This window comes from Mesoplodon densirostris, chromosome 11 (genome assembly GCF_025265405.1).
Source record: "Mesoplodon densirostris isolate mMesDen1 chromosome 11, mMesDen1 primary haplotype, whole genome shotgun sequence".
NCBI lineage: Eukaryota > Metazoa > Chordata > Mammalia > Artiodactyla > Ziphiidae > Mesoplodon > Mesoplodon densirostris.
In genome coordinates, this window is record NC_082671.1 from 91,994,885 (window position 1) to 92,139,063 (window position 144,179).

Consider the following 144,179-nt stretch of genomic DNA (forward strand, 5'->3'; position numbering starts at 1 on the left):
GCCATATGGTGCCTCTTAGGCTTTTGCTCCCTACTCCGGCAGATACTCCAACTTGCTTCCACCTGCCTCTAACCTACACCCACAGAAAATTAAAAAAAAATGAATCTAAGCAGACCATGGCTCAGACGATTTTCAATGACATAGCTAGCTTTTTCTTGCTGATGATACTGGCACATATCACTCAGATGATCTGCCTGGATTCAGGCAACTTCTCACCCAATCTTTTTGCCTAGTCGCTGACCCCCAGTCCATTATACCTGCCTGAGTTATAAACCTCTGTGGCAGTACTGGGAGTGTGCTGGAGCTAGCTGGCCCAAACTAGCTCAGAAGAATGAATTGATAAAATTTCAAAAATTTTTGCAAGCCCATTTATCTCACTTTGGTAGCTTGAAAGTGATTCTGGTAGGAGTACTCATACCAGGGAAATTGGCACAAGCTACAGATTCTCTTCTCCTCCCCCACTCCCGCAACCCCCATGACTACTACGAACCCACTGCCTGTTTAACTTGCAGAACTTGCATGCAGATCCCTGCTTTATCTAATTTCTATGGACGTATCATCATGCCCACCTGATCCTTTCTGTCTGTGGGTTCTTAGTCCCACCCCTCCTAACTTACCCTATCCTGCTGCTGCCCATGTCTTAGAATGGGAATATACTCTGCCAAAAGCTACCTCAGCAGGGGGGATAGATAGATATCCCTCTCGTCCAGAGTATGGTCTGGCTTCAGAGTATAAGTTAACCTGAGTCTACAGGTGGATTGTACAGGCATTAGCTCTTCAACCACCCATCTTATATCTAATAACTAACTGCCCTTCTGTGACAACCCAATGTGTCCAGCCCAATTTTAGAGTGCTAAAATGTGGCCCCAAGAAAGTCTCAGAAGTGAAGACGCATACTAATTACATATAAAATCTTCAAGTAGTATTTAAAAAAAGAAAGCATATTTTGGCAACATAGGTGACCATTTCAGAAAGGAAAAACTACTTGGAGCAGAAAACATGTATAGTTTTTCTTTTTCCTTCAATTTCTCCTAAATCCTGCTGCCGTATTATTTTCCTAAAATACAGATCTTATTGTGACGTAAATTTTTTTGATGGAAGTGTATATGGTTGATAAGCCTCTTGCAATTAATACTAATTTTTATATCTCAATGAGAAAGAATAATTAGGACTATATAACAATAGACAAAATAATGCAAAACTCATTCGGAATTCAAAAGTACAAAATCTGGGGATTATACACTCCGAATTATTAACATCCTGCTCCCATTATTTATGATGATTACGAATTAAATGTAATTCTACTTAGTTTATCTTCCTATATTAAAGAATTGGACAACTAGAAATTACTCCAAAACTTGCTTAACCATTAGAGTCATGTCAGGGTCTTGTTAAAAAAAGGATCCTGAGCAGACCTACTGAATCTCCACAAGGAGAGACTTGGAACATTATTATAACAAAAGCCTTAGGTAATTTCGTGGTCATACAATCTGGAAAATACTGGTGTGGTATAATCTCCTATTTTTTAATAAATGAGGTAACTGGTCTGGAGAAGTAAAATACTGATGACTAATAACAGCCAACCTGAGACTATTAATTAACTTTTCACTATGTCATAGTTTAAGGCAGTAGACAGAATAATTCAAGATTTATAAGACATTATCTCCACAATAAAAACAGAGAACTATCCTTTATGGAATGGCAAACAAATGTATTACATGACAGCGTCAATACTGATTATATGAATCATTTTCAAGAAATTAAGTACTTTTTGAACTATATGAATCATTAAAAAATCAAACATATATTTTAAAAACATGCCTAAAAATAGTTAACTAAGCTAATAAAAAAAACTTCCATGTTACTTTTTATGACCTGTTTTCAGAAGTCCCATAGTATCTTTTCTGCTGCATTCTATTTATTGAGACAGTCATAAAGACCCACCAAGCTTTAAAGAGGAGGGTTGCAGTGGAAAGAGACATAGACTCCACCTCTGGACTGGGAAATTGCCACGGTCTATGGGATTGGAAATGTTCTTGCAGCCATTTTTGGAAAATACAGTCCACAACCATGGGGTTCTTACTGAACATACTTGGGATGACTTAACTCATAGTACAACCCCACATAATTTATTTTAGTCTATACAAATGTATCCAAAAACCAGGTTGAATGTAGCACGAAACTATAGGTTAATCTAAAAGAGAAACTTTTCAAATGCAGTTTTAAACAGAATGCTTTTAGCATGGTGAAAATATGACTGTGGTTATTCATTTGGTCATATGTAATTGGTCAATAAATAGGTATATACTTTTGGTTGTAAATGTATGCGTTAAAAGGTAGATGGGGGGCTTCCCTGGTGGCGCAGTGGTTGAGAGTCCGCCTATCGATGCTGGGGACACGGGTTTGTGCCCCGGTCCGGGAGGACCCCACATGCCGTGGAGCGGCTATGCCCGTGAGCCACAACTACTGAGCCTGCACGTCTGGAGCCTGTGCTCCGCAACGGGAGAGGCTGCAACAGTGAGAGGCCCGTGCACCGCGATGAAGAGTGGCCCCCGCTCACCGCAACTGGAGAAAGCCCTCGCACAGAAACGAGGACCCAACACAGCCATAAACAAACAAACAAACAAACAAACAAATAAATAAATTTATTTTAAAAAAAACATCATCTCAGTTCAGTTGCTGCCCAGCTGCCCTTTCTAAAAAAAAAAAAAAAAGGTAGATGTAAACACAGCTGTCTCTCTATTTCTCTACTACCTAAACACATTCATATATATGTGGGGATACATCATATATATGTATGTGTATGTATATATGTATATATATAAACACACACACACATATATATAGTGTCCTACTAAAGCTAATTCAGCAATGTCATTTTTTTTAAAGAAACTTTATTCTCCACTAATCTATCCATTTTCTGTTTAACAGTCTGTGGAAGAACAAGCTGAGACCACTCAGTGGTCATTCCTACCTGTTCAGTGGCCTGAGCAGTGGAAGCCGCAGTCCAGTCCCCAGTGGTGGGCTGAGCGCTGTAGGGAACCGCTGGTTGGGCGCAAAGGGCGCCTGCAGACCCGTTTGCAACCTCAGGTCGAGCAGCAGTAATTCGGGAGCTGGAGCAGTCCATTCGCCCCGAACTTCCTCCTGGGTCACAGCCTTTCCAGCAGCGTCCTCCTCAGCGTCTCTGCAGAGTAGAAATCAGGCTGACTTCCCCCGGGTGCTCACGGGAGCTGGTGCCACGCATGCGCAGAACTTCCTGCGGGCCTCGCCCCGCAACCACTACCGCAGACCCAGCTCGGGAGCTCCCTTGTTTTTGCTGGGGGTGGCGATATCCACACAGCGCCGAGGAGAGAGTGTGACACAGTAATGGCAGGCAGGTTAACATAAAACACCCCCGAGATCAGCCTGGATCAATAATCACTGAAAGCCGTGGCTCTGGGAAGGCGGCCTGAATCTGGTTAGGGAAGTTTCCAGAAGAGAAGTGTCTGGCAATACGAGTGGCTCCTGGCAGCAGCAAACTTCAGCACAGCTCGCTGGCCAATATTCCTAGAGGATATGACACTGACATCAGCCCCGTTTCCGATGGCAAGAACTGCGCGAGCCGCCAGGGGAGGCTTCTCTCAGGTTCTCTTTAGGCGTATGAGGTAACGTCATCACTTTTCCTTTTGTAGATGTACTGTTCCAATTGGTAGTCGAGGTTGGTGTCACCTAAGTGGTTCCTGATCCAAGGAACTGGAGGAAATTCTCCTCCTTCATTTGCAGGACATCAAGGGCTCCGGACTTTGTGAACGTTTCCCTTTAACCTCTGAGGGGAACCCAGAACAATGCCTTATGGACCCCTCTCTGGGTAACGCAGAAAAGCAGGAATGTCATTTTTAATAAAAAATAAATAAAAGCATTATATTAGCAAATTAAATTGTGGTCAGTTTATATGCCGTGAAAATTTTGAAGAAAATGCATGACATTCTAGATCTGGAAGAATTCTCAGCTCTTTGCAGCTAAAGGTCACAGTTTGGAGCTGAATTGTGTCCCCTCAAAATTTATATGTTGAAGCCCTAACCCCCAATACCTAGAAAGTGACTTTATTTGGAAAGAGGGCCTGTAAAGAGGTGATTAAGTTAAAATGAGGCCAATAGGGTGGACCCTAATCTAATCTGACAGCTGTCCTTATAACAAAAAGAGATTTGAACACACAGAGATACCCAGGGCACAAATGCACAGAGGGACAACCATGTGAGGACACAGCAAGAGGGTAACAATCTGCAAGTTAAAGAGAGAGGCTTCAGAAGAAACCAACGCCACTGACACTGTGATCTTGGACTTTCAGCCTAGAACTGTGACAAAATACATTTCTGTTGTGTAAACTACCCAGTCTGTGGTAGTTCATTATAGCAGCCTAGTAAACTAACATAGTCACTCAATCTACTATTTGAATGTATAAACAGAACTGGATATCTTTCAATATTTTTCTAAATATTCTATGAAGAATTTTCTACCCAAAAACTTTAAATAAATTTTGGGAAGCCTATCCTTTGTAAAGCCTCATGTTTCCCTAAATTTCCCTCCTACACTTGTGCCCCTGAGCACTCACGTTTAAGGTCCTCTGGCCTTGTGTGTTTGGGATCCTTTTATAAAAGACAGTTCTGAGTATATCCAAAGCATGTTATTACTACAATTCCCCAGGAGAAACACAAATATTGTTTAAGATTAGAAGTTCTATTATGAAATCAACCTATGTTTAAATAACCTTTTCGTTTTAACTGATGTTTTTTAAAAAATGAACAAAATGCGGTGTCAGGGTCAGAGCATTTGAGACTTAATAGCCATGAGAGACTTATGCACTCCTCGGTGTGATTATAAATGCATTGCCCTTTCTACACAAGGATGATGCTATGACCGTACAATCATTATTTAAGCATAAGCTGACAGGAGAAACAACAAAAACAAACACCTCTGTCTCATTTAAAAAGGGAAATATATATCCATAGTTTTTAAAAAAAAATAGAAGTTGCAAGTACTTGTGTTTACTTATGTAAGTTTGTTGGTTTGTGTCTGTATATTTGTGTTAGCATATTAATTCAATAGATTAAACCATTTATGAACTCTGTGTCCTAGGATAAATTCCTAAATCTAAAATAAAACAAAACAAAAAAACAAAAAAACACACTGTCCCCTCATCTATAAAATGGGGCAAATAAAACTCTATCTCTAAAAGATTGAGGTGAGAGGATTAAATAAGAAAACATATGCAAAACTCTTGGCAAAGTGGCTAATACATAACAAGAGATCAATCAAAAGTTGGCAACTATAAGTTTTTATTACCATAAAGTTCAGATGCTGAATTTCTCAAAGACAGAGACCTCTGTTATCATGCCAGCATCATGCCCTAGAGAATAGGTTCCCTATGAGTACTGTAGTTTGAACTAAATTATTGTCTGTTGGGCTGAACCAAAATATATATTATATTACATTTACACATCTTATACTTCTGTTACTTTCTAAAAGTATTTTAATATTGCAAAGAAAAAAATTTTTATCAAATGTTAAGGCAGTTAACTGGGGAAAATAAACTATTTTAAGAAATCTAAGTTAGTTTGGGCTTGATTCTTATAAACCCAATGTTTTTAAACAATATGTAGTCATTAACCATGTATGATAAGAAGACTTCTGTTTCAAAGAGAATTTAATAATGTTGTTGGTATTCCAATTTGCTTTATTGATCAAAAATTTAATTTTTCCTTTGCTATTTAGAGTTGATTAATTTGATTTCTGATCTTAAAAACTTTAATCTTTTTTTTCTGAAAAAGGCAAAACATTTTGCTAATTTTCAACTTTCAAGGGTCTGCAATCAGTTCAAGGCTCAAAGCTGATAGTGGCACAAGTCCACTCAATTTAGCAAAAGTGAGTTCTCTGTTCCTCTCTAAATGTTACAGAGAATTCATTACCTTTTTACACTTAAAAAACTGAAACAATAAGCCAAGGATATCAACACATCGTGAACTAGTAAGAGGAAAGCCTATCTTGATTGCTGATTTCTTGCTCTTACAATTTACCCTAACAGAGGATTTCTGGAAAGGTATACCAGAACCGTAGGACAGTGAGACTGTTGGGTGATGGAAGGATCACGGGGACAGAATTCAGGAATCGAGATTCCAGCCCTGATCCTGCTAAATCACACCATTTCTGGTGAATATCACTAAATTTCTCTGGATCTCAGCCTTCTTTTCTGGAAAATAGGGAGTATGATGTGTGTATCCTTCTCCATGAGAATATGATTATGCTTTGAAGAATGGAGAACACAATTAAATACGGGAAATTTTTGTCTCATATGTTGTCTGCTATGGCATATATTTTTCTCTATGAAAATGAGTATTGAGTAAGCCAATGCCACCAATAGATCTTATGAGAATTTAACAATGTACTCTGAACATTTACTGCATGCCAATTGTGTACCACTTATTGCCTGGCTACTATGAACTAGGGATTTGAAATGTATTACTGTCTAATCTTTAGAAGGCAACTACTAGGTAGTCATTTTTATTCTGATTTGACAGAGCAAAAACCATCAAGAGCATCAGTCCTGTATGTTTTGTCCACATGTGCAGGAAAAATGTTCTAGATTGGAGCCAGAAAGCATGACTATTCCCATCTTATAGATGGAGCTTCTGAGGCTCAGAGAGGTTGAGTTGCCCAAAGTCAAACAGAAGGTTAGTGACAGATAGAGGCTCCAACACTTCTGGGAGATGGGTACTGGGAGCTCCATTTAACCTATGGGGAAACTGAGGCTCAGAGAGGTTTAAGAATCTGCCCTAAATTTCCCAGGCAGAAAGTGCTGAAGCCAGGATTTAATCCCAGGTCTGTTGACTGAAAAGCCAATGTTCTTTTCACTACCACACAGTGTCAAAGGAAGCATGTTACATACACAAAATATACCTCCTCCTTTTATTTAATACACAGTTGTAAAATTAATCATTTTGCATTTTACAACTTCCTTGTTCACTTTTCCCTGCCTCATTGACTACAAAGCCTCTCTCTGCTCTTCTGCCTGATTTAGCTGGGCTCCAAAAGTCAAACCTGTTCTATTTTCTTTTCAGAGAGAAAGGTTTATATAGCATCATACTTTCTTTTTTTCTTGCCAGTTCTGCTTATGTTGCTGAGAGTTCAAGGACTATCTTCCTTAACAATGCCAGATCTTTGATGCATTAGATTTAGGAGAACAGCTTCAGCGTAAGGATGAATTGACAAAAACTCTTTATTGAAGTTCAAATAGGAAAACTTTGTACCACTGCAAATAATCAAGATTTTAGCCAACCCTCTTTGTTCACAACATCCTATGGTGTTGATATTCTTTAGTGAGCCTTCTCCCTAGGAAGCCTTCCTTCTTCAAATACCTTCTTTAGGTTCGCTCTCAGTGCTTTAATACCTTTACTACTTTATTTCTGCTCAGTGCAAACTTTTTGGTTTCTCTTTTCCTAGTTAGCACCATTGGAAACCAGATGAAAGGCAGCTTCTCACTTTGCACTGATAGTTGATCAAGATAAGCCGACAAACACAAAGGTTACAGAGATGATATTGTACAAGCTATATTAAGGTCAGGTAACCAGAAACCCAATAAGGTGGATTAGGGGAAAAATCAGCACAGATAATCTTAAGCTTCCAAAGTTTGCCCTGAAAAGACTCAGTGCTAGCCTATTTCCTTTGCTCTACATAAAAGAACATTTCTTTGCTTTTGGAGCTGTTCATTGTCATGAAATCAGTCATTTGAATCAAAATCCTTAAGGACATTTTCCACGCTGAGAGTCCTGCTTTGAAAAGTGTCTAATTATCTTATAGTCCTGATAGCTACCCAGCATACCCTAGACTTGACAAATTATTTTCTATCATTGGACCCCATGAGAAAACTCTGCAATGTAAATACTGTGCTATCAGAAATATTTAACTCACTTCTTAGCCCATAAATTCTTCTATTAATAAGAAAAAATCATTAAGGGATGCAGTAAAATGTCATGGTTAGAAGGATGGGCTTTTAGAGTCATTCAGGTACAGGTTAAATCCAAGATTGGGCACTTTCCATCTGTGTGACCTTGAGTAGTCACTTAACTACCCTGTGGCTACAGTTTTCGCATCTGTAAAACAGGTAACTGTGCCCACCTCATAGGTGGATTTGATCATCTTGCTTCTCTTTCTCTAGATAATGACAATGATTAGCATCACCCTATGCATAGATGGTTTAGCAAAACCAAACAAAAAATACGGTTTTGCTAGGAGTATTGTGAGGATTATTGTATAGATTACTATAAAGGTTAAATAATATTTGCAAAGTGCTTATCACTTGGGAAGTGTTCCATAAACAATTATGAACAGACCTCAAGCCAATTCAATATGCAAAAGTCTTAGGTTCTTTATGGTAGATTATGTGGCCACCAGATCATTTTTGAAAGCAAATCACAGACCCATTTCTGCAACACATATAGACCAATATATTGACAAATAGACATGAATCAGGTGACACAAAATATTCTTTATAGCTTGATAAAGTACCAGCTCTTGACACAGTTAAGTGTTCCATTAGCATCTTACATGAAATATTTTCTCAAAACGAACACATCACTAGAAATCCTCTCACACCAATGGCTGGAACCAGTCTGTTTAGGGCTCAGGTCTTAAAAGCATTATTTCTACTGCTAAAAGCTTCAGGCCTCCTTGAATTATTATACCCTGTTCATGACTGCTTCTAGAACAATTTTAGCCAGTACAGGTATCCTGAAGAGCTTTAATTTTTGCCGATGAGATGGCCTTCTTACATTAATGATGCTGGTCAATAAGCCACAATTTTCACCTCTGAAAAATTATTTGCCATATAGTATGCTGTTTATGAATAATAGCGAACATTCTTATTTCTAACTTATTTCCAAAATCTATGCTGAAATACGCTAAATTTTGATAGCATAGATATGAATAATAGAAGTGCTTGCATTAGTAACCTCTAGAGCATGGAACTTCTAGTTTGAAAGCTAGCTGGACAGCCCTGGACTGAAATTCTTGAATAGAATGTTTCCAGCACCTGGGATGTACCCTCAGTCAAATAACACACGCACAACACCACACTGCATATTTTAAGCAATAATCAATCCAATTTAAGCATGCGTTCTTTATAAATGAGAAACAAAACATGTATTTAAAAATCAATGATTATGACAATCATCAGCTCACCTTATTTTCAATCCACTGTCTCACCTCGGGTATAGTCTTCAGAATAAGAAAGCTGGTAACGGGGATTTGCCATGGGAGCCTCCATAGTACGGAATGACAGCTTTGAATGGAAAACAAATTTTTTTAAAGGAAGGTGGGTGAGGGTGGCCAGTGTATGTGGCTAAGATGACAATGTCTAGGGCTTACTAGCCATTCTAAGCTTGGATCTCAATTCTGAAAGCCATCTCTTCCTTCAAGGCCTCTTTAGACTAGGTTGAAAACTGGTCAAGATCCCCATAACCTCTGAAGATAGGGTCATTGCAAATAGTTTCTAGCTGAGGGAAAACATAGACAATAAGGTACATTGTTAACAAATGTCTTTCATACAAACTTGATAAGTGGTCTAATGACGCTGGAGGGAGACATGAAAAATCTGCTACTTGTCCAAGCAAGTTGAATATCCACTAAAAAAAAAAAAAAAAAAAGTATCCACAATGCTTATTTCAGACTTTGGAACCCACAATGGTAAAGTTTATCTGTTCCCTAGCTGCCTTAAATGTCAAATTCTTTTCACCCACCACCTTGCAGAAGAAGAAAGAAAGAAGAAGTTTCCAAATACATGACAGCTTCTCTGTTATTGCCTGTTTATAATTTTTAAAGGAAGAGATAACTAGGGGAGTCATATTATATCATTAGAGCTTTACAAAGTACTAGTGCATTTGTCTATGTCTCTATATTCTTTATTAACTGTGCCATTCAAGAGTTGTATAGAACAAACTTGTCAATTAGGAAATAAGCCATACTCTAGAAACTTCTCATTTAAATGATTCATTAGAGAACACATTTCAAAAAAGTACAATGTACAAAAGAACACTGCCACAGTTGAAGTCACAAATCTCTTTTAAAATCAGATAAGTGGAGAGGATAACATCACTGACAAAAACATCAACCTAAATTAATTTATCTAATACACATAAAAGTTATGAGACATATATGAAAGTCTTAATATCCAGGAAAATTATGCAAAAACATAGAGTTAAATAATATATTTTTAAATGTCATGGAGAAGAGGGACCTGTAGTAAAATTTATATAAAAGTTGTAACAGTTCATGGTATTTGATTGTCTAATATATATATATATATACTCAACATTCTCCTATATTCTGGGAATATAGACTATAGAAAAGCATATTCCCAGAATATACATATTATTTAGAAAATCATTTCTACCTTTTTCTCTTCTCTAGAAATTCTCCTCTAAATAACCTTAAAATCACTGTCTTATTAATAATCACTCTTTACTATAAACAAGGGTAGAATATTTACTCTTTGATCATGATTCCTCGGAAGTAGTGTTTCCAGACTAGCCAGAAAGTGTTTCATTAGTCAATTCTGGAGAAAAGTGTTGTACTCCTTGTTCAAATAAGCCTGTCTGTAGCATCAATTCTTCATATGTAGATTAACTGTGTAAACCACATTTTATCAAAATTTTCTTCTAGTTTTAAAAGCTACGTGTTTGTGAAATAACTCAGTTTCCAAAATCTTTAAGGATTAGAAAAAGACATAAACAGAAACATTTATATAAGTTAAATGAAATAATTATACTTATTAAAAAATAAATTTGGAGTCAAAAAATACTTGTTAAACTTTTAGTAGCAAAAAAACAACACGAAGACATAGTGAACGTTTACCAAGCCCCCATATGCATATTCTCTCCCTAGAATGTTCCCATCAGATTTCCACAGCTCATTTTATTCTTTCACTCAGCACATTTTGAGAAGTATCCTTCTCTCCTTCACTGAATGAGGGCTCATGGATTACAAAGTAATTTTCCCATTCATTGTAAGCCTAATGAAGTTTGTAAGGAATGAGCAACCACTCTGCTTCAAAGAGGAAGTGTTATTTGAACCAGGATTTGAATGATGAAAAGGAGATTTCAGGCAGAAAATAGAGAGGAAGCTACTACTCCGTGCTAAAAGAACAATGTGAACACAGGAACAAAGGTGTCAAAGAGAAAATGTTGAGAAGTCCAATATGGCTAGTTGGAAGGAAGTGGCTAGTACAGTTGATGAGTCTAGGGAGCTACAAATGTTATGGCCAAATTGTGGGGAGCTTCGGATTTTATTCTCTAGGTATGGAGAATCAGAATACATTTATAGACAGTGAGGTACTGTGCCTAGATTTTTATAGATGCTACAGTAATGTTGGCAGTGATGATGAAGTGGATGGGAAGAAGATATTTGGTGAAGTGGACGGGACAGGATGACATTTGGTGAATATACTGCAATAGTTTAAATGAGATTCCTCAGCTCTGAAGTGAGGCAGTGATAACAGAAATGAATGGTACATTTTAGAGGAGATTATTGGAAGTAATTAAAAATTATTTGTTATAATTACTGGAAGTATTAAAATTTTGTCAAATGAATTAATTAATGAATAAATAATGTTATTTCTGCAAAGTTGAATTAATAGTTTTAAGTGTACCAGGAAATTCTTTCTCTAAGATCCATTGGATTCCTTTTTACTCAGGTTTCTACTGGAATGTTTAAATAAGTTTATTCCTTTAGAATTTCTTGATAATCTCAGTTTTTCAGTAGGTCATGATGTCTAATAACTTCTAGATTATTTGATATCCATGGAGGATAATGATCTTTGTATATTATAATTATCTTCAGGAAACACTCCTTTTTTTTGTCAACCAAATTCCTTTTGATACGTGATCAATATTTATTAACAACACTAAATTGAACATTCTGAGTTAATATTGTAAACATCTCTAGATTTCATAAAAGAGTTAAAAAATATCTCTGATTTGATATCATACAGGCTCAACTTTTTTTCAGGAATGTAATTATTTGCTGTTGTTTTTAAATTGGACCTGTGATTAATTTTTAAGCACAGTGTAAAGGGAAAAGAAGGCTGACTATCAATAATTTACGTATTTACTATCCTTGGCAATATTTTCTAATCTTTATTCTATAATCAAGGAAAAACTAAACAAATGAGTTTGATGGTATTCCCTGAATATAAGAAATTTGGGGTTTTTCAAAGAATAGTCTGTGAACGGATATCTTTCATCATTTTTAAGGCTGGTCAAACCAGACACCAACAGGATAAAGGAAGTTTCACATTTTTGTAGCTTGTGGCAACTCCATAGGAAGGAGGTGATCTTTCCAATTGACTTTAGCAGGAAAATACCTCAGTGGATTCTGATCAGCCCACCTCAGGTGATATACCCATACCTCACCAATCAGGGAATTGGCCAGACCTGGATCCTAGACCCATCCTTACAGTGAAGGGGGAAGAGGAGGCAAAGCCTTGTGAATGACAATCCCTTCTGAGAGACATGGGATCATCTTGTGTGATTTCTACAAAAGAAAGTGGGACGCTGGTAGCAGAGGAAGAAGAACAGGAGATGTGTAGAGCAGATAAAAAGTCCTAACCGGTGTCCACATGCCTGGATTATATCATGCCTTTTCCACTTACCAACCGAGGGATCTGGAATAAATTATTTAACCGTATTGGTCCTTAGTTTCCTTATTTATCAAACAGAAAAATTATCTCCCTTACATGATTGTTGTGAGAAATTGTTGACGTTGTATAAGCTCTGGGCCTTATCCAATTCCTGCCTCCTGCCTGGCATCAGTAAACTAATTTGAAAAGTATTTAAGAGATTCACTGTGTTCTGCTTACTGTACTAAACGCTGATGATAAACTAATGAGTGAGGACAGTCATAGTCAGTGACTTCAATCAAATAATTACACAAACAAATGTTTCATAAATGCGACGAAAGAGGGAATTCATACTTGAGTTTATAATAAGAGGGGAGTTGATCAAATCAGAGGTTAGGGAAAACCTGCCTGAGGAAGAGAATATAGGGAATATTGAGTTGAGATCTAAAGAATAAGAAAATATTTACTGGGTAAAGAGGAGATTTGAGCAAAGTGGTCTCTGCAGAAGCAGAAGGAAGAGTGTAACCAAAAGCTCTGAAATGGGAGGGAACTCTGAGGAACAGAAAAGGTTTCTTGCCTCTGGAGCAGGGAGCACAGCACAAATTGACTTTGGAGAGGCAGGGAGGGGCCAGACCCAGGAAGCCTGAAATTCTTTGCTTTTCTTTATTCCAAGAACAGTGGCAAGCAACCGGAGTTCTCAGCAGAGGAAGTTTTGTGATCAAAGAGTGATGTGTCTAACAGAGGGCAGCCAGGATGGGTGAACAAACAAGAGATGTTTCACACGCACAAGACTTACTAGATTTACTTACTAACTTAAACCTATCTCTTAACATAAACAACAACAAATGTTAAGGCTCAAAAGAGAAAAATCTTTCCAACAATTAGATTAATCAAAAACAGCATGGTGGACCAACTAACACTGAAAGTATGCAAGTAAAGACTAGATAATCATGGATAGACTTTCTTCCCAATGTATCAAATGTTGAACTCCCTGCACCCTATAACTGCAGCCTACTTTTCTACGAGAAAAAATTCCTGATGCTTCCTATCCATTTGGGGCATAGCCCTACCTCTTGTTCACTTTCAAGTAGCTCCTGGTTTTCTTCTGCTAAGGGACTAGATGCTGGCCTTTGTCTCCTCTCAAAGGCCTACACCGAAGAAAGATCTTTGTCTTTCTGACCCACTTCTGACCTCCTGATGAGGTTGCCCACAGTCTTTGATTTGCATGCTAGCCCTTCTAACCTCTTTGGTACCTGCTTTCATATTCTCTTCATTTTGATTTCAAGTATCATGATTATACAGCATAACTGTAGCGCATCAGTATGAAGGACACAACAGATACAGAGTTATGGATGAGAAAGTCAGTGATGGTATTAGTGTAGCTAGAAAGCCATTGAGCTGTGGAGGTGGGAGGAGGAGAAAGAACTGAGAGGGAGAAGAAGGGAAGGAGGGAGGGAGGGAAGCAAAGAGAGCGAGTCACTCTAGATTAGTATATTGAGTCCTGAGATGAATTATCCAGTTGATTGAAAAGAAATGGGGTTGAATTTCTGCTAGGTCTACTCCCCGGTTTCTTTAAACCTGTTCTAACCTATTAGGCTATTCCTTCTTATTGGTTTCATAAAATTAGTACAGTTAGATTGATGTTTGCCAAGCTTCAGTCATTCTACCAATGTCATGATTTTTGTCGATATACACCTTCCTTTACTACCAGTTATATTTATTTAATGTTATACATTAAACTGCTTTTAAATTGACCCTTCAAATTTCTTCTTTCTAAGCAATAATCAACTTGGAATCATCTGTTTGATATATGTGTGTTATACATGTATATATTATATACATTTTAAAAATACACATTTTAATTTATACTCACTTGGTAAAATAAACAAAGATGTTCAGCAGTGCAGCACCTACAGTCACCTGGGGAGCCTTTGCAGTTATGCATGCCACGCTGCTAAACCCCTGATTGGTGGCAAGGCCATAGAGCCTGCAACAGAGCCTGAAATAGAATCAACCTTTCTCAAACTCCTTTCCCTTTCCATTAGACCATAATGATACATTTCAGGAGTGTAACTCCTTTGTGCATAATATATATGCAACTCTTTGGAAGATTCTGGCAGACCAAAATTGTTCCTTAAGGCTGGCTGTGTTAAGATTGGGATTGGCAGAGAGGAGTCATTAGTTAGATGATTTTCCTATACCGCCGCATTTGCTTCTGTTTTCGGACTTCTTTTCACTTCTGCTTAAAATGGTTTGTAGCACTGTTTTGATTGAAAGTAAAAGTAATTATTTAATACTGTGAACTTTCGGGTTTTTCAAACATTTATTTTCGTAACCATGGAGGGGGAGGTAGTCTCCTAGTCAGAGCTCTGTAGCCACTTGGAGTGAAGCACTTGATGGAGGATGCATAGTGACATAACAAGCCCACATTTCCACTCCATGTTCTCCCTGAATTTGTTCGCTATTGAGTGTGGTGGAGAGAATAATGCGCACCTGCCACGCCCAAAGATGTCAATATCCTAATCCCCAGAACCTGTCAATAGGCTATGCTTAATAGCAGAGGGGAATTAAGATTGCAGATGGCATTAATGATGCTAATCAGCTGATTTAGGGAGTATAGCCTGGATTATCCAGGTGGGCCCAAGGTAATCACAAGGTCCTTAGAAGTGGAAGGAGGCAGAAAGGAAGGGCTGAGTGGGTGATGTGAGGACTCAACTCACAACTGACTTTGAAGAGGAAGGAGGCTATGAGCCAAAAAATCTGGATAGCTTCTAGAAGCCTGGAAAGGCAAGAAAAGGCACTCTCTAGAGCTTCTATGGGGAACACAGCCCTGCCAACATTTAGCCCAGGGAGATCCATTTTGGACTTCTCACCTGCAAACTGTAAGATAATGAATTTGTGTTGTTTAAAGCGATTAAGTTTTGGTTATTTGTTACAGCAGTGATAGAAAATTAACACAGTGAGCTTCAAATTTTACCTAGTTTCTTGTTTCTCATGGTTATAGGTTTGGCATATTCTTTTTTTAAAAAGGCACACTGAACGAATTAAGGCAAATTTGGAATCCTACTCTCTTATTAAAATACCTAATTCCTAAATTTACACATTATCCTTATTTCATAGACTATTGATGTTAATGTCTAGTAAACATTTTCTTTTAAAAAATTAATAAAATGCTTTTTAGTGTTCTCCAGTTATAAGAACAAATATAAAAGGGTTTTGGAGCCCGCCTGCGGCAATGAAGACACAGCGCAGACTAAAAAAAAAGCGGGGGGTGGGAGGGCAGGGGGCGGGGTTTGGAGAGTTAATATTTGTTTTAAGTATTTTTTAAAAGCTCTCTAGGGGACTTCCCTGGTGGCGCAGTGGCTAAGAATCCGCCTGCCAATGCAGGGGACACGTGTTTGATCTCTGGTCCGGGAAGATCTCACATGGCTCGCTGAGCCTGCGCTCTAGGGCCCTCGAGGCACAACTATTGAAGCCCCGCAGGCCTAGAGCCCATGCTGCGCAACAAGAGAAGCCACCGCAATGTGAAGCCCGAGCACCGCAACTAAGAGTAGCCCCCAGATCCGGCAAGTAGAGAAAGCCCACACGCAGCAGCAAAGATTCAACGAAGCCCCAGACAAAGAAACAAACAAAAAGCTGTATAGCCAGGGCTCTGGATTCAAATTAAGTTCTGCCATTTCCTAGCTGTGGTTTGGGAAAATTGACCTAAGACTGTTTCATCAACTATAAACTGGGAATAAAAATGACAGGACCTATACAATAGATTTATGGAAAAGATTTGATGAGATAATCTCTGTAAAGTACTTAGCACGGCGCCTGGTATGTAATTAAGTGCATCATATAGTGGTTTTATCTACTATTATTGTTGTTGCATTATCTTTCCGACTCCAAAACCTTCTCCAGCAAAAAAGTACAGTTTTCAAAACTCTGGCTGGGTTGGTGATCTCCACGTTTAATAACCTATCGCTTCTCTTTCAATCTTCATTTCTAAAGAAGCAGCAGTAAACCACTCTGGAAACAGCATCTCCCTTAGCAGTATTCAATCCTGAGTCAACAGTTATTTCAATGAGTATTCATTCACTAAAGTAATTGTTTAAAAAAAACAAAGGTAAGACAATGGCCTAACTATATAGATCCTAATTAAGCTTTAAAAACATTTCCATAAAGCAGGACGGGGCGAATTGTTTGCTAGGCCCCCAGTGACCTCTCCCGCACCGCCTCTACAGAAAAGAGGGAGCTCCGGGCCCTCGCCAGCGCGCGAGGTACTTCTTCCGTCCCCCGGCGGTGCCAGGTGAGCCCCGGCGGGGCTGAGAGGCCCAGCAGGCATTCTCCACTACCCGCGTGCAGCGCGAGCGGCGGCTGCATGGTGTCCAGCTTCACCCCCGGCACCCCCGCGCCCTGGTGGCCGCCCGGCCGTGTGCACACGGGCCCCCCGGCGAGGGGACGCGCTTGGCTTGATTTGTCCAACTCTGGTGTATTCGCGGGGCTCCGGCCGCCCTCCCGGGTCTCCCTCCCGTGCCCCAGCCCAGTCTTGCTTCCCCGGAGCTCCGGAAGGGAAGGAGGCGTGTCCGGAGTAGGCGGGAGGGAGCTGTATAAAAGTGCTGGCGGCTCCCCAGCCCGGGCTTCACTCGCCGCCTCTCGCCGGGACTGGGAGCGCTGCGCGAAGCACGGGCAGTGGAGAGGGCGCTGCGCTCGGGCTACCCAATGCGTGGACTATCTGCAACCGCTGCTCATGCAATATGCTGGAGCTCCAGAACAGCTAAACGGAGTTGCCACACCGCTGCCTGGGCTGGATCACAGCGCTGCCTTTCCTTATGAAGAAGACACAAGTGAGTAGGGCGCGCCCGGGAGCTCGCCGGCTCTTCAAGAAAATCGCGCCTGGAGGCCGGCGCGTCCCGGCCCCAAGTGCCGGGGCGTTCGGGGCTGTGCCTGCCGGAAGAGCCTGGAGGGCGCTGGGGAGGCGGGCGTGGCGTGCGAGCCCCAGCCGCCCGGCCCGGGTGAGCCTGGGAGAGGAGTGGGAGTGATGAGAGGGAGCCCGTGTCAAGTTTGGAGCTGCAGCCCTTAAGTTGGGAGCTGTCAGTCGGGAGCCGCAGTTCCTGTAAGATGGAAGGATCTGTTCTTTGGCCGGAGAGTTTAAGTGATTACTGAAAGGCATGTCTTTGCACCAGAGACATTTTCCCGTGGATTTCGGGGACATTACAACAGCTCCCCACGCGCCACGCTCGCTCGCGCACCCAGATTTTTGTGCAGCCCCTGGGTGGGTACCTGGCTCGTGCGGACGCGGGTGCAGCCGCTGGAACTTAGCCAACCCAGAGTTCCTTAGTGGCCGCGTTCGGCTGGGCGGAGAACCTGCCCGGCCAGCCCCGGGAAACTTGACTCCCGCGGCGTCTGCCAGGTTTGCGGCTCTAGGCAAGAGAGCTCTAGAGGAGGTAATACCTCCACATTGCACCCACTTTCTTCCATTTCAGAAGAGAAAAAGTTGTTTGTGTGTGTTAATGGGCACCTCTGATGGTAGTTATTGAGGTAATTCCCAGTGCTGCAAAATTGTGCGTTATACAGAAGCATAGTGGTAAAGCACCGTCCAGGGGTACAATTAGTGTTGGGTTTTTTTTTTCTTGCAGCAGATATCTGTATTGTCGTTTAGAAAGGGCCGCCACTGTACTCCCATGCACAGTTCTTTTTGCCACTGCAGGTCTTACCTCTACTTACTTCTCCCCTTAGGAATTTTTCTGTTATCTGCCGCGGGTTGGGTAAGGCTGCCCTTTCACCCCCCAGAGGTGCTGTCGGAGATTGCAGTTCCTGAAGTGTGTCGAAGGGGTGGAAGTGGTGGTGGTGGGGGGGAAGGTTTGTCCAGATCTTCAGTTTAGAATGTGCTGAAAATGCTTTATTTAATGACATACTTAGTGTCATATTTTAAATAGGTGTCTAGACCTGGGAAGCGTACACATTCAGAGGGGAGTAGGAAGACTCGAGCCCATTGCACCTGTGTGGAAAAGGGCAGGAGGGAGGGACGTGGCCTGGCAGAAAGGTTTGTGTAGTCTCTAGGGCAGCTGCCCAAGACCGAGGAGGAGAGGAGCGCAAGTTTCTCTCCTGCAAGCAGATTAGTTTATAGGCAAAGCACCTGGGATCACTACAGTGGGTGGTTGAAATGCAAATGTTAAAGACTGGCATCAGAAGAGAAGTTTTAACCTAATTACTTGATTCGTACATGCTTTCTGCTTTGTGGAATAATAAGCATGGGCGGAAGGGGAACCAATTCTTTGTTATAGTAGCATCTGCTCACGTGAATGGTAGTGGTGAGATGTGGGTGGAGAAACCGCTACCTTGTAGTTCAGGAAAAGAGCCTAAACCTTCCTATTTAAACAAGATCACTGGAGACAGATCAGGTTAATGACCAACAATCCAAAGGGGGGCGATGTACTATCAAGTCGCTTTGAGAGTCAGTAGGATTGATGATCCTTGCACCCTTGTTTTGCAAAACAAAGGTGAGCTCTGTAATCTCCTTTCTCACTTTGATTAAATGGCTGTGTAAATTGGATTACATGGGATAATTCCATTGAAAACTAGAAAGAGGTCAAACTAGCCTGAAACTCCTTGGTGTTAGTGACTTAGTACTGCTGACCAGAGACACTGCAGACAGCTAAGTATTTTAGAAATGTGACCTGCTCAGGCCGAGTAAAAGTGCAAGCCCTTTGGGGGAACTTGTTGCTGTTAAAGGACTGAAGGCAAAGGAGGGCAGTGCCCTTGGTGAATGAAGGCATTCATTGCCTGGGATCTAATGACCTTCAAGGTTTCCTTTAAAGATACTTCTAGCAATTCCACATTCTTGCCACAGAAAAAGGGGACCCTGGAAATAGCATGAAATCAATGAAATAATCAGTGGAAATGGAGGAGGGTGCTTAGATCCTCATTCATATTGTTAAATTTTCTAATCCAAAAGTTACAAAGGAATTTCCTGTGCACCTCTGTATGGATGGAGAGTAGCATAAGGAAATCTGACATTAAGACGTAAGATTGTTCTACTGAATCTAATGTTATACTTGCCAGGGAGGAATATCTATTAGCATTCAATAGTTTAAATAATCATTTATAAAGATGGCATCAATTCCAGAGTTCTGTTCTAAAACAAACAGTTGTGTACCCTTCCATTACCCAAGATATAAAATGAGAATTTAATGATAATTTTAAAAATACACTTGAATTGTGCAGCTCTCCAAGAATCACAGGGACACCAGGCATTCTGGACTTTCAGTCAAGCTAAATAAATGCAGAAATTCACCAACAACCACTTGAGGTTTGATAAATGATTCTTTAATTTATTTAGCACGTGTGATGAACTTTTAGCATATGGGAAATAATTACATGGGCAATAGTCGTGAGCAGCAATTTTAACAATAAGTTTAGTCACAAGTCTACAGAAATGAAAACATTTTGCATTTTTCAGATTTCTGAATGTATTTTATCCATATTGTGTGGTTTTACGTTTTCTGAAGGGAATTGTGTCTCTGGCTTAGAAAGAACATCTATTTCAATGTATAATCATTTTTTTTCAATGTAATACTCTGATAAACTGATATATTAAATAACAATTGGACATTAATTTGCAAGACCAATTAGAGAAGTGTTATCAGTTTAACGGGGCTGGCTCCATGTTTATTGATGTTGTACTTACATTTTAGTTTTGAGATGGTCTGGTCTGTGAGAGTTTTCATGACTGCTGTCAGTTTTAGAAATATGAAGATAGGAAAAATTCATCTGGCAAACGGTGTAGAAAAGGCCATTTTAGGCACACATTAGTTCTCAGAAGAGGCAAATAGAATGTTTATTAACTTTTGTTTTTCCAGAGAAAATATCCCTCTTTTGTCTGTATAAAGTTTGTCACCTGGGTGATGATGCAAGTTTACAGAAAAATGTAACATTTATGAAAAGAGCATTTTTAAATTTTGTCCTTAAAATCACTCCATTTGGAATGTGTGCTTTGAACAATCCTAATTTTTGTAGCTTTTAATTGATAGATTCTGCCAAGACTTTAAAACTCAAGTGCTAAGTCGATTACATGCAACATAAAACAAGGAAAATAACCATATGGAAGTCTGAAGGCCTGAGCCAAACCAATTAAAATCGCCAAATTTTATTTATATCTAACTGCTGATTTGGAGACAGCAAGTTATGAATCACATTTATTCTATAATGATAGGGTTATTGAAATCTTTCCATCAACATCAATAACATTAAAAAAAATTCTCCCCAAATAGCTAGTCTGAAACTGGAGGTTTCTTGCATGGTCCGGCGAGCCCCACTGCGTGTGCCCTTCCCCAACCATGTCTAGGGAACACCTGAGATATAGTGGAGAGATCTTAGGTTCTAGCTTTTCAAGACTTTGATTCTAATTCCTGTTTTACCACTGGTAAGACAAATGACTTTAGGCACATGGTTTAACTTCTTGGGATTTCCATTTTGCAATCTGTACAATGATTATAAAATAATTATAAAGATCTGTAAGGATTAAATGAGATTTTATATATGTCTGTATCCCAGCACAGTGGCTTACTGTAGTTACAGTCTGAATTTATTATCCCTGAGAAGAGAATTGCCTGCCCACTAACTTAAAAGCCAGAAAAAAACTAGCTTTTGCAGGTAGATGTTGCTTAACCATCAAAGCACAGAGACCCAATTTTCGTAAATCTGGATCTCTGCATTGAGCCTTATAAACGGATACCTGTTTGTACTATCATATCAGGAATGTGTGAAAAGAAAGGCTACCTGTGGCAGGAGAGATGATAAATGCTTTAAAGTTTTTCTTAAAAAGTGAAAATAAGAGAGTTAAAATTGAAAATAGGAATAGAAAATGGGAATATAATCACCATCTCTGATTCACTTTCATATTTCCATACTTTTGCTTTCTAAGTTCCCCTTGTCTGATTCTGAGGGTTTATTTTATTTCATTTTAGACTAAAGAGACTGGGTCAGTTTCCTGTCCTTGGTGTTCTTGGACTTGCTCTTCAGAGTGAGGACAAGCATTCATGTCTGCAGGGTGTCTTTATTGTCTTTACCAGGCAACATGTGGTGACATTTTAATTTTTTTCATTATGCAAGTTTGGGAGATTTTTTTTTTCTTAGTTACCTTAATGTTCCCTTTCGTAAATTAGGGTAAGGCATTTGGATATAAATCTGTGAGGAGTGATCTTTTATCTTTGTTTTCTAGTACATGAATCATGAGCAGCTGCAGGAGACTGTCTTTTTGGTGTTAGTCACCTGTGTAGTCAGAACAATTTATAAAACAAATTGAAGGAACACCAGGATGCTTTTATAACATATGCTGTTTTCAGGGTTATTTTGTTTAGACTTTGTCTCATAGAAACCATTGACTATAGCCTTACTGATTTATAGATGCAGTGAGATGTTTTTGTCTTTTCACTTAATTATGGGCGTGCTAAAAACTGTTTACAGGGGCTGGGAGTTGGAGAGAATTGTCATTATCCCATCTCTACCTATTTCCTTCTGTCCAGAAAAATGGAGGTGATAGGACGTGATTTTCTTATAATTAGGCCTCATGGATCTTTTTCTAAAATTGCTGTGTGTGTCACCTAAAGGAAGACTGTCTGTTACGTAACTCTCGTTGTCTTTTGACTACATTTTACTATTTTTTCTAGGCTGCCACATTGACTTGGGTATTAGGGGGTGGAGTTCATTTATTAGCACAGATACTATGTTGTATGACTTCGGGAAGGCATTTGACCTCAGTTTCCTCCACTGTAAAATGAGAGAGTAGGGCTAGGTGATTTCTAAGTGCCTTCCAGTTCTCAAATTCTCTATGTCTAAGGTACTAGTAAAATAGATGTTTGAACCACATGGCATTTTAGCTTCCTTTGGTTCTGAGATTCATGTAGTCATTGCTTTGGTGTCAATAGAAATTTTAACCATTGTTTTATGATAATAAAGCAGCCAATGGGGAGAAATGAAGGAGATTTCAACTTAGACTGTTCTACTTTTAGCCTTTTCACCTGCTACTTGATATTTCTCTATAACAAGAATGGTATCTGCACTTGCTATTTTGGCAATATCCATAGTTGAAGGCGATGTTTACTTTCTCTCTTCCAATCTTTAAATCCTCTAAGTGAAGAAGAATCATAAGGCAAAGTCAGACAGCCAGAGGAGGTCATCTTACATAACTAATGAATGTCTGCCTCCCCATATTTGCTTATTGTTTCTACCCCTGTGGTCTCCGATATCTGTGTGCGTGAAGTAGAAATGGAGAGAATTCAATCCTGTAGTGGAAACAACTTTCGTGGAGGGAATCAGCGGTACGGACCCTGCACTTGGCTCTGGCTCCAGGGCCGGTCACTGGATCTTCGTAGTCTTGGGCAAGTCTTGGGCAAGTCACTGAGCCTCAGTAGTATTGTGCCCTAGAGTTAATCCTGAGAAGAAGAGTGAAGGAGAGAGGTCTGCAGCTGGAGACACAGAGGCTGAGAAAGGAGGGAGCAGCTCTTCTGCCTCCGGGAAAGACAGTTTCTGCGGATGGCACGTTGCCGAGTCTCAGTCTCTCCTTGGCCTGACTTTTTGCAGGTCTGGACCCCCTCCTCCAGGCAAGAGACCACGATTTCCGCAGAAAATAGAGCTGTGACAATGACGATAATGCTCTTCTCTAAGCACTAGCAACATCTAGTGAACTTCCTGCTAAAACCATGTGCAGCATTGAGGCAATGATACAGACACTTTAAAAAAGTAGCAGTAGCTATCTTTCATTTATCTGGATGAAGAAATTCAGCACTTGACTTTGCAGGTGTAGCTGTTGCCTTGGGGCTTGGAGTGCTGCTGATTAGAATGTAGTCTCTAAGGGGGCAGTTAGGGTGCCTTTTCTGTGTTCCTGGTGCACAGACAGCAGCTCAAAAACCTGACAGTGGCCTTGCAAAGAATGCCTTTCCTCTCTCTAGGGTGACCGTGCAAAAGGGCGCACGAGACGAGAGCAAGAGCAAAGCCATCGTCAGTGCTCACTTGAAAAAGTAAGCCCCAGCCTCCTTCACCTTTGCAGCAAGGGCATCCCCACTGGATAATGTACCCTAACTGCATACTGTGCCCCCACTGGAGGCCAGGGAGGGTGGAGCACGGCCTGAAGGGGGCCGTTGTTTGTCTTGCATACACATACTCTGTTGCCCTTTCATCTTTTGTTTAAAAGCCCTGTGGGTGCTTAGCACTTTTGCCTCTTTTTCCCCTGGATTTGAAATCTCTGAAGCCAAAGACCTTTCCATTTAAGTGCCTTTACTAAAGTCCAGGGCTGAATCACATCTTGTAATTGGCCTGTTTCTTCTAAGTGCCAGTGTTTGAGTGGTAGTAAACCAGGTTGCCTCTAAAAATTACAGCTTAATAGTGGTTGTCTATTGTAAGGAACCCCGTTGTGCTGAGTTTTCCACTGTTTACTTGGGGTCCCTTTCGCAAAGCCTTCCTAGACAGCTACCTTGTGAAAACACAGATTCCTTGATTTCCAAGAAGAGTGTTGCAAAGAAAGTAGGTTGTGTTTATAAAGGCCTTGCACCCTTCCTGGTATGCGTTGTCCATATGGATGCCTGTTAAAATTTACATTCACTGCAGAACTTTGGATGGGGGGAGGGAGGCAGGGTAGAGGTGCTTCATATAAAATGGTTTCTAATGTGATCTAGAAAACCCAAGGATTGCAAAACAAACCCCGGCAGTCACACATCGTTATTTATGGGTCTGTGTTAAACCTATAGTTTAACACTTCTGAAATAGTCAACACGTTAGGGATTTCCATTTTTGATGACCGACTGAAACCTCTGTGATTGCTTTAGTTTGGATCTCTGGCGAGTTTAGAAAGCTGCTATCTTCAGCCGGCCCTACCCAGAGATCTCTGATGTGTTCTGTTAGGTGGAGAGCTAACACAGGTCATTCTACTGTTTGTTAGAAAGATAAATTATCACAGTAAAAGGAGCTGGGCTGGTGCTTTCTGCTTCCAGGTGGTGCAAGGGGGTTGCTAAAATGCAGGGATAATAAAGTAATTAGAAAACGTTCATGAAGAATTAAAAGGAGGATATTAGTATAATGTTTTTAGTACTGAATGAAATTAATTCTATGTAGAAAAGCATCCAACGACAAAATAGGGTTTATATAATCTTTCCATTGTTACGCAACAAATTGTAACAGTTTTGTTTTTTCTAATTCTTAACCCCTGCCCAGGAAAATACTTTAAAAGTTTAGGACACATTTGTTTATAATGTACTATGGTCATAATGGTACTCTACATCTTAGTACTAGAAAATAGTGGACTATAAAAAATAGTTCCCCGTTTGAAATTTGGATCTTTCTTATTCTTAAACAATTCCATAGACTTTTATCGATTTGACCATTTATTGTTTGCATTTCTGTATAAATGTCACACATAAACGATTCAGCTTGAAGGAATGAAATTTACTACAGTCTGTGTCAAGCATTTGACATTTAAATGTGTATCCATTTTAAATACTTTCATGATTGTTTTGTAAAATCAAATCACCCTGATAATAAGATCATGCCAAAATGGCACTGAGAAAACAGTTCCAAGATGAATCAAAGAACTTGTCTTCAGGGAGTTAGGTACTGTTTTTTTAAACCCCAATTCACAGATGAGGAAAAGGTCTTTAACCTGCCAACTCCAAGTGTTTTATGGTCATGATTAACACCCAAAGAGATTTAGCTGGCACTACCACAGTGTATTAGTGCGGCCTATTCAGAACCTCAAAGATACACGTTCTGCTTATAGGAACATTAAATCAAAAACAAACACAATTCAGATATTAAAAACACTTGCCTGTAATAGTTGGCAACAAAAATTTTGTAATTCCAGTTACCTAGCAGAGTGGCTCATACTAGAGGTTCAGTGAACACAGATGGAATGTTGTTGAATAAATAAATGCCTGATTTCAGGTTGTTAAGTGCCAATAACCTTTTTTAGAAGCCTTTTTCTTTTTTTTTTTTTAACAGAAGGCAAATTTTAACTACTGTCCTGGCTCTGTTATACACAGATGTGTCTGGTTGATGATTAGAAAGGCTACTTTGTTCCCCATTTACAGTATTAATTTTCAGTGAATGTGCACTATTATTTACTAAGTGAAACTGGTGGGCATGTGAGAATACAGAAAACACTGGACTGAATCAAATATAGTAGTGGTTCGGCTGCTTACTAGCAGTGTGCCCTTCAGTAAGTGTTTCTCTCTGAACTTTTCTCTCCCAATCTTTAAAATGGGTGCAGAAATAACTGATCTATTGGTAGTACTGATGTCATGATCAAGTGAGATAGGCTGTGTAAGGGCACAGGGACTTGCTCTTAGTAAATAATCAGTTCCTTCTCTGCAAGAACAGTGAATCATGGAAGCTTTCAGCAAATCCACGTGCTGTAAGACATAAATTCATTGTTCACAGTTCCTGCCTTTGGCTATAGGGCTTGCATGAATAAATGAATTAAAATAATAGAGCTTAATACCTTAACTGCCTTATTTATACACAATCTACCTTCTTTAACACTCGCAAGCACTCTTAGCAAATTAAACAAAATTTTCCTCCAATTTTTACCCCGTTTATCTTTCTCCCCTTTCTACGAAAGGCAACAGTTATACAAAATAGGCCAAAAGACAAGCTGCTTAAGAAGAGAAAGGATAGGGGACTTCCCTGGCAGTCCAGTGGCTAAGACTCCACACTTCCAATGCACGGGGCATGGGTTTGATCCCTGGTCCAGGAACTAAGATCCCACATGCCACGGGGCACGGCCAAAAAAAAAAAAAATAAGAGAAAGAATGAAGTAATAAGACTAGCTAATAAGTTAATATTTGTTGATTACTCACTATAGATGAGGCACCAGGCCACAAACTGCACAGGAATATCTCATTTGATTCTAGCAAAAAAACAAAAAAAAATGTGATGAAGTAGATATTATTATTGATATCATTTTTTTTAACAAATAAGGAAACTAAAGTTCAGAGAGATTAAGAACACTTGCCCAAGATTAAAAGGGAAAAAAATTGCAAGTAAGTGGAAGAGCTTGGATTTGGAGCCAAGCCTGTTTAATTCTAAAAACTAGATTCCATTGAACCACGTCAATGGAACGAACCCATATTTAAATATACGTATACATACAATCTGTAAGACTCAACCTTTTTAAAAAAAAAATTTGCGTGTGAAGATGATGGCTTTTTAATCTTATAAGGGGAAGGCTGAGAGCAGGCAAAGCAGGGTGTCCGGGGAGAGCGAGGGGTTGCTTCTGATTCAGCGCGTCAGGACCACCCAGGAGGGTAAATGGCTGTGAAGAGCTGCAGCAGTCCCACAAGTCAGGGATCCAGGGCTTGGTCCCCAGCCTCTCCCACCTCCGTCTCCTTAACCATTGAATGCCTGCCTCAGCTGCCCTGTTGTGTGGGAGGTCCTTATAAACTGGAAAAATGCCATTTTAATTTGTGGAATTAAGAATCACTGCCGAAACCTTAGTGTCTTTCAAATAAAATGGTACTTTTCTTGGCAGAGGGGAGGTTTTTAAATATTTGAAAAATGTGTTGCAGAATAACTTCTTGGGGGATAAAAGATGCTTCGGGGATTCCTTTAATCAGTTTGCTCTATTTTCATGCTGTTTCCAAACACAATTGTAAGTGGCAGTGATCATTTTTAGAAAACTACTTAATGATGTCTTTATGCTTATGTCTGTTTGTTAAAGCTACCAGCCATTAAAGTTGTGACCTTTGCTTTGTAATTCCTTGTCAATCCAACTGCTTGAATAGTAAAAATTCATTTTCTGCATTGATGTTACGATTTTGGAAACAATTGACTGTTGGAGCACCCTTAGCGGCAGCATCGCTATGTCATTTATCAGTTTAATGGAAATGAAGTTGTTCGCTAAAAGGTCCTGGAATCATTTGAACGCAGGTGAAGGAAACAACAGAACAGAGGTGTGATGAACCAAATAGACTGCAGTCAGATGACCCACTTTGGCTGGCTAATCCTCTGAGCCTCGGTTTCCCCATCTGCCAAAGAGAGAGAGCAGGAGTACATTTCTCAAAGGTGGTTGTGAAGATTAAATGAAATAATCCACAAAAAGCCCTTAGTCCAGTGCCAGGCACCTAGGAAATCCTAAATAAATATTCACTCTGATCTTCAGCATTAAACAAATGGTAAGCCTATCAACAGTGGTGACTCCTTTCTTAAGAAAGTGACTTTAATTACAAAGTCTCCTTTGTCAGAATGAAAGAGAAAGTTCAAGCAATTTATCCAAATACCTAAGGCTTGGAATTCACTTTAACCCTGAATAATTGTTTTCATTCCCTACTTTAACCAAAAACTGAAAAAGAGCTAAATGTGTATAATTATAATCGCAAGATAGTTTACCTAGAGCAAAGCTACTTCTTTCTATCCTGTGCCCAAGGTCACAGAGCTAATACGTGGTGGAGCTGGCTTATGAACCAGGCGGTCTGGAACTAGAGCCTACATTCCTGAACTCTATGCTGTGCTTGGAACTGGGGGGACAGAACATGAGTCCTTCCCATAAATTAGGGAAAAGTAGATCGCTCACCATCTGGGAGGAGAAGTCATTTTCTGCATCAACAGAAATATAGCCACTTGTCGAGGGAGAAAGGAAAGAGCATGGCTTTTGTGTCAAAAGCACCAAGGTTTTACGTCTGGCTCTAGCTTGCCAAGGGAGCTTAAGCAAATTATTTAACTTTGCTTAACCTTCTCTTAAACTGAATTTCCTCTTCTGTAAAATGGAATAATAATACTTTGTAGCTTTTTAACCTGGAAATAGGATGTTGCATACCTCCTTTGTGATTGTCACTCACAGAATTGTACTATTATAAAAAAAAGTACTTTTCAGACTTAACACGTTTTCCTGCTATACTATTAAGAACTAAGTTGTGTTTGTACAAATGTTTGACTCATTGGCCTCATGTAGACACTCAAAGGAGCATGGACTTTGGAGTTAGAATGAGGCTTAAGTCCTTAGCTCTGTTATTCACCAAGACCCACGTGCATGGTATTTACTTTCTTTCTCAATGTCCTCATATGTATAATGGGGTGGTAAGGATAATATTACATGGTTGGAAGAATACAAAGATTAAATGAGATAATATATGGAAATTGGCTGACCCAGAACTGATGTTCAGTAGGTAGTATCTCTAATCTTTAGGGACTGGATTATGCCAGCTAACAGATCAGTATGGATCAGTCTACTCTGTCCGTTTGCTCCACTTGTGTGATGGCTATAATTTATTTAAGCCTGTTGTCATTGAAAAGCAGAGAGAGATTATGGGTGATTATGCGAAATTGGATTGTGTGACCGTGAACTGAGATTACTAAGGGTCTGGATCTGGGTCAGCATCCCCCTTTGCAACCGAGAATGCTGATACATGACTTGGCTACGTCACCAGTTACTGTGTGTGTTGTTCCATTCAGAGGCCTACGGTCATACTTATTATTCTAAGCCTTGAGTAATGAAAAATTCAAACTTTCTAAATACATGAAAGCTTTGAGTTTATTAATGTCTTCCAAAATGAGCCTCACACTACTTTATATAGTATGTATTAATAGCTTTGGAGACGCATAGATCTGGCGTCACCTCTTCAAATTGGATGACTTTGAATCATTTAATTCTTCTAACATTCTGATTTTCTCATTTCTAAAATGACATTTATAACAGTGTTTAACTTCTCACATGGTTTTGAGGATTAAATGAGCCAGTATGTGAGAAGGGCTATTTCATGCCAGGTACCCAGAAAACCTAGGTAAATGCTAGCTGCTTTCAAGAAAAATTCATTTTTGCATTCAAAGTTGGTTGTGGGTTTTTTTTTTTTTTTTTTGCTCTTGTTTTTTTTTTTTTTCTTTTTTCTTTGCATGTGTTGAATTTAGTAAGGGTGTAGGATCAACAGTTTGGGAATGTTTGCATTATGAATTCAGGTTTTATTTTCTTGTGGGTGATGGTATTTAGAGTTTAAGGGCTTGATTGTCCAGGTTAATCTTCAAGTAAGTTTTGTATCAATCAAGACAGACGCACGTTACTTTTATCTGTCCATTACTTCAGGTAAACAAGCATTCCATTCTTGTACAGAACATTAAACTGTTATGTTCCTCTTGATGAGCTTGTTCAAAGCACTTGTGAAAGACAGAAAACAGCTGCTGTTTTCTGACATTGTATAATCTGAATGCTCTTTCTAGAGGTTTCTTGACTGAATCTTTGACTATCACTACCTCAAAAATTAAGTTATCAACCCAGACAAGTGTGAAGTAACTTTGGGTTCAGTTTAGAGTAGGATCTAACACAACAATTTGAGCCAAGACCCAAGTGAAACCAAAAAGCAAAAATCTCTTTTAAATGTTGAAAAAGGAAAAAGTCTATGTCCATTCTTTTAAGGCCCAAAGGAGAATGGGACAGAATCATTGGTTTTTATGTCACTTAAGAGGAGAGCTGGATTATAAAGGGACTTAGTTTTGCATCTTTCCTTGAAAATGTGTGTCCTGGCACTTGGTGGGGCAAGGCAGGAAAGTCAGAACAAGCACTTGCTGACTGTATAGGAGATCCACAGCCTAAATTCAACTATGTGGTGTTGATATGGGGTTCATCCCTCCGAGGGCATCCATTTTGTATCCATCCATCCAACAAAACGAAGAGTGAATTCTGTAATTTTAAAGATTCTCTCTAAGGCACACAATCTAGATTATTAATGGAATTCTGACCATGTGACTACCCTGGTTAAAATCCTCCATTGACTTTGCATTACCTGCAGGATAAAGTCCAAACCCTCAACACACTGTACAAGATTCTCTGTGATTGGCTGTTGCTTATCTCTACTGCTCCCTGAGTGGTAAATTTCATGCTGGCATCACTTAACGAAGTACAGTGAAATACTGACATATTCCACACTGCATTTGGTCTTGAAAGCCCTGATAGCCCCTCTCCATCCTCCAGCTGGTCTAGCTGAGATGGTTCCTCCTCTTGGAAGTCCTCCCTGAAGTCTGTTTGCCCTTCCTCCCTGCCCCCACTTTCCTTGTGTTTAGTGATCTTACCCCGTGCTTCTATAGCATTAAAAAAAATCATATAGGGCTTCCCTGGTGGCGCAGTGGTTGAGAGTCCGCCTGCCGATGCAGGGGACATGGGTTCGTGCCCCGGTCCGGGAAGATCCCACATGCCGTGGAGCGGCTGGGCCCGTGAGCCATGGCTGCTGAGCCTGTGCGTCCGGAGCCTGTGCTCCGCAACGGGAGAGGCCACAACAGTGAGAAGCCCGCGTACGGCAAAAAAAAAAAAAAAAAAAAATCATATATTGAAAACAATATAATGAAATTATATTCTTACTTACCTGTCTACCTGGCTAAATTGCCTCATGTTGTTATCCCCAGCTAGTGGTACAACACCAAAATCTTAGTAAAGGTTTTTGGAACCAAGCTATGAGTTAATGAATCACGTCCTATGTATCTTTGACAGAATCTTTGACTGTAGCATTCCAAGCATGGATCTGAGTACTTATCAGTTTTATGCCTGCTGACCTCAATTGACACATGGGTTGGCACCAAGGAGGCTGATTTGGAAGATGGGAGGACCATTACCATCACGCATTGATGTCAGACGTAGGAAACGCATATAAATGTACTCAGTACCACCTGGCCCAAACATACGTTATTCAAACATAATTCTGTTTGGAGAGAGAAGTGGGCCACTTGGGGTTGTAGAAGAGGGTAGAGGCCATGGATTAAAAAAAGAGGAAGGTGGGACAAGTTGCTGGCCATTTTTAACGAAATAACACAATAGGTTGAATAGCAGGTGCCAGATGGTGCTTGCTAATTCAAGATTATAGAGGGTATAAGAGCCAGAAAGGATTTTAGTACATAATACTGCTGCTGCTGATGATGAAGAAAATGCTGATTGTGATGCTCATTCCATGTGCCAGGTCCTGAGCTGGACCTGTGTGTTGCATACTTTTATCTCCCCTGATTCTCTCCACCTATGAGGGTGGTTATATCATCCTTCCATTTACAGAAGAGGAATGTGGGCTTAGGAAGGTTGTGCAAGTCGCTCAGCGTCTTACAACTAGTTAGTCTTAAACCCAGTCTGTTTGCTTACTATTAGTACTGCTGACATCTTCTCTTTTTGCCTAGGTAAGATGTTTTTCTTGATACATAATAATGAATAAGACTGTTATAAATAGAGTAAATGAATTCTTCTTTCCAGCTCACCCACGTTCAAGAAGCTTCCTTTCATATTTTCTTTCCACAGTTTGTGTTGGTTAATGGTTAGCCAGTGCAATAGACAAGGAGAGGATGTTGTGTAGTTTTAGATTCTGATGTGTATAATCTCTAGCAAGAAATTGATGAAAGAAATATGAGACAATAGACAATATGAGAATTTTAGATGGTTCATTTTAAATGATATTTGTGGATTTAAGACTGATGTGGTTAAGGAACTTAGCAAAAATGATGTTTCATTACTCAAGATCAAAGACATATTTAAGTGTGGAGGAGGAAAGTTGGAGAAGGATTTAATAAGGGATGTTTTCCAATTTCATCTGTGATTAGAAGCCACCATCTTAGTGACCCAAGGCAATGATACAACTGCTTTACAATTCAGTGCTCTAAAGTTAACATTTTTTAGATTTGTATACTTTAAAAAATCCACAAAACTATTGGGTTGGCCAAAAAGTTCGTTTGGGTTTTTTCATAACATCTTACGGAAAAACCCAGATGAACTTTTTGGCCAACCCAATATTTTGATGCCAAGTTTTCAAAAGTTCTGAAGTTGTTAAAGTTATGCAATATTTTGATGCCAAGTTTTCAAAAGTTCTGAAGTTGTTAAAGTTATGCAACCTTACAGCATGGCCTATTTTACCTTTTCTTTTTTTCTGTTTTTTAAATCAGGTAAGCTGCTTGGTTTTGTGTGTAAACTGAAAGGTTATCATTTCTGAAACCCATAAAACTTTTTCAAGTTTTGGATAATAATCACATAACAAGGAGCAAAATCTACCTCCTGTCTCAATTTACAAACAAAATCTCCAAAAAGGACCATAAATGAGAAGAGGAGATGACACACAAAAATTAAACAATGAAGTGGATGTGCAAAATGGCTTGTGCAGATTTGGCACTTGAATCATACAGCAGCTGAAGCATATCTTTTAAATTTCATTTAGCTGGATACACGGCCCTGTCTTCATTTCCTGAGATTCCCATTCTCTCCTATACGGTGAGAGAATCTCTTTGCTTTCCAAGCAGTCTTCCTGTTTACATGTATTCCTCCAGCCACTTTTGATTCCGCAGCAAAGCAGCTGCTTTGAAAAAAGCCCAAAGGATAATCTTGGAATGGATACTCACTCATCTTCTTTCCCGACCCAAGGAGAAAGTTCCTTTTTATTTTCCCCTAGCATTATTTAGAGTTAGGACTTGAGGGTTTAAAGTACATTTTCCATATTCTTCTTTTGTTTTATTAAACAAGAAAGCTTAATTGATAATCTTCCCAGGTCGTCTTAGAGGAAGAATTTCATAAGACAAAATAGTTGACATTTACTTTGAAGATTGTTAACTCAGAACATTTTTTTTTTTTTTTTCTTTTTGCGGTATGCGGGCCTCTCACTGTTGCGGCCTCTCCCGTTGCGGAGCACAGGCTCCGGACGCGCAGGCCCAGCGGCCACGGCTCACGGGCCCAGCCGCTCCGCGGCATATGGGATCCTCCCAGACCGGGGCACGAACCCGTATCCCCTGCATCGGCAGGCGGACTCTCAACCACTGCGCCACCAGGGAGGCCCTCAGAACATTTTAAAAATATAGTAATAATAAACTGTGTGATGCCACTACTCACATCCTGATACATTGTAAAAAGTCTTTTTTTATTTCTGTCCTACATTTTCCTTTCTCTGCTGAATTTGGAGTCTCTTCCTACATAGTGATATTATGGAGAATGCTCAGCACAACTCCATGATGTCATGGTGAAAAATCGGAATAAAAGAGTTTGCCACTTAATCATGCTTATTAGCATGAAAATGCAATAATAAGCCTATTTTGGAGGGGTGGTGGTGAGGGGGAGTGTCATTTGAGTCCACTCCTGAGTAGTCTGGCATGCAACTTTCTGTTTCTTGCAAACAAGTCTTGTCAGAGGGGAACAGTGATATTATGCCTGTGTTACTCTGAAGAAAAGGTAGTTGATTTTACTCTTTAGTCAAACTAGGAATGGATCTGAATGACGTAAAAAAAATAATTTAGTTCTGTGAGTGTGAGCTTTTCTTTTTCTCTTTTGCCTTCTCTGGTAGGGATGACATATAAGAGTCATCCAGTGCTTTGAGAAGAGATAAGATTAGCATTTAAAAGCTTAACCTATGTCATCACTTCTGAACACGCCTGCTCCCAAGTGAAATCATATTCCTTGCATGTGTTTCCCAGTGCAGAATCACCATGAATAATTTTTTATGCATGGCTGCTTTAGAAATTTTGATGGATTGCAGCTCATTGGGAGAGAGGAAGAAATTTATAGATGCATCTTATACTGAATTCTAAATAAAGTGCAGAATTGTGGACCTCTCAGAGTCTTCCACTGAACTTACTGTAGGAAAGTGTCTGCATTCCAGGTGTGGGTTTTTTTTTCTGTTTTGTTTTGTTTTGCCCCCGTTGAGTCAGTAAAGGAAAGTAACTACACGTGATACTCATCTAGTTCCTTTAGAAAGGGAATCTGGGGATTTTACAGGCGGGTCTGCACTTTGGGTCATTATCACATTTTGGCCACATCTGCCAGTGAAGGCATTTTCCACTGGTTGTTCATTAAAAATAGTTTATTTAAAAAAAAAAAGTTTATTTAGCATTTACTACAAGCTGAGCACTGTGCTAGAGGCTAAAGCTACAGCAGTGAGCAAAACACATTATTCCTGCACTTCATGGGGCTTACAGTCTATCCCTGGTTTTATATCCTAATTTTCCATTTTCATGGGCTAGAGAAGTATTTAAAGGTGCAAAGAAAAAGTTTAAACATTCAAACTGAGAAGCATTTAGCTAATGTCACATTTTGGATAATTAAGAGAATGTTGCAACATTACTCACCCTTGTTATCATTAAGGTTTAGCAGTTATTGGACCCAAGAGTAGGAAGGAGGACAATGGTTTATGCCTAATGGATGAGCAAAACTCTTCTGTTTATCCCTCATTCATTCATTCATTCATTCAACAAATATTTATGAAAGGCTTGTCTGTACTCAGCACTGCTCTACCCACTTTGGACAAAACAGTGAGGGACGGAAAGTACTTGCCTTATGGGACTCAAACTCGAGCAGGAGACAGGTAACAAGCACAACTGGTGGGTAATGTTGCAATTCCATTGTGTGGTAGGGCCACCATCTGCTAAGTGGCGAATCACACACTGTCCTGACTTCATCTGTGCCCCGTTTCACATACCTGAATTTATTCTCTATTCAAACAGTTTAGAGAGTGCTACCACAATGGTCTGTACTACATGAAAGAGAATTTGATGGTAGGAGTATTTGAGCAGTTCAAGGTGCTAGAGATAAGAATGATGAACAAGAATAGTGTAATTCTCATCCTCACCCCATTTGCACACTTGTCAGAAGGAACAGGTGATGAGAGTAAATGAATTGGGTTATCATCAGTTTCTTATTTCTGATGAAAAGTGCTTCGGTGGAAATAAAACTGATCTGAGAGTGCTGGAGCTGCTTAAGGCAGGTCACCTGAGAAGGTTTCTCCTAGAAGGTGATATCTGAACGGAAGCCTGAATGATCAGAACGACTTGCCTCTTTCAGAGCCCAAGAGGGAGAAAGCTTGTAACTAAGTGCCAAAGGCTTAAGGCAGGAATACATTCCCGGTGTTTCAGGAACAGAAAGGAGGCCAGTGTAGCTGGAGTATGGTGTGGGAAGAGGGCATGGTGAGAGTGAGCATGGAGGTGGGCAAGTCTGCGTTAAATAGGGCCTTGTATACCTCGAGCAGGAGTTTGTATTTTATCGTAAATGTAATGGAAAAGCATTCAGAGGTTGTAAGCAGGTGGTGATGTTTTTCATTCCCTGAAGACCACAGTCTTGTGAGAAGCAAGCATGGAAGCAAAGAAGGCTATTTAGAGGGTCCTTGCTGTCTTCCAGGCAGGAGTAGGGAATTTCGGCACAAGCTGTAGTGGTACAGATGAGACGGAGGGAAGTGACTGTTTCAGGATTTATTTTGCTGGTAGAACTAATAGCATTTGACAGAGTGGATATGGAACTAGGGAAATGGGAAGGATCAAGGATGGTGCTCAGAGTTGCGGCTTGAACCACCAGGCTTCAATTTTGGAAATGACATTACTGGGGATGCTTGTTCTAGGTGTGGTTGAAAAGACAGCCGTGATAATAACCATCATGGATATTTATGAGGGTGAACTGCCTGTCAGATACTATATACCAAGTGTCTATATAACTTTGTGTGAAGTTTGTGAAGTAAGTTCTATTATTAGGCCCATAATACAGGTGAGGAAGCTGAAGCACAGAAAGATGAATAACTTTCCAAAGGCCACAAGGTTAGTCAGTGGCAGAATAGAGATTAAAGCTAGGGCAGCCTGGGGGCTTCCCTGGTGGTGCAGTGGTTGAGAGTCTGCCTGCTGATGCAGGGGACACGGGTTCGTGCCCCGGTCCAGGAAGATCCCACATGCCGTGGAGCGGCTGGGCCCGTGAGCCATGGCCGCTGAGCCTGCGCATCCGGAGCCTGTGCTCCGCAATGGGAGAGGCCACAACAGTGAGAGGCCCGTGTATCACACACACACAAAAAAGCTAGGGCAGCCTGATTCTAGAATCACCGCCTCCCAGCCCCCCACTCTATACCGTTCTCTGTGCTTGAGTAAACACACTTTGTTTTCTTAAGCCATCTTGGATTATTACTGAAGCTAAAGTTGACTTTTGAAACTCTACTATTCAGGTTAACATTCACCCATTGCCCAAACAATTCAGTCTCACTTTTGCTCCAGGTAGAGATGAGCCTGCCCGCTTTGGGAGAGCTGATCCCAAATCCAAGCCCAAGGGTCAGTTTCACAACCTCTTTTTATCACCTTGCTGTGCTGATCTTTAATCTATGGGGGAAGCAGAACATAAATGGGATTGTGACATCCACTGTTAGCATAGCTTTTAATTGAAAAGTCAACATTTAAAAAATTAGTAGTAGTGATAAAATAATAACTACAGGCCTACCTTGTTTTATTGTGCTTCACTTTATTGCACTTCCCAGATATTACGGTTTTGTTTTGTTTTTTTAACAAATTGAAGGTTTGTGGCAACCCTGCCTGGACCAAGTCTATCAGTGCCACTTTTCCAACAGCATTTGCTCACTTTGTGTCTCTGTATCACAAATTTTCACAGTATTTCAAACTTTTTCATTATTATAATATGGTGATTTGTGATCAGTGATGTTTGGTGTGACTACCATGACTTGCTGAAGCTCAGTTGATAGTCAGCATTTTTTAACAATAAAGTATTTTCTAATTAAGATATGTACATTGTTTAAGTTGTAATGCTATTGCACACTTAATAGATGATGGCATAGTGTAAATACAACTTTTATACGCAAGGGGAAACCAAAAAATTAGTGTGACTTGCTTTATTGCAATATTCTCTTTATTGCGGTGGTCTAGAACTGAACCCTCAGTATCTCCAAGGTATACCAGTATAGCATTAACAGTCATGTCATGGTCTACTATAACATTGTCTTATTTATTAACCTTTTCAAAAATCCAAAGAAATGTTATCACCATGAGAAAACCGAGGCTCAGAGAGGTTCCATAATTTGTTGAAGGTTGCAGCATGTAAGTGACAGAATCAGGATTTGAATCTACATCTTACTTTGCTGATGTTCTTCTTTTCTAAACATCATCTCATCTCTTTTGTAAGCAATGAACCTGCAGTTGAAGTGTATTGTTATCAGAGGAACATGTCCTGAGCACGTCAAAGGTAGATGCTTTGCTGGGCTTCAGGTGGTAGAATTGCATTAACATTCTCATGGATTGCCAATCAAAAACTGCCTTTTTAGGACTTCCCCAGTGGCGCAGTGGTTAAGAATCCACCTGCCAATGCAGGGGACATGGGTTTGAGCCCTGGTCTAGGGAGATCCCACAGGCCGCAGAGCAACTAAGCCTGTGCGCCACAACTACTGAGCCTGCCCTCTAGAGCCCGTGAGCCACAACTACTGAAGCCCACGCACCTAGAGCCCATGCTCAGCAACAAGAGAAGCCACTGCAATGAGAAGCCCACGTACCACAATGAAGAGTAGCCCCTGCTCGCCGCAACTAGAGAAGGCCCACACGCAGCAACAAAGACCCAATGCAGCCATAAATAAATAAATACATTTTTTAAAAACTGCCTTTTAAAGATAAAATTTAAATGATTGTTACTTTACAATTCGAATTTTGAAATACTAACGGAAAATTCCTAAGGAAAGTTTAGACTGAACTTTATGAGAAAGAAATCCTCAGTAACTTGGATTTTTCTCTCCTAGTGCTTAGGGTTTAGTTGCAGACAATATAATCTACTCTAGCTAGTTTAAACATAAAGGGATATATTGAAGTTTATTTGATGGGTTATAAAACCACTGGAAAGGCTAGAAGAACAGGTTGAGATTTCAGAACACTCCCATCACCCTGAACACAGTTAAGCCCAAGGCAGTATGTAAAGCAGCTACAAAACAGCAAGTGCTGTACAACCAGGGTCTCACTGCCTCACTACCACCCAGCAAAATGCCTGCCCAGCATCCATCAAGCTTCTCTTCTCCAGGATTTTCTTTCCATATCAAATCTTGCAGAGTTGTGCCTGACTGCTGAAACCTAAGTCATACGTGCAACTTTAGCTAACTGCAATGGAGTCCAAGATATGGAGATTTTAATTTTGCAGCCACTACAGTATAGAAGAATATGCTCAGAGAGCGGGACTGGGAATTGAGTCAACTCACAGTATCCTCTACATGCACTACTTAACTTTTCTTTCTCCAAGTTCCTCTAAATCAGGAGTATCTAATATGTAGCCCTTGAACCAAATGCAACCCCATTTACCTTTTCAGACATTTTTGTTTTCTCTAATGATATAGCACCCATGAACTAGTACAGCCTAAAATAGTATGTCTAAGACTTCAGAGAGTACCTAAGAATCTTGTTAAAAGTACACATTCCTGAGATGGACCCTCAGAATTTTGGATTCCACATGATGCCCAGGAATCTGCATTCTAAATAAACACCCCCAGATGATTACACTTTGATCTAAACATAAGATAGCAACTCCCCTTGTTTCAGTTGGAGCACCTTCCATAAAGGGTTACATCTCAACAGTTTTTTCCGTTCAACCAGAGGTACTTGGTATGTCCAGCACACATCGCATAATCAGGGAAGCTCATACAGTGACCTTTGCAAATCTGGCTTGTCATCTGATGTGATGGAGAAAACGATCAAGATTGTGAGTGTTCTTTGAGCTCAGGCCTTTGACCCCCTCGTTTTGATGCTACTTGGAACAGTTCCAGCAGAGTATAAAGATTTAGTTTATTTGTAGTCCAAAAACCCAGGTGGGAAACAAACAAAAACTTTTGTCGGAGGTTTCCTGAGCTGCCTCCTCAGATTGAGTCTTCTTAAAAATTAAAAGGGCCTGTGAGACCCAACTTGTCAGACTCCCAGTAGCTGATCTGACACAACATCTGAACACATTTAATTACAGCCATAGGGGAAAAAAACACAAGAAGTTCTAGGAAGTTTAGGCATTCAGTCCAAATTCAGTGCATGGAATCAGATAGCAAGTGGAGCCCACGCTCTCCATCTCTCAGTTGTTTGGTGTTCAAAAGATTGTACAGATTTTGCAGAACTTTTGATTTACAGGGGATCACAGTTTCAGAAGTGAGTCACATAGTTGGAAGAATACAAATTGTGATTTAGGGTTTGGTTTTGTTTTGTTTTGTTTTGCGGTACGCGGGCCTCTCACTGTTGTGGCCTCTCCCGTTGCGGAGCACAGGCTCTGGACGCTCAGGCTCAGCGGCCACGGCTCACGGGCCTAGCTGTTCCGCGGCATGTGAGATCCTCCCGGACCAGGGCACGAACCCGTGTCCCCTGCATCGGCAGGCGGACCCTCAACCACTGCGCCACCAGGGAAGCCCTGATTTAGGTTTTTGTAGCTGTTTTTGGAAAGCTACAACCCTCGGATTGCATGTCATCATGGTTCAATTTTAAGAGCAACTAATTGACATAATAGTGAACAATGCCATCCCCAAAGAATCAGTGCCCACGAAGTGCTGAATTTGGGTATGTGGATTTCAGAACTGTCATTTTTTTTTTCTTGCGATATTCCTGTACTTGCCAATGTTGAGGGCCTGTCGCTCTTATTTTTTTGAAAATAAACACTTATAGCAAAAAGAATTGGCAACAGATATGGTTCAACGGTGAACTCGCACCCACCAGTTTTCTAGACCAGTTTGGTTTGTTACATGTCATCTTCCTCAAAATATTGATTAGAATTAGTCATCAACTATCATCTCTGTAAAATACGTCCTTTCCCTCTGCGTTTATAACACTGCTGAAGACCTATATTTATGCATAGCTAATGACCTATCTATTACCATTGTTTCTGATGAAATCTATACTGCTGGCACAAATACTTATTCTATCACATATGTCTCTATTAAAAATAATAGAACTTGAATACCTAGACCCTAGATTCTAGCCTGAGGTAGAAGTCCTTTGTAGGTATTTTCACACAGGGGCAAAGTCTCTGAGCTAACCTGGTTCTCCTTAACCACAGGTGAGTTCCCCCATGCACAGGCTATTTAAGGAGGAAGAAGGCTTGGTTTATCATTTTAGCCCCATTCTTTCAGAGATGTTTCTTCTTATCTACCAAGACTGAACTGAACTTTCTAGCCCTCCCAGACATTACCCCTCTGTTGTAGTACGCCCTTGAAATTCCCTCACTCGCACTGACCCCTATGGTTCATCCTCCATGGTCTCGCTCCATGGAAGCTGTCCTCATCAAGGTCAGCTCCATTACGTCCTCTTCAACAACCAACAGGCTGACATCTTTTTAGTGCTTATCTTATTGATTATACTCTCCCTTTGGTACTTTTTTTTCCTATTGGCCACAGTACCCCCACATCAACTGATTGGCTTCTCATTCTCTTGTCTCCTATGCAGGTAATTCTTTCTTCTTCTTATATAATGGTATTCTCCAGGGTTTGGGGTGATAACTTCCAGTCCCCAGCTGCCACTTCTGCTACACATCCTGACTTAGGGAATAGCACCACTTCTACCTCAGTCACCCAAACTGGGGCACGGAAGTAATTTGTGATCCCCCCCACCGACACCCTACACGCTTCCTGTCAATCACCCAAGTTCCTCCTTTTTTCTTCTACAGCCTCTTAAACTGGCCTCTCTCCATTCCCACTGCCATTTGCTAGTTAAGGCCCTCCTCATGTGGCCTCTGGATAACTTCATTGACCTCCTAACTGACCTCCTGCCCCCAGGCGTTTTGGCTGCCCCCCTCCACCCCAGGTATCCTGCATTCTGATGACTGATAAACTTTTCAAAAAATAAATCAGATCTTGATACTCCTCTACTTAAAGTCTGCCAGGAGCTCCCCAGCGCCTTTAAGATAAAATCCAAATCAATTAGCAAAATTGGGAGGACCTCTGCATATCTTTCTAGCCTCATCTACGGTTGCTTATTCCTTGAAACTAATTTTTCATTTTTGTCTCCTTCCCTCACTTCTGTGGGCACCTGCTTCTTTACTTTCTCTGTCAGCGGTCTTCGCCCCAGCTCCCTTTGACCTGGCTACCTTCCACTCACATTTGGAAAAGATGTCTCCTCCCAGAAGCTATCTCTGAGCCCCTCCCTCAGTCTCCCTGCCCCACCTCAAAGTCAGGTTTAACTGTCCCTCTGGGCCCTTCCCATCTTAGATACTCTACCTGCTGTGTTCGCCAACAGCTTGAGCTTCCTGAGGCCATGACCATATCCTCTGTATCTTTACCTTCTGTAATTATTAGGTACTCTATATGTGTCTGTTGAATGAATAAGTAGCATAAATAGCTCTTCTTAGAAGTCTGAAAGCACTCAATTTTGTTTTTATCAGAAAGAACAACTTATCACTTTTTTTTGAGCTCTCCTCTCCCTCTAGCTATGCAATTTTTTTAAGCTACCGCAAGTATAACCTGATTTACATGCACTACTTGTTTATCCAGCCTAGTCATAATTTGACATTGTTGTTTCAATTAGAAACAGATGCAGTTAAAGAGACCTATATGCTGTCCACAGCATAGGCATTGTAAATGAAACTTAACTGTTCATTAGATATAAATGAAGTCAGTTTTATTATCTGATTGGCCCAGTGTTTTTCTTTCTAGTCTTTTTATGTGGGCCTCTCACTGTTGTGGCCTCTCCCGTTGCGGAGCACAGGCTCCGGACGCGTAGGCTCAACGGCCATGGCTCACGGGCCCAGCCGCTCCGTGGCATGTCAGATCTTCCCGGGCCGGGGCACGAACCCGTGTCCCCTGCCTTGGCAGGCAGACTCTCAATCACTGCACCACCAGGGAAGCCCCTCTTTCTAGTCTTGATTTAAACTTGGTCCAGACATACAGATGGCCAATGGGCACATGAAAAGATGCTCCACGTCGCTAATTATTAGGGAAATGCAAATCAAAACTACAATGCGGTATCACCTCACACCAGTCAGAATGGCCATCATCAAAAAGTCAACAAATAGGGCCTCCCTGGTGGCGCAGTGGTTGAGAGTCCGCCTGCCGATGCAGGGGATGCGGGTTCGTGCCCCGGTCTGGGAGGATCCCATATGCCGCGGAGCGGCTGGGCCCGTGAGCCATGGCCGCTGGGCCTGCGCGTCCGGAGCCTGTGCTCCGCAACGGGCGAGGCCACAACAGTGAGAGGCCCACATAACGCAAAAAGGAAAAAAAAAAAAAAAAAAAAAGTCAACAAATAATAAATGCTGGAGAGGGTGTGGAGAAAAGGGAACCCTCCTACACTCTTGGTGGGAATGTGAATTGGTACAGCCACTATGGAGAACAGTATGTAGGTTCCTTAAAAAACCAAAGATAGAGTTGCCATGTGATCCTGCAATCCCACTCCTCATCATATATCCAGAGAAAACTGTAATTCAAAAAGATACATGCACCCCAATGTTCATTATAGCACTATTTACAAGAGCCCAGACATGGAAACAACCTAAATGTCCATCAACAGATGAATGGATAAAGAAGATGTGATACATATATACAATGCAATGTCATTCAGCCATAAAAAAGAATGAAATAATGCCACTTGAAGCATCATGGATGGACCTAAAGATTATCTTACTAAGTGAAGTAAGTGAGACAGAGAAAGACAAATATCATATGAGATCACTGATATGTGGAATCTTAAAAAAAAATAAAAAAAGAAAGAAAGAAACAAGGGAACTTATTTACAAAACAGAAATAGACTCACAGACATAGAAAACAAACTTATGGTTACCAAAGGGGAAAGAGAGGGAGGGATAAATTAGGAATTTGGGATTAACAGATGCGCATTACTATATATAAAATAGATAAACTCCAAGGACCTACTGTATAGCACAGGGAACTATATTCAATATCTAGTAATAACGTAAGAATGGAAAAGAATATATATATTCAACTGAATTACTTTGCTGTACACCTAAAACACTGTAAACCAACTATACTTCAATAAAATTAAATTAAAAGAATAAACTTGGTCCAGGGATTTACTAGCAGAGTAGCCATAAACAAGTTACTTAATCTCATTGAATCATGTGTTACCTACAAAATGGGATAAAAATAATCTATCTGTTGATGGGAAGATCATACTAAATAACGTCTGCAAACTGCCATGTGTGGCCCTTAGTAGGAGTCAATATATGTGAGTCATTTCCCCCTTTAAGTAGCATTTAAATATAGAGTAAGGATGAACTGTCACAGGGTGATTCTCCCCATCTCCCCATTTCTTCCTATAGATTTAATACCTTGAAATCCTTAAGTTCTCCTTTTACCTTAAAGCCATTGTCTGCCTTTCTATTAAGCAATTCACTTCTAGGAAGTTCAGATTTTGTCATAAGAGCATACTTACCCATATTTCCAAATATCCTGTTTCACAAAAAGATCTGCATTGAGAGAGGCAGAAGAGTAACTTTACAGGATTTTAGTGGACCAACTTGGACTTCAAGCTGGTTTGAGTTTCACTTAATTGGCCTGTTAATGTCTCCTTTCCTCATAGCACTAAAAACGACCAATCTGCAGTTTCCTTTGACCCTTCGAGATTACTGGACAATCAGTAGAGAAGAATTTGTGTCAGTGTAGGTTGCTTAGGTATTTCCTTCATAATGTTAAATGGTGAAATCTTGTTGAGCAATAAAAAATCTTAAGGAAGAGGTCATATAGAATTAAACCGTTATTCACTGACCGACGGTCCGTTGTTGCTTTAGGTTAAGATTATTTGGGGAGGGTATGGTTCCTATGACCACAGAAAATCTGAACTCAGGACTAATTCCTATACCTGTATCTTGGTAACTTGCTTTCCTGGCTCTGGGTAGCTGAGCCAGTTGGCTCTCTTCCAAAGCACATTTGGGCTGCAAGGGAACTGCCTGCTTGGCTAGCTGGCAGGCGAGATTAAAGAAGAGATGAATGTTGTTTCTGGCAGCAGCTGCTGTTTTGTTCGGGGCAGCCCTAATACTATTTTGTAGTTCTCTGCATAAAGAAAACGAGCTACACAGATGCCCCACTTACCTTTTCGACTTTGAAAAGTCTGTAACGTGGATCCTGGCAATGAATATTTTAAAACCACTTTTCCTGGTCATAGAAAAGTTTGGTTTTTTTCCCAAGTTTAGAAGATTGGAATCTTCTGGTTTCCTGAACAGCATATGTTGCCCTGATGTTCTTGGCCTGCATGCATGTTAGTTTCTACTAAAGGAAAGGAGTCTGCTACCTGACTTCTGTGTAATAACGCATGTTCAGATCAAGTAAATAGTTTGCTTTAGGGGGGCTTTACAGTTCCTTTCTCTGGAATGTGGCTTTTTATTGTAGGGAAGGCTGTTATGCTCAGGAAGAATTGATGAATGGGTGAATATTCCACTGGGGTCTGTTGAGATTGGTTCTCAACAAAAATGAGATTTAAGTAAGACCTTTGCCTTCAGAGTGTCCAGCCTTGTCTTCCTGTAAGTTTTCCCTTTTAAAGTTCCTTTTCAGTACCATCTGCCACTGTTAAAACCTGCTCCCAGAAAGAGACCTGCTATATCTGTCATTCACAATTGAGTGTGTATTTTAGTCACTATTACTTCCCTCCACCATGACTGTTTCTACTGCATGTTTTAGTTCTAACAGTGCATAAGGATTTCTCATTCGTTTTTTCATCATGTAAATAAATTGAAGGCAACTTTTAGCAATGAAAGGGTTGTTGGAATTTTGAGTGTTGTGCAGAGTACATGGGGGACACTTTTGACGCATGCCTCTAAATTGAAAAAAAAACTAGAACTGCCGACAATAAGATTAGTTTAATGTGACCGTGCAGTGAGAGGTTATCGTGAAATGAGAGGTTATCACACAACAAGCGTGACCTAGAAAAGAGTTGTACGATGCTAAAAACAAAGTAGCCAAAGAAAAATGTCATATGCAGAAGCAGAGAGTGTTACAGAAAAAACAGCAAGAGATGATTACCCAAATGGAAACAATACGTTTTAGAGCAGAAGTCACAAACGCAGGGACATTTTGCTTCAGCTTTCTATCTAATAGGGTGTGTGTGTGCACACCTGCGCACACGTTCAGGCATCCGAATACCCTTGTTGGAGTTTCCAGAAGTTAGAGAAAGAGGAAGAGAGAGAAAATTCCATTGGAAGTCAATTGTCTATTAACCGAAGCTACTCTCAACACAGTTGAGAACTAAGAAATAAATTGAAAAATGCATCTGACCCCCAAACCAGCATCAACATACCCGTGTACTAAAGGTCAGACTCTTGGTTCATGCAAGATTTGATAAAGTCCTTTCCCAGACTCTTATTTGTATGGTTTTTAAGCACTTGTTTCCCTGATTTCCTAGACAATCCAAAACCTATAATCCACACAGCAGATCATTGCACAACACCTGTGGCTTGAAAAGATTCTCACCACCACTCAGTGAATGGGTAAGGCAAAAACGATTCTCATTTTAGAGACTGATAAACAGATACTCAGAAGGATTCACTGGCTTGTTTGAAGTCACATGGTGGAGCTCAGAGGTTTTCTGGATCCATCTTCTATACCCTGCCATCACACTACCGGTTTTCAAAAGTGTGAACTTTTTTCCTTTTTTGCCCTTGGAAACCTTTGTTTGAACAAAATTTTACCCAGAAGCATGAACAAATAGAAAAGAAAAAAAACGGAGCTGCTTTGCTTAAAGCAGGCGTTGGGGGCCCAGAATACTGGCGGGGCAGTGTGTTTTCCTTACCACGAGCAGCTTGAACATTGCACACTGCTCCATTCATTCAGTAATTCACCCAGAAAGTAAGTTTTTTGAGCTCTGATTTATTTTTCTATTGCTTTTGGAATAAATCACCACCAATTTAGTGACCTAAAACAATACAGATTTATGATATTATGGTTTTGGAGATTCAGAAGTCCAAAATGGGGCTTACTGGGCTAAAAGCAAGGTGTCGATGACACTGTGCCTTCTTGAAGGCTCTAAGGGAGACTGTTTCCTTGCTTATTGCAGCTTCTAGAAGCCAGTTGCATTTCTTGACTCCTGGCCCCTTTCCTCCATCTTCAGTGCCAGCAATGGCAAGTCAAGTCCTTACCGTGTCACATCTTTCTGACCCTTTTCCCATCACTGCATCTCTCTGACCACAGCTGGAAACGTTCTCAGTTTGTAAGGACCTGTGTGATTAGATGGGACTCGGAGAATCCAGTATAATCTCTCCACGTCAAGGTCCTTCGCTTAATCACATCTGCAAAGTCCATTTTGCCATATAAGTCAATATAGTCACAAATTCCAAGAAAATTAAGACGTGGCTGTCTTTTTGCTATTATTCTGCCTACTATAAGCACCCACTATGGGCCATGTGTTGTGTTTGCCGCCGGGACTACAGGAGGCTAGAGATGGTCATGTTAACAGTAAAAATACGTTGCAAATAATGACCTGACAGTATGGGAGAAATAGGTAAACTAAGAAACAAACCAACAAAAATGAAAATAAAATTGTAAAAACAGTTGTTCAGACAAGTACAGTAATTTGGAGCTCCTTGGAGGTGGGCAGTCACAACTACATAACCAAAATGCTTTCTCCCCCCAGCTTTATTGACGTGTGACTGACAAATAAAATTGTATACATTTAAGGTGCACAATGGGATGTTTTGATATATGGATACATTGTGAAATGATGACCACAGTCAAACTGTCCCGTTACCCTTTATTCTGTGTGTGGTGAAAACACTTGAGATCTACTCTCTTAGGAAATTTCAAGTAAACAATATAGTATTATTAGCTGTAGTCAAAATACTGTACATTAGGTCTTCAGAACTTACTCATCTTATAACTGAAAGTTTGTACCCTGTAATCAATATCTCCCCATTTTCCTCTGCCCCCTAGCCTCTGGCACCCACCTTTCTGTTCTACTCTTTGTTACTATGAGTTCGACGTTTCTTTTTCTTGGATTCCACATATAAGTGAGATCATACGATATTTGACTTTCTGTGTCTGGCTTATTTCATTTAGTCTTCACTTTATTTGAGGAAAATGAATCATCAAAGAGAAGCAAAGTTTAATATTTCTAGCCACTGTTTAGGAAATCAGGGAAATGTGTGTACTATATATTAGAAAAATTTCTGCATAGAATAATATGGAAAAAATACTTTTCCATTTAAAGAAGTAAGCTCCTCATTTCGGCCCTCTCCCAAGAATACTGATAGGGAGGTATTACTACTGCTGTGCAGAATTCTCAGTACATTTCTGCCTTGACTGCTCCCCCATCCTAATGTTTAGTTATGCCTGAGTGAATGATTGAATTTTATGAAAGGTGAATACTCATCAGTAGCAAAGTACTTGATCCTTGAACAACATGCATTTGAAACTGCATGGGTCCACTTATATGTGGGTATTTTTCAATAGTAAGTACTTGCAGTACTACATGGTCCCAGGTTGGTTTAATCCCCAGATGCTGAGGAACCAGGGATAGGGAAGACTGACTATAAATTATACACAGATGACTCCTGCGTTGCTCAAGGGTCAACTGTATATACAAAATTAAATTATCAGTTTATTTAATAGCTTTAAAATAAAATGCCTCTTGAAATATAAGTTTCTCAGGGATATTTGGTTTTTATTTTTAATTTATTTTATTGAAGTATAGTTGATTTACATTGTGTTAATTTCAGGTGTACAGCAAAGTGATTCAGTTATACATACATATATATATACACACACACATACACACACATACATTCCTTTTCATATTCTTTTCCATTATGGTTTATCACAGGATATTGAATATAATTCTCTGTGCTATACAGTAGGACCTTATTGTTTAATCCATTCTATATATAGCAGTTTGCATCTGCTAATCCCAAACTCCCACTCCATCCCACTCCCACCTCCCTCCCCCTTGGCAACCACAAGTCTGTTCTCTATGTCTGTGAGTCTGTTTCTGTTTCGTTGATAAGTTCATGTGTCATATTTTAGATACCAGATATAAGTGATATCATATTGTTTGTCTTTCTCTCTACGTCTATCCATGTTGCTGCAAATGGCATTATTCTATTTTATGGCTGAGTAGTACTCCATTGTATATATGTGTCACATCTTCTTTATCCATTCATCTGTTGATGGACATTTAGGTTGTTTTCATGTCTTGGCTATTGTAAATAGTGCTGCAGTGAACATTGGGGTGGATGTATCTTTTTGAATTACAGTTTTCTCCTGATATATGTCCAGGAGTGGGATTGCAGGATCATATGGCAACTCTATCTTTAGTTTTTTGAGGAACTCCATACTGTTTTCCATAGTGACTGCACCAATTTATATTCTCTCAGGGATATTTAAACGTATTAACAGATTTAAGTTTAGTCCTAACCAAATAGACTCCAATAAATTGAGCAAAATCATCTATACAGATGTTTGTATATAACTGATCCAAAAAAAATGCTGCCCTGGTGAAATTATTTTGCAATTATTATAGAAGTCTGTATTAATATATATTTTTAAACTATCAAAGAACATATATAAAAATTATAAAATTAAAAGTTCTGAAAAATGTACAATATTCGGCTTTGGCTTGGACTAGGGAACAAACTTACCTCCATATGCGTGATATTTGAAAAATTATTAAAGTGTTGGAGAGATGGCGTCAGAGTCCTCACCAGTGATGTAACAGCTTTCTTGAAGTGCTGTGACCGTATGAGGTGGTGAAGACAACAGGATTTCGAATTGGACAAACCTGAGTTTTCGTCCTGATCTCACCACTTAGAAGTCACTGAATCTCTCTCTACCTCAGTTTCTTCATCTTCAGAATTAGGATAGATGAAACTTAAATTTTGTTTGTGGTAAGCTAGACAAAATGTTTGGTACATAGTAAACGTTCAGTAAGTGGAAGCTGTTATTCACTGTATTGTTCAGAAAGCACAAGCATCTGCATACACATTCAGACGTCCTGCCTGATGGTGCTGATGAACTACAGTATGTACTCTATTTAAAGCCAGGCCCTATGCTTGAGACAGGATCTCACCCCTTCCTGTCTTCTCAAGGACATCTGATGTCTCTCTGTTCTGACCCACAGTGCCAATTGCACCTCCTACTGGATCATCCCCATAGGCATACAGACATACTGGTATTTTTACCATCTTATAAATAAGACCTTCACCTCCCCCCAACCTAATTCCTCACCAACTCCCATCTCACTTTGTTTTTACTTATTTCTTTGTTCATTTATTTATTTGCTCTCCTTTGAAGGACACCTCTTTAAAAGAGCTGTCTATATGCACTGGTTTTTAAAATTTTTTATTTATTTAAAAAAAATTTTTTTACATCTTTATTGGAGTATAATTGCTTTACAATGGTGTGTTAGTTTCTGCTTTATAACAAAGTGAATCAGTTATACATATGCATATGTTCCCATATCTCTTCCCTCTTGCGTCTCCCTCCCTCCCACCCTTCCTATCCCACCCCTCTAGGTGGTCACAAAGCACCGAGCTGATCTCCCTGTGCTATGTGGCTACTTCCCACTAGCTATCTACCTTATGTTTGGTAGTGTATATATGTCCATGCCACTCTCTCACTTTGTCACAGCTTACCCTTCCCCCTCCCCATATCCTCAAGTCCATTCTCTAGTAGGTCTCTGTCTTTATTCCTGTCTTACCCCTAGGTTCTTCATGACATTTTTTTTTCTTAAATTCCATATATATGTGTTAGCATACGGTATTTGTCTTTCTCTTTCTGACTTCTTCACTCTGTATGACAGACTCTAGGTCCATCCACCTCATTACAAATAGATCAATTTCGTTTCTTTTTATGGCTGAGTAATATTCCATTGTATATATGTGCCACATCTTCTTTATCCATTCATCTGATGATGGACACTTAGGTTGTTTCCATCTCCTGGCTATTGTAAAAAGAGCTGCAATGAACATTTTCATACATGACTCTTTTAGAATTACGGTTTTCTCAGGGTATATGCCCAGCAGTGGGATTGCTGGGTCATATGGTAGTTTTATTTGTAGTTTTTTAAGGAACCTCCATACTGCTCTCCATAGTGGCTGTACCAATTCACATTCCCACCAGCAGTGCAAGAGTGTTCCCTTTTCTCCACACCCTCTCCAGCATTTATTGTTTCTAGATTTTTTGATGATGGCCATTCTGACTGGTGTGAGATGATATCTCATTGTAGATTTTGTTTGTTTGTTTGTTTTTTGTTTTTGCGGTACGCGGGCCTCTCACTGTTGTGGCCTGTCCCGTTGCGGAGCACAGGCTCCAGATGCGCAAGCTGAGTGGCCATGGCTCACGGGCCTAGCCACTCCATGGCATGTGGGATCTTCCCGGACCGGGGCACGAACCCGTGTCCCCTGCATCGGCAGGTGGACTCTCAACCACTGCGCCACCAGGGGAGCCCCCTCATTGTAGTTTTGATTTGCATTTCTCTAATGATTAATGATGTTGAGCATTCTCTCATGTGTTTGTTGGCAATCTGTATATCTTCTTTGGAGAAATGTCTATTTAGGTCTTCTGCCCATTTTTGGATTGGGTTGTTTGTTTTTTTGTTATTGAGCTGCATGAGCTGCTTGTAAATTTTGGAGATTAATCCTTTGTCAGTTGCTTCATTTGCAAATATTTTCTCCCATTCTGAGGGTTGTCTTTTTGTCTTGTTTATGGTTTCCTTTGCTGTGCAAAAGCTTTTAAGTTTCATTAGGTCCCATTTGTTTATTTTTGTTTTTATTTCCATTTCTCTAGGAGGTGGGTCAAAAAGGATCTTGCTGTGATTTATGTCATAGAGTGTTCTGCCTATGTTTTCCTCTAAGAGTTTGATAGTTTCCGGCCTTACATTTAGGTCTTTAATCCATTTTGAGCTTATTTTTGTGTATGGTGTTAGGGAGTGATCTAATCTCATACTTTTACATGTCCCTGTCCAGTTTTCCCAGCACCACTTATTGAAGAGGCTGTCCTTTCTCCACTGTACATTCCTGCCTCCTTTATCAAAGATAAGGTGACCATATATGCGTGGGTTTATCTCTGGGCTTTCTATCCTGTTCCATTGATCTATCTTTCTGTTTTTGTGCCAGTCACCATAGTGTCTTGATTACTGTAGCTTTGTAGGATAGTCTGAAGTCAGGGAGTCTGATTTCTCCAGCTCCGTTTTTCGTTCTCAAGATTGCTTTGGCTATTCGGGGTCTTTTGCGTTTCCATACAAATTGTGAAGTTTTTTGTTCTAATTCTGTGAAAAATGCCAGTGGTAGTGTAATAGGGATTGCATTGAATCTGTAGATTGCTTTGGGTAGTAGAGTCATTTTCACAATGTTGATTCTTCTAATCCAAGAACATGGTATATCTCTCCATCTATTTGTATCATCTTTAATTTCTTTCATCAGTGTCTTATAATTTTCTTTTTCTTTTTTTTTTTTTTTGCTGTACGCGGGCCTCTCACTGCTGTGGCCTCTCCCGTTGCGGAGCACAGGCTCCGGACACACAGCGTCCGCGGCCATGGCTCGCGGGCCCAGCCGCTCCGCGGCATGTGGGATCTTCCGGGATCGGGGCACGAACCCGTGTCCCCTGCATCGGCAGGCGAACTCTCAACCACTGCGCCACCAGGGAAGCCCAGTGTCTTATAATTTTCTGCATACAGGTGTTTTGTCTCCTTAGGTAGGTTTATTCCTAGATATTTTATTCTTTTTGTTGCAATGGTAAATGGGAGTGTTTTCTTGATTTCACTTTCAGATTTTTCATCATTAGTGTATAGGAATGCCAGAGATTTCTGTATGCACTGGTTTTAATCACTCACCTCTCATGCTCTATTAAATCCACTCCTGCCTGGCCTTTCCCAAACTGCTTCAATAAAAATGCTCTTGTTAATGTCACCAATGACTATGCTGCTAAATCCAATGATCAGTTCTCAGTCCTCATCTTACTTGACCTATTGCGAGTATTTGATGTAGTTTCATAGTTTAACCTTCTCCTTAAGGTACTTTTACTTTTTCTTTTTTACTTTTTTTTTTAACTTGGGTTCTTCCTCCTCCTCTGGCTCCTCTCTCAGGCTCCTTTGTGTGTTCTAAATCTTTTGCCAGACCTCTTAAGGTTAGAGCACCATAGGATCCAGTTCTTTGTTCTTTTTTCTGATTGTACTCACTCCCTTGATCATCTCATCCACTCTTTTGCTTAAAATTCCATTTATATATCAAAAGCTGTCATATTTATATATCCAGCCCAAACTTCCCTCCTCAATCCAGATAGAAATATCCTGACCTAGTTTCAACACTAGGATGTCTCAAAACACATCTCAAACTGAGCACACTCAAAACTTAACTCCAGATCTGCCCCCCAAATCTTCTCTACCCCTCAGCCTTCCCCATATCACTTGATGGCAACACCATCCTTCCAGTTGCTCAGACCAGAATCCTTGGAGTTGTCTTTGACTCTCTCTCAAAACACTCTCCAACTGTCAGGAAATCCTATCGGCTCAATCTTCAGGAGGCATCCAGAATCTAACCACCTCTGGGCAATGCGCTGCTACGACCCTTTCTTGCTTGGATTATAACAATAGCCCCAAATTGGTCACTCTGTTTCTACCTATTGTTAGCCTAAAGTCACAGCAATTAAAGTGATCTCTTTTTTTTTGGAAATAATTTATATTTTTAGAGCAGTTCATAGCAAAATTAAGAGGAAGGTACAGAGATTTCCCCAGTGCCCCCTGCCCCCCACACATGCATGGCCTCCTCCGTTATCAACATCCCCACCAGGGTGGTGCATTTGTTGCAACTGAGGAACCTACCCTGACACATCTTAATCACCCAGAGCCCATAGTCTACACTAGTGTTTACTCTTGGTGTTGAACATTCTATGAGTTTAGACAAATGTATAATTACATGTATTCAGAATTATAGTATCATATAGAGTACTTTCACTGCCCTGAAAATCCTCTGTGCTCTATTCATCCCTTCCCCTCCAACCCCTGGCAACCACTGATCTTTTTACTGTTTCCATAGTTTTGCCTTTTCTAGAATGTCTTAGTAGTTGGAATCAAAACAGTGTATAGCCTTTTCAGATTGGCTTCTTCACTTAGTAATATGCATTTTTTCCCTCTATGTCTTTTTATGGCTTCATAGCTCATTTCTTTTTAGTGCTGAGTAAAAGTCCATTCCCCAGATATACCACAGTTTATTTAACTATTCACCTGCTGAAGGACATCCTGGTTGCTTCCAAATTTTGGCAATTTTGAATAAGCTGCTATAAAAATCAGTGTGCAAGTTTTTGTATAGACACACATTTTCACCTCTTTGGGATAGAACCAAGGAGCATGATTGCTGGATCATATGGTAAGAATATGTTCAGTTTTGTAAGAAACTTCTAAACAGTCTCTTTAAAAAAGTTTTAAATATGTCGTATCTCTCCTATGCTCAAAATCCTGCAATGAATCCCTTTTCATTCACCGTAAAAGTCAAAAGTCCAGGTGGGTATACAAGACCCTACATGATCTGGCCTCTCCATTCTCTCTGACATCATCATCTTCACTGCCCCCCTGGTTTCTTCTTGCTGTTCCTTAAATAAAGCAGATTCCTTAAATTAACCAGTATGCATTTATTTTATAATAATGGGGAAAAAAGATATACTTTCTAAAAGTTGTCAGGGTAGTGACATTCCAACTAAGTTTTTTTTCTTCTCCAAATGTTTGATAATGATAATATATTACTTTTATAATAAAATATCTTGAAAGATTCAATTGAAAACAACACAAAATAGACCTTAGGGCCTTTGCACTAGCTTCTCTGTCTATAATACTCTCCCACAGACATCTGCTTGGATAATTCCCTTAGCTCCATCTAATCTTTGATAAAACATTGCCTTCCCAATGCGGCCCCATCAGATATCAGCTCAGTAGTACACTTGGTGCTGCGTGAAGCCTCTGATGCATCGTGAGTGTGGTTGTCACCTTGAACCTTAGACCATGCTGCTAGTAGAGCAGAGTAGGCATTATAATCCTGATCCCCTTTAGTGTGATCTAATTTTTCTTTTTTCACAGCACACCTTTGACCTACTATATAATCTGGTTATTTATTATGTTCATTGGTTATGGTCTGCCTTCCCTCACTAGAAGTTAAATTTATGATGGCAGGAGTTCTTTTTTTTTTTTAACTAATATATCCCCAGCATCTAGAACAGTGCCTGGCACACAGTAGCACTAGGTGCTTAATAAATATTTGCTGAATGAATGAATAAGTGAACAAATATTTGTGTAGTTCTTCAGTGTCAGACATAAGACATGGCAAAGAGAAGTCAACAGAATTTCTGCCCTTATATTTCTTTTCTTTCGTCTAGTCTTATTGAGATATAATTGACATATACACTGTATAAGTTTAAGGTGTACAGCATAATTATTTGACTTGTATACATCATTCAGTGACTACCATATTAAGATTACCATATTAAGAACATCTGCCATCTCATATAGATTCAAAATCTATATAAATCCAAAAGAAATAGAAATGTTTTTCCTTGTGATGAGAACTCTTAGGATATACTCTCTTAACTTTCTTATGTAACGTACAGCAGTGTGAATTATATTGATCATGTTGTACATTATGTCCCTAGTACTTATTTATCTTATGACTGGAAGTTTGTACCTTTTGACCACCTTCCTCCAGTTCCCCCTCCCCCACCCCATGCCTTTATATTTCTTAGAGCCTAGAATATGAATATGGTTATTAGTGAGATTGGCCATTTACAGAGGTCCTTAGGGAGGATTCCAAAATCATATCATGGAAGAGGATCTTGGAGAAATATATTTCAAGGGAGGGTTAGGTCTTAGCAATGACAGTATGAAAGAAAGCTTGAGTTTAAGCAATTATACTTACATACATGAAGGGATATTAGAGGATATTTTATGTGTTGGGGTTGTCCAAAAAGAAGAATCCCCCAAACAAATCATTTACACAATTCAGTTTTCATTTTGATCCAAGGGAGATGATGCTATGAAGAGTGGGACCCCACCATGCTCAAAGTAGCCTTAAACAAAATTAAGCAAGATTACTGCTAAAATACGTAGATTACAGTGGTAAAACAATAAAAGGGTTTTAGTTTTGTTTCGAAGCCACTATTATCTATGTAGGTAGCATTGTAGTCTTAGAAATTTTAGTAAATGATAATTATAATTTGTCCCAGTGTAATATCTATTTAGCTTGCAGATATTAATTGAAAATAATAATCCAGTTCCATATAATACATGGATGGTTACATAATAAATAGGAAAGATTTCTAGCCATGTGCAGATGGGCCTTTGTTTAATTTTAAGATGCCATAGATGAATGTTAACTCTTAAAAGAACTCTCACATTTTAAAATACCTTCACATCTCCATGTTTTGCTCATGCTGTTTATTTTTCCTGGAATACTTGTCCTTTCCTTGTCAACTCTTGCAAACTTTTTTTTTTTAACATCTTTATTGGAGTATAATTGCTTTACAATGGTGTGTTAGTTTCTGCTTTATAACAAAGTGAATCCGTTATACATATACATATGTTCCCATATCTCTTCCCTCTTGTGTCTCCCTCCCTCCCACCCTCCCTATCCCACCCAGCTAGGTGGTCACAAAGCACCGAGCTGATCTCCCTGTGCTATGTGGCTGCTTCCCACTAGCTATCTACCTTACGTTTGGTAGTGGCTAGGCCCGTGAGCCATGGCCGCTGGGCCTGCGCTTCCGGAGTCTGTGCTCCACAACGGGAGAGGCCACAACAGTGAGAGGCCCGGGTACCACAAAAAAAAAAAAAAAAAAAAAAAAAAAAAAAAAAAAGTGACTCTGGCTGGATTTGAGGACAAAAGAATAGTTTTCGACATATATAGGCAAACTCTTCTTTTGTCCTCAAATCCAGCCAGAATCACATTTTCTCTCTGGCTTTTCTTGGCATTGTCTTTCTGCCACGAATTCTCTCCCTTAAGGTCAACGGATTAATTTTTTCCTCCTCTGAGTTCCCAAAGCATTTATCACAGGGTGTGGGTGTCACTTACTTACCTGCATCTGTATTTCAATGGTGTCTTATCACCTTTGTTTCTCTAGTGACTGGCTCAGTCCCTGTCTCATAATACAGGCTCAATAAACAGGTATCAAATTTGAAGCATTACACTCTTTTTTTTTTTACCTTGGTCACTGATTCATCCAGCAAATATTTATTAAGAGCTTTTTATATTCAAGGTTCTGCTATGTGTTGTAAAGATACTGAAGAAAATAAATAGATGCCCAGATTTTTAAAAACATAAAATATAGTGTAAAAGAAAAAATAAACCATGCACAAAGGTAACTATTTTACATATTTGAAAGAGTTATTTTCAAAGAGAGGTGTCTTGGGGGGCGTGTGAGTGTGGGTTCATGCTAGGATTCAAGAATGTCTTCCCATTGACTAAGAAAATATTTTTCCTTACTAAATGGCTGAAAAGCTGTGATTCAAAACAACGATTCTTTTGATGTCTCACAAATTAGGTTAAATTCTGTCCTATATCTAAATCTCTCTCTCTCCCCCTCACTTTAACTGGGTGTACTATTAGATTATTGGATTAAAGCACTGCTCAGGGTTTTGCTGCTACTTGCCAAACAGTCTACATTTAAAGTAGAGAAAGTTTCTTTTGGTGCCTTCAGGTATGAATTTTATGCATTCCCTAGTTTTTAGAAAACACCTTAAGTGATAAATCCTTCACATGTTGCTACAAGTTCATTCCTAATTGCCATTGGGGAATTGCCCGTAGAAAGCTTTTGACAAAAGTTAACAATACTGTCATTGAAATGAAAAATCCAAACCATATTTTAACAGAAAATTTTTTAAAAATTTGGTCAGCATAGTTTGAATGCTCAGCATTGAATTGCATCTAATTGTATTTAAGCCAGTAGCGTTAAAAAAAAAAAAAAAGTAGATTCCCTTTTCCACATTAAGGCAGAAGATGTTAATTGTTAATAGTTTTAGTGACTACAGATTTTCACTGATGATCACCAGCATTTTTTCTGTTTTCATTTAGACTTGGATTATCACTTGCATTTATCTTCAACTGCTACTGTTTAATCCTCTCGTCAAAACTCAAGGGATCTGCAGGAACCGTGTGACTGATGATGTGAAAGACGTTACAAAATTGGTAAGTAAGGAATGCTTTCAATTGCTGTGACTCTTTTTCTTGTACTTTTTGAAAAATATTTCCTTTTTTCTTGCCCCAAATTAGTATTTTTCGAAGACCAGGAGAGAAGTCACTGAGTTATTCTAAAGAGTTTGTAGAGAGCAGGTAGGGAGATATTTAAGGTCATGGAGCATCTCGTTGGTAAAGTTGGCCTGTTACACCCCACGGAAGTGGCTTTGTTTCTTTGCTGGTCTTTTCATCTCCTTCACAGGCAGTGAAGGACACTGGCGAGTTCTCTGTGTGCTGATACGCCAGCACTAGCTTGTTCCCCATGATCTCTTAAAAGTGTTTTATTTCCCTTCCACATGTCTTCCTACTCTTCTCTAACGAGCCTAACAGAAGATCTGAGATGGTCTTTCTCCCCTTTCCAACAGCTTGAAGACCCTGTCACACGCGGGTGGGTGTTTGTTCCCTCAGTAAACACAGTTGGAGTCATTTTTGGCCAAATGTTGACCAGATTCATCTCCCACATCCATCACATTGGAACTCTTCCCTCAGGAAAAGCCGTTTTACACTGGTGCCCCTTGGTCACTGCCGGCTTCGTGCCATGCTTCTCTTAAGATGCAAACCACAGAGACGGAGAGCATAACACAGCATCTGAAATGCCTTCCTCCCAACTCTCATGATCTAGCGGTGATTGTACATGCTCACTTGAGCTATAGTGTGTGCTTTCAAGATGAACAAAGGTTGAGAAGCAGTTTTCTAAGTTCCTGGTTCAAAAGAGCCAAATGGCCCTCAGTTATTTGAATATTGTCTAGGGAACAGATGTGATGTGAGAATAGGAAAGAAATGAGGAATGTAGTATGTAGAAAGAAAGAAAAGTATATTTTTTGAGATATTTATCTTCCCTATTTTGATATGCATTTCCTGGTTTATATGTTTTATTTTGGGTTCATAGCCAAACTCCAAAACAGAGTTTAATGCTACGATCTGAGTCTTGCTGGCTTAGTCTCAATGCAGAATTAAGAATACACACACACACACACACACACACACACACACACACACACACACACACACACACACACACACACACACACACACACACACACACACACACACACACACACACACACACACACACACACACCCCATGCAGATTTCTTTGGATACTTACAAAGTCCAGGTTTAAAAAAATTCTCTGGTGCAGTGCCTGAAGATGTATCACCATGTTTTATTTGAGGAGCTGGTGACCAAAGCAATGCAACATTTGCCTACTATATGCCCAGCTAGGTATAAGGATGGGGGTGGGGTGATGAAGTACTTTTTTCAAAACATGTATCATGATCCTTTCCCTCAAGCTGCATGTTAGTTTGTGAACCAAGAAACTATATTAAAAAGAAAATGTTTATATTCGAAATTTGGTATCAATAGAAGGCACTCATGAAATGTTTGTTCGATGAAGTAAGGATGTGTACCACTGTGCAGCATCATAATCACCTGTGGGGCTTACGAAAATCATAGGTGTCTGGGCCCCACTGATTCAGCAGGTCTGAAGGCATCTACATTTATAGACATTCCTTGAAGGAGGTTTAAGAACCAGTGCTCTAGATGGTCTATTCTGTCACAGTTTAGAGACCAAAATATTGTGACCTTGATTTAATCTCATTTCTTACTATGAGTAGTTTTATCTATGTTGTATGGATTTATATAAATGTTAGATTAATACAAGGCTTAAAGTAGGCCACAACTGGGAAATTACAGCTCTCATGGGGCTGCTGGTTGAACCATGGAGCTAAGATGAGCAGGGGAGGTCTGAAGTGGTCCTAGGTGTCCAGTTTCAAATATGTGGGCAAGGAGTCATAGATGGAAGGTGATGGTATATCTGACCACACGCTGAGCATGTCCAAAATTAAAATGCTATTTAAGAAAAATTACTTATAGTCATTATTTTTTACTGTTTGAGGAATGCTACTTAATGAGCACCACTTCCTGTGAAATGTCAAACCGATATTTTCAAGTGGCATAAGTAGGTATTATAAGCACCTTCCAAGATTTTCCACTCTTGTCTTTGACCATCTGCATATTTTCAGTCTGTTACCTATCAGTTGATACAGTGAAAAATGGCAGGAAGCATGGAGAAAGAAGTGCCTGGGAAGAGATACTTATTAACACTAAAATATAATTCCTTCCCCCAAGGGCAAATGTAAAAAATCATTAAACTGAAAAAAGTCTTTCTGTCAACCCTCGAGCACCTGACTCAGAGGGGAACTTTTTAATTTCAAGAGTTGATCTAAATGAAATTAGTGTGTTTACTTTGGATTATCGGGGGGAAAAAATCAAGTTAGTAACAAAAAAGGACTTAGAAGATCACTTCTAACTGAATAAAGACCTACTTAATGCCCAGCCAGTATTTCATAGAGTAGGACACTGAAAGATATAAAATAATCCCTGGTCTCAGAGTGTTTATAATCTAGTTTGGGAGCTAACCCATCTCTATGAATATATGAGTGCATATCACTCAGTCTGCAATAACCACACATAAATGGATACCATTTGAAAGATTTTCTGGTATAGCGTGGGACCCAACCTATGCTAATTTATTGGTTCAAAGAATGGATTTTAGAAGCTGGCACACTTGCTCTTTGACCTTAGATAAGTAACTACGTTTCTAAATCTCAGTTCTTACTTACCATTTTTTAGTGTAGATTAAATACGAGAATGTATATATAAATTTTTTACCACAGTTATTATCACATAATCTCTCTGTGCCTCAGTTTCCTCATCAGTGTAATAGATTAACAGTACAGTTGACCTTTGAACAACACGGGGGTTAACAGTGGAACATCATTCTCACAGCTTGTAGTTGGCCCTCTCTATACAAGCTTCCTGCCTAGCTGTGGTTCTGCATCTGCAGATCCAACCGACCATGGATCATGTAGTACTGCCATACTTAACTGTTAAAAAAAAAAAAAAAAAATGGGTATGAGTAGACCCATGTAGTTCAAACCCATGTTGTTCAAGGGTCAACTGTACTTAACCTCATAGAGTAACTTTAAAGATTAAATAAGTGAATAGAACAGTGCTAGGAACATAGCAAGTGCCTGCTAAATACTGTCTGTCAATAATGGTAGTGGTGGCATTTGTGGGGTCATAGGATACTGGAGTCGGAAGGGAATTTAGAAACAATCTAGACAAAGTACTTCAGAAAGAGGAAAACTGAGACCCAAGAGTGGTGAAGCCCAGCTCCTGGTCCCATTACCTGTGCTGTGTCTTCTAGGACAGTGGTTTTCAAACTGGCTTCAAGAGCCCACCTTGCCTCCCTGCTTTTATTATTTATGTGTCTGGGTTTCTAAATAAGACTTGGCTTGAAAAAACAATTGAGCTTATGAAAAAATGTTTGCAAGCCACTGCTTTAAATCAGCGTTTGTGGGATATCATTTGAGAACCATCCAGTCACAATCTCTTAGGGTACGTGTTAAAAGTATAGCTATCAGGGCCCTGCTTCAGAAATACGGAATCACAGCTTGTGGAGATGAGATGTAGGAATGTTAATGTTTCTGACTAATATGCCAGGTGATAGTTATTTGCATAGAAGTGGCAGGACCGCTTAGGCCATAATACTTACAATATTGGGTTGTTTCCATGTCTGAAAAGAAGCTGTGTTCTCATCCTTAGCCTAAAACTCATTAATTTCACTAATTCAAGCAGCAACATGAGTGACTTTTGAGTTTTATGGATATAGATCATCACAGCCTCTCTCTAGAGAACAGTGGGGCAAAAAAGCATCTTCAAGAGTAGGTCAGGCTTACCGGGGTGTTTGAATACCAGCTCTGCTATTACCCAGCTGTGTGACCTTGGACAAATAAGTCCCTGGACCTTTCTGGGATTCCACTTCTGGTTTTGAAAATGAGGAACTAGAACATGATCAATACTTAGTTCTTAATCTAGGATTCATAAACTTTGACATTCTTGCAAATGGAACTCTTAGTTATGCCTACGTGTGCCTTATGTGTGTTTCTAAGAAGAGCATGTATAACTTTCATCTGCTTCCCAGAGACGTCTGTGACACCCAAAAAGATAAGAACTGCTAAATCCGATAACTTGGGAGACCCTTTTTAGCTCTGAGATTCTTTTATTCCACGGAGATACTTTTTTAGGTTGTACCTTTTGGAAAGATTCAGTTATGCCTTGACAAAAGGAGGTTATATCGAACAAGAGGATCTGGTTTCTTTGCAGACATAACTTTGGTATCTTTTATTAGAGAAAAAGAAAGTGGGTTGAGAGTACCCTTTGGCCTTGTTTTTCATAGTAATTTCTTCAGCTGAAATCATTCCTTTTCCCATTCTACCAGTTCTTCCTTTGCTTTAGGTGGCACCTTGCACTGTGCCCACAAACATTAACTTTGTTTGCTTGGGGTGATTCTCATGTCACAGAAGCACACGATTTATGACTTTACTGTCATTTTCTTTTAAACTTCTTATTGGACACTTTGTACTGCGCCTGCAATCCCCATGGTTTTCATTTGAAATCCTTCTGGCATGTTTACTCAGCATAATAGTTCATCTATTTACAGAACGTTTTGCTTTGTTTCCAAAAAATGTTGCAGGACTTGTTTTAAATGGCAAACTCAGACCTACCTAAAGAAAGGGTCAAGTATCTGGGAAGGGGATGAATGAAACTCTAAAAACTTGTATCTATGGGATGGTTCAGCTGTAGCTTTCAATGATTGTTAAGTGTTAATATAAGGAGGAATCCACATATTGAAATAGTTCAAATTAATTTTTCCTTTTGTTCTTCCTGCTTTCCTTTCATTTGTGATATTTTTTCCTTCATTTGGGGGAATTTAATTGAATATGACTTTGTTGCTTTTTTAAAAACCTTTTTATCTTTAACTATCTATTGAGTAATTACTTGTCTTCCTCAAAATGTTTAAGGCAGGTTGCTGTCCCAGCCCCATCTTGTAAAGGTGAAATTACTCTGTCTTTTCAAGCTCAGTCTACAAATCAGTAGAGTAGAATTAAAAGTCAAGAATTCGTGGTTTTCCGGGTTTTGAAGTAGGCACTTATTTTAAGTAGATTATATTAATACATGACTCTTAGAGTTTAAAATAATAGAAGATTATAAAAATATAGTTAGATAACAAATTTCACACTTTGAATGGACAGTTTTGAATGATGCGGAATTTTTATTCTTCTTCAAATACGATGTTCTTTGGATAGAATTACCACTGCCTTAAAATGGAAGATTGGAGTCTCTGAGACTTCCCATTTCTAGGTGAACTCTGAGTTTTATTAAGCATACCTTCTCTTTAAAAGCAGAGGTCTCACATAATTTTGTTTGACCCTTGGAGAACCATGGTTTGATAGCTGGAGAGTTTTTAAAGTTTATTTTGATTAGTTTGCAATATTTAGCATTTAAATTTCTGCTTCTGTGGTCAGTAGAAAATTTTTTTCTCTGTTTTAAGCTAAATTTAGGACTTATAGTATGCAAAGAAAGGACAGCAGCGTATTAGAAATAATAGGCTCCTGCTCCTTGACTTTTTAAAGTAATCATTATTGTGTGAGTATCCAGGTACCATGCAAAGCACTTTGTATGGATTCTCTCTTTTAGTCATCACAGCCCTAGGAGGTAATTATTTTTACCAACAGCTTATTGATTAGGAAGCTGAGGCCTGGTGATGGTTAGTAACCTGACAATCCTCACCTGGAAATAGGGAGCTGAATAGAGGTTTGAACCCCTAACTGCCCATCTCTAGAGCATAAGAACCCAGTTCATAATTCATGATATTTTAACTTAAGATGTCAATATCAACTGCAATTTAAGAATTAGCATTCTATCCTCTTGAATTTTATTACCTAGGTAGGAGTCACCTTATCTTATGATTAGGAAACAGTCATATTATAGAAGTTCAATTAGTACTACTTAATTGGAATCCACATTATAAGGTGTGTCTATGAAATAAACCAAAAATGTTTTTAATCTCTTCTATCTGAAAGGAGAATGAGGGTCATCTAACTTCATTTAGATATTCTTCACTGAGAAAATATGACCCAGAAAAGTCTTTGAGTTGTCATGTTAATATTTTCTAAATCACTAATTGAGTTGTTATTAAAGGGAAAAAAAGGGTAATTAACCTGGTTAGTTAGATTTTTAGTCAATACTAACAAGAGATGGCTTATAAGGAGAAATAAAAAGACAAAAAGCTGGGACTTCCCGGGGAAGATCCCACACGCTGCGGAGCAACTAAGCCCGTGCGCCACAACTACTGAGCCTGTGCTCTAGAGCCCGTGAGCCACAACTACTGAAGCCCGCGTGCCTCCAGCCCATGCTCCGCAGCAAGAGAAGCCACCGCAATGAGAAGCCCCCGCACCGCAATGAAGAGTAGCCCCTGCTCGCCACAACTAGAGAAAGCATGCGTGGAGCAATGAAGACCCAATGCAGCCAAATAAATAAATAAATTTTTTTTAAAAAGGCAAAAATCTTTGTCCTGTGTTATTTCTGAAGACTGAACCACCAGCATTACACTGAGCTGCTGCAGGAGTGAACTGGGATATTTAAAATATAAACGTAGAAGGTTAGGTTTTTTGCTCTACAGCAGTGATTCTTAAACTTCTCTGGGTCTCCCAACACTCTGAAAACTGGACTCTTTCCTCAGAAAGGTTCACATATGTGCAACATTTTATGTAGTGTCAAGGGAATCATGAGTTATTACTACTGTATTTTGATTCTTATCTGGAACTTGGGAGAAACAACTGAGACAAGTGTGTCTCACTAAAGATGTCCAAGAAGCCACTGATTTCATGAGACTTAGAGACCTCAATGCTATTTGAATCATGAAATCCAAAGATTTTAGATTAAGTGATCTAGAGAGGGAATTAAATGATCTGACTTTGAGTTCTTTTTCTCCTGAGTCCAAATACCTGCAGGGTATGGTAGGCAGCCAGTGCCTGTTTGGCTTGCAAAGACTTTTTCTTGGCTGAGTTTCCAGCATTTCTACATGCCATTCTCATATACATTTTACCTCCTCATGTCACTGAGTATGGTCAGTCCTTAAGACATCCAAAAAAAGATAACAAATGGGCCCATCTAGTAGTAGAGTCAGCCCATCACAAAGTGACTTGTTTTTGCAGTTTTATGCATTTCATGATCTGGCACAGTACTTAATCCTCACACTCCACACCACAAAGTTCATTGGACCTTTGGAATAATTGGACCTTTGGTAAATTTTCCACCAGTTAGGTTCTATTTTATTTTATTTTTTGCCCTGAACATATTTTACGAGAATAGATTGGTTTTTTTAAAAATCTGTAGCCTTGGTTATGTATCCATTTTACCCTATCAACAGTATGCTTCCCTGGAATCTAAACCACGTCTCTGCTTTTTCAGCTTCCGGTCTCTGTATAAATATTTAATGCATATTCAGTACTTTCCTAGTGGTGTTCTAAACTGGCCCCAGTCTCTATTCTCTCCTTGCTCCAATCCATCCCTCCAAACTCACCTTCCTAATTTTTTTTTTTTTTAAGAAGATGTTGGGGGTAAGAGTATATTAATTAATTTATTTTTTGCTATGTTGCATCTTCGTTTCTGTGTGAGGGCTTTCCCTAGTTGTGGCAAGCGGGGGCCACTCTTCATCGCGCTGCGTGGGCCTCTCACTATTGCGGCCTCTCTTGTTGCGGAGCACAGGCTCCAGATGCGCAGCCTCAGTAGTTGTGGCTCACGGGCCTAGTTGCTCCGCGGCATGTGGGATCCTCCCAGGCCAGGGCTCGAACCCGTGTCCCCTGCATTAGCAGGCAGATTCTCAACCACTGCGCCACCAGGGAAGCCCCCACCTTCCTAAACTGACGGTTATGTTCCCTTCCGGCTTAAACACCTGCAGTGTAGCACCACTGCTGAATTCCAGGAGAAAGGTAAATCAGACGGAATTTTTCATAGTTATCTACTTCACCCTCTTCATCTTACAGATGGTCCCACTGGTCCTGCTGAACCTCACTGCCTCCCTCTTGACCTCCTTGGCCCGACATTCAGGTCCCTCACTGATCATGGCTTTCCCAGGGTATTTCTTACCTCCTACCTGCTAGAGCCTGAATGATCTGTCCCTGGTCTCCCATGTCTTTGTCTTTGCATATAACCCTATACCTAGAATGTCCCACTCCCTTGCAATTAATAATAAACACTCGTACTCATTCACACACCATGCTCAAGCACTGAGTATTTTAAACAAGTTATGTAATCCTTGTTTAGTCTTAATAAATCCACTAGCTCGATTCTATGATTCCCATTTTACACACGTGGAAATTGAGGCTAAAGAAGATTAAGTAGTTTGCCCAAGATCTCTGAGTTAGCACGTGGCAGGACATGGATCCAACCTGAGCAGTGTGTCTCCGGGACCTGTGCTGTGAGCCCTACATCAAACTAACTGCCTCGAAGGAACAGCTTATCTTCCTAGTTCTAGGTCAGAGGCTCCCTCTACTCTTATCAAATTTCCACAGTGCTCAATATACATAAGAGAAACCGAATTTATTACAAGGTTATCTGTGCTTTCTGAATGCTATTTAACATACTATAAATGCTTGGAAAGTCATATAATAATTCATGAAGCAGCCATAAAAATATACAACTTGACTTCCTAATTTCTCTTCCAAATGTAATTGGAAACAAACCAATGCAAGCCAAGAAAGTAATAATGCGGAGACTGATCTGTAGATAACTGTGCTGAGACCAGCACACAAAGCCAAGATTTGTATCCTTACCTCCAATAGGTACTCCTGATGACGGTGACCTTGGGATGCCAGTTAACCTCTCTGTGTTTTCTTCTGTGAAATAGGCTTAATAACACATATCTCTGGGGTCGTGATAGAGACTGTGTATGAAAACTTAAATTGTAAAGCATTTTCCAAAAATAGTATTACTTTTCAGTTCCACCAGAAATATCAGTAAATCAGTTTAATGCAGAAGTTATTATTATATACCCCCCAAGTGGTAAGGTGTGGAGATTTCAGTGTGTTGGTCAGAGAACTTCTTGTAAGGTTTCTTTGACTTCTTTGCACCAATTTTTACATATAGATTACTAATAAGACAGAATTGGCCAGCATATTGCTTACATTTTTTCTGGACTTTCAGCGCATACTCAGATCCTAAGTTATCTGAATACTAGTTTGGTCAATTCTATATTTATTTTCTGATAATGTAAATTGTGCTTAAGGACGGCTAGATTGTCAAGCAGCTTGTGTTCAGAACACCTGCCGCTTCTTGCCATGTTTCTCCATCTGGAATGACTTTCATTTACATGGTTTGTTCATAACAAAACAGAATGTTGCTGCTCATTCTGATTCCAGCTTTTAGGTCAGCTATGTCTTCCACTGGGGCTTACATAAAATAACAAGGTCCTTTTGCTTTTCAAAAATGGGGATGAAGATCCACAAGACAAAAGATATTAGGGAAGCATGGTGGGAAGTTTGACCAAGAGGAAGAAAGTTAAATGTAAAGAGTAAGAGAGTCACCCCGAAATTAAAGATAAAAAAATGCCACCTTCTGTGGCAGCCCAGATGTGTTTTCAGTAAGCAGCAAGGACTTTACTGTTTTATTGGGGGTGGCATGAGGAGGGTTGATGGTGAGCCTCACAAGTGGAAAATATCTAGGACAAGTGTGCAGAGAGTAGATCGATGAAAATATGTAGTTGAGCTAAGAGGCAAGGGAGGCTCTGCTGTCAGAGACCTGAGTTCTAGTCCAGACTTAACACGTAGTAATCGTGTGACCTTAGTCAAGTTTCTTGACCTCTTTGAGCCTTAAGTTCTTCATTCATTAAATAGAGATACTATGTGAAAGGGATTCTGAGGCTTGGATGTGATCATGCAACATAAGCCCTTGATAAGCACAGTGCCAGCACATCATAAATATTTGGTAAGTGTTAGGCTGGAGGCTCAGATGAGTGGGAGATGGTACCATTGGAAGTAGAATGGTAGCATGCACAGTGGGATCAGCTACTTCCTTGGCTCCCCTCTGACTGCTTATGCCTTTAACTAGATTCTTTTCTCACCAAATTGTTCTCAGATTCCAGAAGCTATCGGCAAAGCCAAGAAGAAACCACATGGATTGTGTTTTGGGAGGCTTGTCAGAGATGACCTAGTCTGGCAAACATGCACAACATCCCAGCTTACTATGGGGAATAGTAATGATTTTAGAGACAGGCTAAAGGGGAAAATGAGTCCACCAAGGCAAGATAGACCCATTGAGGATATAATAAAGCAAAACCACTTTTTAAATATTGTATATTGTTTTAAGACTCAATGGGCTAACTCAGTTTATACGTATTATAAACGGGCCATATGATACAGATGGAAATTTTATCTGTGCTAGAAGGGTGAGATGTAAGAGGTGGTACTATATGTAGAAAAGGAGACAAGTGAACCTAGAACTCTGTAAGTTACCAGGCTGTGTGCCTTGGAAGTCAGCTGCCAGTATAGCTCTCAGTGAAGAATATGGATTGATTGGCACATTCACTCATCTCAGCTCATAAATGGACTCTCAGACATGGGTACTTTTATCCCCACTTTACAGATGAGAGAAACCAAAGTACAGTTTAGATTTGTTCCAAATTCCCTGGTTCTAAATCAGGTGCTTGTTCAACTTATGCCACAGTGACTGGTGGAAATGGGTTAGATAGTCTTTGAAAGCCTTTAACAGAAGCTAGGTAAACACTTGAGCCATCTCAAACGTTCAGCACCCACTGAGTGGATTAAGTTATATCACAGAACTGAATCTTTCTAAATTATAATTAAGTGATAAAGCATCTGCCACTCATAAGTATCATTGATCTTTTGAAATTTTGCAGACATTTTTTTCTAGGATCAACGTAGAACAGTAGTTCTCCAACTTGAGCGTACATCAGAGTCACCTGGAGGACTTGTTACATAAGATTCAGTAGGTCTGGTGTGGCCCACGACTGCGTTTCTACAGATTCCCTGGTGACGTTGACATATCACTTGGTAAACCACTTAAAAGAAAAATGTACTGTGTTACTGATCCTTTGGAGGGACAAATAGGAATATAATCCTAGAGGGAAATTTCAAGACCACAGATGGAAATTGAAATTCAAATCATATTTCCAAAACTCAGTAGATTATCCTTAGCCACCCATAACTGAATTTGGAGGAAAAAAGATTTGTATTATCACTTTATTTCTGGAGAGTGCCTTTGATTGCAAAGGGAAATCAAGAATGAAAAATCACTATATATGTAAATATTGAAATTCAGTAGTAACTAAAAGCATAATAGGTTTGTAGGTGTTTTTCTCCAAACCACTAAAAACAATATGACTGATATGTATGGATTTTCTTACAGATATTTTTTCCTTTTTTTTTTTTTTTTTTTTTTTTGGTCTCTGTAGGTGGCAAATCTTCCAAAAGACTATAAGATAACCCTCAAATATGTCCCCGGGATGGACGTTTTGGTATGTAAACCGTACGTTTCTGGATTTCATTTTGGTAGCTGACAAAAGAGATGGGATCATTCATATTGAGATAGGAAATTATCTGCCATTTAGGAGTTTGCTAATTGTCAGAATTTGAAGAAGTTATCTTTGGAGTTTGACTTACATATCTTTTTTCCCTCAGGCAACTGCTAAACTTTAGTTTTGGATGAGCATTTCAGCACATGTGTCTTACACCTGTACTCCCAAAGTAAATAAGATCACCTTCCTTAGAGCTAGCCATTGATTTCTCTCTTTCCTTCAGTCTTCCCCCAAAAAAGGCTTGAGTGTAAAATTATTTAAATTACTTTCATACCTGAAAAGGTCCTATATAAGTCTCCTATTTAATTTGAGTTAATTTGAGAACCCAAAATGTTTTATCTCTGAATTTATTTGCAATGTGATTGATTCTTAAAACCTTACAATAAAAATATGTGGCTATGATTATAGGTACTCCTTTATTACTGTAACTAAGCAATTTTTCTCATTACATACCATCAGTATTCATACATGAAGAAATATTTCGAGCATAGGGAATAATGTAATGCCTGTGTACTCATCACATAGCTTGTCAAATGGTACCATTGTGCAGTATTTGCTTCAAATGTATTTTTTAATAGTGAATTATGATAAATATAACTAAAGCCCCATATATGCCCCTTTCCTATACCCATTAGTGCTCATTTTGTCTCTTGGGAATAAGTATTCTGAGCTGGAATTTTTCATTCCAATGCATGTTTTCAAGGCTTGACCTGAAGATACCATCCCCTTGGAGCTGTGTTGAGTGCAACACCCCACAGTAGCCCTGCTCTAATACTTTGATTGCAAACTGTACATCCATTCATAAGATACCAATTTTTTTGCATATTTTATGTTAATGCCATTATACTGCATGTATCACTTTGCAACTTGCTTATATTTTGCAACATGCCTTTGATGTATAACATGTTCCATGTTGATTCATTTTAACTACTGTATTGTTCCTTTGAGTTAATTTAAAATCATTTGGGTTACTCTCTGCTCTGCAACTTGACATCTTTCCATAACTTACCAAAAATACTTATTACACATAGACTTTGTGCAAGTTGTCTTTTTTTTTTTTTTTTTTTTTTTTGCGGTATGTGGGCCTCTCACTGTTGTTGCCTCTCCCGTTGCGGAGCACAGGCTCCAGACGCGCAGGCTCAACGGCCATGGCTCACGGGCCCAGCCGCTCCGCGGCATGTGGGATCTTCCCAGACCAGGGCACGAACCCGTGTCCCCTGCATCGGCAGGCGGACTCTCAACCACTGCGCCACCAGGGAAGCCCCTGTCTTAAACTTTGAGTCCTTTCTGTGGACGAGTCCATCAAAATTATTACCAGTTCAAATATGTTAAGCGCGTCACTCCGTGCTGTGTTTAAAACGTCTTTCAAAGACTATAAGGTTGTCATTTCAAGAGCATTCTCTTGAAAGGCATATTTCTTTTCATTAGTTTATGCTAAAATATTTACTATCTACTACGTTCCTTAGAATTCCTTAGAACATGTACCTTCTTGTTGAACAAGTTATCCTCTTTGTTGACCTAGCAAGTCTAGGTCAATGTCTGTCCTATTGAATTAGGAGAGTTCTCTGGAAATAATAATGTAACATTGTAGCAGCCTGAAACTTATTAATCATTTGCTTACTCACTCAGCAAGTGTCTGTTTAGGAAACACTATGGAGCTAGCACTTTGTGAGACACTTTAATAAACAAATATACATCAATGAGCCTGATGTTCAAAAACTTCAATAATAATGGGCGGGGGGAGTAGCTGGCCTTTTCATAATGCTTTTCTATTCTCAAAATGATTTCATGTTTTTAATCTCTTTGGATGATCAGAAAAACCCTGTGAGGAAAGCAGGATAGCTACTGTGATTCCTATTTTACAAATGACACCCCGAGCTTTACAACCCAGAAGCATTTTGCCCAAAGTTAAACAACTAGAAAGTGATAGAGCCTTAAAAAGAAACCCTAGGTCATCTGACTCTTAACCCTAAATGTGGATATCTAAATAATTATAATAACAAGGGAAAGTGTTCTAAGTGAAGCATCTAAGTAATAAAGATGCACCCTGCTCCTGACTGTAGAAGCACTTAGGCCTGGGATTGCCAAACTCTCTCAAAGAAATCATGCAACTCTTTGAAAAACAATATGTTAAACTGAAAATAGCGAAATAGATTATTTTGTGCTGGTATAAATCATAGATTTCAGTATCGGTTAGTGATCACAAGAGCTAAACTTGTAAAAATAAAGCTGATTCATTGCCACCTATTTTTTTTTTCTTGTTTCTGTAAATGAGAAAAGTCCGCTATTATTTGGGCTTGGCACACTGTCCTGGCACAACTGGAGAAACTCTGTTCTTGGCTACCGCAGTTGGCAAGAAAAACAAGCCCGTGCATAGGCCTTTGGGTAGAAATAAGGGGTCTTATGCTTTGTTTTACCTTCATTTTAAAATGTTAGTTTCTGCCAAGACCAGAGGAGTTTCCCAGTGGAGAGGCCCCTGATTATTTGTCGGTGGTCAGAGCCCCAGCTGCTGTATCTTTTGTCTTTAAACAACAGAGGGTAGAGTGGGAGCCAGTATGGGTACCAGAAAGATTCTCTGGGGCCAGAGCAGTAAAATTCTGCCAGAGGCACTAGGCAGAAGAAAGTAATAGGGTAGTATACACTTTATTTTTTGCTTTTGTTTTAAAAATAAGCTAAATACTCCTGAAAAGGGGAGGTTACTTTTCTAAGGGCCTTTTAAGAAAATTACCCAGCAGATTGTCTCTCACAAATAGCAGGGTGTGATCCACTGGTTGGTATTTAAATCTAACAATAATTACCAATTTTATTTTAAACTCTTTGAAACTATTATACTGTCAGACTGTTAGGATTTCCTTTAAGTTCCTAAACTAAAAAATCCTAAACATTTCTGACCCTTTCCACTTACTAGTAATGTTATTATAGAAAGAACAAAAACTGAGTAGCTGAATTTGGGCCACACATCTGCTGTCATTCTGACCCCTCTAAAATGATATAAACTATGAGTTGCTTGTGGTATTTGAGTAAAAAAATTCATCCCTTTTTAGTTAAATTACATATTTATCAGTTTTCTTCTTTTTATTTGAAAATACTTTCAAATTTCCAGAAAAGTTGTAAGAATATTTAAAGAACACCCATATACCTTTTAATACAGATTCATCTATTTTTAACATTTTGCCTCATTTGCTTTACTAAATGCTTGCTTTCTGTGTGCACATGTGTTATTTTTCTAAACCCATTGAGTAAGTTGTATACAAAATGGCTGTTTAACCCCTAAAATACTTCAGTGTGTGTTTCCTGAGGATTTTCTCTTACATAACCAGAGTATGGTTGTCCACTTCAATAAATTTAGCAGTAACTAAAATACTTCAATCTATTGGCTGTATTTCAATTTTGTCAATTTTTTTTTGCAATTTTTCCCTCTAGTACAAGATCCAATCTAGGATCATGATTTGCATTTTAATATCATCCATGATTGGCAGAATAATGGTCCGCCAAAGATGTCTCATGCTGTGACTATATTACCTTCCATGGCAAAAGGGTCTTTGCAGATGTAATTAAGGATTTGGGGGTGGGGAGAGTATCCTGGAGTTTCCAGGTGGGCCCAGACTGATCACATGAATCCTTATGAGAGGGAGGCAGGAGTTTAGGGACCAGAGAGAAGATGTTACACTACTGGCTTTGAAGATGAAGGGGCCACAAGCCAAGGAATGCAGGAAATCTCTAAAAGCTAGAAAAGGCGAGGAAAGGGATTCTTCTGTAGAGCCACTAGAAGAAACAGCCCCTGTGATCACCTTGATTTGAGCCTAGGAAGACCCATTTTGGACTTTGACCTCAAGAACTATAAAATAATAAATCTGTGCTGTTTTAAGCCCACTAAGTTCATGGAAACTAATGCATCATGTCTCTTTGATCTTACTTTAAGACTTCCCAGCCTTTCTTTGTCTTTATGACAATGAAAATTTTGAGTTATACAGCCCTCCCCTTTCGATAAAATAGTTCTCTTTGAAACAATTGATGTTTTTAATGATTATATTCAGAATAAGCATTCCTAGCTGTGATGCTACATTAAGTGATGACGTGTCCTCAGGTTATCACATCCAAAGGCACACAATGTCCATCTTCTCTTGCTGCACGTTTTGATCTCCTGGTTCAGGTGTTCCACCATCTCTGTGTATTTACTCATTAACAACTAAGAAGCAACCTTTGGGGAGATACTTGAAGACCATGTACAGTTCTTCATCAAAATTTCTCTCATGGATTTAGCATCTATTGATGATTTTTACCTGAACCAGTCTTTACTGTCATGTCAGTTTTTAATCATTATTCTTTTAAAGACAAGATTAAACAAATAAGCCATTGGCCATACGTAATGTTATTCTAACAATATGCCTCCCAGCCATCTTTCCTCTGTAGCACCCTTCCTCCCATCTGCACGATTTCACTATCTCAACTCTCCCCACCTTCTTTTGCCTGGTCTGCTCCCTCTGGGCTCTTCTCATCTCCCTCGCCATTCCAGGATTTATTATGTGAGGTTTCAACTCTTCTTTAGAAGACAGGGTGGTTCTTCTTTAAAAAAAACAAAACAAATACACCTGATCATTTTACCCCTCCTCTTCATATGCTTTGAATGGTTCTTAGGAAAAGGAGCTCCTTAAACAAGGCCTCCAAGGCTCTCATGATCTGGCACCTTTCCAAATTCTTGTTCAGTCCCTCAACCTCACATGTTCTTTGCTGCCACTGTTCCTTTCCTGCATGCCTTTCTCTGTACCTAGAGTGCTGGTCAATCCTTTTGTTTAGGTAACTCCTGAATCTTTCATTTTCTTTTCTTTTTTTTTCCTTCTATGGTTTTCTTTTTTTTTCTTTTTTAATTGAAGTATAGTTGATTTACAGTGCTGTGCCAATCTCTGCTGTACAGCAAAGTGACTCAGTTATACACATATAGACATTATTTTTTTATATTCTTTTCCATTATGGTTTATCCCAGGAGATTGGATATAGCTCCCTGTGCTATACAGTAGGACATTATTGTTTATCGATTCTAAGTGTAATAGTTTGCATCTACCAACCCCAAATTCCCTCCCCCCCTCCCCCTTGGCAACCACAAGTCTGATCTCTATGTCTGTGAGTCTGTTTCTGTTTTGTAGATAGGTTCATTTGTGCCATATTTTAGAGTCCACATATAAGGATATCATATGGTATTTTTCTTTCTCTTTCTGACTTACATCACTCAGTATGATAATCTCTAGCTGTATCCATGTTGCTGCAAATGGCATTATTTCATTCCTTTTTCTGGCTGAGTAATATTCCATTGTATATATGTACCACTTCTTCTTTATCCATTCATCTGTCAATGGACATTTAAGTTGTTTCCATGTCTTGGCTATTGTGAATAGTGCTGCTCTGAACAAAAGGGTACATGTATCTTTTTGAATTGTAGTTTTGTCTGGGTATATGCCTAGGAATGGGATTGCTGGATCCTATGGTAGCTCTATTTTTAGTTTTCTGAGGAACCTCCATGCTGTTCTCCCTAGAGGCTGCACCAACTTACACTCCCACCAAGAGTGTAGGAGGGTTCCCTTTTCTCCACACCCTCTCCAGCATTTGTTATTTGTCTGACTCTTTCATTTTCAATTTCACCTCTTTAAGGAAGCCTTCCCTCTCCTTGAGGAAGCCGTATCCTCCTATTAGAGACTCTTTTCTTAGCACTCCTCAGAGTAGTAGTGCTTTAGTTTATTTGTGGAATTATTTAGTTGATAATCTTCTATTCACCTGTAAACTTCCTGAGGGCAGGAATTGTATAATTTTGCTCTTCTATCCTCAATGTCCAACATATGATAGGCACTTAATAAATTATCTGCTGAAAGAAAATGAAGAAGGAAGGAAGGAGGAAGGTACCCTAATGTGTAATCACTTGTAATTTCCCTGAGGCACCAATTGAATAGAATCGACAAGATTTTGATGATGAGGCAAATAACTGTAACTCATCACACATTATCTGCACCTCAATGTCATCCTGTTATCTTCTTTTAGATATGTGTGCATTTTGTAAAAACTCTTAGGTCTAAGAGCTGTATCATGCAATTTTGAGGAATCATGGTTTCTGTGAGCCTTCTGTTATGCTACTTTTATTGAGTCATTTCCTTAATCAAGAACCTTCTCATTGTTCTCAGCGATTGAAGGCCGAAAGCCAAATTCCTGAATCTGATGTTCTTGACCTTCCCTAATCTTGCCCCACCAAAACCACCTCATCTTAATACCCGTTCTTCCCCAACACAAACTCCGCCCCTCCAGCCAGATGCATCCCTGCCTCCTAGAATCACCTTGCTTATTCTCAATTCCAAGGCTGCCTAGTACTACTTCCCTTTGCTAGGAATGTTCTTTTCTCCCATCCTCTCATCCAAATTCTACCCACAGAATTACACGATACCCTGCGGCTAAAAGCATCTTAGAGGTCATCCGCCTCCAAGGTCAACTTAAGATCCTTGTTTCTCATAAGACCATTTCCTAGTGTTCCAGACCATGCTTTCTTCCCCGTATCATTTGGCCATTAAAAATTGACATCACCGGGGCTTCCCTGGTGGTGCAGTGGTTGAGAGTCTGCCTGCCAATGCAGGGGACATGGGTTCGGGCCCTGGTCTGGGAGGATCCCGCATGCCGCGGAGCGGCTGGCCCCGTGAGCCACAATTACTGAGCCTGTGCGTCTGGAGCCTGTGCTCAGCAACAAGAGAGGCTGCGATAGTGAGAGGCCCACGCACCGCGATGAGGAGTGGACCCCACTTGCCGCAGCTAGAGAAAGCCCTCGCACAGAAACGAAGACCCAACACAGCCATAAATAAATAAATAAAAATTAAAAAAAAAAATTGACATCACCCCTATTTTGTGCTTCAGCTTGGTGCTTGTGGGGGACAAGTAGTCAGCAACACTGATGTGGTATCTGCTCTGGACCTTACCTTTTAGTTTATTATCTCTGAATTTCTATAGAATTTGTCCAGAAACAAATCATTTGGGGTACTTGATCATATATTGCTTACATAGCTGTTTAAAATCGTATGCGTTAGGGACTTGTCTCAAAGTACTGTTGTGAGAAATAATTAAGATATGAAAAACCCAATATATAGTATACATACAATGATTGTCCTACATCATCACAATTATTTTGTTGTTATATTTTCTCTTTTTGCTGTATTTATCTAAAGATTAGGGATCAAATCTTTTACTCCTTTGTATTTCCTTACCATTTAAGCAGGTAGTAGCTACTCAAAAACCACTTACCAGTAAACATTTAACTGTTGGCAAAAAATGCGTGATTTCCAAATCTTGAGGAGCCCATCTTATTTGTTTATATTCCTTTGGTTCTCACTAACAGTAATGAACTCAAGCTTTACCAACAAAACAAAAAAGTCCCATTATTTTAAGGAGACTGAAGAATAGCATTCCAGTCAAGGATAGGGATGTAGCCAGGCCTCATGAAGGGACTGGAGCCAGGATTGGAAAGCTACCAGGTTTTCCTTTCCCCTTCTCTGCATCTCTGCCTCATTCTGTTTTGCCTGTGCAGAATTTATCTCTGTTCCAGTCACCTGGGGGGCATATTGCTGCCCCAGAGCTCCCACATTTACATATTAGTTTTGACCCTGCTCAGAGACTCCTTGTCAGTTCCTATCATTACTACCAGTTTGGGGGAGGGACTTTCTGATTGACCCACCTGGCTCAGGAGGGCACTATTGTTCAGTCAGCTGTGGCCGCAGGGCAAGTTCACTATTTGTAAGTGTGGATCCTCAGAATCCACCCCTATGATTTGATGTGCTCCCTATAGAAATAGACGTCAGTCAAGTAGACACTGTACTTAACTACTTCTATCTCTCATATAATAGAGTATGTATTTCAAAGGAGTAAGTGTAATATGTTAGGTAAATGAATAAAATATAAGATTAAATATGATTTTTAAGTGGCTCTTTTGTATTCTCAAACTACAGGGCCCATCTTCATAAATAAGTGATTATATTAAGATACTTTCAGAACATCTAGACCTTTACTATCTGATAGAAGCCGCATATGTAATGTTAAATTGTCCAGTAGCTACATTTTAAAAACTAAAAAGGAACAGGAAAAATTAAATATATTAAGTTTTATTTAGTCCAGTATATTCAAAATGTTATCATTGTACCTTACAATCAATATAAAATTATCAATGGGATAGTTTTCATTTTTTTATATTTATTCAGAATCCACTGTGTATTTCATACCTACAGTACACTCCAGTTAGACATTAAATTTTCATCAGGAATATTGATTCATTTAGCTTTTTATAAAATTTACAATTGAAAATGCATATTCCCATACCTAAGCTTTTCCAAACATACTTAAAAGTTTTCCAGTCACCAAATCAAGTATTGATTTTTTAACTTTCAACAGACTGAATTAGTTAAGCAAAACTAATATTTTAGTTCCTTGGCCACAATGGCCACATTTTGAGTGATAAGTAGCTGAAGGTGGCTAACCGACCCCCTATAAGCTAGCACAGATTAGACAGACCCCTGTATTTTATAGAGAAACTGAAGTTCTGAATAAGTGACTTGCTTAAAATCACAAAGTGTGTTAACAGAGTTAGAATTAGACACAGCCTCTAGTTCATCATTGCTGCCCTCACCTCCCCACGCTGATCTTTCCTCATGGTGCTATTTTGTGTCTGGTTCAGAGGCCATTTATAGGCCTGCCCCGGGAAACATCACATATTTATAGTGTTTGGACTGATTACCATCTTAATCAGATTGAGGTTTCTACATCACTTTAATAGAAACAAGAAAATGCAAAGTTAGATGTCTACAGTGAACACTGAAAACCCAAATTAATTGTTTAGACAGAAGACTAAAATAACGACAAAACCCAGCTCATCTAAAAGGGAGTTAAGATTTTGGAGACTCTACAGTAGTAATGTGAGTGCACAATATGTTACAAAGTGTTATTGTAGGAATGTTTTAAATCTGCCTGCCCATGGAATGTTTGAGAGTGGCAGGGAGTGTCAGCTTTCTAGCCCTAAGAGTAAAAACCAGAGAGAGTTCGCTAAAGGCGATTAGCATTTGCTCTTTGGTTGCAAGGATCGCTGGGAGAAATTTGCATTCCGTAGTATAGCTCTGGATTCACTGAAATGAGAAAGAGCCATTTCCAGTTCTTAAGAAATCTCTTAATTGAGGTTAAGGACCAGTGTGCCTCGTCCACATGTGAGACCACATGAGTCATGGAGAACCCAGCGGAAGAAAATACTGCAGCTGTATGTGCGTTGACTGTATTCACTGATAAAAGAACTAGACGAGTGCCTGGGAATCTTGGTTTCTAATATTTGTTTTAAGTTTGTTGTGTAATCTTGGCAAGCCACTTCACTGCTTTAGGCCTTGGTTTTCTCATTTATAAAATTGGTGGGACTGGACCAGATGGTCTTCAGCATTTCTTCCAGATCTAAACCATTGTGATTCCAGTGGCATGGCTCTAGATTCTGTTGTCTGCCCAGCCAGGAGGTAAATGCTAGAAGCACAGAAGAAAGAAGGGAATGCTTTTGTGCCCTGGGCACCCATACCTCTAATTCTGGCAAGATTGAGAGTTGACACTCATTAAAGAAAACAAAACAAAAGCAATCAAACTGGGTGGTAATCCTGGTAATTAGATTGGTTGGATTAGAAGATGGGGTGAAGACTCACTGTGACTATTCCTCAGAAGCCTCATAGTTTATGAGCCAAGCCTTTCCTCCCTCTGAGTCTCTAATGGATATTTTACCCCAGCTCCATTGTGGAGAAATCCCTCACAGTGCAGACAACTACATGAGGCCCACTAAGGAAGCAGACACGTATCTAAGACAGCTACCAAATGGAAAAGTAGTGCCAAGTGCATCCATGAAGAAACGTTACAGTATGTTTTGTCCACTTTCAGATTCTAATTCCAAAAGGCTTTTGGTGACTGCTCTTAGAGACTCTCTCTTCATCTAAGACTGATGTGGAAGAGTGTGGCAAATGTTTTCAACTATTAAACTGGAACAGTTTCTTAAATGAAGCAGGGGATGGAGAGGAGAAAGCAGGCCAGATTTAGCAAGTCCCCAGGATGTTTTTATTTCAGCCAGTGACTCAAATTTACCAGTTCTGGGTCCACAGAGGTATTATGTCATACATCTTATGAAATTCATATATCATCTATTTTAAATTTTCATTGTTGGTTTTTGGAAGCAGTCATACTCCTGGTTATGTTTAGAATGCTTTCAATTGTAGTAGTTTTTATATCTTTAATTGTTGAGTTAGATCATTAATTTGGTGCTTATGGTATTTTAAAATCCCTTAGGAAGTGCACAGTTTTTACCCAGATCTTCTGTGGTGGCATGCTAGCAGGTCAAGGACAGTGAGTCAATATCATTGATTCAGTTAGCATTCTAGAATGATACATGTTATATGTGTGTATATTATATACATATATACACATATACATAATATATATATACACACACACATACAAAGATGAATAGAAAGCATGTGTTGCTCCCGTAGTCCTAAATAGAGCTGCTATAATTGACCCATAAAATGTAAGACAGAGGCTACCAAGAAAGAAGGTAAGAAATTAAGAGTATGGAGTTAAGGAGTTTGGAGTTTTTCAAAGCAAAAACTATATTTCTTTTTGTATGTATATGGGTGGATAAAACATTAAATTATGTGTACTTCAGGGATTTGAAAGGTACTCCTTACATCATCTCTTTGACATCTTGTGTGACTTTATCAACTTTATTAATTCTTCACATTCTTCTAGTGAAATAAAGAACATTATGTATATCTTACATTCTTCTGATACATGTTGTGAGTTAATATGTATATAAAACTATTTGTTTAAAATGGTCTCTGAAAGATAAAGAGTGACAATAATGCCTGTTATTAAGGTAAAGGAAAAAATTAAATTTGTGACCCTCAAACTTTTAATTATCTATTTCCTAATCATAATCTTGGAAGAGGTGAAAAACAGAGACTTCCTATCATCTCAGAAATGAAATATTTAGTTCACTGAGTTTTGTTCTCTCTGCAAATCATTGACTATATTTAATTAAAAAGAAAATGCAAAACTGCTTGATAGTCTTGTCAAAACTGGTTTCCTTTCTTGCAGGCAGACAAGTTAAAACTGGCTAATATTTAATATTGTTTACCTCAATTTTATCTTTAATAAATCCAATAATCTTTAAAAGCTAAAATATAACTGTTTAAACAAATTTAGTGACAAGAAAGAACTTTGAATTGATTAGTCTTTTCCAAGAATGAATAATGAATGAAATACAGTTAAAGACGTTTAGAGGGCTTCCCTGGTGGTACAGAGGGCTTCCCTGGTGGCGCAGTGGTTGAGAGTCCGCCTGGCGATGCAGGGGACACGGGTTCGTGCCCTGGTCCGAGAAGATCCCACATGTCGCAGAGCAGCTGGGCCCGTGAGCCATGGCTGCTGAGCCTGCGCGTCCGGAGCCTGTGCTCCGCAACAGGAGAGGTCACAACAGTGAGAGGCCCGTGTACCGCAAAAAAAAAAAAAAAAAAAAGACGTTTAGAAATATATTTTTCAGCAGTGTAGTCCAGAAGTTTATATCAAATATCAACGAATTTTTCATAAAAATTGACTCAATTTTTTTGAGTCAATTGGACATTGACTCAATGTCCTTCTAAAAGGGCAGATATTGGGCTAGGATTAGACTGTGGGATTTCCAGGATTTAACTAAGAAATTAGAGGTTTAGGATTGAAAATGTTACTCGGAAAAGTTGATTGCTTGGACTGTTGATTAGGTATGTGAAAACAAGGGTGGGTGGCCATGGGGCGAGTAGTCATAGTTAAATAAGAACTTGAATATGGAATGTAAACATAGAGTTCATTTGAAAATAGAGACAAACAGAAGTGGCAGTAAGTACCCCAGCGTTCCCAGTTAAAAATAAGAAACATATAAACAAACTCTTTTCTGCTTTAACCACAAAAACGCAACAAAAAACAAACAAAACCAAAAAGAAACAACAACAACAAAAAAACCAACCTGTTCATTTAAGGCAGAGACCACAGAAACAAAAGGAGTACCTTAGTTCAGAACAAGGGAATTTGATTTTGGTTCCTACACATCAGAGGATCTGAGAGGACAGGCAAGCTTATTCACAAAGTGCAGCAAGGACAGAGTTTGAAAAGATTAATACATGAGATCTGCTTGCCATGGAAAAATTTGCACAGTTTCAACGGAATGAACGTATTGGTGAAGGCTGTTCTACCGAATAAGTACAATTAAGGCAGTATTTACAGAATGTGCTGTTTCCTATATCCTAGGAAATCTGCCCCTTGCTGATAGGGCTGACTATCTAAAGGGAATTATCACTGTCTAAACAGACGGAAACTTGGAGAGCAGTCAGCCCCAAAAGAAAGACTGACAGCTTGTAAAGAGACTTGTTAATGTTGCAAATATGAACTTGCATATGCTTGAGATAAGCGTTAATTTTACAAAACAAAGAGTTCATTCTCAACATGTTTTGGAAACACAGTCTTTGAGAACTTGGTTGATGAGTCAAATGAAATGGCCTAATTGAACTAATTCCCATTTAGGGGTTTGTTTATTCTACTTATCTGAAGCCAGAGCCAACACTCCCTAAAAGTTTTGAATGGCATTTAATGCTTCCAGAAATTGCAGCTTACCTATCTGTAGATAAGCCAGTTTCCCTTTCAGCTGAATCATATTAATTAAAACTGTTCTGTTAAATAAATATAAAATGGCCCTCTTGTATAATTTAGAATACATAAATTACTCCACCTTCCCCCACAGAGATATTCTGCTGGTAGGTAAAGAAATAAAGTTTAGTGGTTTTATTCGTTTTACATGGCATCAGTTACTCTCTCTGATTACAACATTTTTATTGCAATAGGAGTCATTTAAAATTATTTAGGATCTTAATAAGCCAAGACCATTTTATCTTTGCCAATAATTATCTTATTTTTCTCACTATAACATTTTAACAGAGTTAAAAAAATAAATCAGGACCTTTACTTAAAAGATCTTTATAAGAGAGAAGATAACGTTACAGTATGCCAAGTATGTGAATTTATGACCAATTGTTATATTTTAAGTGATGTCACATTAATTAAAAAAATTATAATCCATTCTAACATACTAAGAAGTTTTTCCTAATAATCTAAACCTTTATTGAGCCACAGCCATTTATAGCAGGGGTTGGCAAACTATACCCTATAGGCCAGATCCAGTCTGTTGCCTACTTTTATATGGACAGGCAGCTGAGTTTGTTTTTTACAGATAAACATTTACAGTCCATTTGGTGATAGAGAATGCTTTTAACCCCAAGCAAAATGTTGACCCAAAATAAAGCATTCCATTCTTCTTACTGGTAGACCTGTATTACAAAAGAAATTAAATTTAAAATTTTTAAATTTATTTATTCATTTATTTAATTTTTGGCTGCACTGGGTCTTCGCTGCTACATGCAAAAAGGGTTTTCTCTAGTTGCTGAGAGCGGGGGCTACTCTTTGTTGCAGTGTACAGCCTTCTCATTGCGGTGGCTTCTCTTGTTGCAGGGTACGGGCTCTAGGCACGCAGGCTTCAGTAGTTGTGGATCGCGGGCTCTAGAGCTCAGGCTCAGTAGTTGTGGTGCACGGGCTTAGTTGCTCCACGGCATGTGGGATCTTCCTGGACCAGGGCTCGAACCCATGTCCCCTGCATTGGCAGGCGAATTCTTAACCACTGCGCCACCAGGGAAGACCTAAGTTCAATTATTATGCAAAAGAAATTAGATTCAAGTATAATCATTACCTTTTAAACTTTGTAATAAAAAAGTTTGTGGAAATTTATTTTCTCTTGTATAAATGGACCTACACAATATCCTTGATTTTTGCCTCTTGGCATAGAAAGCCTAAAATATTTACCATCTAGCCATTTCCAGAAAAACATGGACCCCTATGATGGAGTATTTTTTCTCATTCATTTTTATTTTTGGCTGTTTTGGGTCTTTGTTGCTGTGCGCGGGCTTTCTCTAGTTGCCGTGAGCGGCGGCTACTCTTCATTGTGTGGGCTTCTCATTGTGGTGGCTTCTCTTCTTGCAGAGCACAGGCTCTAGGCACATGGGCTTCAGTAGTTGTGGCACACAAGCTCAGTAGTTGTGGCTTACGGGCTCTAGAGCACAGGCTCAGTAGTTGTGGCTCACGGGCTTAGTTGTTCCGCGGCCAGTGGGATCTTCCTGGACCAGGGCTCAAACCCATGTCCCCTGCATTGGCAGGTGGATTCTTAACCACTGCGCCACCAGGTAAGCCCCTCTCATTCATTTTTAAATCACACCTACATCAGTTCAGCAAGTAGTTTCTGAGCAACTCCCATATGATAGACACTGTTCTAGGCCCCAGGAGACACTGTAGGGAACAAGATTTTATAAAAATACTGCTTTTATGAAACTTACATTCAAATTATGTACCTCATCTCCTCAAAACTACCTTGTTTCCATTATTCTCATTCCGTAGAGAGGCAAAGTGAGGTTCAGAGAATTTATGTAGCTTGTGTGGAGTCTCTCAGCCAGAACTGAACCCAGTTATGCCTGACTCCAAGGCTTGAGCTTCTAACCAGTGGGCAGGTCTGGCTTCATGGGCAGGGAGTTCCATGCTTGGTTTCATTCTCTGCTTTCGCCATCTTGAAACTCTTAATCATTTTTTTGAACATGTTTTTAAGCAATAAATACATTTCCATTGGCCCCACAAATTATGTAGCAGGTCCTGCCACTAAGGCAAATGTACTTCTCTCTCAGACCACATTCTGCCAGGGCTACTTTTTTTTTAAAAAAAAACATGCACGGGGGGCTTCCCTGGTGGCACAGTGGTTGAGAGTTCGCTTGCCGATGCAGGGGACACGGGTTCGTGCCCCGGTCCGGGAAGATCCCACATGCCGCGGAGCGGCTGGGTCCATGAGCCATGGCCGCTGAGCCTGCGCGTCTGGAGCCTGTGCTCTGCAACGGGAGAGGCCACAACAGTAGGAGGCCTGCGTACTGCCAAAAAAAAAAAAAAAAAAAAAAAAACCACACGCACGGGAATTTATCTATGAAGAAGCCTTGAAACCTATCAAGGTCTTTAGAAAAATAAGCTATTATTAATCCACTGATTCATTTTCCAATTCACCAAAAGACTGGAAGTTCCTTGAAGACTAGGACTCTCTCCCACAATAGTTTTTTTGTAGTTTCCTCTGGGCCTGAAGTTCTTTTAAATTCCATTAGTATCTGAACCTTGTCAAGGGCTCTGTCTTGGCTCTTCTTGTCTTAATTTTACTTCCATGGAAGAGCAAAATCTTTACCATCAACAGTTTCCTCTGATCTTTATGCATTTGTAAATTTTGAAACAGATGTTAGGTATGAGTTAAACAAAACATAAGAACTAACCTGTTCTGATATAAGGAAATCCTTTGTCCGGGAGTCCATGACTGAAACATTGATGGCTTTGAAGGGTAATCCACAGGTAATCCACCTGTACTTAAAATAGGTGCTTTATCTTCTTTTCTTTCAATTTCTTACAGCCTAGTCATTGTTGGATAAGCGAGATGGTGGAACAATTGTCAGTCAGCTTGACTGATCTTCTGGACAAGTTTTCAAATATTTCTGAAGGCTTGAGTAATTACTCTATCATAGACAAACTTGTGAAAATAGTCGATGACCTTGTGGAGTGCATGGAAGAACACTCATTTGAGGTAACTTTGTATTCATTGGGATTGCTTTTTATTACTCTTCTCTAAAACTTGTGCTGATTGGTCATGGCTGGGATGGGGGCATATTTGTGAGATTTCTAATTTATAAATTTTTAATTAAAAAATTTTTAAGATGAGTTGGGCTTCCCTGGTGGCGCAGTGGTTGAGAGTCCGCCTGCCGATGCAGGGAACACGGGTTCGTGCCCCGGTCTGGGAAGATCCCACATGCCGCGGAGCGGCTGGGCCCGTGAGCCATGGCTGCTGAGCCTGTGCATCCGGAGCCTGTGCTCCGCAACGGGAGAGGCCACAACAGTGAGAGGCCCGCGTACCGCAAAAAAAAAAAAAAAAAAAAAAAAGATGAGCACATCTCTTAGAGTTAACATCTCTTTTTATATCAATCATATCAGTACAAATAGTGTGCTAATGGCATTGATAAGAAGTAGAGGTCACAAAAAGTAGGGTATATTAGACGAGGTATCATGAAGGAAATAACATACGCATTGGGGCCTGAAAGATGAGTTAGGTGGTCAGTAAATGGCAATGTCTGGAAGAGCATTCCAAATACCAGAGAATGTCCATTTACTAATCATAGAGTAGTACATAGTAAGTGCTACATCGGTGTTAACTCTTATCGTTACCTGCTTTTATTTATAGATAATCATGTGCTTATGAATTCCTAAAATAGAGCTTTGACTTGTTTGGAGGATTTTATAGAAAATCATACTCTTTTTATTCTTTTGAGACTTGCTTCTTTCACTCTGTGTTATGTTTATAAGATATGTCCACACTGATGCATAAAGCTGTAGTTTTTTTTCTTTTTTTAAACTGTTGATAGAGCATTCCATTGGTTCAATATACCACTGTTTATTAAACCACTCTCCTGTTTATCAGTGTAAGGGTTTATAAACACTGCTGGGAATAACTTTCTTATATGCCTCTTGGTGCAGTTGTGCAAGACCTTCCTCAGAGTATTTACCTAGAAGTGGAGTTTCTGGGTCACAGGATGGGCACACGTCCAACTTTACTAGATAATATCAAATGTGCCAATGTATGGCATTCCAGTGATTTATAAGAGACCCCTCGGCTCCATGTCCTCGCCAGTACTTATTATCATCAGACTTTTAAATTATTGGCTATTTGGAGCATGTATTAATGGAGGGGTATTTTTTTTTAATGAGGAGTAATAATTTTAATGAGCATCTCTAAAGAAAAGTGTCTGTAATTTGTTGTTAGGATTATTTCATTGTTATGATGTTGTATTCACCTTTCTCACCCTCACCACCACCCTCTTCCTTTTATCCAGAGTTGAGCCCCAGACTGACCTGGATGGGATCATTTACCCTGCAGTACCAATTTGAATTATATGTGTTAAAACAGTTGTCTAAAAGTGTCCGTTTCACTTGAATCTTTCAAGGACACATTTATAGTCTATTACCTTGACATCAGTTAAATCTATAGACTATTTGAAAAATATAATCCTATTTTTTTTCTTCTTCTAGAATGTAAAAAAATCATCGAAAAGCCCAGAACCTAGGCTGTTTACTCCTGAAAAATTCTTTGGAATTTTTAATAAATCCATTGATGCCTTCAAGGACTTGAAGATGGTAGCTTCTAAAACTAGTGAATGTGTGATGTCTTCAACATCAAGTCCTGAAAAAGGTAAGACATATAAGCATTTCTAATACAAGTATAAAAAGCAAGTTTGAATCTCATATGTATAGGTAAGAATCTACCTTTGACTCAAATATATGTGTAGCTAGGGAAAGATGTGTGTATGTCTAATATAAAAGCAAATATCAGTGGCATGAAAGAAACAAACAGTTGTAGATTTGTTGGTGTTCAAGCCAAAACAACACTTATTGTGCATGAGTAAACAGTATATGAGATAGTCATATTTGTATCTGATATTTGCTAGTCATGTACAATTATATTATTCTTCACCTCCAGGCTTCTTAATGTCCCCTTCTCAAATCTGAATAATCTAGATTTGGGAAGCAGACCTGGAAAGGACTCTGATATTGCACTTCACCTTTTGAGGACTCTGTAATTTATGTAAATCACCATGCAACACTGACACATTATTGCTTTCTATTTAGATTCCAGAGTCAGTGTCACAAAACCATTAATGTTACCCCCTGTTGCAGCCAGTTCCCTTAGGAATGACAGCAGCAGCAGTAATAGTAAGTACATGTATCTGATTTACTGCATGCATGGCTCCAATCAGCATCTGTAGGAGGATTGCATGGGCTTTAAAGGAAATGTTTACAATCATTACTATTAACGCTGTTCTGTTGCTATTCTTCCTGTTATGATCTTCCTGAGAATTAAATATTAGGTTTGTGCAATTGGATTTCCCTATAGCTAGAGATAATGTTGAATCGGGGCAATAAATTTTCTGCTAAGATTATGTTAAATAAGGCATAAAATTACTTTTAGATGTATGATTTATGCACTTTTTTCATTGTTGACTTAAAATATATTTCACATGGAATTTGCCTGACAAAAATGGACTTTTAAAATGGAAAATACAAGTGCTGGTTTTATAAAATTCCAGGGATATTTTCTGTTTTGTTGTGTATATCACTATTTACTATTGTGTGTTTGGAAATTTGATGATTTTTGTTATTTTACTAGAAAATTACATGTTGGGGGAGAATATTCTTTCTCTGAGATTTCTGTCCTCGGTGGTGAAGAAGAACCCAGTTACCTGGAAGTCTAATGTCTTTCTTTCAAATGTAGGCAAAGGTCACTATAAAGGTCATTGGATTTACTAAATATCCTGATCCTCTAGCCTCATGGCAACTGTAGGAGGAAAAAATTCATCCTTTGATCTTAGCTAAGAAAGTCATCCCTTAAGACTTAGTAATGGGGCACTCTCATATGTTCAAGGACATCAAAGACCTATCTGTAAAAAGGAGTAATCAATTTAATACAAATCCACAATAGCAATGCTACAATTCAGAAATTAAAAGAAAAAGCTCTAAAATCCAATTTGTTTTGGAATTTTTGCCAACAAAACCTGACCTGAATTGTGATGAGGCTATTTATAATATTTATCTTTCTAAAGGTGAATATCTATGCATTTCACTAGGAAATATTAATGTGTTTGATTATAGGGTACTACCCAGACCTCATTGAAAATATTATATAATATACAATATTTACAGAACTAAACCTTCTAAGATCTAAAATTTGAAGAGACACTTTGTATGTTAGTCAGTTAAGGTCTTTCCTACTAACTATGAATTTTATTAATCTTTCCAAAGAAGAAATTTTGTCTTCTTAAATTCTGTTTGTATTTCATTGATTTCTAATCTTATCTTTATTATTTCCCTACTTCTACTTTGGGTTTAATTTGCTCAATTTGTTCTAACTTCTTAAGTTCTTGAGGTAGAAAAAGTAGATCATTGACTCTAAACCATTCTTCTTTTCTAATATAAGCACTTAAAGGTATAAATTTCATTAAAAGCAGTTTTAGCTATATTCTACACATTCTGATATGTTGTGTTTCCATTATCATACCTTTAAGATACTTCTTTTAATTCTCCTTGTGATTTCTTCTTTGATTCATGGGTAATATAAAAGTGGGTTGTTGTCTAAACATATGTGTTTTTTTCTAGATATCTTATTATTAACTCCACTGTTGTCAGAGAACATACACTGTAATCTTTTGAAATTTATTGAGACATTTTATGAGTATTATTCAAGTTTTGGGTGTAGTATTCTCAAATTTAATCCAAGTAGTTGATAGTGTTGTTTAGATATTCTATATCCTTATTAAGTTTTTTGTCTAATTTTTTATTACCTACTGAGAGGGGGACATTAAAAATCTTTCCTTTTGGTTGTGGATTTGGTTATTTCTCCTTTTGGTTCTGAGTTTTTTGCTTCTTCTGTTTTGCAGGTCTACTATTAGGTGCTTATACATTTATTATTGTTATGTCTTCCCTGATTAATTGACCTTTATATATTATTGCAATATCCCATATTAACTCTGGTAGAGCTCTTGTCTTGAAGTGGATTTTGTCGGACATTAGTAGAGCCAGCCTTTCTTCTGGTTACTGTTTTCATGTATATCGTTTTTCTTCCTTTCATTTTCAACATATTGTCTTTATTTTAAAAGTACATCTCGTGTAGACAGGATGTAGTTGGGCCTTGCTATTTTATCTAGTACTTTACTTTTAATTACAGTGTTTCATCTATTTGTATTTAGTACAGTTATTGGTATGGTTGGATGTGGGTCTACCGTTTTGTTATTGGCCCCATTTGTTTATTGATACTCTGTTCCTCCTTTACAGACCTCTTTTGTGTTCTTTTTTTTTTTTTTTTTTTTTTAGTGTTCTATTTTAATTACTCTGTTGGCTTTTCAACAGCACCTCTTGACGTCATTTTGTGGTTGCTTTAGGAATTACTACATACACCTTCACTTGTAACATTCTACTTAGAGTTAATGTTGTAGCACATCCAGAAACAATAGAAGAACCTTGAAGCAGGATAGTTCTACTTGCCCACAACCATCTTTTGTGCTGTGTTGACATATATATCTACATAGGTTATAAGCCCCACAATGCAGTCTTAAAATTATTACTTTAAACCATCATATGTCTTTTAAAGAAGTAAAAGAAGGGAAAAAAATCTTTTGTATTTACCCACATATTTATTATTTCTTGTTACTCCTCATTCCCTCTTGTAAATCCAAATTTCTGTCTAGTGTTAATTCCTTTCTGGCTGAAGAGCTTCCTTTAGCATTTCTTGTAGTGCAGATCTGTTGCCACCAAAACAATTTTTTTTTCTTTTAATTGAAAAATGTCTTTGTCTTCAGTATTACAGGTAATTTTTACTAGACATGGAGTTCTGGGTTAAAAGAATTTTTTTTTCTGAGTCCTTTAAAGATGTCACTCCATTGTCTTCGTGCTTCTGTTGTTTCTGACAAAAAGGCAGGCAGCATTTCTTTGATGTTTTTCCTTGTATGTACTGGATCATTTTTCCCCTCTGCCTTTCAAAATTTTTTTCTGTTTAGGAGTTTAAAAAAGATGCACCTAGGAGTGGTTTTCTTGTTGCTTGTCAAGCAAGCTTATTTTCCTCAAATTTTGGGGAAATTTGGCCATAATTTTTCCAAACATTTTTTTCTTCATTCTCAGCTCCTTTTGAGAGGAATCACACACATGTATAATCACACATGTACCAATCGCACATATGTTAGGCAATTTGATAATATCAGTCTCACAGATCATGGAGGTTTTGTTCAGTTTTTTTTTCCAACCTCTCTTCCCTCTAGTCTTCAAAGTGAATAATTTCAACCTATCTGTTTTCAAGTTCCCCGGCTTTTCTGGCATCTCTAATCTGCTAAATTTTTCTTCCAGTAAATTTTCATTTTGCCATTAAAGTTTTTTTTTAATTAAGACCTTACTGTTTTAGAGCAGTTTAAGGTTCACAGCAAAATTGAGGGGAAGGTGCAGAGATTTTCTTACATACCCTCTACCACCACACACCCATAGCCTCCTCCATTATCAACATCCTCCACTAGAGTGGTCCAGTTGTTACAGTCGATGAATCTACATGGACACATCATAATCACCCAAAATCCATAGTTTACATAGGGTTCACTCTTGGTGGTATACAGTCTGCAGGTTTGATTCCAGTGTATCTTTTCATTTCTAAGTTTGTACTTTGTATTCTAGAATTTCCATTTGATTCTTTTTATATTTTACACTTTTCTGCTGGGATTTTTCACCTGCATATTCATTATAACAATATTTTGTTCTTTGGCCCTTGGATATAGTTATAACAGCTGCTCTAAAGTTCTTGTCTCCTAATTTCAACATGTAGGTCATCCCAGCTTGGTTTCTATTAACTGATTTTTTTTCTCCCTGATTATGGGTCACATTTCTCTTTAGATGGCTAGTAATTTTTGAACATATGCTGGATATTATGGATATTATGTTGTTGAATATCTGGATTTTGTAGCATTCCTTCAGAGACTTTTGAGTTTTTTTCTGGTAGGCAGTTCAATTCCTAGCAGATCAGCTTTATTTTCCTTCCCAGTCATGTTTTTAAGCTTTCTTAGAGGGAGGCAAGAGAGTAGCTGTATTTCTAAGGTATGGAGTTTCTGAGATGTTTCTTGAGTACCTGGAAAATCTCTCCATTCTTGCTTGTCAGAACTCCTTTGTCTCTGAATTGACTGCTAGGGTCTCTGTTAAAGTCATAGCTTCCTGGGCATTGTTTATTGCCAGGTTTTGTGAAGTCTTTCCCTGTGTCTGTACAGCTTATTAGTCAACCAATGACTTAACGAGACTCCTCCAGAGACTTCTACCGCTCCTGTTCTGCACAGCTTCTTTCCCACAAGTAACCCTGCCTCACAAACTCCAGCTAGGGCAGCAACCCTGAACTTCATTCTCTAATTCCCTCAGTGAGACTACTAAGTCTGAAGGTGCCTCCCAGCCAGAAAATCAGGACAATCGTGAGCCTTACCACGTGTGTTTTTTCCTTTCTCGGGGATTACACTCTTGGACTGCCTTTTGGCTGATGTCTGAAAATAGCTGCCTCGTATAATTTGTTTAGTATAATAATTATTTAAGTTGGGAAGGCTAATCTGCTATAATCATGGTTGGAAGAAAAAATATTTTCTACTTGCTTTAAAAGACAAACTGAATATAAAACACCTATTTGGTCCTGTACCTCTGAGTTTATAGGTACTTTTTAAATTGCAACATGAATGACCAGTCTTCTTTTTTGTTTTCTTTTTTCTTCCTTTTTGTAAAAAATATGGGTCTTGCATAATCAGTTTTTGGCCAGGTGTTGTCACTCATGAATGAATATGGCACTTAGATACCCATGCACAAGACTAGCTCTTATGTAGTGTACGTTCACATAGGAGAAACAGACACAAATAAAAATAGTCATAGTATTTTATAATATATATTATTTATATTATAATATAATGTGTATACTAGAAGTATGTAAAAGCTTTTAGTTGTAGCATAAAGGAGGTAAGACTTTTTCAGGAGTAGGGTCAGGGAAATTTGAAGAAAGCATGCTAGTTTTCAGGGATAAGACAGACCCCAAATGTGGCCAGGCTGGCCAGAGGACCAGTGCATATGGAGGAGGAATTCAGAGGTGTTAAGTGCCCTCTCTGTAGCTTATAAGGGAAAATCATGGGATAATGTAAAAGTGTATAAGTTATCCAAAGGGAACTGTGTTTTCAAAGTTACAGTAATATCCTTTGTACCAAGCTAAAAGGATGTTTTTAAAATGATTGAGATCCTTACAGAGAGTATATTTAAATGATAGGGAAGAAAATCCTTACTTTGGCATTAACTTACTCATCTTCTAGACTGTCTTGAGTCAGACTGCCTGGGTTTATATCCCAGCTCTAGACCTTGGCTAGCTATGTGACCTTGGGCAACTGTGTTAATCTCTCTGGACTCCTCAATCAAATGGAGGTTGATAATCTCTCCTTCACAGGTTTTCTGTGAGTTTTAAATTAGTTAGCACATGTATACTTGGAGCCGGGCTTGATGTATAGTATATGTTCATCATTAATTATTAGAACAATGAGATCTAGCACCGAGGCTGGGTCAGTGATGAGCTTTGAAGTGCCGGCAAGCCTGTGGTGAGCTTTGAATCTGAATCAAGGGAGAATACTGAGTTGCGTACTTTTTAAGGACCAAGGAGAGAGCCATGTTCATAGACATGGTCCCCATAAGCAGACTCACTCTACAAAGGAGTTCAGCAAAATTGTTGCACAGTTTTTTGTGTTCTGTGTTTGTACAGATGTCTGATGTTATTAGTCAAACCACACAAATCAGTTCCCACAAATTTTGAACTGTGGACAGCTTTGATAATAATGAGATACAATTAACATGAAAACAACCCAGGAATTTGGGATTACTCAAATCCTGTCCAGATGAGCTCCACCACCCCATACACTTTCTGGGGCGATCTTTTCATAAAAGAAAAGCTTTGGCCCTAATACCCTTCATATGGGCCTTGAGGCACATAATTCAGATCCCATTGATCCCTGGCTGCTGGCCGCAGTAGTAAGTACTGGGAGTCATGCCCTGGAGGCGTAAGCAGGCCTTTTCTGATAACATCCATTTTTCTCTCCCTGGAAGAGAAATGGCAGGATCACTGAAGAGAACCCAAGGCCTGGCTGTGAAGAGAAATAAGGAAACAAGAGAAATTTTGCAATTGCATTAACAAGAGAAATAAGGAAAGCAAGGTGACACCTCTGTGGGAGGGAGGCTCAGTTCCTGTGGGTCTGACCCCCTCCCTTCTCCCTCCCTCTCTCCTGCCGGAGGACTGCTGCTGTGTGTTAGTCAGATTCCAGAACTTTGTTCAGGGCCATAGTCCTAGGGGTGGAAGTTTAAAGTGGTTAAAAAGTCACAGTGCTCTGGTAGAGGGAGGTGAGCTTTCTTTAGCCTCTAAAGAAACACCTCCCTCAGGGGCTGTCCTCCTACCTGAGAAAGATTTTGAGTGGGGATCCCAGAACACCTCACTCTGTAGTAAGCTCCTTTTGCTTATTGCTGGTGGGTGTGGTCTTTCCTCTGGTCTGATCGATGCAATTCAAGATTTGGCTTTTGGATAGAACATGAAGAGCAGGGTTTTAGCTGCCTTGATTCTGGGGCATCTGGCTGCCCAAACATAGGTAATGGAGTTCTCCATAGCACCATCTTAGCTCATTAGTTTTCCATTGGAGCTGGGGACAAAATATTAATAGCTTTCTTTGTTCTCTCTGTATATGTCTATGTATGTCACCTGGCCAAATCATAATCACATGCCAGCAATCCCAATAGACAGTGTGGGCCATCGTGGGTTGGCCATCAAGGAGAATTCAAACATGTCACTGGAATATAAACACAAACAGCCAAATTATTTACAGATAATGATATAAGCATTTCTAAAATCGTCGGAATTGCGTGTTAACTCCAAATCCATTTTGTCATAGAAAACACCTAATAAATGGTAGTAAAATCCCTGACAAGTACACATAATCTTATATAACCCTTAAAATAGCTATATTATTGGAATAACAGTATTACTTCAGTTATACCAAATCCCATTTTATAACTAAGGCTCAATTTGGTGATAGAATTCATGTTGAGCTTTAATTTAAGATGCCTAAAACATATTTCCCATGGGGCTATAGGATGTGAGGTGGGCCAAAAGAGCTGTCACTCTAGTCTTTTCTTTTTCTTTTTTTCGGTATGCGGGCCTCTCACTGTTGTGGCCTCTCCCGTTGCAGAGCACAGGCTCCGGACGCGCAGGCTCAGCGGCCATGGCTCACAGGCCCAGCCGCTCCGCGGCATGTGGGATCCTCCCAGACCGGGGCACGAACCCATATCCCCTGCATCGGCAGGCGGACTTTCAACCACTGCGCCACCAGGGAAGCCCTGTCACTCTAGTCTTAAGGAAGTAATTCATGGTTACGTGAATGGAAGATTCCACTTTACCCAATGTCCCTTAGTATAAGGGACACCCATGACTCACTACATCCCCCCCACATTCTCCACCCCAGCACACACACACAGACTTACTGTTTTGAGAGCTATAGATAACATTTGTTTCTTGCCTCTTTGGTTAAATCTGTGAGTTTATTTTTCCATCTTAAATGCTGATACACATACAGTGGTTTGGTTCTTTTATATTATGTACTTTAGGTACTTTATATGTTAAATAGGTGACTATAGGCTGACACAGTACCCAAGTATCATTACAAAATATCATAGCCCAAAACAGTCACTTTCCCTTGGATTGGCTTACATTTTGATCATATGATTGTTGAAAGTGTACAATTTCTAACTGTATTACATCTTCAAAAGAAAACTGAAAGTTTAGCTCTTATAAGTTGACACATATGTGTCAATGTTTTCAAACAACTAAGCTGTTCCTTGTAAGGAGATAGACAGAAAAATCTGTCAAAATGTTAAGTTTTGTGTTGGGAGTAAGAGACACTTGGGGGAGATGTGTTGTTTAATTCCTGAATCATTCTGCTTCTCACGGAAGAGCAAAGCAGGGTGAAGGGAGGTGTCCCAAGTTAAACTCGTGTGTGTCTTCTCTCTCACTAAATTACATATTTAGAGTCAGCTTAAGGGGACACTGGTACTTCCAGCCATTCTTTCATGTTCAGTAGTCTCAGACTTTCGAACACAGGAAGTCTGAAAATTCAAACCTTTACTCCATGGTACAGTTCTGGGCCCTACCTGGCATCCAATAAATGTCAGCTGAAGATGTGATGAGGAGACACCATAATTCTAAACTTGAGGTCCCTAAAAGTACTCTAACCACAGTGTACGGGTATTAACTTAATATTTGAGGCAGGCCAAACACAGCCTAATGCATGCATCCAGACCTTGATCCAGGCTGCAAAATGTCTTCTTTAAAATTTCTTGGCAAGATGTGAAGTGTGAGAAAGTGAGAAGATATTAGAAGATAAAGGCATGGAAGATGGATTTGCTTGATGATATAAATCATTTGCAGGTATATGTCATCTGTGTTCCATATGGGTCTGTATTAACCAAGTCAAATAGCCCTCTGTCTGTGGGGTTTCTTTCTTCTTTCAACTTGTATCTTTTGGAGACTACATGGACTTGTATTGCAAGCAGGAAAATCAGCGTTTTAAATATTTTAAACAGATAGGTCGAGAGTACATTTCGGAAACAGTTGGGAACAACCACAGGATAAGAGCAAAACCTCTGGCATGGATATACTGTGTTCACCACTGTACTGTTTAAATTACAGGGAAGGCCTCAAATCCCATTGAAGACTCCAGCCTACAATGGACAGCCATAGCATTGCCAGCATTCTTTTCTCTTGTAATTGGGTTTGCTTTTGGAGCCTTATACTGGAAGGTAAGTGTTGCTATTCTTTTTTTTTTTTTCCCTTTGATCACAAAATTTCTGAACTTTATATATTTATTTGTTCATACTATATTACATCAATGATTAGCTAACAAACTGCCCTTTTCTAAGAAAGGATCCTACCAAGAAAACAATAAGATGGGATATGATTTAATTCATAACCTCCACAGATCGTGCATCTTAGAAAGGTTCCCCCGTTCCTCATTATGCTTTGAAGACCACCCCTCTAGCTGAGAATGCATACATAAGAAAATGCAAACTGGTTTTATTAGCCTGAACTAAATATAAAAAGGAAGAAATATGCTGAAAAATCATATGATGATTTGATTAAAACCAGCCATTTGTATGATCTGCTATTCTGTATTTCTACTCTTTTCTTCTCTGTCTTGAAGCCTGTCTAAAATTTTTAAATGTGCGAAATGCTTGCAACTCAGCTTTTTGAAATGTCTTTTTGATTACTATTTAAATCTTTCAGTTTCTTTATTATTCTTTCAACATCCTAAAAATGCTGAGTTGATAAAACCGTGCATTTTTCATAATTTCTTATTGCAAAAGTATTTTTATATGCTGCATGCTGATGAAAACATAGAGGTGGAGACTGTTTACCTCTTAAATAGTACATGATATATTGATATTTTTACAATATATGTATATATCACTGTTCTTTTCCCAGAAGAAACAACCAAATCTTACAAGGGCAGTTGAAAATATACAGATTAATGAAGAGGATAATGAGATAAGGTATTTTGTTTTACTAAATGTGTGCATAAGTAAGCTTGGCCTTGCCACTTCACCTACCGTGCGTGTGCTCATAACATCTTTAAGAAGTGTTTCACTCTCATGATGGCAGCTGCCAACTGATGTCTTCCAAGTTTTATCCACATTTCTGATCTCTCATTGTCTCTTCAATCCTACATCTCCATTTACTTGGGAAATACCTTCATATAATTGTCTTCATAACCCTTCTTACGGTATCATCTCTGCTCTCTTTACTTCTATAAACAGCAGAATCTTGCTCACGTTCCTGGTCATGGAGCTCGGGACGCACGTTTGCTTATTCTCCTCTTTTCCACACTATAGCCAAGACATGCTTAGCTCTTTCTTTGGCAGTAGTCATTATCTTCATCCATATCTTTATTATGTCTTGACTGAGTTGCTACCACAGAATCTTTCTTTTCCTCGGCCTTTCTAAACTCCACCTTTGTCTCATTCTTCTGTAAACCCCCTTCTTTTTTGCAGTACGCGGGCCTCTCACTGTTGTGGCCTCTCCCGTTGCGGAGCACAGGCTCCAGACGTGCAGGCTCAGCGGCCATGGCTCACGGGCCCAGCCGCTCCGTGGCATGTGGGATCCTCCCAGACCAGGGCACGAACCCGTGTCCCCTGCATCAGCAGGCGGACTCTCAACCACTGCGCCACCAGGGAAGCCCTGTAAACCCCATTCTTAATATCACTTCCAAGTCAAGATACTTCCAGTGATTTTTCTCTTGCATATTCATATATTTGACCTCACTCTGGCTTTCAGAGCCCTTAATTTTTCTCAACCGACTCAGTATTTTCTTCAAAGCCAAATACAAAAACTGTTTTGTGAGACCTTGCCACTTAAGGTGGCTGGCGCTGATCACTTTTCTACCCTATCCCATACTGCTCCAGGACCAATGCTTTGATTTTACATTCAGTTATAGTTTTCATTTGGCATGTTATTTTCTCTTCTATCATGCTGCACGTGTACATATTCACAAATTAAGTGCATATAAGCATTTTCCGTATGTGTATCTGCATATGCGTAGAGAAGTTTTTAACTACTTGGGGAGACTATGTGGAAGCAGATGAAGTCTTCCCTCTTCCCTATAGTAATAGTATGAAGGTAAGCTTCCCACTCAATTTTGCAATCTTTTGCTACTGTATTTACAGAAAAATAAAAACTGCCCTTTACAATGCCCAGATCATGGTTACTTCAGAATCTCTGTCTAAATGCAAATAAGCATGTTTCTTATTCTTTTTCAGTATGTTGCAAGAAAAAGAGAGAGAGTTTCAAGAAGTGTAATTGTGGCTTGTATCAACACTGTTACTTTCGTACATTGGTAAGTTTTAAGAATTCAAGCGAAAAGATATAACCAAGAACTATACAGCATCCTAGACACCAAAATTTATTAAGTCTTCTATCAAGCTGGGGTCAGTATGTTAGCTGAAGCTGTTACATAATTGAATTGTGCATTCTCAAGTTTTGAAAGACAAGCAATATTATTCCAGTTTAGTGGATTCATCTTGTATGGGAGATATACAAAGCATTAACAGTTGAGTGTTTTCTACTTTTTTTTCTTTTTTGGCTGTGCCACTGGGACTTGGGGGATCTTAGTTCCCCAACCAGGGGTTGAACCTATGCCTTCAATGAAAGCATGGAGTCCTAACCACTGGGCCACCAGGGAATTTCTGAGTGTTTCCTATTTTTGAGGCCAGAACATAAATTAGACAAGGGGCAAAGTAGGACTAAAATAAAATATTATTAATAGAGGAAGAATAAATAAAACCAATTTCAATTAGGTGTGATTACTGTAACACGATAGGGAAAGTATCTCATTTGTTAAATGCTGAAACAAGCGAAAATCAAAAACATTGCCCTGCTATTTTAAGGAAAAGTAGAAAAGGTCAAAATCCCATACAGTAGGAGAGGGACATTGTCAAGGTAAAGTGCCACCTGCCACATGACTGGTAATACTCGTGCCTCATCACAGTCCAGAGCCCAGAACACACTGACTATAAACCGGGGACAGATAACCTGTTGTGATTGTGTGGGTCTGTGAAGGGCCTGGGGAGAAGGGAGACTAGGACAACATGACCAGAGGGCGCTGGTGTTTATACCTCCTCTCTCCTCTCCTGTCTACTTTCTCAACGCCCAAGCTGCAGACGCGGTGCAGGGAGCACCCTGCGTGGCGCTCACTTGATCCAACATCATGCATGCTCTTCCCATTTGTACTTCCGCCAACTCACTGTTAATTCTCTTCTGCTCACGAACCCCCATTTATTACAGTGGTGTGTAGTGTTCTTTCATTTTCCTAAATCTTCAGTTCTTCCCCTGCACTCCCTCGTGGTTAGAGGATCATTTACTCACCCGATTATTATAGACATGGTCTCTGGTGAGCTTCACCTCTTCCTTACAGGTCACTGTCCTTCCAGCTTTCCCTTCTGTCCCAGATTCAGAGATTTCTCTCTAGATTGAAACTTCCCCAGGGAAACTGGGTCACAGAGCCTCTTGTCTCCTCCAGGAACTCACTTTTATCAAACATCATTTTTCAACAGCCCAAAATAACATCCTATAATAATAGTAATTATGTCGCATATGCCTCTAACACTTTAACCCTGCTATTACCCAGACATCATTTTTGCCTTGAATCATGCCCTTGATCACCATGTCTGGAGCACGAATAGCACCCTCTCTTTCTTCTGCTCCCATCCTAGCTCTCTCTAGGCTGATGTTTCCTGTCAAACACTGTAAAGGAATAAACCCTTCACTTGACCCTTTTTATTTTCAGGTGCAATATTCCCCAAGCTGAAATCATTGTTATTCCAAGAAACATATTTGACTCCAATCCCAGTACAAACCTACTGTTTTTTCCCCATCTGCTGTTTCACTTCCCTTAAGCCAGACATCCACCAACTACACATTAAATGGTTAATTGAACCTGAAAGGCTCAAATAATGTTCTCTGTGGTTTGCTTTTGGATGGCATCACTGGAATCCTGTTTTGGCACGTAGGTGATGTGGTGTTTAATTGTGGCATTTGTCCTGTGACATTTGGGAAATGGATTATGATGGAAAAGCCCAGGGCACTTGTCTAGGAGAAAGAAAGATGGCATTTTAAAGCAGCTATAGTCAAGCAACTTACACATACTAGTCAGGGAATATACCAGGACAGGAAGTGAGTCTGTCTGGTCCTTGCTATATCTACTCACAAGTACCTCACTTGTTGCCTAAGCACTGTAGGAGCTCAATAAATGTCTGTTGAAGTGACTGAGTGAATAAATAAACCCTAAATGAAAATCTTACCAAGTGGTAAGGAAGATAGCTCTGCTGAAGTGGCCTTTATTTTTAAGGTTCTTTTTGTTTTGCAAGACGAATACGTTATAGACACCTGCTATACAACATAATGCTTAGAGTTAAAAAAAGCTACATTGTGTATTTAAAACTGTGTTCAGAGGGTAGGTCTTGTGTTAGGTGTTCTTACTGCAATAAAATAAGATGTTTTAAAACAATCTTTTAAAAAGTGCAGTAAGGTTTATTTTTATCTTGTATGTGTATGTGTGTGTTTAATTTGCTGATTTTGGTCAGTAGGACAGCAAAGTATGTACAGCAAGGGGGAATATAGTCATATGGGAAATGGCTAAATTATTTTTCTTAAAATCTGAAATATTACTCATATAATTAAACAAATGAAATTAGACAGGTTAAAGAAGCCCCAAATTGTTTAGAAATAAACTCTTCACATATCATTGAGGAGCTGGTGTAAAATAGGTGACCTTACTTCTCACCATCTCTGCAAGGCTCTCTCAAGGCTCAGCTCAGAACCACCACCTCCAAAAAGCTAACTTCCCAAATGAAAGTAATCTCTCTTTTATGGCCCTCTAATTATATTTTGTATTACATTTCATACAGTATTAATATGGTATTAGTTACCATTACTTACATAGACATTACTTACAGCCACTTACATAGACGTTTTGTGTCCTCTTCTAAACCATAAGCTCTTAGAGGACAGGATTGGTTTCTGAATTTCATTTTGGAATCCCATTAAACTATATAGCTTACACTTTGCACATGCAAGTGATGAATGTATCTGTTGAATAAATGAATGGAGAGATGGATGAATAGCTCAGAGAATTGCAGTAACGTGAGAATAAAATTCATGGAGTAAAAACAAAAATAGATGTGTGTAGGTAGAAGTAAATAAGAATTCAAATACTGAGGGCAAGATAGATAAAAGGAAGAAAAGAGAAGCAGTTCATTATCATGAATCTGCAAACCCCGAAGTCAAAATATATATGTATCATTTGTAACCATTTATTGAGTACCCACTGTATAGAGAAAGCCTGTTCCTTGTACCAACAGAGGTTTGGCAAAACCTGCCAAGGAAATTTGAGTATAATTTGGGGAAAGAGATGTGATGGAGGGAAAGGCTTGGGAGAACAGACTATGACATGGTAGGAGAGGAAATATGCCAAGAAATAAGAAGAACAGTAGTAAAAAGTACCAAGATAGAAATGAAATGTGGAGTTGTAATTATATATTTTAAAAATTGGATATAATTTGGATTATAGTCATTTTCTTGCTTAACAAAAAAAAGGGGAAAATATAAGGAATGACTCAGGTTTGTGGCAAGGATTTCTCCCTGAAATAGAAGTTTCACGAACTAAAACAAATTAAACCAGGACAAATATTGGAACACTAGGATAGAAAACATATGGAATAGTTCTCCAACCTATAATTGGAAAATGAAGAGGAGGATTTGATATTTTAAATACAAGGAAGGAATGTAGATAATGAACCAGAAACAAAAGAAGTTGCCTCTAAGAGAAAATATACAAAAGCTCTGTTTATTTGACATCAAACGTGAAATTACCTCTGCAAAAAGTTAAAAATGTATTTAGTCAACTAGCTGATGACAAGTATACGTATGTGGCATCCCAGGAGAATTTTTCATTTATTGGGTTGCGTGTAGCACAGTTTAAGAGAAAGAAATAGAGTAGATCATAGCCCTATTTTACTCTTCATTCTAACCACAGATGTGACACCAACAAGCTCTAGTACGTGCATTGTTGGATGCAAAGCTTAATATAACCCAGTTCTGTCCTCAAATTGCTTATGGCCTACAAAAGGAGATAAGACGTATGCATAATAACCTATTTTAAAACAGACTAAAGGAGCTTTTGGTTAAAAAACAACAAAAGGAGCTGACAAAGAAATGCAATAAGGAGTCAAAGGCAAAGCCACTGCATATGGTTGTACAGGATGTGCCCTGAACATAGCTCTAGATAATGAATGGTACAGGTGGCATCCCATAGAATTGTACCACCCATATACAATTGTCTTATTTAACAGGGGAGAGAAATCACTCGGAGAAAGACTTTATTGTATGGGTGATGGAGGTGACATTTGTATGGAACTGGATCTTGGATGATTGCTAAAATTTTACTGGCAATAGGGAAGGGGTAAATCCAGATACTGCAAATGGCATAAGTTAAATCAGGGAGCCGAAAGTACAGCCTGTATTCAAGAGTTTGTACAGCTGGACTCCAGTAGAAGTACACATAAAGGGTTAAAATGTTGAGAAAGGATGGGCATCCGTTTGAAACAGGGTCTGAATTCCAAGTACAGGGCTTACACTCTATTGAGTAATATAAGGAGTTGTTGGAGGGTTTAGAAAAGACGTGAGTAATACAATCAAAGCAGAAGTTTAGGAAAGTAATCAGACGTTGGCGTGGCCAGATGGACGGGAGTGGTGACCTGGAGTCAAGAAGTCCACTTAGGAGGCCAATCTTCAAAACAGATGTGAGAGAATGACAACCTGAACTAGGGTCACAGCCATGGAAATAGGAAAGCATAGGCCATTTTGGAGTCACTGCAATAAAAGAATAAGTCCTAGTTCCTGATGGGATGTGAGGCTTGACATCACAGACAGTAATCAGGGATGATTTGGAGCCTATGGGACTAACCAGATGGCAGTGCCAATAGAAAAAAATGGGAGAAGGAGCCGTTAGTAATTATTAACCAGTGGCCAAATATGCTTCACTGGAAATTCAGAGTGCAGTAAGGGCTGGAAATAATAGATTGGGGATTGGGAAGTCATCCACAAAGAATTTTAATTGGGACCTTGGGAGAAGGACCGTGTAATCATGGAGAAGGCCCAGTTTGGTTGACGGTAAATAGCATGAGTTTGTAGATACTGAGATGGCTGTGTTTAGGGACTTATGCCAGCATGCTAAGTGTAGAAAGTAATTTTTTTTTTTTTTTTGGCTGTGTTGGGTCTTCGTTGTGGTGCACGGGCTTCTCATTGCGGTGGCTTCTCTTGTTGCAGAGCACGGGCTCTAGGCATGTGGGCTTCAGTAGTTGTGGCATGCAGCCTCAGTAGTTGTGGCTCGTGGGCTCTAGAGCACAGGCTCAGTAGTTGTGGCACACGGGCTTAGTTGCTCCACGGCATGTGGGGTCTTCCCAGACTAGGGCTCGAAACCATGTCCCCTGCATTGGCAGGCGGATTCTTAACCCCTGGGCCACCAGGGAAATCCCTAGAAAGTAACTCTTATTGTAATTAGGTTGGTGGAGAGATTCACAAAAGAAACACAACCTGGAAGTTTACAGTAGATCTAAGACAGAAGAAAGTCGATCCTAGAATTGGAATAGGGATGAGGGCAAGTTATGCTGGGATATTTATTGCACAGGACTCAATAATGGTTGGTTACCAATGGCCAGATCTTTGACTCTTTACCACATATTTCCTAAGAATTTCTAGAACTTTGAAGGTTTTGGTTTGGAGCTTACTCTCTCTAGATACATTGTGATGCAGAGGATTAGAAGGGATTAGACTTGGGTCTAATCTGCACCTTAACTAGATGTAGGTTCCTGGATGAGTCAGTTGTCTTTTAACCCCTGCTTCTTCAAATGTAATGGGGGAGGATAATAATACTCACCCTATTTATTTCATGAGGTTGTTGCCAGAATCCACGGTATTATTATAAAAATGGTAGTTTCGTTCTATGGGAAACCACTTGTTGGTTTTTAAGTTTGTTTTCTTCGCTAGATGATCCAAAGACATAATCAGAATAGATTTCCCATCTTGCTTCTCTGTGCTTACGTTTAGAGTTTCAAGTTATTTGTAGCTTTTTCCAAAAAAAAAAAAAAAAAAATATATATATATATATATATATATATATATTTGCTTTTTTGTGATTTCTTTCTGCTTTTCTAACAAAGTTTTATTTTTAAAATATCTGCTAGGTAATTTGCATTTCTGAAATTTGCTCTTAATGCCTGTTAATTTTTCCTTCAGTATTTAATTCTGCTTTCCTAAATACAGGTTTTCTATTTTTTAGAGTTCTCTGTTTGGTAAATTGTCATGTAATACGGTTTTTAGTATATTATTGCATTTTATATATTTACATTTTCAATATATTACATTTAACGATTGCATACGTTTTGTATATATACGAATATACATTTAGCATATAATATACATTTAGCATATTACTGGGAAGAAAACACTGTGCTTCTTATCACTCATACTATAAAGTTTTATATATAGCCTATGTAATGATCCCAAACATTTTAAAACCAGTGATCTCTGGTTCTCGGATTGATAAATAAGGACAAAATAGGAAAAGAGTAGGGAAGAAACTAAATGCAAAATACACATTTATTTAGGGGTTGTGATTGAAGATAGCATGCAAATGATGCCTATAATTAAAAAAAAAAAAAAAAGACAAGGCAGTACAAATACTTCACTTGAAAGTTGAAAAATCTGAAAGCTGAGTCCAAAGCTCAGTGGTTTAACACCAGCACTGAAAAGCTAAAACAGAGTCTGGCTTTCATGCTTCAGCAAGTACAGTAAGCTGTGCTGAGGCCAAATGAACTTCCCCAGAGGCTTTGTCAGGATGTGGTGCCAGGATTTCTGTCTTTCTGTTTTTTTGGCTGACACTACTGAAGGAGATCTTACTGCTGCTATTTCCTCAGTTGGGAGAAGGGATTGCTAGAACCTAGCTAGGCAGTCAAGATACTGGCACTGATCTGTGGCTAGGAGGCTGTCATTTGTGGGTGGCCTCTGATCAGCCTCTCCACCTGTCCCAGATATCTCTTTCATGCCACTCCATCAGTCTCCACTTCTCCACTCTGAACACCGCCACTGTTCTTCAGACCCTCTCCCCTCACCACCTGTTTACAAGCTCTTCGCAGCCTTGTTAGAGAAATTCAAGGCTACATAGATTGATAACCCTCGTATCAGAATTGGAGATAATCTGTGGTGTGTTTGGGGCTGTGAAAGCCACAGGGTATTCATTCATCACTCTATGTTCCAGAAATACTTATTGAGTACAAGTGGCCTCCTCCAGCGCTATGCAAAAGTAGAGCATTCCAATGAAACCTGTCTTAAACCAAAATGGCTTAAAGCAAAGAAGCAATCACCTTAGGATACATCTTGCTAATGGGACGCATAAAATAAATCGATGTAAAGCACAGATGCTCACAGACACAATTCAGAGCTATGGTGGCTGTATGCTGAGAGGCTAAGTGTAGTTCCGGGGAAGGAACTTGGCGGTGCCACTCTCACTGCTGGCGGTGCACGCTGCCTCTGTAGGCTCACTGCAGAACAAACCCTGAATGCCACGGTCTCTTTTTGCCTTTTTTCATAAAAGCAAAAATCCTCTTTGGATTTCCTCCATTTGTCGAAAACAGGTATACTGAAGTAGGTCTTTTGTAAAAGCAAAGTGGTATAAAGGGAACTTTGAAAAGCAGGGGACACCCGTATCTATTTTGTACCAGGCACTGTTCTAGGTGTTGGAGTACAGCAGTGAAAAAGATAAACAAAAGCTCTATGTTCCTCATGGGGCTTACATTCTAATGGGAAGAGACGCTCAGTAAACAGTAAGATCATTTCAGATTGTGTAAAATGTTACTGGGGAGATCAGCAAGTGACTGATCACTGCATCTAGGAAACATTTGTCAAGTTATTTTAGGCTGTGTAAGTGAAGCATACATTGTAAATCTATTACTCATTCCGTAGTCATATGCATTCAGCTACTGAGAATGAAAAGAAGGCAGAAAGCAGATATGCTATCATCTCTCTTTTTTCTTCTCTTCTCTAGGCGGGTAACAGTTCATGTTTGCTTCATAAATGAAGCAGCTTTAAAAAAATTTCTATTCTGTCTGGAGTGACAGACCGCATCTTTATCTGTTCTTGCTACCCATGACTATGTGGATGATTCAGAAATTGGAACAAAGTGTTTTACTGTGAAACTGGTGCTGAATTAATCATCTGTAAAGAAGAACTTGCACCGAGCAGGACTCTATTTTAAGGACCTGGGGGATCTGTGGTCTCAATTAGAACTTGCAGCTGATGTTGGGAGAGAAAGCACGTGTCCCAGACTGCACGTACCATTTTGCATGCCTCCAGAAACGTCTAATTGTTGAAAAACCACATAGCTTTATTTTACAGTTACAACCTGCAGTTCATAGTTATCTTGGTCTCTGCAAGTAGATTTCAGCCTGGATAGTGGGGGGGGGGGTCATCATTTTTATCAAAGGGATCTAGAAAAAATTCAAAAAACAAAAACTCAGTAGCATCAGCCACTGTTCATTTAGAAAGCAGTGGGAAAAGAGGGTGGGGGTAGGGGCAGGTCAGCCTTAGAGCTACTGATCAATGAATGATGTGGGTCTGAGCTTGGTCTCTTTCTGACACAGAGTGTGCTCACCCGTATCCCACTAGACAAATGGACATGGTTGTCTGACTCTAGTCATGCAGGGGAGCCAGTACTGAATTACAACAGCGATGCCTTTGCAGAGGAGAGACTCCGAAAGAGTCATCACATGAAGAAGCTGTGGACACTGCCCAGCAGAACAGTCTGCCCAGGAGGGCATCTGGCACCCCTGGTGAAGTCAGCCTTTGCCCTTGACCACTATGGCCTGTACAAATTGTGCTTGCAAATTATATTACAAAATGTTTATATTCTAAAACTATTACAGAGTTATGTAAAGGGACTTAGGTGAAATCACTGAATGTATGGAGGCCGCATTTTTAATTTCTGCTGTGGGAGAGAGTAAATATAAATTATGATATTTAGTATCTATGGTTAGATACCACACTCACATGCTAATATGGGTGTTGAAAACTAGGTGACTTGGCTTTTACAAGAATGCAGGGGATCAGGAAACTTTAGTTATTTATAGTATAATCACCATTATCTGTTTAAAGGATCCATTTATTTAAAATCAGGCACTCTGTATTCATTAAGGTTTATGAATTAAAAATATAAAGAAAGCTTTATATAGTTACGCATGTCAGTTTGCTATTAAAATATGCGACAGCGTTTTTGTCATATTGAGTGAACTTGGCAGGAATTCCCAAGATGGACATTGCATTTTTAAACCAGAACTTGTAAGACATTAAGTGAATTTCCCTTGCCATTTTTTTTTTTTTATTTCAAAGGAACATCTGACTAAGGTCAAAGAATGATTTCTTTTGGTTTATTTTGATGAAGATTCTTTTAATATATCACAAACGTATACATAAAGGAATCCAAAGCTTTCCATTCTAACTTGATCCTTGTGATAACATCATTGCCGTGTCTATCACCGTCACATGACTGTTTTCAATGCAGTGATAGAGAAGGGCATGAAACACTGCTCTCTTTCCTTTGTTTTCAAAAGTCCATGAATTTCTAGTAGAGTTGGATTTTAGCTGATGTTCAAAGCTAATAATTCAAATACAACTCTAGTAAGTGGCCTTTGCTCTTTCTTATACCAAAGGGCTCAGATGATTTCTACGATCCGTCCTCTAAAGTGCTGTGGTTCCTCAAACACTAGTCATGTCTCTAAGATACAACCCAGATGCTTTGGGAAGCTGCATTAATTTATTCAGTCCCTCAAACATCCCATGGTACAACCGATTATATATAATAAAACCAGAGATCAATTTAATGGCTGAAAGGACCTGTCTCAGTGTGTGATATTGATTGTTTTGAAGAAAATAGACATAGATTAACATGAGTATGTGTGTAGGTCATGTGTCGATTGAGAAGATTGATACTTCTCAATCTAATAGTTTCAGCAATGGTTTCAGTTTTTGTAAGTATGTAAAAATGCTGCTTAATGAGCTTTAGAGTATAATAGATGTACTTCTGTTCTCAAAGCTGGTAGCTGGGTTTTAACACACAAGGACATGATCCTAATTGATAGGGTTAAATAAATAAATTCAGCAAGTTATGAAATCTGGCATGGTAGGTGAGGGGAGCTGTATTCTGCCTAATTAAATGTATTGGTTCATTGAGAGTTGTGTGGATTACCAATTTTTAAAACACTAAAATTCAGTAAAATACACGAACAATAGAAAAACGCTGAACATTACTTTGGTTGGTAGTTGCTTGGGAATGAACTGTCATATCTACTTGGAGATTAAAATAGTCTTTGCTTTATTTTATCCAATATGTGTTCTGAACATCCTTTATAAATCATGGAAAACTCACAACTGACGTCTTGAACTGTGAAATCACCTTTTAAGTTGGTGCCATGTATCTGATAGTTCTCTTTTGTAATGTTTCAAAATTGTCTTTTAAAATGGTTTCAGAAGTCTGCAGATTCTAAATTATACTTTAGTGTAAAGTATAATTAAGCTTTGTACCTCTGTGGTAGAACCCAAATCTATAGAGAAACTGGTACTGATAAACGGTGCCTGCCCTGTGATATCAAAGCATTGCTTGATTTTGTATTATAATCTGATGTGCTTACCCCACAGCCACTTTCCAATGAGTCAGAAACAAGTTATTTTTTTCAATACTTTAATAGAACAAGTACCCTATTCTCTTTGAAAAGGATTAACTATGTGAAAAATGACAATGTATGATAAAGTATGTTCACAATGAAATATCTGCTTTTAGTAAGAATTAAAGTACTTTGGAGAAACTTTGTGGCATATTTTGGTATTCTAATTCAAATGAAGTTTTAAATTAATAGAAAAATCCACTCAGAATTCATGGATATGTCTTAATGTTTTTCTGAAGCTAGGTTCTGGTTTCAAAATGTAATTCCAGTATGGGGCTTTTAGCCATTCCCTACCTATTCTAATTTAACTGAGAAATATATTTTTCAAGAAGGCAGTTTGACATAGTGGGATGGATGTTAGGAAAAATTGTCAGGAGCTTCCACTCTGCCATTAACAGGTATTGGTAAATCACTGCCCTTTGGCTCTCAATTTTTATTTATCTATATGGTGAAGTCAGGTCATACCATAGGTATGAGAGAAACCTATTGATATGTGACTGACAAAGATGATAAAATAGAGCTGAAACTATCGCATATAAAATATCCAACTCTGATCTCTGTGAATAAGCAATTTGAACATAAAAAGCTATGGCTGTTCTTGTTTGTAATGTAAATAGGGTCCATTCGTAAAAGTGAAAATCAGTCTCCTGTAGGGTGAGTCCGATAACCACTTACACAAGAGATGGCTTTTTCCTTTGCTTAAGTAAACATTTTTGGATCACCTCTGAGGAATGAAAACCAAGAGTACATTTTACCCAGGAAAAGATGAGATGTGTGTAACATTTGGAAGTGTACCAAATTAAGCATTTAAATGCTCTCATTTTCTTAAAAGCTAAGAGCAGATGTAAGATGCTCATAAAGTTTTTAAGTGCAAAAAGATACTTTAGAATCCATTTGGAGCTGGGTAAACCATAAATTATATTTCAGAATTGGAAAGTGGGATAAGAATTTTAAAGAAAGCCAGCTTGTTTTGAAACAGTATTATTCTGAAATTGACATTAAAATATAAACATTCAGATTGAAATTCCAACCAGTTCATTTGTGGTGTTTGATCACAGTTTATGGTGTTGCTGGAAATGCCTTTGTTTGTAAAGATAAAATAATGGTACTTTCATTGCCTAACAAGATACTGTTTTAGAAATAATCCATATTAAAATGGATATTCTTGATCCTAAAATGATTCCTAAGCATTGTACATGTATTTATAACCGCCGTCTCCAATTACATCTTATGTTGTTTTTTAAAATAAAATTGTTTAAACTAAAAAACATAGTATTTTCAGTTACTTGATTGCTGAGCTATGACTCACTAAATAAAAATTTCCAATCAAAATACCCTATTCTCCTATATTCTAAGGATTAATGTGTGATTATAGTGTCCACTTGCCACTATTTTGTAAATCAATGGACTTAAAGTATTCAGACATTTAGATGGATGCACAGATATATTGCTAGTTCAGTCATAGATTGGAGTTTGCATATTGTAATGTAAATGTACGTCTACATTATTCTATAGTTTTATTATGACTGAAGTTAAATAAAAAAGGTTGTAAAATGTGATGTGTATGTGTATGTACTGTATGTGTACTTTTTAAAATAGGTTTATGTCCTGACCCTTTTTTATACAGGTTTGAATTTGAAATTACATTATATATACACATACTTTATTGTTCTAAATAAAGAATTTTATGCACTCAAATTTGCCCTGTCATTATCTTAAAGTTATCACACATGTTCATAACATGGTTGAGCATTTAAGCTAAACTCAAAGTTTTCTATGGAAAACATCATTAATCTAGATTTTGTTGTCATATGCACAAAAGGAGATAAATCATTTTATTCCAACAAATATGTATTGGTTAAGTAATCAAGGAAGATAGGTAAAGTAATCAAAGAAGGTAAAGTTGAATTAATACATTGTTGGATCTCAAGGGGTTTCTAACTTAGTTGGGGAGAAGATAGGAAAACCACTGTCAACTGCATAAAGCCAGTGAGGTAACTATCTAAGTGCAAAACTGCGGTCTAGTTAATGTGCTTGGGGCACACAGGAAGAAGAAATGGATAGACTAGGGATGATCATGGGGGAGTTGGTGTTTGGGCTAAGATTTACAAGGAAGAGAAATTTTGATAAAGAAGGATAATTATGCCCAGCCTGAGCAGTGTTTTCCAAAGCAAGAAGTTTTAAAATTTCTCAACTTATCCCATCAAATCCAATCCTGAGCATACAGTGCGTAAAGAGATACACAGTGAGATGAGACCAGAGCCTTGAATGCCACAAGGAGGGCAGATTATTCTTAGGGGCCATGGGAAGCCATTGCGTGTTTCTGAGAAGAGGGATGGAATGGCAAGATCATACACCATTATGGCTTTTGTGGTTTAGGCAATAAATAATCATCCCACCTAACCCCTGGTTGGTATTGGACTCCTGAGACCACATCCTCTAGCTTTATGACATCACACTTATTCACCCACCATTTCTTTTCAGTTTCTTTGCTGATTTTTCCTCCTCTGCTCACGCCTTATATTACAAACTTCCATCAATATAAGCCTAGACGATAAAAGCCTTGTAACTGATCGCACTCCTCCACTATTTAGCCCTTTTTCAATCAGTTCCTCATGTCAGAGTGAATAATATGGAGACAACTGATAATACTTTTCTCTGATTAAAACACTGAAATGGCTTCTCATTATTTTTCAGTACCAAACCCAAACTCAACATGGTTTATAAGGCCCTCCTCGACACATCTCATAATTTTTTGGGGGAGAGGGGCAGGGGGTTGCTAATTGTTTGTTTTCCCCTTTAAGTTATAAACAACATGAGGACTAGGACCGTGAAGACTTATATCATTGCATTCCCCAAATTTAATGCAATAATAAAGCATGGAATTGAAACAAAATTTGATCTGAATAGATATTACCTATTGCAATGTTCAATAAGTTAAAAGTTATTTTCTAAAACGTTTTATCATAGGCAATTTGAAATATATGCAAAAGTAGAGTAGTGTAATGAACTTCCATGTAACCATAACCTAGCTTCAATCTTACTTAACTGCTGAATGATCTTATTTTATCTAAGTCACCTATTATACCCCTTACCCACCACCCCTTTCATATTATTTTTAGGCTAATACCTACAAATATTTGATCTATAAATATTTATATGCGTATCTCTAAATTATAAATTTTAAAACATAATACCTTTGTCACACCTAAGAAAAATTAAAAATAATTCCTTAATATCAAAGACCCAATAAGTATTCATATTTTGTCTCACATCATCATGCATTGCAATATTGTACTACAGCAGAGTATAAAATAAAGGTAAAATTCTCCCTCCAACATTTAAGTTCGTTCCTCCAGAGGAAAACAGGTATTTCTTGTTAACCCTCAGAAAAACTATGTGTACATACATATTTATGTAATACTATTCTCTAACCTTACTTTTCCCATTTATTAGAAGAATGTGTAACACTCTGCATCAGCCCAGATAAACCTTTATCCACTACCATAGCCAGGAACTTATAGATGGACATTGAAATTGTACTATAATGTGTGCCTTTTGGAATTCCAGTCCATACTTAGCAAAATCCAATGTACTTTTAGAACTTTTCCTTCAAAATGAAAATGAGGCTCTCTTTTGAGGATATATCTGCCTCTTCAGCCCTCTCAGTTGGTGGCTGTGTTTCCTCCATAACTGTCACTGGGTCTGGCAGTGGGTTCTCTGGTCCTCATTGCTGCTTCTGGGTCATCCCTCCCTAATCCCTCCCAGGTTTGAATCTCATGTTATCAGATTACACACCCACTGCTATTCACTGTGGCTTTCATGTACTAACTCTCAGGTTCTTCTCCTTCATTTCTTGATGGTATGAGCACCTACGTCACTGTCACTCAACTCATCTGTACTCCTGTCTTATTTCTTGGGATTGTGATACACATATAAATGAGCCTTTCAACACCCTGTCCTTTCTGGTCCTTGAAATGTCTCTCTTAGTGAGCCAGTCCTCAACACCACCCTAGCCACTTAGTCTGATGCACCCTGTAGGCTTTGTCACTTCCAATAACAGCAACTCATCCATATCTCAATTCCATGCATCCCATTTCTTGCCACCACTTTGTATCTTTCCAGTTTACTCTCTCATGGATTCAATTCCAACGATCCTTTGATCCACAAGGCCTGTCAATCTATTGATTCTACCATTATCCACTAACTGTCAACCTTTGATATCCCCTCTCCTCTCTTAATGCAGGTTAAAATTCATATCCAGCGTTAGAATCATTCTCTTGCTTACAGCTTCTTCTCCCCTGATCCCCCTCACTTCCTAATATTTGCTTGGTAAATGATGCCCCTGCTCAAATCCAGTTCTCCACCCACTCTTTGTCTATACTTGTGTGGCTAAACATGGCTGCAGTACAGTATACCATCATGCCTACTGGTTTCTCTATAAATTCCTTCCCATGAACTTCAGGTGGGTCCTAATGCTGCTCAATAATTATATTTCCCTAGTCTATTTCCATTCTCATAGCTATTTCATATATTATTTTCTCTCCCAAACCACCCACCTCATTCCCCATTCTCACTGTTAGCAATCCCGATTGCTATTCACCTTGAAGAGTGAAAAAAATTAAAGGAACTGCCAAAGACTCCTAGCACCTGGAGGCTGATTTTCTGTGAAGCTGGAGAAGCTTAAATGCTTGGTCCTCACTTACATAGGTCTTTTATAAGTCATAGCAGGGGGCCTAGCAATATATTCACATAGAAATATATTTTTGTAAAATTTACAGTCATTCCATTTATCTTTTAGGTATTAGTAGATGTTCTGTGTGGCAAATGGCTTCCAGCAACTGTCCCACTGACCACTGCACCAATTCACTAGGGCATCATGACCCAAAGATGTGTGGTCAGAGGCTGTGTCATGATGCCCTGGCGAATGTGTCCTATGAACCTGGCCCCAGAAGTATGTGGGTGAAGGAGGAGAAACAAGGTTTAAAATGAATGGAACCAGAAGCCAGTTTTTGGAAAATTCTCACAATCATCACAGTCACCTGTAAATTGTAAATGAAAGAATCAGGATTTATTAATGCCTCACCAAAACAGCTTTCCTTACCAGAAAATACTCAGTAAGGCAGAGTATACATCTATAAACAAACCGTACTTTCTTTTTCTCTTAATGGTGAGGAAACACAATAGAATTTAACAAAATTGCCATGTTTATAGAACCAGAAAATCTGTATGTGAGGACACTGACAAATGCATAGCATTGTATATCCAACATTATATTATTATACAGAATTGTTTCATTGTCCTAAAAAAATTCCTTGTGCTGGGCTTCCCTGGTGGTGCAGTGGTTGGGAGTCCGCCTGCCGATGCAGGGGACACGGGTTCGTGCCCCGGTCCGGGAAGATCCCACATGCCGCGGAGCGGCTGGGCCTGTGAGCCATGGCCGCTGGGCCTGCGCGTCCGGAGCCTGTGCTCCTCAACGGGAGAGGCCACAACAGTGAGAGGCCCGCATACCGCCAAAAAAAAAGCCCTTGTGCTTTACATATTCAGTCTTCCTTCCCCTTCCCCTGTACCTCTGGAAACCACTGATTTTTAATTGTCTTTATAGTTTTTACTTTTTCCAGAATGTCATATAATTGAAATCCTACAATATGTAGCCTTTTCAGACTGGCTTCCTTTAATTGGCAATATGCATTGAAGATTCATCTATGTCTTTCATGGCTTGACAGCTCATTTCTTTTTGTCACTGAATAATATTCCATTGTATGAATGTATTATAGTTTGTTTATCCGTTCACCTATTAAGGACATCTTAGTTGTTTCCAGTTTTTGGTGATTATGAATAAAGCAGCTATAAACATTCAATTTTTTGTGGACATAACTTTTCAAATCAGTTGGGTAAATATTAAGGAGTGCAATTGCTGGACTGTATGGTAAGACTGTTTAGGATTGTGAGAAAGTGCAAACTGTCTTCTAAAGCGGCTGTACCATTTAGCATTCCCAGCAGCTGTGAGTAAGAGGTCCTTGCCAGCCATTGTTACTGTCAGTTTTGTTTTTTTTTAGCTATCCTAATCGGTAGGTAATTGTATATTATTGTTGTTTTAATTTGCGGTTCCCTGATGACAAATGAGCATCTTTTCATATGCTTATTTGCCATCTGTATATCTTCTTTGGTGAGATGTCTGTTCAAATCTTTTGTCTATTTTAAAATTGGGTTATTTTTTAATTGTTGAATTTTAAGACTTCTTCGCATATTTTAGATGCAAGACCTCAGTCAAATATGTGTTGCTGCACATATTTTCTACCAGTCTGTGGCTTGTCTTATCATTCACTTAACAGTGTCTTTTACAGAGCAGCTGCAAGGATTTTTTTAAAAGCACATGTAAGAACATAGAGTATGTATCCTATTCAATTCATTCCCTTAATCTCATCAGAGTAAAAGCAGTTACACAGTACCTAAAATTGCTGATTACTTTGGTATTTTGCAACTATTAATATTTTTTCTTTTCAGGGTCCTCTTGTTGATAGAGTATTTTAAACACATGAAAACTTGGACCTTCTAATGTGTTTTTGTGTAACAAGATGTCCTCCCCAGTGTAAGCCTGTTGGGACATAATGACATTTTAAAGACTTCTAACATATATTTTTTAAAGATTCAAAACAAAAAGTCAAAACACATGAGAAGAAAAAAGTTGATAAAATTCAGACACATCATTTAACTCCAACTTGGAAAGATATTTTGGAATGGTTCATAAAAACTATTGAGAAATTATAAACTCCTGATTCAAACATGTAAAATAGATACAAAGGATCCCTTTCTGTCATTTTTGTATTTATTTATTAAACAATTGAAAAACTACTTAAATAGATGTGAAATGAATAAAGATGATTGAGGAAATAAATTTAAATTACTATGAGGTTAAGAAGCAAACTGTAACAAAAAAATGTATCACATCAAAAGCAGTTAAAGAAAATATAAATATACTATTATTTATCTTAGAAATGGGAAGGTATTATGAATATAATTGTATCTTTGCTTATATTTAAAATATAGAAAGTTAAATCATAAAACAAATTAAATAATTACCTGTGGGAGAAGGAGATAACTGCCTCCTCTGGAAGGAAAAAGCAAGAAGCTAAACTTCTCCAAATATTTGTTTTGTAGATTTGTCTTGAGAACAACGTTTGGGTCCTAATTCTCACAATCCAACTAGAAAGAGTTTATGAAGCAATTCAGGAAATTAAAACTCTTGCTGGATAATGAATTATATTAAAAGGTTTTTTTTTCTTAAGGTGTGATAATGGTACTATTGTTATATATTGGATTCTTCAGCTTCAGTTGCCATAACAAAATTCCATAGACTGTGTGTCTTAAGTGACAGAAGTTTATTTTCTCACATTTCTGGAGGCTGGAAGTCTGAGATCAGGGTGCCAGCATGGTTGGATTCTGGAGAAGGCTCTTTTTCTGGCTTGAAGACAGCTGCCATCTTACTGTATGTTCACATAACCTCTTTGTGTGTGTGCTTGTGTAAGCACATGGGGGCAAAGTAAGAGTGGGAATAAGCTCTCTGATGTCTCTTCTTCTCAGGGCAATAATCCCATCATGAATCCCTGCCCTCGTGGCCTCATACAACCCTAAACACCTCCCAAAGGCCAGATCTTCAAATACCATCTGGTTGAAGGTTGGTGCTTCAACACATGAATTTGGGCAGGGACACAAACATTTAGTACATAACATATATTAAAAAAAAAATACTCTTTATCTTTGAGAAATACATGCTGAAATACATAAAATTGAAATGTTATGAAAATTTCTTAGAATAATTCAGTGTTGCTGGAGATGGATGAGATGAGTATTTATGAATTAATGTTTATTGTCATTCCTGGATGATAAATACATGTGTTCATTTTTCTTTCATGTCTACTTTTTCTATTTTTGTGTATGTTTGAAATGTTCCATAATGAAAAAGTTAAAAATATAAAATTCATGAGATAATTTCATTTTGTGTCTTCATACATGTTCCTTTTAATTATGAACTCATTATCTTACCTCCTCATGTACCGGATTATTTCTGACTTCTCACTAGACATTGTATACAACCAATTGTACATATAGCCTGAGTCCCAGAATAGCATTATTTTCATCCCAAGAACATTTTATTAGTGTCCAGAGGCAGCTAGGGGCACTAGCAACTCCAGATCACCTTAATCCAGTTTCTCGACTCAGCACTGTTGCCATTAACTGTATACTTTTGTGTTGTATTTTAGGATGTTTAGCAGCATCTGTGATCTCTACTCACTAGATGTCTCAGATATGGCCAAATACTCTCTGAGGGGCAAAGTCAGCCCCCTCCCCTGCCTTAATTTAATGAGAAACTGAGATCTTCTGAAACTAAATTTGGATCCCTGGGAGGGTCCATCTATTCCTATTCACTCCATCATCTTCAGGATCCCAACTCAATGTCCAGGATTTTTTTTTTTAAACCAGGGCTCATACTCCCTGGCAAACCCTGAGTCCAATGTTTGTCCACCAGTCCTGAAAATTTGTTGTAAGTTCTACTTTGCTTCTTAATCTTTTAGCTGGCAGTTCCATTATCAGTAGATAGCTCTGAGAAAAAGGCTCCACTGAATGCTTTGCATATCTCTCTGAGTTTTCTTTTTTAGTTCACCAGTCCCCTGGAAAACTTTTTTGGTTTTTTTTTGTTTGTTTGGTTAGTTGGGGTTTTTTTTTTTTTTTTTTTTACTATTTTGTCTAGTTTGTTTGCCTTATCTGGAGGGTTGATCCAATTTACCTATAGGATTACTAGAGTAGAAATCCTCCATTCTTTGTTAAACCCAATCAGATTTTCATTTCCATTACTCCAGTGAAACTGTTCTTATCAAGATTTCTATTCAATGAATTCCATTGGTCAGTTCAGAATCCTCATTTGCTGTACATTCCCTGGTACATATTTTCAGTCTTATTTTCTCTTCTTTCCTATTCACTCCTTCTCCTTCTCTTCCTTCGTCATCTTCTTCCTGTCTTGTCAGTGTTGGAGTGCTCCATGGCTCAGTCCTTGGCCCTCTTCTGTCAGAATACACTCATTTCTTGATTATCTCATTTAATCTACTTTCTTTAAGTAACACAGATATAGCAAATACACTGAATTAATGTATCCAGCCCAGATCCATCTCTTGGATATCTGAGTGTAATTTCAAAGTTAAGGTCCAAAACTGAACTTCTGATCTTACCACAAAAACAAAAACAAGAGAAAAAACACAGAAACCCCTGCTTAACTTGATGGGTTTTTTTGTTTTGTTTGTTTGTTTGTTTTTTGGTGGTACGCGGGCCCCTCACTGTTGTGGCCTCTCCTGTTGTGGAGCACAGGCTCCAGATGCACAGGCTCAGTGGCCATGGCTCACGGGCCCAGCCACTCCACGGCATGTGGGATCTTCCCGGACCTTGGCACAAACCCGTGTCCCCTGCATCAGCAGGCAGACTCTCAACCACTGTGCCACCAGGGAAGCCCCAACTTGATGTTTTTAAAAGGAGTTCTTTGTTTCTATTATCCAAATAAAGTCTTGGAAATATTAAAATTATACCCTAGGTTTATACTTCTATTAATTGAAAATTATTCTATGACTAGTGTTGTTTGCTACAGTTAAAAATTATTTATCCAACAGGATAAATTTTATACTAATAACAATTTTGCTGTGATTTAAGTACATCTAAAGGTATATCGCTCTTTTTTGTATATGAACAGTGATTTTAGTACCTATTTGTCCGTAAGTAACCCTAATAATTCTCATTCTGAGATGAACTCACTCAAGTGTGGTACTTACATTGGGTCATAAAGACTCTCTAGGATTTTAATCTCAGGCAAAAGGAAATCATGTGTATAATTAAACATAGTCATGTAATATTCATATAATGTAAAATATTTGTCATCTAAAATATTTTCAAGTGTGTCAGCATAACACTCCCTCTAAAAGCTTTCAGAACATAATGTAACCTGAAAGACTGCTGTTTAAAAATAATTCACTCTCTTTAGGTATTTGATGGTGAAAACTACTGTAAAATAAATTATCTTCTTCTACTCTTTATGCACAATTGTTTTTAAATAGAAAATTGGGCACTGCTGTGCTTAACTACTTACTGGAAGGATTTCTTTTGTAGGAGAAAATGGGGTGGGGAAAGAAGGATTTGTAGCCTGTAATACTCTCAAGGACAGCTTTACATTTTAAACAATGATGTCATTAAATGATTCCCTTCAAAGGTACAAAGCTAAGTAGATACATTTATTAATTTAAAAAAATGAATATTGAAATACATACAATAGTTGTTCAAACTTTCTATATCTCAACTTTAACAGCTATAGAGCTTATTAAAATATCAAAAGAGTCAAATGTAACTGTTTTTTCACTAAACTATTCATTCCTTTTGGAATATAAGTACATTTAAAGCTTATTTTAAAATGCAATGATTCTAAAAAAAAAAAAAAAGCAATGATTCTGTATTTCTCTCAGAGCAAAGTTCTTTAATGGCCCCTGTAACTTTCCTCCTTGATCTTTACTTGACCTTACCTCCTACCACTTTGCATTTGACCCACTCTGCTCTAGTTATATTAAACTCCTCGGATGTTCCTAGCACATTCCCATCTTAAAACTTAAAAACTTTTGCACTGGCTGTGCCCTCGGCTTGGAACAGTCTCCCTTCAGGTATGGATCCCAGTGGCTCACTCCCTCATCTCTTCTAGGCTTTTCCCAAATGTTTCAGCGAAGGTCAAACTATCAGTCCTATTTCAAATAGCAATCTTCCCCCTTTCTACCGCCAGTGCTCAGGACAATTATTGTGTTCTGCATTTTTTTCATCAAACTCCAACAAAGAGGTCCCCAAACTTTATCAGTTCATGGTGCCCTTAGTCTCTTAATAATTTTTTTTCACAGTCCCTCTAGCCAAAAGAAATAGCTAACAATTCCATTTATTAAATAGTTAAGTCCAAACAACTTAATAGCCATTTGAAAAAGTAATAGACATAAGTTAAAAGAAAATAATATTTATATTTTGTTCTTAATTAACTATTCTTACTTACTAATATGATGTGTGTACCTGTTGGGCCTTGAATGGCTTGTCAACACTTGGAAACATAATGGACAACACCACCTTCATTTCCTGATGCACCTTGATTTTTGCTAAGTGTTAGTTTGCTATTTTAGCAACCACTAAAATGCTGGCTCTGAGAAGATGTGATGCCACTAAAAGAAATTTGGCATGAACTCATGAATTTTAAGCTGTAGTAATGTGTACCTTGTCTGATAGATGGTGCTGTGTTCCCCTTGAAAATTTAGATAACCTCCATTGTCCCTGTCATTTTGCTGAATTACAGAGATGCTTTGGCATACAGTTTGGGAACCTTGGTGCTGACCTATTATATAATTATTTATTAGGTGTATTATTTATAGTCTTTTCCACTACCATTCCTCATGACAGAATGTGCTGAAGCACTAGAATTTGTGTCCATTTTGTTCTCTGATATGTTTCAAGCACTGTGAATAGTCCTGGCATATGTAGGTTTTCAGTGCACATTTGTAGCATAAATAATTATTGGTCATTTATGTTTGTCTATGAACTCTCTATTTATATTTTTGCCAAATTTTCTTTCAGGTTTATCTTTTTATTGGTCTGTGAATATTTTTTGTATATCTAGGAAATTAGCCTTCTGATTATATGTTCAGCAAATATTTTCCCAGTTTGTCTTTTTGCTTTTGACATTTTTATGATACTTCTTGCTTCATAGATACCTTAAATTTTTATGTAGTCAATTCTGCCAGTTCCTTTTCTTTATAGCCTATAGGTGATATTTTATGTTTAAACAGATTTTGCCCATTACATGATCCTAAATAAAGAAAAATAATAAAACTGTGTCCAATTTTTTTTCTAAATTTTTTTTTTCTTTTTTTAGGGTTTGTTTTTCTATCATTATTATTATTATTATTTTCAACCACTATTTTACCAAGAATTTATTAGACTCTAGGATAGAGATCCAGCTTGATCTTCATCCAAATGGCTAGCCAGCTGTCTCAACACTGCCTATTAAATAATTGATCTTTCCCCACTGCTTTGAAATAACAGCTTTGCCACACACTAAATCTCCCATGTGTATTTTGGCTCTATTTCTAGAACTGTCGATTCTGTTTTAGCTGTCATTTTGTTCCTTCTCAGCACTAACCTCTTTGACTTACTACGATCTTGAAAATTGTTTTTAGTTTTGTGTCACAAACTAATGGATTTTTAATTTGGGAGGCATAGAATATTACCCTTTGAAACTATCCTTTAAAAGTTAATTCCAACAAAACAACTTGGCAAGTATTAGAAATCACAATTCAAAGAGGACCTAAACAAAAGTTCTCTAGGAGACTTCTTTTTTATCCATTCAACCATTTATCACAGTTCCGGATATATTGTGGGCACATAGAATTTCAATGAATCAAATACCTTCTAACACTGGAAACAGGGCAGCATGAATGAATTTCTTATACATGAAGTACAGTAAAGATGAGTAACGACTGGATTTTTCTGTACACAACCAGCAACCTAGTTATGCTGTTATGAAATTTTTAACACAAAGACAGTGATCTCATGAATTCTATCTTGCTCTCAGTGAATACTCCAAAACCTCACAATATGCAGTTAGAAACACAAAGCAAAGTATTAATAATCTCTTATTTTTATGATATTTTTGAATGGACTTTGCTCATATCAATATACTTGACAAGAAACATCACTGCTAAAGCATGAAACTAACAGCTAAAGAGCATAATTACCCTCTAAAGACTCAACAAAACCTTTATGCATCTACTTGAATTCAAAAGAGATACTTATGCACATTTGCATATACATATGTAAAAAAGTAAGGTAGTTTTTGGTAATTTGACGTAAATAAACATTCAAAACGTCAAGACAGGCTAAAAAAGATTTCAACAATTTCAACACCCAGCCCAACTGCTCTCATGAGTAATTTTATTTCTTTTTTGCCTGTCACTCTACATAAGTCCATTAGAAACAGACAAGACCTAAAAATACAGATTAGAGAGGGTTTTTTTCCTTCATACATATGGGAGACATGGGCTCTTGGTCAACGACAAATACAGAGACAATATCCCTCATTCTTGCCAATGTAACATGCTTTTCTGAGCTGAAGGAAAAATTTTCCTTGGAAACCAACCACAACAGCCCTTCTTCCTTGTAACTAGTAACAAACAGATTCAATGTATAATAGTACAAATGGACCAGTTAGGGTAAAGAACATAAGAACAGAAAGGCACTATGTACCGTTTTTATCAAATTTAAATAACTATATCCCAAGCACCCATTTTTTTAAGCCCCCAATTTCAGAAGATCTTTGTTTGTAACCACTTATTCCGTGACATAAGAGACTGTTTAACCAACTGCATTATGTGTATTATTTTATCCCTAAGGTTATCATTGAAATGTCTGGGGCATTCATACAACTGAAAACATAATTCTGCCGGTACACTCAGGTAGAAGCATTTCCAGCTTCTACAGAAAATGGACAAAGCTGGGATGTTTCCTGTGCCAATTAGCAGTTTCACTGAGCAAGAAGGAAGTGTGTCTAAAGATTCCTGAATGAGAACCCAGCAAGCTCAGTGTTTGAATGAGAACAGCCCAGCAAGCTTTCTTGGGCTTTTGGCACGCACAGAGGCCACAGTAAAGAGTTCCCAGGAAGGTCATCCAATTTCAATGAGCCTGAGGGATTATGTGGGAGGGAAGCGGTTGTGTGGCTTGTTCCCTTCAGCATATGTCCAGGGAGGACCTTTGCCAATGCCTGGCACCAAAGGGCTTATAAATATCTTCTAGCTGAACTTGTGAATACAGCTTTTCAAATACCAGACAAATGATGGTGCAAAGGAATAAGTTCGGCGAAAATTATGAATTTTCTGAAAATTCAGTGAAGCTGCAAGTTTATATTTGGAAGTCACACACATGCCTCAAATATATAATTTGATTTAGATTCAGGAGACAAGTTTATTTAACTATGGGATACTTATCTGATGATTTGTCTATGCTGCTGTTACTCAGCCATTTGGAAAACGACTAACTTTACAATGTTTCACCAATACTTTCATTTTAATGGAGGCATACAGCATTATAGTATAGTTAGTGTCATTTTAGATGTGTGACACACTTGATTAAGCTAGAATTAGATCTTAATTCATTTAAAAATCCAGGGACAACCTATTCTTTATTTTAAAACTGTAACCTATATTTATTTACCTATGTGCAAGTTTAACTGCGGGCTTCTCACTGTTGTGGCCTCTCCCGCTGTGGAGCACAGGCTCCGGACGCGCAGGCTCAGCGGCCATGGCTCATGGGCCCAGCCGCTCCGCAGCATGTGGGATCTTCCCGGACCGGGGCACGAACCCGCGTCCCCTGCATCGGCAGGCGGACTCTCAACCACTGCGCCACCAGGGAAGCCCTAACTTTTTTTTTTTTCTACACTCTACTGCCTTTCATCAATTAAGTGTTGCTCTTCTTTGAAATTAAGCTTACTGTAATCTTTTCAGATTGCACCTGGTAAAACATTTTTCTTATGCCTGATGAAGAGAATAAAACGAATTCAACAAATATATGATTTCCCATTGTCTCTCAAACACTTGTAAGTCACAAGGATATTTAGATAAACAAGCTGCAGCTTTTTCAATCAAAGGGGGAAGAGATGCCAGAGATTAGTAAACAGCTAATAATCATATAATGTTTCCCAAAGTCTATTCTCAATCCAGCAACCAGAATGAGCCCTTAAAAAGAGAAGTCAGATCCTGCCCGTTCTCTGCTCAAGCTCTCTATTCAGAACCAATAGTTTACAACTCCTACATGATCTGGCCCCCATTTTCAGTTTGGCCCACTCTTCTACCTCTCTCACTCCTGTTCTACTGCTCTGATATACCTGCTTTTCAGTGGCACACTGACATCGAACATGTTACATATACTCTTGCCTTACTTTTCCCCCAGACATCCACTTACTTTCTTATCTTTGTTCAAATTCCACCGCTTTTTTCCTAATAAATTTATTTATTTATCTATCTATCTATCTATCTATTTATTTATTTATTTTTTTGGCTGCTTTAGTTCTTTGTTGCTGTGTGAGGCTTTCTCTAGTTGTGGCGAGCAGGGGCTACTCTTTGTTGTGGAGCGTGGGCTTCTCATTGTAGTGGCTTCTCTCGTTGCAGAGATGGGCTCTAGGTGTGTGGGCTTCAGTAGTTGTGGCACGCAGGTTCAGTACTTGTGGCTCGAGAGCTCAGGCTCAGTAGTTGTGGCGCACGGGCTTAGTTGCTCTGCAGCATATGGGATCTTCCCAGACCAGGACTCGAACCTGTGTCCCCTGCATTGGCAGGAGGATTCTTGACCACTGTGCCACCAGGGAAGCCCAAATTTCACCTTTTTAGTGAGATCTTCCCTGACCACCCTATTGCAGTCTCTCCCCAGCACACTCTACCTCCTTTTCCAAGATTTATTTATCCATAATTTATCTCCAAAATATTTTAAAAAATTTTTAATAAATTTATTTTTTGTTTGTTTTTTATTTTTGGCTGTGTTGGGTCTTCATTGCTGTGCGCGGGCTTTCTCTAGTTGAGGTGAGTGGGAGCTACTCTTCGTTGCGGTGTGCCTGCTTCTCATTGTCGTGGCATCTCTTGTTGCGGAGCACAGGCTCTAGGCGCATGGGCTTCAGTAGTTGTGGCACGTGGGCTCAGTAGTTGTGGCTTGTGGGCTCTTGAGCACAGGCTCCATAGTTGTGGTGCACGGGCTTAGTTGCTCCGTGGCATGTGGGATCTTCCCGGGCCAGGGTTTGAACCCATGTCTCTTGTATTGGCAGGCAGATTCTTAACCACTGCACCACCAGGGAAGCCCCCCAAATACTTTTATCTTCATAATATTTTATATCCCTTTACATCTTACCATTTTGTTGGTGGTTAGTTTCTGTCTTGCCCTCTAGAATATAGGTTCTATGAAGGCTGAGATTTTTGTCAACTTGCTAATTTCTATGTTTCCAGTGCCTCTAAAAGAACCTGGTACATACAAATTGCTCAATAAATACATATGTTGAATAAATGAATGCCTATTTGAAGTAAGAACAAGGTACAATGGAACAGAGAATAAAAACCTAAATGATTTCTGCTCATGGGATAAACAAAGCTTCACAGAGGTTGTAACAATTTAGGTTGGCTTTAAAAGAAGAGTAGATATTAATATTTTCCAATTATAGAAATGGGGTGGGGGGGACATTGTAATCATGGAGAACAGTGTAACAGGAAGCTTTGAATAGCTAGTAATAGAAAACCTGACTCAGAATGGACTAGTCAATGACAAAATGCATTGACTCATGTAACTGGAGGTCCTGAAGTCAGGTAGGCATCATGATTGGCTTCATCCAGGGGCTCTGGCTCTCTTTCTCTATGATACCTCATCTCAGGAGTGGCTTTGTCTTAGGCTGGCTTCCCTCATCAGAGCAAAGCAGCTATAATGGTTCCAAGATTCAAACCCTCACATTACAGTACCCAAAGGAAAGGAGAAAGCTCTCAGAACAGTAGGTACCCTTCTTTCTCAGATCCGAAGCCTTTTTTTTTTAACATCTTTATTGGAGTACAATTGCTTTACAATGGTGTGTTAGTTTCTGCTTTATAAGAAAGTGAATCAGCTATACATATACATATATCCCCATATCTCCTCCCTCTTGTGTCTCCCTCCCTCCCACCCTCCCTATTCCACCCCTCTATGTGGTCACAAAGCACAGAGCTGATCTCGCTGTGCTATGTGGCTGCTTCCCACGAGCTATCTATTTTACATCTGGTAGTGTATATATGTCCATGCCACTCTCTCACTTTGTCCCAGCTTACCCTTCCCCCTCCCCGTGTCTTCAAGTCTATTCTCTAGTATGTCTGAGTCTTTATTCCCATCCTGCCCCTAGGTTCTTCATGACATCTTTGTTTTAGATTCCATATATATGTATTAGCATACGGCATTTGTTTTTCTCTTTCTGACTTACTTCACTCTGTATGACAGACTCTAGGTCCATCCACCTCACTACAAATAACCCAATTTCATTTCTTTTTATGCCAAGCCTATTCTTAAATCAACCACTTTGGCTACGGATACGCCATAGACCAAGTGATTTACACCTAATTTATATGAATCAATCACAAAGATAAGTGGAAATGGATTCCCATGTTTGGATTAAATTAATCACAGCCACCCTTGGATCTGGAGGTGGAGTCATTTTCCTTCCAAGTCCATGATTACTATCCAATGGCTGAGAGGGTTGTTGGGAAAACCATCATAATTTCCATAATAAATAGATACAAACATAATATATTGGGATAACACTGTGTGTTCTTAGAAGAACGCTTAAAGAATAGAGGGATTTGAGGAACTTCCCTGGTGGTCCAGTGGTAAAGAATCTGCCTTACAATGCAGGGGATGTGGGTTCGACCCCTCGTCAGGGAACTAAGATCCAACATGCCGCAGAGCAACTAAGCCCACACACCACAACTACTGAGCCCACACACCTCAACTAGAGAATCTGCATGCTGTGAACCGCAGAGTTCACATGCTCTGGAACCCGCGACACATCTACAGAGCCCACGCACCCTGGAGCCTGCACACCACAATTAGAGAAGAGAAAACCTACATGCCACAACTAGAGAGAAGGCCACACACTGCAATGAAGAGCCTGTGCACCGCAATGAAAGATCCCATATGCCTCAGTGAAGATCCTGCGTGCCTCAGCTAAGACCTGACACAGCCAAAAATAAATAACAATTAATAAAGTAAATAATAAATAAATCAAAGAAAAAAAAAAGAATGGAGGGAGTTGATTCTAGAAAGGTTAAGTTGAGGTGAGATGAGTCAGGGCCCTGTAGAACTGGATATAAAGATTAGACTTTATCATGGAGCTGCTAAAAAGCCACTGAAGTTTTTTAAAGCAAGACAGTGTCATGATAAGAGTGTTGTTTATTTCTTTGGTATTTTAACTACTTTAGAAAAATAATTTTGCAAGCAATATTAAAAACTAGATTGGAAAAATTTACAGAAAGAAAAGTCGTCTAAGATGCTATCGTAATAGTCCACCACAGGTTGAAGTGAGACAAAGGGAGAGAAACTTAATTGGAGAGATATTTTTCGCAAAATAACAATACAAAAATAGATGATAAATAAGAGGAAAGAGAGCTGACTCTGAGGTCTATAATTTGGAGGACTGGTATGTATAATGACTCTCGACAGAAAAAAAAAAAAAAAAAAAAGAGGACCCAGGATTAGGAGTATATTGGAGAGGAAAGTTATGAAGAAATTCTACACAAGATTGAATCAAGAACACTGTGGGAGAACTGGGAACAGTAGAACCAATTATTTCTGAGTGACAGAAAGTATAGTGGATTTTTGTTGTGTTTTGATTGCTTCACTAACATTCATTTTCCCTTGTTCATAACACCCTAATTCCCTTTGGGGGAAGTATTGCTTCCCTGTTGATTACAGTCTGATGGGGTGTAAGTGGAGGGCTTCCACTTAGACAAGAAGTAACATCTGTAAACCAAGCCTAAGTCACTTGGATGCTTTCTTCCTGAAGGCTTAGTAATGGGCAGAGTGAAAAGAGACTAGAAACAACTGGATTCATCCCAGAGGTTAGGCTGGAATACCAAGCTGTTTTTGCTGTCAAAGAGACTGTTTTATAATTCCCTCTGTGGTTTCCTTGGTTCCTGTAAATTTCCAAGTTCCCATCTCCAGGCTTCTTTTTAATACTATGATCTCACAATATCTTTCTGATAAATTCATTTTTTCTTAAGGAGAGTCCATTTGTGTCACCCTAGTCAAAGAACATTAGCTGAAACAGAAGGGAGATAGAAAGATGCTGAAAGAATAATGTTAGAGTAAATAGCAAAATTGAGGATGTTCTTGTAAGATGTACAAATTCTAGGTCACATAAAAACTAGACTATCATTTTTGTGAATTAGGGGCTTGAGAAGAACCATAAAGGTTTTTTTTTTTTCTTTTTTCTTTTTTTTTAACTGTTACTGAAAGGAATGTGTAAAGGGACTAAATGATTAAAAGGATTGCTTATCTTACTGAGGCTGAAAAACATAAAATTTTAATGGAGCCAAACCAACATAATTATGCAGTTTTATTTAATAGTATTTAGAAATTCTAGAATGGAATTAAAGAATACAAATCAGTAGAGTGATCCAGATTTAGAGATTAATGGACTATACTCTCCAGTTAACAGTCAAGGGAGTAAGAGAATGAGTGGCTGATATACACTTGACATGATGAACCCTGGGATTCCGCCTGGGTAGGAAGCTATTTAGATCATATATATGGAAGTGGGTAAAATCAGTAACAGCTTCACCTATAAGGCTGTGGCAAGGATAGGATTCAGGACTAAACAATTTCAGGAAGGATATTTATCCAGATGCCTATTGGCAGCACAGACCAAGGGAAAACCCAGTCTATGATCCAAGAGGGAAAATAATTATGATCCTAAATGCTGCAAGCCCAGAGAGTAATAAAATGTCATAAATGTCAAAATTAGTGACAAATTTGGATATCTATGGGAGTATGGTGTGATCCAACAAACTTGGAGAATGTTTATAGCAGCAAGGCACAGAGGTATACCTGCTTATTGAAAGTGCTTCTAATAAGCAGAAATGAAGCTTAGACCCTAATAAACTGAAAGATAATAATAAATAAATTGGGGAAAGGGAAGCTAATAATGAAAGCAAAAGTAAACTTACTAAAATTGAGAAAGTAGAAGAGGTGGAGGGTTCATCTGGAGAGAGAAATCTCAGGGTTCAAGATATTAGAGGTATAGACAGCCAAGTGAGTGCTTAGAGGTAAAGTTATTAAGGTAAAACAGATCAGGGCAATGGACCTACAGTATTAAATAAGTCATAAACATGGAAATTATTTATCGTTGTTGGAAAGTTATGAGAAGGAAGTGTGAAAAAAGTGTTAACATCTTTGGTGACAACAGTTTCTGACAGGCTAGTCAATGATAAAGGGACAGATTGAGAGATGACAGTCAAGGGGGAAATGATTGAAACTGGAGAGAGTATAGACTACTACAAACCAATTGTACTAGGAAGAACTCTGGTTTTGTAGTAACTGTGTCTATTCTCACTCTGACTTTCAAGATGACCTTTCCTTGACCTTTGGCTCAGCCTTCTTGAAATGAAATGATGCCCCTGCTCATATGAGACCCATATCATTATTGTGAGAACCAGGCCTCCTTTATACAGACATCTTCCTTCTACAGGTTTGGTTTCATCATCAAAAGTTTCACCCACAGGCTTAGGAGATAGTGGGGAGAACGTTGAGTTCCCTGGCCTGCGAGATGGTCATCAAGGAGGTAGAAAAGCCCTTATAATGGGTGCAACAAAGGTGCTGGACATAGCAGCTGCCTGAGGGGCACAAGAGCCTTGCGTGTGATGCCTGGAACAAGGATAAGTAGCATCTTGAGAACATAATTCAGATTCTTCATAGGGGAAGCATCTTTGTAAAACATAATTTTTAAGATGATTCATAGTAATAAAGAGCATGGATTTTGAAATCAGACAAATCTTGATTAAAGTGTTGGCTCTGCCACTTAATTGTGTAACCTCAATCAAGTTCCTTACCTCTCTGAGCCTGTTTCATCATCTTTAAAATAGCTAATAATACTTTCTCATTACAGAAATTAAACTATGTATATAAAATAAGACCAATAATTTTTCCTCACTAGGTGTGTCCAGGATGTGAGTGGGCCGTTAAGCACATAGTCAGTGCACATAAAATGGTAGCTTAAAACAAAAATCTAACCAAGTGGATCTAAATATCTTTGGGTTTCCAATTTCTATTTCTTTTCTGCCTTAACCTCCTATTTTTCAAAATGTCTTCTAATTTACTTTGTTCCTATTTTCCTTTTTTTTAAAACCTAACCCATTCAACCTATGGCCGTATTTTCAGTCATTTTGTCTCTTATTGTAGTATCTGTGCCATAGTATAAATAGTATACTATAGTCATAGTTTTTTCCTTGACAGTGTAAATTCAATGGTTATTATGAATTGAGTAGAAATTCAAAAAGGAAAACATAAAATCACTCTCAATCATCCAATGATTTCCCATCATATTAAGCATGACGGTGGAAGTATCATGTACTACAAGACTCCCTTCATCTGACCCTGACTATCACTAATGTAATTTCCTCTAGTCCACTTCATCCCACCCCACCCCTATCTCTGCCCTAGCTCACTCTGTTCCAGCCCCTTGCTGTTTCTAGAACATTCCAAAAACATTCTTCTCTCCTATTTTTGAATGTTGCTCTTCCCTTTTCCTGGAATGCTCTTTCCCAGATATTTGGATAGCTAGCTCCCTCACTTCATTTGTAACTCTTGAAATGTCATATTCTCACATAAAATCTTCTATGATCAACCTGTCTAAAGGAGCATACCTGCCTCCTCATTCAACCCCTTTCCTGCTTTTTTCTTCTCATGACATTTATCACTACCAGATACTACAGGATTATTTATATATTATCTATCTTCTTCAGTAGAAGGTAAACACCATGAGGGTAGAGAATTGGTCTAGTTTTTTTTTTTTTTTTTTTTCTTTTTGCGGTATGTGGGCCTCTCACTGTTGTGGCCTCTCCCATTGCGGAGCACAGGCTCCGGATGCGCAGGCCCAGCGGCTATGGCTCACGGGCCCAGCCGCTCCGCGGCATATGGGATCCTCCCAGACCGGGGCACGAACCCGTATCCCCTGCATCGGCAGGCGGACTCTTAACCACTTGCGCCACCAGGGAGGCCCTGGTCTAGTTTTAATAATCCATTCCCAAGTGCCTAGATTACACCATGCACGTAGTAGACACTCAGTAAACATTAGTTCTAACTTACTATTTTTTTCTTAGTTGGCCTAGGTAGATCAGATCAATATCCAAAATAAACTAACCTCCTGGAACTAATAAGTGATCACTAATAACAAAATTACAGGATATAAAGTGTCTTAGTCCATTAAGTCTGCCATAACAAAATGCCATAAACTGGGTGGTTCATACGCAACAGGAATTTACTTCTCACAGTCCTGGAGGCTGGAAAGTCCAAGATCAAGTCCAGCAGATTTGGTGTCTGGTGAGGACCGTTTCCTGGTTTGTACATTGCTGTCTTCTTGCATTTTAGAAAGGGGCATAAGAGCTCTCTGGGGTCTCTTTTATAAGGGCACCAATCCCATACATGAGGGCTCTACCCTCATGACCTAATTGCCTCCCCACAGCTCCACCTCCTAATTCCCTTACACTGAGAGTTTGATTTCAACAAATGAATTTTGAGGGACACAAACATTCAGTCTATTGCACAAGATTGATACACAAAAGTCAGTCACCTTTCTATGTACCAACAGCGATCAAGTAGAATCTGACAATAAAAAACACAATAACATTTACATTAGCATCCCCCAAAATGAAATACTTTGGTATACACCTAACAAAATATAAGATCTACATAAGGGCTTCCCTGGTGGCGCAGTGGTTGAGAGTCCACCGCCGATGCAGGGGACACGGGTTCATGCCCTGGTCCAGGAAGATCCCACATGCCTCAGAGCGGCTAGGTCCGCGAGCCATGGCCGCTGGGCCTGCGCATCTGGAGCCTGTGCTCCGCAACGGGAGAGGCCACAACAGTGAGAGGCCCACGTACTGCAAAAAATAAAATAAAATAAAATAAAAAGCTTTTGCACAGCAAAGGAACCATAACCAAGACAAAAAGACAACCCTCAGAATGGGAGAAAATATTTGCAAAGGAAGCAACTGACAAAGGATTAATCTCCAAAATTTACAAGCAGCTCATGCAGCTCAATAACAAAAAAACAAACAACCCAATCCAAAAATGGGCAGAAGACCTAAATAGACATTTCTCCAAAGAAGATATACAGATTGCCAACAAACACATGAAAGGATGCTCAACATCATTAATCATTAGAGAAATGTGGATCAAAACTGCAATGAGATATCATCTCACACTGGTTAGAATGGCCATCATCAAAAAATCTAGAAACAATAAATGCTGGAGAGGGTGTGGAGAAAAGGGAAGACTCTTGCACTGCTGGTGGTAATGTAAATTGATACAGCCACTATGGAAAACAATATGGAGGTTCCTTAAAAAACTACAAATAGAACTACCATATGACCCAGCTATCCCACTACTGGGCATATACCCTGAAAACATAATTCAAAAAGAGTCATGTACCAAAATGTTCACTGTAGCTCTATTTACAATAGCCAGGAGATGGAAACAACCTAAGTGTCCATCATTGGATGAATGGATAAAGAAGGTGTGGCACATACATACAATGGAATATTACTCAGCCATAAAAAGAAATGAAATTGAGTTATTTGTAGTGAGGTGGATGGACCTAGAGTCTGTCATACAGTGTGAAGTAAGTCAGAAAGAGAAAAACAAATACTGTATGCTAACACATATATATGGAATCTAAGGGGGAAAAATGTCATGAAGAACCTAGGGGTAAGACAGGAATAAAGACACAGACCTACTAGTGAATGGACTTGAGGATATGGGGAGGGGGAAGGGTAAGCTGTGACAAAGTGAGAGAGTGGCATGGACATATATACACTACCAAACGTAAAATAGGTAGTGGGAAGCAGCCGCATGGCACAGGGAGATCAGCTCAGTGCTTTGTGACCACCTAGAGGGGTGGGAGGGAGGGAGATGCAAGAGGGAAGAGATATGGGAACATATGTATAACTGATTCACTTTGTTATAAAGCAGAAACTAACACACCATTGTAAAGCAATTATACTCCAATAAAGAAGTTTAAAAAAAAAGACTTGCTATAAAGCTACAGTAATAGAAGCAATGTGATATCAGTGAAAGAAAAGGCAAATAGATCAATGGAATAGAATAGGAAGCTCAGAAATAGACCCACATAAAAAGAGTCACGTGATTTTTGACAAAGAAGCAAAGTCAATACATAAGATCAAAGGTAGTTTTTATAACAAACGCTGCTGGAAAAACTGGACATCCACATGCAAAAATAATGAATCTAGACACAAATCTTATACTCTTCACAAAAAATTAACTCAAAATTGATCACAGAGCTAAATTATAATACAAAACTATAGGGAGGAGGAGCCAAGATGGCGGAGTAGAAGGACGTGCTCTCACTCCCTCTTGCGAGAACACCAGAACCACAACTAGCTGCTGGACAGTCATCGACAGGAAGACACTGGAACTCACCAGAAAGATACCCCACATCCAAAGAGAAAGGAGAAACCACAATGAGACTGTAGGAGGGGCGCAATCACAGTAAAATCAAATCCCATAACTGCTGGGTGGGTGACTCACAGACTGGAGAATACTTATACCACAGAAGTCCACCCATTGGAATGAAGGTTCTGAGCCCCACGTCAGGCTTCCCAACCTGGGGGTCCAGCAACGGGAGGAGGAATTCCTAGAGAATCAGATTTTGAAGCCTAGTGGGAATTGATTGCAGGACTTCGACAGGACTGGGGGACACAGAGACTCCACTCTTGGAGGGCACACACAAAGTAGTGTGCTCATCGGAACCCAGGGGAAGGAGCAGTGACCCCAGGGAAGACTGAACCAGACCTACCTGCTAGTGTTGGAGGGTCCCCTGTAGAGGCAGGGGTGGCTTTGTTTCACCGTGGGGACAAGAACACTGGCAGCAGAAGTTCTGAGAAGTACTCCTTGGCATGAGCCCTCACAGAGTCTGTCATTAGCCCCATGAAAGAACCCAGGTAGGCTCCACTGTTGGGTTGCCTCAGGCCAAACAACCAACAGGGAGGGAACACAGCCCCAGCCATCAACAGTCAAGTGGATAAAAGTTTTACTGAGCTCTGCCCACCAGAGCAACAGTCAGCTCTACCCACCACCAGTGCCTCCCATCAACCCTCTTCGATAGTCTCATCCACCAGAGGGCAGACAGCAGAAGCAAGAAGAACTACAATCCTGCAGCCCATGGAACAAAAACCACATTCACAGAAAGACAGACAAGATGAAAAGGCAGAGGGCTATATACCAGATGAAGGAACAAGATAAAACACCAGAAACACAACTAAATGAAGTGGAGATAGGCAACCTTCCAGAAAAAGAATTCAGAATAATTATAATGAAGATGATCCAGGACCTTGGAAAAACAATGGAGGCAAAGATTGAGAAGAAGCAAGAAGTGTTTAACAAAGACCTTGAAGAATTAAAGAACAAACAAACGAGATGAACAATACAATAACTGAAATGAAAACTACACTAGAAGGAATCAATAGCAGAATAACAGAGGAAGAAGAATGGATCAATGACCTGGAAGACAGAATGGTGGAATTCACTGCTGCGGAACGGACTAAAGAAAAAAGAATGAAAAGAAATGAAGACAGCCTAAGAGACCACTGAGACAACATTAAATGCAACAATATTTGCATTATAGGGGTCCCAGAAGGAGAAGAGAGAGAGATAAAGGATCAGAGAAAATATTTGAAGAGATTATAGTAGAAAACGTCCCTAACATAGGAAAGGAAATAGCCACCCAAGTCCAGAAAGCACAGCAAATCCCATACAGGATAAACCCAAGGAGAAACACACCGAGAAACATAGTAATCAAATTGGCAAAAATTAAAGCCAAAGAAAAATTATTGAAAGCAGCAAGGGAAAAACGACAAATAACATACAAGGGAACTCCCATAAGGTTAACAGCTGATTTCTCAGCAGAAACTCTACAAGCCAGAAGGGAGTGGCATGATATACTTAAAGTGATGAAAGGGAAGAACCTACAACCAAGATTACTCTACCCCGCAAGGATCTCATTCAGATTCGATGGAGAAATCAAAAGCTATACAGAAAAGCAAAAGCTAAAAGAATTCAGCACCACCAATCCAGCTCTACAACAAATGCAAAAGGAACTTCTCTAAGTGGGAAACACAAGAGAAGAAAAGGACCTACAGAAACAAACCCAAAACAATTAAGAAGGGCTTCAAAGGTGGCACAGTGGTTGAGAGTCCGCCTGAAGATGCAGGGGACACAGGTTCTTGTCCCGGTCCAGGAAGATCCAACATGCCGCAGAGCGGCTAGGCCCGTGAGCCATGGCCACTGAGCCTGCATGTCCAGAGCCTGTGCTCCACAACGGGAGATGCCACAACAGTGAGAGGCCCGCGTAACACAAAACAAACAAACAAACAAACAAAACAATTAAGAAAATGGTCATAGGAACATTCATATTGCTAATTACCTTAAACGTGAATGGATTAAATGCTCCAACCAAAAGACACAGGCTTGCTGAATGGATACAAAAAGAAGACCCATATATATGCTGTCTACAAAAGACACATTTCAGACCTAGCGACACATACAGACTGAGAGTGAGGGATGGAAAAATATATTCCATGCAAATGGAAATCAAGTGAAAGCTGGAGTAGCAATACTCAAATCAGATAAAATAGACTTTAAAATAAAGAATGTTACAAGAGACAAGGAAGTACACTACATAATGATCAAGGGATCAATCCAAGAAGAAGATATAACAATTATAAATATATATGCACCCAACATAGGAGCACCTCAATGCATAAGGCAACTGCTAACAGCTATAAAAGAGGAAATCAACAACAACACAATGATTGTGGGGGACATTAAAACCTCACTTACACCAATGGACAGATCATCCAAAATGAAATTAAATAAGGAAGGAGAAGCTTTAAATGACACAAGAGACCAGGTAGATTTAATTGATATTTATAGGACATTGAATACAAAAACAGCAGATTACACTTTCTTCTCCAGTGCGCAGAGAATATTCTCCAGGATAGATCACATATTGGGTCACAAATCAAGCCTCAGTAAATTTAAGAAAATTGAAATCATATCAAGCATCTATTCTGACCACAATGCTATGAGATTAGAAATAAATTCCAGGGGAAAAAATGTAAAAAACCACAAACACACGGAGGCTAAACAATACATTAGTAAATAATGAAGAGATCACTGAAGAAATCAATGAGGAAATAAAAGAATACCTACAGACAAATGACAATGAAAACAAGACTATCCAAAACCTATGGGATGCAGCAAAAGCAGTTCTAAGAGGGAAGTTTATAGCTATACAAGCTTACCTCAAGAAACAAGAAAAATCTGAAATATACAATCTAACCTTACACCTAAAGGAACTAAAGAAGAACAAACAAAACCCAAAGTTAGCAGAAGGAAAGATATCATAAAGATCAGAGCAGAAATAAATGAAATAGAAACAAAGAAAACAATCACAAAGATCAATAAAACAAAAAGCTGGTTCTTTGAGAAAATAAACAAAATTAATAAACCATTGGCCAGACTCATCAAGAAAAAGAGGGAGAGGATTCAAATCAATAAAATTAGATATGAAAAAGGAGAAGTTACAACAGACTCCGCAGAAAAACAAAGCATCCTAAGAGACTACTACAAGCAACTCTATGCCAATAAAGTGGACAACCTGGAAGAAATGGACAAATTATTAGAAAGGTATAACCTCGCAAGACTGAACCAGGAGGAAACAGAAAATATGCACAGAACAAGCACAAGTAATGAAATTCAAACTGTGATTAAAAATCTTCCAAAAAACAAAAGTCCAGGACCAGATGACTTCACAGGTGAATTCTATCAAACATTTAGAGAAGGGCTAACACCCATCCTTCTCAAACTATTCCAAAAAATTGCAGAGGAAAGAACACTCCCAAACTCATTCTATGAGGCCACCATCACCCTGATACCAAAACCAGAAAATGATACTACAAAAAAAAGAAAATTACAGACCAATATCACTGATGAATATAGATGCAAAAATCCTCAGCAAAATACTAGCAAACAGAATCCAAAAACATATCAAAAGGATCATACACCACGATCAGGTGGGATTTATCCCAGGGATGCAAGGATTCTTCAATATACACATATCAATTAATGTGATAAACCATATTAACAAACTGAAGAATAAAACCATATGATCATTTCATAGATGCAGAAGAAGCTTTTGACAAAATTCAACACCCATTTATGATAAAAAGTCTCCAGAAAGTGGGCATAGAGGGAACCTACCTCAACATAATAAAGGCCATATATGACAAACCCACAGCAAACATCATTCTCAAGGGTGAAAAACTGAAAGCATTTCCTCTAAGATCAGGAACGAGACAAGGACACCCACTCTCACCACTATTATTCAACATAGTTTTGGGGAAGTCCTAGCCATGGCAATCAGAGAAGAAAAAGAAATGAAAGGAATATAATTGGAAAAGAAGAAGTAAAACTGTCACTGTTTGCAGATGACATGATACTATACATCGAGAATCCTAAAAATGTCACCAGAAAACTACTAGAGCTAATCAATGAATTTGCTAAAGTTGCAGGATACAAAATTAATGCACAGAAATCTCTTATTCCTATACACTAATGATGAAAAATCTGAAAGAGAAATTAAGGGAACACTCCCATTTACCACTGCAACAAAAAGAATAAAATACCTAGGAATAAACCTACCTAGGGAGACAAAAGACCTCTATGCAGAAAACTATAAGACACTGATGAAAAAAATTAAAGATGATACCAACAGATGGAGAGATATACCATGTTCTTGAATTGGAAGAATTAATATTGTGAAAATGACTACACTGCGCAGAGCAATCTACAGATTCAATGCAATCCCTATCAAACTACCAATGGCATTTTTTATGGAACTAGAACAAATCATCTTAAAATTTGTATGGAAACACAAAAGACCCCGAATAGCCAAAGCAGTCTTGAGGGAAAAAAACGGAGCTGGAGGAATCAGACTCCCTGACTTCTGACTATACTACCAAGCTACAGTCATCAAGACAATATGGTACAGGCACAAAAACAGAAACACAGATCAATGGAACAAGATAGAAAGCCCAGAGATAAACCCACGCACCTATGGTCAACTAATCTATGACAAAGGAGGCAAAGATATACAATGGAGAAAAGACAGTCTCTTCAATAAGTGGTGCTGGGAAAACTGGACAGCTACATGGAAAAGAATGAAATTAGAACACTCCCTAACACCATACACAAAAATAAACTCAAAATGGATTATAGACCTAAATGTAAGACTGGACACTATAAAACTCTTAGAGGAAAACATAGGAAGAACACTCTTTAACATAAATCACAGCAAGATCTTTTTTGATCCACCTCATAGAGAAATGGAAATAAAAACAAAAATAAACAAATGGGACCTAATGAAACTTCAAACTTTTGCACAGCAAAGGAAACCATAAACAAGACGAAAAGACAACTCTTAGATTGGGAGAAAATATTTGCAAACGAATCAATGGACAAAGGATTAATCTCCAAAATATATAAACAGCTCATGCAGCTCAATATTAAAGAAACAAACAACCCAATGCAAAAATGGGCAGAAGACCTAAATAGACGTTTCTCCAAAGAAAACATACAGATGGCCAAGAAGTACGTGAAAAACTAGTCAACATCACTAATTATTAGAGAAATGCAAATCAAAACTACAATGAGGTATCACCTCACACCAGTTAGAATGGGCATCATCAGAAAATTTACAAACAACAAATGATGGGGAGGGTGTGGAGAAAAGGGAACCCTCTTGCACTGTTGGTGGGAATGTAAATTGATACAGCCACTATGGAGAACAGTATGAAGGTTCCTTGAAAAAGTAAAAATAGAATTACCATATTATCCAGAAATCCCACTACTGGGCATATACCCAGAAAAAAACATAATTCAAAAAGACACATGCACCCTAATTTTCATTGCAGCACTATTTTCAATAGCCAGGTCATGGAAGCAACCTAAATGTTCATCGACACACGAATGGATAAAGAAGTGGTGGTACATATATACAATGGAATATTACTCAGCCATAAAAAGGAACGAAATTGGGTCATTTGTTGAGACGTGGATGGATGTAGAGACTGTCATACAGAGTGAAGTAAGTCAGAAAGAGAAAAACAAATATTGTATATTAACACATGTAGGTGGAACCTAGAAAAATGGTACAGATGAACTGGTTTGCAGGGCAATAGTTGAGACACAAAGTGGAGAACAAACGTATGGACACCAAGGGGGGAAAACTGCGGTGGGGTGGGGATGGTGGTGTGCTGTATTGGGCCATTGGGATTGACATGTATACACTGATGTGTATAAAATTGATCACTATTAAGAACCTGCAGTATAAACAAACAAACAAACAAACAAAGAAACAACTAATACTAAACTTTCTTTGGGTTATTTGTATGGAACTGTTAATATAAATGTTTCAGACATTGCATAAATTTTCTAAAAATCTTATATGTTCTGGTATAATGTTATAAGTCATAATTCCAATTATTACTTTAAAATGTATATCTCAGAAATAACTAAATTTCCTTGTGAATTGCATTATTATGAACTTCCATCAAATCTTTAACCATGGTCATTTTAAAGTCTTTTGTCATTTACAGACAGTTCTGGGTGTACTCTGATGCTTTTGCAAATATGTTCCTATAAAAGGTTTCATCTTCAGGGAATTCATGGAAAATACTCTGACAATATAGGTTTCTGGTAACTGACTATACTGCTGAACTGAATAAATAAGCATTTTCAGAACTCTAATGGCAACTGATGAATTCATAAAAGTGTTAACAAAAGATCAAGATGAAAAAAATAATTAATTACATGGGAGTGAGTGAACTGATGAGGATGATTATAATTTTTGTGACTTTCTGTTTGAATAAAAAAAAATCCCACAAGGACTCAGAGGCAAAAAATATTCAAATCAATTTTCACTGCAAAGTAAAGTAGCTGTTACAGTGGAGGATTACTGGACTGAATGTCAATATTATGACATAGTATGAGTGTGTTTTGTGTTTGGTAATTGCAATCATTGTTGCTTTTGTTGTGGTCATCCATTTACAATGCTTGGTGTCAGTTTATTTATCTCTTGTAAAAATAAAATACAGTGTATGTGTGTGTGAAAAATGCAAAACTATAAAACTCCTAGAAGATAACATAGAAGAAAACCTAGATAATCTTGGGTATTGTAATTATTTTTTTTTTTTTTTTTTTTTTTTTTTTTTTTTTTGCTGTACGTGGGCCTCTCACTGCTGTGGCCTCTCCCGTTGCGGAGCACAGGCTCCGGACACACAGGCTCCGCGGCCATGGCTCGCGGGCCCAGCCGCTCCGCGGCATGTGGGATCTTCCGGGATCGGGGCACGAACCCGTGTCCCCTGCATCGGCAGGCGGACTCTCAACCACTGCGCCACCAGGGAAGCCCTGTAATTATTTTTTAAATACAACACCAAAGGCACAATCCATGAAAGAAGTCATTAATAAGCTAGGTTTCAATAAAATTAAAAAGACAATGTCAAAAGAATGAGAAGACAAGCCTTACACTGGGAGAAAATATATGCAACAGACACACTCAAGATAGACAAAGAATTCTTGAAACTCAACAATAAGAAAACAAACAAATTGATTTAAAAATGGACAACTTGGGCTTCCCTGGTGGTGCAGTGGTTGAGAGTCTGCCTGCCGATGCAGGGGACACAGGTTTGTGCCTTGGTCCGGGAAGATCCCACATGCCGCAGAGCCGCTGGGCCCGTAAGCCATGGCCGTTGAGCCTGTGCGTCTGGAGCCTGTGCTCCGTAACGGGAGAGGCCGCAACAGTGAGAGGCCCGCGTATCGAAAGAAAAAAAAACAGGACATCTCACTTAAGAAGATATATAGATGGCAAATAAGTAAATGAAAAGATGCTCCAATCATATGTCATCAGGGAAATGCAAGTTAAAACAACAATGAGATATCACTATACACTATTAGAATGACCAAAATCCAGAACACTGACAACACCAAATGCTGTTGAATATGTGGAGCAACAGGAACTCTCATTCATTGCTGGTGGGAATGTGAAATAATATAGCCCGTTTGGAAGATGGTTTGGCAGTTTCATATAAAACTTAACATACCTTTACCATACAATCAAGAAACTGTTCCCTTAGTATCTGCCTAAAGGAGTTGAAAACTTGTGTCCACACAAAAACCTTCACACTGATTTTTATAGCAGCTTATTCATAATGCTAAAAGATGTCCTTCAGTAGGTACATGGATAAATCAACTGTGATACATCCAGACAATGGAATAGTATTCAGCACTAAAAAGAAATGAGCTATGAAGCTGTGAAAAGACATGGAGGAAAGATAAACATCTATTAGTAAGTTAAAGAAGCCAATCCAAAAAGGCTACATAGTATTATGATTCCAACTCTATGACATTCTGGAAAAGGCAAAACTATGGAAACAGTAAAATGATCAGTGGTTGCCAGAGTTTGGAGGAGGGATGAATAGGCAGAGTGCAGAGGATATTTATGGCAGTGAAAGTACTTTGTATGATAATAGTGGGTACATGTTCTTAAAAATGTGTCTAAACCTAGAGAATGTAAAACACCAATACTAAGCCCTAATGTAAGCTATGGACTTGGGATAATAGTGGTGTAGCAATATAGGTTCATCAATTGTAACAAATGTGCCACTCTGGTGGGGGATGTTGATAATGAGGGATAATGCATGTGTGGGGGCAGGGAGTATGTGGGAAATCTATGTACCTTCTGTTTAATATTGCTGTGCACCTAAAACTGCTCTAAAAAAGTAAGGTCTATTAAAAACAAACAAACCAATAAAGCAACTAAACTATTCAGGAAATAATTTTCTTGATTTAATAAGAAACTGTATCTTGGAGATCAGAATGACTCTCTCTCTTTTTTTTTTTTTTTGCTGTACGCGGGCCTCTCACTGCTGTGGCCTCTCTCGCTGCGGAGCACAGGCTCCGGACGTGCAGGCTCAGCAGCCATGGCTCACGGGCCCAGCCGCTCCGCGGCATGTGGGATCTTCCTGGACCGGGGCGCGAACCCGTGTCCCCTGCATCAGCAGGCGGACTCTCAACCACTGCGCCACCAGGGAAGCCCCAGAATGACTCTCTTAGTTATAACACTATCACACTGACTAAAAGAGTCACTGCTTAAGTAAAGTTCACTGGAGAAGTCGAAAATAGTTGTACACTTTCTAGAGATCAATTTAAGTGACCTATTTCCAAATGCACATGTTTTTGATACATGACTTCCCCATTTCCTATCCTTATGACTGTAAAATACCTGGCACACCAGTACTCCTCAGAGAATTCTTGATAACATACAGCACTACAAGGTTTTCCACTGCAAAGTTTTAGGAAGAATCTATTTAGCTGGATGAATATCACAACCTTTGGAAAATTGGTCCACTATCTCAATACTAGTTACCAAAGCATTATCATTACAAGAAAGAACTGGACTCAACAGTTCTCAAAACTACTACTAGCTAGCAGGTATTCAGCAGTTATCTTGTGCCCAGGCATATGCTGAGTATTTTATATAAGTTTTATTTAACTATCCTAACAATTTAGGAGATAGCTACTGTCATCATTACATTTTACAGATGAGGAATAGGGAAATTAAGTTCTTGTTTAAACTCATATAACTAGTAAGTGAATGTACTGGGTTGAAATAGTGTTCCCCCATAATTCATGTCCACTCAGAATTTCAGAATATGACCTTATTTAAAAATAAGATTTTTGTAGGTGTAATTTTAAGGTAGGCCCTAATTCCAATGACAGGTACCAATATAAGAAGGCCATGTGAAGAAATGGAGACCCACAGGGGAAAAAGCCATGTGAAAACAGAAGCAGGGATTGGAGTCATGCATCTCCAAGCCAAGGAACTTCAAGGATTGCAGAGAACACATACTCCCTCAGAACATCCCAAAGGAACCAACTCAGCTGACACTTTGATTTCTGATTTGGGGCCTCCAGAATTGTGAGAGAATAAATTTCTGGCTCTTAAGTCACGCAGTTTGTGGTAAGCTGTGGTAGCAACCCGAGGAAAGTAGTACAGTAAAGAACTATCTTGAATCTAGGTCTGATTTAAAGGGTAACCTTTCAGTCATTTTACTGTGATAATCTCAGAAGGTCTTATGCAAGTGCCTATCATATCACTAATCACGCTTTATGGCAATTACCTGTAACTAAGGGTAGAGAATATTCATTTTTACCTCCAGGCTGATATACTGCATATTTAACCAGTCATGAAAAAAATAAATAAATATCCATTGTTTTAAACAGACAAATCTTTCCTCCCTTTCTAGTTCTCCCATTCCTTACACATAACAGGCAAATGCTTTGGTTAATATCAACAACAACGAAGAAAATAGTGGGTATAATTATGTTGTTACACATATTTCTATAGTTTATGAGTTTATTACTTTAAAGTTATCCCTCATTTTTTTTGTTTGTTTGTTTTTAATTTTTATTGGAGTATAGTTGATTTAAAATATTGTAATCCCTCATTCTTTTTTAAAAATCATTAAGATACCTGTAATTTTCATTTTTAGATTTTTAAAATTCTCTACTTGGAACTGATTTTTAAAAAATTTTTATTGGAGTATAGTTGATTTACAATGTTGTGTTAGTTTCGGGTGTACAGCAAAGTGAATCACTTATACATATACATATATCCACTATTTTTTAGATCACTTTTCCATATGGGTCATTACAGCGTATTGAGTGGAGTTCCCTGTGCTATACAGTAGGTCCTTATTAGTTATCTATTTTATATATAGTAGTATAGTAGTATGTATGTTTCAATCCCAATCTCCCAATTTATCCCTCTCCCCCTTTTCCCTCCAGTAACTATAATCCCTCATTCTTAAAGTCATGTTCTGATTGTGAATGAACTTATATTTGGTTTGTTTGTTATATCATGCCTTGTTATAGGCAAGACTTAAAGCAATTACTTCATAACAATGCAATAAAATAAACTAAAAAAATAATTGCATGTGAAAATGGGACAAAGCACAGAATAAAAGAAAAGTTAACATAAAGGTAAGAGCAATGTTTGAACAGAAAACACATAGAATAGATTCTTGACCTTGTTAGAGATGGGCCACAAATTGGTCATTAAACTGGAACAGAAATGCTAGAATAATATACACTCAGAGTGTCCTCAATCTAAAACTTATTAGTTGCTCAGGAGGCCCTTAATAGGTTATTCCAGGCTGAAGACCAGGAAGGAGATTTCTCCCAGGCCTCCACATAAAGAAGGGAATTCTGTGCATTGGGTCTTAAGCTGTGCTGTCTTTTGGGGGAACAGGATTCCATCATCTCAAGAACACAGATTTCAGAGTCATACAAAACTGGGTTCAAACCTTGGCTCTATCACTTGCCAAATGTATGACCTTGGAGAAGTTTCTGAATTGGTTTCATTTTTCTTAAAGGGTAATGAAAATTACCTCATGCGATTATGAGGCTTAGAAGAAGACATAAGACATTTGGCAGAGAGAAGATACTCCTTGCTAGTTCTTATCTCTTAATAATTATTATTTTTCACCATAGACCTCTAAACAATCCTTTATTTGCAAATGTCTTATTGCCCCTCTCTACTCTCACATCTAAACTGACGTTAATTTTTAACAACTCACAAACTATTGGGTTGTAATTCTATGTTCATATATTCATGTACGCACTGCTTTATATTTAGCAGTGTGACATGTATACACATTTAACTTATGTACATTTTACTTAAATTTTTTTTAAATAAAAAAAGGCTAAAAAATAGTGATTTTCAAAAGTGTGAGCAATTCGGCTCACCATTCTGCTCAATAAACACAGGCCTCAGACTGAATTTGAGATGGGCGATTGAGCGCTACTGTTTAATCCTCTGAATCTGCCTTGATTTCTATCTGCCCAAATGTGTGTCTCACAATGAGTGTGATTCTGGCATGTAAAGACACACATTTGTCAACAATCACGGCCCCCTAACCAAACCCAACTTTTCGTTTAAGTGTTAATCTGAGAGATCATTCAAACTTTGGAGGAAATATTGGAGTTACAGTGAGACAGTTGATTCCCAGCAGACTGTGAACTGAAATTTTGATTCTTTGTGACCATACAAAGTACAATATAGAAGCAGATTTTAAAACCTAGGTTGTACAGAAGGTAGCACTTCTGTATAGATAGAAAATAGATGCTCAATAATTATATGTTGAGAGAGAGAGAAAAGAAGAGAGAGAGAGGGAAGGAAGGATGGGAGACAAGTTTAGAGTTAGAGTTTTAACAAAGACCTAGAAGAATTAAAG

General features: G+C 38.8%; 1 protein-coding gene across 3 annotated transcripts; it reads left to right on the forward strand.

The window, feature by feature from the left end:
• The first annotated feature begins 17,279 nt into the window (after positions 1-17,279).
• On the forward strand, positions 17,280-107,633 carry KITLG (KIT ligand). 3 transcript variants are annotated; one of them, XM_060112089.1, is made up of 10 exons: positions 17,280-17,475; positions 57,294-57,407; positions 68,776-68,838; positions 84,440-84,610; positions 86,107-86,266; positions 86,704-86,787; positions 95,345-95,454; positions 96,137-96,204; positions 97,468-97,544; positions 105,309-107,633. In XM_060112089.1, the coding sequence occupies exons 1-9, from the start codon at positions 17,461-17,463 to the stop codon at positions 97,505-97,507; spliced, it is 825 nt and encodes a 274-aa protein (XP_059968072.1). In that variant the 5' UTR covers positions 17,280-17,460; the 3' UTR covers positions 97,508-97,544; positions 105,309-107,633. The 3 variants fall into 3 exon arrangements, with proteins under 3 accessions (XP_059968072.1, XP_059968073.1, XP_059968075.1); XM_060112090.1 differs by having other exon boundaries at positions 105,904-107,633; XM_060112092.1 differs by lacking the exon at positions 68,776-68,838.
• Positions 107,634-144,179: the final 36,546 nt, after the last annotated feature.

Bases quoted from the DNA above. Each gene is read 5' to 3' on its own strand.
- KITLG (XM_060112089.1), top strand. The intron at 84,611-86,106 runs GTAACTTTGTAT...TTCTTCTTCTAG, and splicing joins TGGAAGAACACTCATTTGAG to AATGTAAAAAAATCATCGAA. The intron at 95,455-96,136 runs GTAAGTGTTGCT...TTCTTTTCCCAG, and splicing joins TTGGAGCCTTATACTGGAAG to AAGAAACAACCAAATCTTAC.